General features: G+C 40.4%; 2 protein-coding genes and 1 long non-coding RNA gene across 4 annotated transcripts; 1 reads left to right on the top strand and 2 right to left on the bottom strand.

Annotated features, from left to right (window-relative positions):
- Nucleotides 1-14,399: 14,399 nt before the first annotated feature.
- On the bottom strand, nt 14,400-32,063 carry MSANTD1 (Myb/SANT DNA binding domain containing 1). The gene is made up of 3 exons (XM_026034235.1): nt 31,799-32,063; nt 22,677-22,961; nt 14,400-15,390 (listed from the first exon to the last, which is right to left on the bottom strand). The coding sequence occupies exons 1-3, from the start codon at nt 32,050-32,052 to the stop codon at nt 15,150-15,152; spliced, it is 780 nt and encodes a 259-aa protein (XP_025890020.1). The 5' UTR covers nt 32,053-32,063; the 3' UTR covers nt 14,400-15,149.
- Nucleotides 32,064-50,180: 18,117 nt separating this feature from the next.
- On the top strand, nt 50,181-52,014 carry LOC112943119. Its single transcript, XR_003248529.1, has 2 exons — nt 50,181-50,310; nt 51,832-52,014. It is a non-coding gene; the product is annotated as an uncharacterized LOC112943119 (long non-coding RNA).
- A 14,095-nt stretch (nt 52,015-66,109) lies between these two features.
- On the bottom strand, nt 66,110-136,532 carry HTT (huntingtin). 2 transcript variants are annotated; one of them, XM_026034076.1, is made up of 67 exons: nt 136,411-136,532; nt 129,262-129,345; nt 128,688-128,808; nt 126,854-126,913; nt 126,245-126,324; nt 125,672-125,810; nt 125,305-125,446; nt 123,963-124,141; nt 123,289-123,493; nt 122,359-122,406; nt 119,620-119,700; nt 118,969-119,330; nt 116,982-117,105; nt 116,588-116,706; nt 115,543-115,654; nt 114,764-114,904; nt 113,126-113,284; nt 112,933-113,030; nt 112,366-112,505; nt 111,631-111,694; nt 111,200-111,300; nt 109,740-109,886; nt 108,720-108,840; nt 108,386-108,462; nt 107,736-107,887; nt 105,788-105,990; nt 104,888-105,014; nt 104,038-104,165; nt 103,208-103,318; nt 102,954-103,031; nt 102,074-102,297; nt 101,394-101,472; nt 101,099-101,260; nt 100,092-100,147; nt 99,611-99,759; nt 98,840-98,976; nt 97,043-97,159; nt 95,570-95,692; nt 95,002-95,240; nt 93,950-94,092; nt 92,166-92,373; nt 91,182-91,323; nt 89,915-90,094; nt 88,151-88,327; nt 87,777-87,853; nt 86,985-87,123; nt 85,538-85,660; nt 84,104-84,317; nt 83,766-83,911; nt 83,061-83,238; nt 82,644-82,739; nt 81,561-81,748; nt 80,914-81,040; nt 79,668-79,768; nt 77,953-78,107; nt 77,451-77,590; nt 77,208-77,290; nt 75,058-75,188; nt 74,747-74,876; nt 73,777-73,932; nt 72,331-72,521; nt 71,467-71,581; nt 71,015-71,228; nt 70,740-70,845; nt 69,252-69,414; nt 68,468-68,628; nt 66,110-67,312 (listed from the first exon to the last, which is right to left on the bottom strand). In XM_026034076.1, the coding sequence occupies exons 1-67, from the start codon at nt 136,509-136,511 to the stop codon at nt 67,099-67,101; spliced, it is 9,288 nt and encodes a 3,095-aa protein (XP_025889861.1). In that variant the 5' UTR covers nt 136,512-136,532; the 3' UTR covers nt 66,110-67,098. The 2 variants fall into 2 exon arrangements, with proteins under 2 accessions (XP_025889861.1, XP_025889859.1); XM_026034074.1 differs by lacking the exons at nt 66,110-67,312; nt 68,468-68,628; nt 69,252-69,414; ... (6 more) ...; nt 75,058-75,188; nt 122,359-122,406 and having other exon boundaries at nt 77,199-77,290.
- Between the last annotated feature and the right edge of the window lie 5,889 nt (nt 136,533-142,421).

Genomic DNA, 142,421 nt, shown 5'->3' with positions numbered 1-142,421 from the left:
ACTGCGAGAGATTGATTCCCATTTTCTTACATTTTGAAAAATGGTTCTGCTAAATGAGAAAGTTTTCAGGTCAATACTCAGCTACAGGATACGATTCCTTTAGGAACCTTCCAAATCCTAAATAGGGCAGAGCTTCAAAACACTACACAGGCCATTCAGTTGGTTTTATTTGGGGAGTTTTATTTTTTCAACAAAGGGACATCAATTTTTTACAGTCTCCAGAGAACAGCCGTGATCATTCAATATAGAACTGTTTTCTGCAAATTGTTTCAGAATAGCAATTATCTAACTTCAATAACAACAGTTCTTCTGTAATTCCAGAAAATAAGTTAGCTTTGGAAAGAAATAAAACTTCATGCTTAACCTTTAGATGGAAATCATAAAATCAGAAGTGCTTCCCCAATACCATGCAAGCTCCTACACCACTCGCAATGACATTAGTCAACTTGCACACAGTCTAGTACCTTAAATCAAGGTTCAGCTTCTCCCCACGAGGCCAAAACATCCAAACTAAGATATTCTGCCATCTAATAATTATGTCTGGTACTTTCCGAGAGTAAGAATTAATATTAATAAATCTTTTCAGGATATATTTCTTCAACCCCAGGAAAAGAAAAAAAGCCCAACAGTAAATAAAGACCATAGCTTTAAATAAAGATCATGAGAGTGTGAATGAATAAATATATGCTTTAATATTTCTTTCAGGGAATATTTCTATTCTTGATATTCTTGATTGTCTTGAAAATATCCTAATATGTCTCTGGGGGATATGCTGACACTGCTACACTGATCACCTCTACTGCACAATAATTTCTGGCACGGAAAAAGCTTGCAAGGGAAAGGAAACAATTAGAGTATTAGATTATAAATAATTAGATTTAAAAAAAAGAGTGAAAAGTAGTACTTGCAAAAATTTAAGATTTAGTATTATAGTATTAACAGGTCTGACAAGGAAAAAAACATTTTCTAACTACCTTTCTAATCTATTAAAAATAGGAGCTATTGCACAAAAAAAAAAAAAAAAAAAAAAAAAAACACCTATTATGAAAACATAGTTAGGCTGTTCTTGGAAAAAAGCAAACCTCGATGCTCTCTTTCCTCACGATTCCATCATGATTGCACCTTTGCTATGAGAGGATTCTATTTAACTTCATTCAGCAGAGAGTATCTCTCTGCCTTCCTAACCTATGTCCCTTACATCAAGTATTTATTTCGGGCGATGTGCACTAATAAGGAAACATCATTCCTATATGTTAAAAAAAAAAATATATATATATATATATATAGCTGGCTGCTTATACCACATTTCTTTTCTCTAATAGTGAGCTTCCAGAGGTGTGAAGATTTCCAGCTAGTCATTTATTTGCATAACTACTTGCATGAAAAGTTAGGAAGTGCTTCAAAACTAAAGAGCCTTTTGCTACTGAAGTATTAAAAAAAGAAAGAAAAAAGAAAACCATATTACTTCATTGAAAATGCCATTGCTTCCCAAACTCAAACTGTCCCATACAGTTGTGCTTTAATTGGACTATTACATCCTTGAGAAATAACAGCTCACTGAATTTACCTAGGAAATTCTAGGACCAAGAACAAAGGTGGCTCTTCTGCAAGAACCCTACTCATTCAAATGTGTTTTACTGGAATTGTATAATAGACTACCTGAAAAATTACAATGTTTCTCATGTCCACAGGAATTCCATGAGAGATTAGTTCAATTACCAACTGTTAACAAACTGGTTGTAAAAGTGTAGACAGTACAGTCTGGTTTCAAAACTAAATCACCTAATCATGCAAGTTTTATGCTTTTATGGTAGACTAAAAATAATTATACATCTGATTGTCTACTCCAATAAATTATAGAATGTGTAGTATAAATAATGAAATATACTTTTAGTTTCAGTGATACAAACCTTATGAATACGTCTCCATGTCTTTACTAAAAGTACAAAATTGCTAATGAGAGATATAATCTCAAAAATGTCCTAAATAACCAAAGATAAAGCGATGAGCTGATTTTCAGTAGAATTAAATGCTGAATCTTATCAAACCTACCAACTGTACACTACTGTAGCTACTTCTAATAATTGTAGCACTGGCTTTTATAAATTTGATGGCATATCTGCATTTGATCATAAATGATTGCACCCTGGTACCAGACATGGCCAGGCTTACTTTGATTTCCTGCTGTCACTAAATATGAGAAAATTTCAATGAGAAAACGATTGTACAATATCAAAAATCACACATCTCAGAAGTATTAGTTGGGAAGATATATGCATTTTGAAGGAGGAAACAGGCCTGCAAAAGCAGAAGAGTTTGTAATGCATAGAAAATAAACCTTAAGTAAATGATAATATTTAACGATGTTTCAATATACTTATTAAAAGATGAAAGGATAAAATCGCTATTATGATTTGAGAAAAGTTTAGCAAATTTGTATCAACAACAGCTTAGTAATATGATACAGAACAAATACAGTTTAATAACTTTGACAGAAACACCATCACACGCAACTAAAAGAATTGTACCAGTATGGGAAACACTGCATCTTGCCCCTAATCCATCAGCTTTGTCACAAAACAGCAAAATGAAGAGAAATGCTTGAGTTTTCTGCAAGCACACGTTTTGTTCTACCATTTTCATCAATTATTTTTGAGGTTTAAGACACCACACACACCCATTCCAGTTGGGCTGTACTTTATCCCACGAATACTGCGCTCCTTTATGTACTGTTCCTTTTTCACATCCATGCTAGCGTTTCACGTCACTTTTCAAATCCTTTTCCACAAAGGAAATTGTAATTGCTCGTGTATTTGCAGGGCAGGGAGGTACGTTGTTTCCTGCTTCTGCTCTTGTTAACTCATAGCAACAAAAAGAGCCAACAGAAACAGGAGGCATATTCATAAATTAGACCAGAGCCTAACAGCTACCCAGGGCAGTGAAGGAGCATGTGAAAATTAAGACTGCAGCACCAACCCCCAGGCCGTTTTGAAAAGCCTTTGGAAACAAGCGGATATTTGGCACTACAGTATCCATGCTAATGTGCTTTTTTTGTTTGTTTTCTTCTTTAGAAAGGCAGAGAAGCCATTGGATTCTTTCAGTTTGTCAAGAGGGAAACTCCAAGCAGATAACGCGTGCGTGGCAAGGATGCACACGGAGGGACAGCCCTTCTCTCAACCCTTGCCCACACATCTTCACCTTAAGCAAAGCAAAGGAGACCTCAGGATGGGAGCTGTACTTTTAGGGCAACTATTTCCACAACTGGCGCTGCTACAAAGCTCCGATGAAGTTTAAAAACAGGGGGTTCCCGCTCACTGCTCAGATGCGCTGCACAAGGAAACAGCTCGAGCTGCAGGAGGCATCACCGGACGCTTAAGAACTCGGGTGGGAACAATGTTTTGATAGAACGGGTTTTAGGAACATCGCACAAGGGCACAGCGCAACCCCGTCGCTCCTCCTGTATCGCCAGGAATTGCTTCGTCGGAAAATAATTAGGTGCACCTAGCGTGGCACAAACTACTCACTTTAATTAGCAACAGCGGGCTAAGAAAGGAAAATAGAGATTTGTTAACAGGCGCCTCTCCTCCAGCTGCAGCCAAAGCACCGAATGTAAAATAAATGAATAAGTAACCAGAGCCGTTTGTTTGACAACGGCCACGGGCCGAGGACAAAGGTTCCCGGCGGCGCCGCTGCGCCAAGGGGCGCGTTCATCGCCCGGCTACCCGCGAAGCCCGAGCTGCTCCTGACAACAACCGAGTTGCACCAAGACTTTGTTGGCAGCAACGCTCCTCCTCCCGTCCCTAGGGAGGCACTCGGGAAGCGGAGCAGAGGGGCAGCGCGGGCGAGGGCAGCGGCGGCCCCGCGCGGGCCGGTCCCGCGGCGCCCGCGGGCGGCGCCGCTCCTGCTCCCGCCGCCGCGGGAGGGTGGAGCCGCGGGAGGGCAGAAGCGGCACCTGAGCCCGCGGGGGCGGTTTGAAAAATCGAGCGGCAAAAGCGGCCGCCGCGAGGACAACGGGCGCCCCCCGCGCCCGCCTCCCCCGTTCGCTCCCCTCACGACGCCCCTCTGCCTCCCCGCCATCCTCCTCCTCGTCCCGCCGCCCCGCGCGGGGGAGGGGAGGGGAGAGCCGGGGGCGGCGGTGGCGGCTCCCACTCACCTCCATCCCGCAGGACCCGGCGACTCTGCCGAGCGCCAGCTCCGCGGTCACCGAGGAGACGGGCGCCGGGCGCCGCCGCGCAGTGCCCCGGCCACTGGCTGCGCGGGGCTGTCACTCAGGCGCGCCCGCCGGCCGTCGGCTTCCCGGGCAGAGACAATGCCGCGCGCCCGCGAACTACAGCTCCCAGCGTGCCCCGCGGGCGCCCGGCTCCCTGCGCGCGGCGGGCCGCGCAGGGCATGCTGGGGCGCGTAGTTCTTTGCCTTCCTCCCGCCCTCCCGAGCAGGGGCGCGGCGCAGTGCGCAGGCGCGGAGCGGCTGTTCCCGTTCCAACGGGCGCTCGCGGGTGGCCGCCGCGGGACGGGGATCGCTCGGCAGAGCGAGTGTCACGTGGGGAGGCCCGGTGGGGCGGAGCCAACGAGCGCGACGGCGGCGGTAAACGTGGGAGCGGCCGTTGGGCTCGACCGTTAAACCGTCGCGGGGGGACGAGGAGGGAGGTGAGGCGGATCAGAACCCCCCAGGGCAGGACTGCGTGTAAAGGAGAAGCTTTGCGGTTAGGAGTTAGCCTAAGAGGTGAAACTTTCTTAGGGAACTTGAGAAAATCTGGAGATCTGTTTGTACTTCCTAAGTGGGCAGTGTGACTGAGGAGGGGTAGGAAGCCTCCGCACCCAGGGGATTCCCTCAGTTTCCTGATGTTTATCTCTGCCCATGTTTTATGGGATAAGATTCCAGAGAGAGCAGCACCCTAATAAAATAAACACTATTTAATTTTCTCATCCTTGAAGAGGACGTCTTGGTAAATGAGTGTAAAACAACAAGATGATAGCCCAGCTAGCTTCTCCAGACACGCTGTGCATGTTCCTGACAAGGTAATTATCCATCCTGTAGGAGAGACTAAAATTCCAAAATGCAGAAAAAGAAATTGATTGCTTTTTAACTTCAAAAGTGATAACTTATTTGAGGTATGATACAGCAATTATCCTTTAAATAATTTTTGGAGATCTAAATTTGAGCAGACAAACCACAGTTGTTTATCCTTTGGCTGGAGAGATTTCGCAGGGCCAAGAATTGCCTCCTACAGCCAAAAACAGATTTCTCCTTTAATAAGCAGATTATCTCCAGCCTCTATACGGGGTTGTTAAGGCTGGTTTTTGCTGCTGCCTTCCATGCTGCCTTAGCAGATTTTATGTTGAATTACACTAGCCTAAACACTTGCCTACAAATGGGAATATAGGTCAGGTACATGCTTCAATTTGAAGTTCTAAACTGTTGTAATTTGAAAATCTCTTTCACAATGACAGTGAGAGTGAACAGGAATTGTAACTATCCACAGAAGTATCTGCAAGTAGCCCAGTTGGGCCTTTATGAACTTAATACAAAGAATCAAATTTTTGCTTTAGGTTGTTTCAAAGAAAAATGATACCAAGAAGTGGTCACTAATTACAAATTATTCCATGGGGATGTCAGGTTACTTCCTCCCATGGGTACAGAACCTTTTCTGTCCAGGATAGCCAAAAAGAGCGGCTAGGACATACACAGAAGTATGTAGTTAGTTTGACTTCACTGAAGAATTCTCCATAGCAGAGCAAAATTCCATGTTTGAGAGTATTGCTCAACAAAGGAGACAGGAATATGTGTAAACACATGACTTACCTGGAAACAGGTGAGTTCACCCAGCGTACTTGCAGTCACGAGCATCCAGGTCATGAATCAATTCAGTGCTTTTTGCATTTCTTGTGGAGGCTAGAAATTGTAAAGAAGCTGGCAAGAGCTCTGTCAGAATCTGGAGCAAGCTGATTAGTGCTCCCTCAGAAATCACACAAGGTCTCAGCTATAACTTCTCTCACCATTTTCACCACTGTTGGAGACAATATAGAAATTAGGAGGATGAAACAGCAATAACAATTTGTGACTTTTTGGCTGAAAAAGCTTTGGCTCCTAAGCCTAAGCAGCTTAATGAGGACTCTCACAAAACTGTCAGATTTGATCTAGGGAGATTTACAATAATGAATAATGATTACTGCTTTCACACATATGAGGAATCAACAGATAAGACTTAGTCTTGATGCATAATCTAGTTTTAGTTACCATAGTTTAATTACCTTGATTAAACTAATGAAAGTCTTGGTTGCTCCAGAAGAGGCTTATTATAGGTATACAGAAATATTCTTACATACATGTTAAGTTCCTTCATGTAATAACTGCAGCATATTCAAAAGAAAAGAAATAAGCAAATGGCAGCATTACATGTTTCCTCAGCATATAAACTTTGCAATTTTCCATGCTTAATTTTGTTTCTAAAGTCAGGGAAGACTATATTTCATATGAGATAGCATTGTGTTGGCCAGTTACGTAATTGGGAGCAAAATCCTCATTAAAGAATTTGTTTTCAAAATTTCAAAAGTGATTCCTTCATCATTTAGCCATCAGAGTCCAAGCCAGGGGTTCACTGACTAATATTCTCCACACTGAGGTCTGCAAGGTGAACGCAATCAGTATCTACACTGCTTTGCAAGTTCATCTAATCTTTAAAAATGCCAATTCCTTTCTGTATTTTGTGGGTGATGTTTCCAGCTTAGCATATAAAAACTCTTTACATAGCATATAAAAACCTGGGAAGTAGTAGAACTAAATAGGGATACTGATCTTGTTAAATGTAGATTGGACAATATCGGATGTATCTTCTCAAATCCTATTTGGATATAACAAGATTGTTCTATATATCTTTTGCATATACTTGCCTTTGTAATATATCTTTTGCATCTACTTGGCTTTGTAATCGCATCTTTACCTCTTACGTTACAGAAAAAAAAATTCTTACAATTTTTTTTCTTACAAGAAGCAATGTAAGCTAATGTCCGAATGTGAAAAAAAAAATTTAAATTATAATCAAAATAAAGATTCTTTTACTGAGAGATTTGTGTGTGCACTTGTTCTTGAGTATAGGAATGGTACAATTGCAAATTTGTAGCTTTACAAAGGAGCAGTCTATATGTTTCTTCACATAAAATCAGGTACAATTAGGCAGCAATCCTGACTGGTCCTTCAAATAGCACTGTAATATAATTAAAAGTATTTATAGCAGTAATTACAATAGAATGTGGTACACTGAATTTTCCCAAATCAGTTATATAGATCAAATAAAGCATTTTGTTGTATGCCACAACAGTGAGAAACACAAAATGTGGGAAGACACAATTTCTCATTGAGCTCTATTTTTTCTTGCTTGCCAGGACCAGTTATGATTATGGTTGGTGTTTGTTAGAGCTCCTATGCTTATGAGCAACCCCAACCAGTAAAACCAAACCATCTACTCCACATACATCACTGCAAGCATATCTGATATATTTCTGCCAAGAATTAGAGACCAAAGAATTGGGTTATGGCCCTACTAATGTCAGTGGAAACACAAACCCGTATCGCTCGCTCCCACCATTTCATGTGGACAAAGAGATACCAGATACCCTCCGTCAGAACTACCTAGCTGAGCCAGGAGGATTTAAAGCTATTAATTCCATATTGTGGCATAGACTCCTTTTCTTTTAATTGGTTTAAAACATGCACAAAAAAATGGGAAAAAAATCCAATATATTCATTCTATTTTCTGCTGTGAAGGGAGACCTCTTTGGGGCATCACTGAAAGGTCAGATTCTTTCTTTCTTTTCCCTTTAGGCCTTGGAGCTTTATTCTTACAATTCAGAATTGCCTAATTAACCTGCCACAGCCTCACTGCTTAATTTAAGTAAAGTGTCTTCACTACTATTCAGCTCAAAAATGTAAGTCAGATAGGGACTGAATTTACATGTTCTGAAGATACGCTGTAGAGTTTTGTTGCTGTAAGGAAAAGGGATCTCGCAGGCACATATTCCTTGTGGCTCTATGCCAAAAAAAGTCACCGTAATCTCATACCGCAGTAGCTTTTCAAGAAAGGAGCGAGTTTCATCCATGCATCTTAGAAGTCTATGGAAGTCAGATCATGAGTGACATCTTTTTTTTGTAGTTGTTGTTGTCATCTTTGAAGCCATTCTCAGGTAGACATCACACATTGGTGATGTACCAGGACTCTGCTGCCTAAATATATTTCTAAGCACAAATCTCAGTCTAGAAGTGTCTGTCACATCCCTAAACCACAAGAAAAACATGCCATAAACTCTCCAAGCTCCAAGAGGCTTCAATGAAAAAAGCTTAAGTGAGAACGAGTGTCTGAGGCACTAAGTGGGTGGCATATAGGAAGAGTCTCTTGGCATATTCCCATTTAATTCCCAAAGGTCCTGCCTCTGGGACAAACCCTGAAACATCAATGTGAGGAGGAGGCACCCTCCACTTCAGCTGCTAACATTAGAATTAGAATTTTACCTCCTGCCCACCTGGGAGGTAACAAGGTTGAGTGCAAATATTCCTATTTTCTCCTCCAAGTGTTTGATCTCCGAGGGCTCCTTTTGGACCAAGTCTGTCTTCAGGAAAGATGCCAGGGGTGCTCTTCATCACGTGGTAACCTCAGCTACCAGGGCCCAACACAGCTGCAGTGACAGGTAGGCCCAGCCTAGCAGCTGCTTGGTTGGTGTTTCTGTGCTTAACTACGGAATTACAGAATTCTGCTCCTGCTCTTGAACGTGACCTAACTCAAGCTGACTGCAACTTCATCTACCTCGTAACTGGATCCTAAGCAGCCTTTTAGAATGAAAAGAAATTCTAAAAAAAAAAGTCTAAACTCAAAGCATGCCCACATCTTGAAGCATACCTCATTTTTATTTGTAAAGGACAAGATCACAACACTCAGTTGTGTCAACAGCTAAGAGATTCAAATAGTACAGCTATACATGAGACAGATGGCTGGCTATAAGGACTATCAGAGAGCATTTTTTCCTTTAACAGAGAAATACTGCACCAGTATTCGGGCAGCTCTAGCTTTAACTAGGCACCAGGTGTTTCCTGAAGTTCCTGTGTGTGGGCAAAGCAGAGCTTCGACTGAAGGCTCTGGTATCTTGCTGTAAATAAAATACGATGTGCATGAGATATTGCATGGAGTTGTTCATTGCGCAGAGGAACACAGACATTCAAAGAGAGGAAAGTCCAGGTAAGAATAAAGTTCTTCATGATATATTATGTTCTTTACCCACCTTCCTGGTCTGTTCTCTTGAGAGTATGTGGGAGTTGCTGGGATTCTGAGAGTGAAGAGCCAAGGGGCATGGGCACAAACTGTCTGCAAGAGTCAACACATGAGAGGAGCTGTATTTTTTAATTACTGAGACAATTTTTTTTCCATCTCCATATGTAGTGTCACCATACATACATACATACAGGTTCCGGCTCTATCGTTTGAAATGAATGCACGTAAGCTCAACTTCACGACTTATTCATGTAAGGCTATAAACCCGATCACACCAACTCTTAACCAGCAAGGAGATGTGAAACAAGGGCATACACATTCTGGTGTAACCTGTGTGACACCATTTCAACTACAGTGAAATTCTGTTGTACTTTTCCCTGAATATTAACCAATGCACACCACCTCTAAATGAGCTTAAATCATTATATACAGGTGAAGTGTACAGGTTTAAATCTTGTGTGCACAGGTCTTCTGTTTTGTTTTCCTGAGACTGATTTATCAGTGATATATTTCAGTTTTATCTGGTGAGCTATCACACTAGGTTAACTTAAAATAAAAAGGCTTGTTTATACCTGTTTAAATAAAGTAATATTAACATTGTACATGTTCACGCAGACAAGGCTTTGTATGTCCATAAAACAGATTGCTTTTGATTTAATTATGTTGAAGGAAAGAGAAATTATAGTTTAACCTATGGGGGTAAAAATGAGGATCACTGAGAGTATTTTAAAGTAGTTTTAATTAATTTCCTAAATATGTTTACTGTGCAATTCATACAAAATTGATATTCCTATAACCTCCCTCAGTGAAGCAAGCCTACTTCAAGCTGTGATAAGTACTCCTTGACATTTAAGTACGTAGAAAATCTTATACCTTTAACTGTATGCATCAATTAATTTTTTCTTCTCACAATGTATACCAACCCAAAACTTACCACAAAGGTAAAGCATCAGACGAGAAATTTAGAATTTTGATTGAAAAGGTTATAGAAAGGTTTAAAAATCTAAGAATTCAGACATGTTTCACATTATAAAAATTTGAAGGAATAATGGACATATTTTTAAAACCTCATGGAAGAAGCACATTTTAAAAAAATTAAAGAAATTAAGAATTTAAAGGGAATAATAAGGGAAAGGGCTGATTTCAGATGGTTGAAGGCAGTTACTTTTGCATGAGGTACTTCTAATTTCTTTAAAAATATATCTTTAATGTTGGACAACAGATTTGGACTCCAAGCAAACCTCTTACTATATAGCAAATATCACATAAAGACGTAACTTTCAAACAGGATCAAACTCTAATTGTATTAACTAAAAGCAACAGATAACTGGATTTTGTTCATCATAGATGACTGATTTGTTTTTCCAAAAATATACCTGAAAGTAATCGTTCTCATTGGGAATTGTTTCAGTAAAACAGTTAAAAATAATCTGTAGACAAATGAAAACTCTCCAACCCGAAAGATCATGCATATAATCACAATTTCACCCCCCCCAAATAGCAATGTGTTTTAAATGTTTCTGTTAAAACACTAAAAAAAGATCAATACAAAAGTTTAATGATGTAGTCTCAAGCTTGCACACACAGGAAGCGTGCTACCCATAAAATTAGGGGAAATAGATTAGCAATCTAGAGACCAGATGGTTGTATTTACTTGCTGACATAACACTGCCAAATGTTCCTGAAGTTCTTTTTCAAATTTTTCTTTCACATTACATTATCAGCATAGGAACTGATCCTGCAAACATATACATGTACAGTTCAATAAAATTACTCATTTGAGTAGTCCTATTGACTTTACTACAAGAGCCTTCATTCACAGAACCAGGCTGTCATCTTAGGGTATGCGTACAGAGTTGTAAATTCTCTCTGCCTGCCCTGAATTGTGCAGACTAAATCTGGAAAAAATAATAATAATAAAAAAAATGTGTGTGATTTTCTGCTGGGTTTGTACTTTGCAAGAGAGATGGCCATCTATGGAGCAAATGCTAAAAGTCATTCCACGTCCATAAATATATTGCCTGTTTCTGTGTAAAGCTTTAATTTGGCATAGCCTAAAGTAAACTGAAATCTTAAAATGATTTACCAATTGAAAGCCAAGGAGAAAAAAAAATATCAAGTTAGTAACAAACTACTTTAACCAGAACATTACTACCGACATAAGTTTATGCTTTATAATTTTAATGAAATTCTCTTATAAATTGCTAAATTTCACTAAATTTCTGAAAAATGTATGTGCTTCCAGATACTTGTCCAGAGACATTATTCTCTGATGAGAAAAGAAACTTCTCCCTTCTCTTCCCTCTAGTTACTAGTTCTGACTGGGGCTCGTTTAGAGCCCCTTTTTCCAACACATTTTTTTCCATTTTTCTTGCCATCACCCTTTGCTTCTCCTCAATTGCTTGCATGCTTCCAAACATCTCATTTTCTCGGGTTCCTTTTCATTATGTTTTTACATAATTCACAATGTCACCTGCCTCCAGGCACTCCATTTCCTCCCCTATTTTTTTTTTTTCTCTATTTGCACCATCTGTGTGTGTGTATATATATAACACAGGCTCTTAATTTCCTGAAAGTGGTTTCATGCTGGGGTGACCCTGTTCCTGCCCTGCAATTAATGAGTTTGCTTTCCAGGACTACAGATCACCCTTCCTCAAAGCCACGAGGGAGTTGCTTTAATGTCACAGTTACAGTGATAAACTTGGGTAACCCATGATGTGCCCTCCTTGAATACATATGACACTCTCATCTCCTTATACAGATACAAAACAGTGTCTCAGTCTTGCAAAACCAGAAGTTCTACCAGGCATTTGAATTTAAGGCAGGTCTTTCAAGTAATAATTGGTGTGAACATAACAAATATCCAAATATCTTTACCTGCAGCCAAATGTCCCATACAGGTGAGACACATTCCTACCTTCAAAAACAAAACCAGAAGAATTTCAAGTAAGAGTCCAGGCATTACTAAAACAAAGTGAGCAGCAGCAAAAGGAAGCTACATTTAGGCAGGATTTTTTCAATCCATTGTCAAAAGATATATAACATGTGAAAGTGTATTCATTTACAACAGTACTTTGTTCATCCCTGGACAAAAGAAAAGGCTGTAACACATCTAGAAGGATCAAGATAAAGACTTTTGTTAAAGAGATGAGGTTTTAAAAAAACTGAGCTACATCAAATGGCTCTTTATGTAGAAATAAAATCTCTCAGCCTGCAAACAAACACCATCTCCTTTAATATAGGTATGTAAGACAATACTCAGTCCATGAAATACGATGTCCTTCTCATTGTTCATCTTTAAGAAAAATGAACTCGAGACAACTACAAAGAGAGTCAGCAGATTAATCCCTGCCCTGGAGCAGCAAAGCAGAGGCGTTACCTTTCTGAAGAAGGGCTGCATGGGCTCTCAGGGGTAAACACTGGAGAAGCAGCTAAATCACAGTGCTGAATCAAGAACAAATAGATTTAAGTCAACTAGAAATCAACTTAGAAACCTTCTAAACTCCAACTCACCCATTTGTAGAGCAGCTCTCCTCAGTTCTGGGGACAAAACACTGGACTCACTTTAAGATGCAATTCCATATATTTGCTAAGGGGATTATGTGGAACGGTTGCTTGTAGTAGCAGGCAGGGAACCAGGAGCCTTCTTGCATTCCTGTATCCATTCAACTGTGGAATTAGAATCCTCACTGCAATCGAAGAGTGAGGCTACCTACTCTGCTGTGCAAGTTGCCATTGCTATTGCACATTGATTGGATTTAATTGCTACAAGACTGAAGCAGATAATAGGAGTAAATGTTAATTCCTGAGGAGTCAAGGGAGAGTTTCTATGTAGATAAATGTCAGGAATCAGTACAGCATGGATGTGTCAGTCTGCCTGAGTCTATAACATCTCTACATCTGCAACGTGTCAAACACTAAAAGGAAGAAACCACACAGCACACAGTCCCTCCCTCCCACAGACATGCGGGAGGATGGCCCTGAAAGCATGTGGATCACTTAGATGACCCTACAGACAGTCCTGGTTTCAAATCTGTTCTGCTGGCAGACAGGTAATGAGGTCTCATTATTCTCTTTCTGATGCAACTAATTCAATCTATATACAAAACTACTGGACTTCCACATTTTCTAAATGTCAACATTATATATTCAACTTAACCTTGGAAAAATCAGGCCTGACTGCTTTTTATTTTGAAGTGCCAATCACCTTAGGAAAGGTGCAAAGGAAGAATTAGTTCATTTATCCTTAAGCAACCATCATTTCTTCAGGTTCATTTGCATCATCTGGTTATCATGATTTAAACGCAGTAGGAAGGGGCCACATTTACATACAATATTCATTCTAAATGTCACTGTATCTTTCTTAATCTTCTAAGGAAGATTCCATTTTCACATATTAATTTGCTTGGTGAGGATAACCTTTATCTTATTCACTAGGTATTACTGCAAATAAATTGGTCAGGCCTAAGTTTTTAAAACAGTACCATTAATTTAGATAACAGTATGTTAGATTATAAGGAAAATACAAACAGCTTCAAAGAGTCAAGAGAAGACAGAGTTTAATAGAGAATGGAGAACTACCTGAGTTCCTAATATTAAATTCTTTATATCTTCTGTATCTGAATCTTGGGTACTCAATCTTGCAAATACAATGAAAGCAAGAGAAATGTTTTTCGAAGAGCAAGCATTAAGAAATGGTGCGTATGAAGTTAAGCTGATGAACTTCTGAATTTTTGCTGAAGGCAATTTCAATGTCAAATTTCATTAAGGAATCAAACACTTGCTAGCACTTCATCTTAACCACTTCAACATAATCCTTTATGCCTTCAGCTCCCTCTTGTGGTATATAAATGGTGATCTGCTTCACTGACCACTCCTTAAAACATCTACTTGCCCAACAAAGTGGTTCCAGCAGCAAATCTGTAGAGGAGTTGAACATTCTTCCCAAGTTCTTTCTACAGCTTTCTATATATGTTCTTTGTCTATATTTTGGCATTAGTACAGGAAATCTGCAATCAAGATTTTAAAACTTTGTTACCTCTCCCCATATTTTGCAGCATCCCAAAACATACTGTCTGCCCAGCAATAATAAATAAGGTTCTTCTTTTTATTTCATTTGATAGATATATATATATATATATGTATATACACACATTACAGTATTTTTTCTTTTGTGATAGAGAATAAATGAGAGTTTTCCTTGCTGGTTGTTCATTAATTCAACAGATTCCAGTTAATAATGAAAAAATTATACATTTAATATCAAAAGCAACTTCAAGTATCTTCTATACATTTTAGTATTCAGTATATAGTAAGGTTGGTTCGGAGTTCTTTTTATTATTATCAAAAGTGGGTTTTTTTACTATAGTATCTTGAGAGTAATATTCCTAGCAGGCATGGAGCTTAAACTGATATATCTCATGGTCCGAAGTAGCTCTTCACAAGAACCAAAGGTCACTTGTACAATCACTGCATATGTTTCAAAACAGGGTTTACTCTTCTGCAAAGTCAAGATGCTTGTTTAGAAATACACTACTTTGTTCTCCTACAACAGGTCAGGCTGCAGTCCTTGATGGGAGGCAACATAAAACACAGCTGTTAGTAAAACACTACCTGATCCAGGCATAAATAGTACTGAAAAAGTTCCCAGAGCTACTCATCCCTTAACCTTTCTGTAGAAAAATACATCAACTTCGGCATTTATTGCACTAGTTTTCTCATACTGAATTGCTCTCATCTGCATTATCTTTTCTCTTTGCTTAACTAGGATTACACTAAGATTTTAATTTCCATGGAAAACCTGGGAATGGGGCAATAGACACACATAAGGTGTGCAATAAAGGGATGTCTATAGTATCAGTAATAATCTCAGAGGCATTCACAGGGGAAATTAGACATTAGATTTGGAGATCATTTTCTCCAATAGATTCATCATTCTCTCCTGTAGCTGTAAGCTTTGAACCTGAATGATGTTTTGCTGATCCAGAATCCTGCGCACTTCCCTGCAGGTTTCTTCCATAGCTCTACTTAACTTCTTCTGCTCTTCCAACATGGCCTCCATTAGCTTTAGCTTCTTCTTTTGGAAGCTGCAGCTTTGCATTTTCCTTTTCTTAACTGGTCTCTCTTCAGCTCTGAAAGATAAATATTTGTTATCTGTTAAACTCACATTAAAAAAAAAAAAAAAAAAAAAAAGGACCTAAAACTCAATCTATAACTAAGGCTTATTTAAAAACAAAAGAGTAAAAAATAATGCACCTCAATAAATTCCATCTCAATAAATTCCATCTCAGCCTCATGTCAAAACTTAAGTATTGTATAGAGTTACCGACTGTAAGAAAAAAGAAATTATTTTTAACAAGAATTTTTCCTGCAGTGAATGAGGAATACTACTTTCTTTTTATCTTGCCATTTCTTACACTTCAAGTTTAAAAGCTGTATTGGGAAAGACCTTTAGCTTATCTAGCTATTATATTTACTCCTGTTGTTATATTTTAAAGCATCTCCCCAGTGAGGCTGATCCCAGTATGGCAAACTAGATATTTAGCAATGGTATTTTGTGAGCTTGTGTTTCCATCGAGTGCATTTGCCAGAAATACAGTCCATGTCCTCCTTATTTTCAGAGAAGCTGGCGTGTGCTCTCAGGTAGAGTTCACATGGGCATCCTAGCTCGGGCTGAATCCATTGACACATCGGCTCGCTGCTTAGTGACACAAAGTCAGGACACTCACACACGAGATCTGTACCTCCCCACCTGTAATTTAAGAAAAAGTATGCTAGGCTGTGAAGGAGCGGAATCAGGTAACAGGCAAACATGCATGTGAAAAGCACACCTAAAAAAGCCTTCTGTTACGGACACGCAATTTGCTTTTCAGTCCACATCACTCTTTACTCATTCATTCCTTTAGTGACTCCAAACTGGAGACCCCAAGAACAGAGGTATGCAGGGATGGGTTCCAAAGGACCTCCAGGTGAGCAGTGGTCTCAGCCACGTCCTGCCAAACACGGCATCTCCTCCCCTCGGGAGGAAATGCAACAATGAGATAACACAGTTGTGAGCAGCGTGTCTGGTCAACACCCTGCAGGTGTCAGGGCTTCCTTAAACGAGGACACCAGCATAACCCGAAGTGCTGAGAAGTGTTTTTATTAAGGTGAAGGGCAGTGTGGAGGGACACCACTCATCTGTGCTAGACTTGTATCGTGAAAAGCTAAGCTCCTGAAACTCCTGAAACTAAGCTCCATCCTAAGCTCCTGAAACACTTAATGCTGCAAATATAATGAAAAGATATGGTCCTTTTAACATTCAAGTGTGCAATAATCTAAAAAAGGATGAGGTCTATAAAAAGAAACATGTGGGTCAAATGAAATGCTCTTAAAATCTTGGAAAAAGAAAAAAAAAGCTTAGCATAGTCACTTGAACATGATGGCCATACATGACAATCATGTTTGATTTGGGGCATCAAAGATGTGTGTCAATACATAAACTAATGCTCTTTGCATAAACTGTAGGTCAACCCTTCAGCTGGTCAGTGAGATTAACATAGTTGGACATCCTGCAAAAAAATGGGTCTTTGGTGACACCAAATTCAGTTTTGCCCCATTAATTCAAAGGGACAGGATTATTTGAAATGAGGTTCAAGTGAAGACATTGACCAAGTGGAATAGGTCTTCAGCAGCCTAAGGACAACACAAGATCTGTTTATTCCAGAGTTCCTGTCACTCCACTCACACTGGTAAAAGTCTGTACGCGAGGAGACAGTGATCTGCTTTCTAATAAGAGAGCATCATTTCAGCCAAAGTCACCTTTTGAACTTGATAATTTTTTCTGCACAGAGGAAGTAATTACCAGAAACTAGGCAAATATTTATCCTCAGTCCTATCAGTACTAGAGAGAAGCTGAGGTAAAAATAAAATAGGGTGGGGACAAATATTCTTTAAGATCTCCTATATACTCACTGGGTTTCTGTTTATAGTTAATAAACATAGCTTGGTAATTAGCTAACCTTCATCAACAACATTTTCAGCCACCCCTATCTTTAGTATGTTTACAACCTCATCTTCCCTGCAGCCACACTGGCCATCAAGGGGAGGGTTTCAGTGATCACTCACTACTCTGTAACAGGGACCTGGAATTTACAATCCTCTCTTCTGGCTAGATGGCTCTTGAAGGAGACCTCTTGAGAACAGGTCTACAAAGGAAGGAAAGAAGGATCTAAAGAACTTAATTTACAAGCAAAGAGCCCTCAGGGACATGGAATGATGCAAAATGTCCATTGATTGCTGAAGGAGTCACTTGAATCATGAAGTGTTTCCTAAGATTCAGAGCTATTTCCCTTGAGCAGTTCGAAGTCTCCTGGGCCAGGGAGCACTCTGCAGTGTCAACATCTCTTGACAGCAGAGAGGCTAGAGGGAAGCAAGCACACAAGACTCAGCACTGAGCAGCCAAACAGTACAAATATCATGAAATAGTTTCATTCAGGACTACTTCCAGCTTGGAAGTCTCTAGGCATCTGCGTAAGGATGATCAGTGTCTGCTGTAGCAAACACCCACTGGTTCCTGTTGTTGATTTTCTACACTGCATTTCGGTGCAGCCAACGCATCCCTAATGCTAAGGGGTGCAAGAGATCCTGAGAGAGTATCTGCACCCTCTGTGAAGGAAACATTTCCACCCTATGCAAGATCCAGTCCGGAGGGCAGCTTTTGAGGTCTGGACAAGAAAGAAGTCTAGAAAATCCAGGACCTCCAAGACAATCTGCTGGTACTCTTGGGAGTCCAGTGACCACAGCAAATTGTCTCCAAGAAAATTAGCACTGGTGTTTCCCTGAGCACACAAGAATAGAAAGCACAGAAGAGCTTTGCTTTGGCACCAAGTTCCAAGCAGAGCCTTGGAAAGCCGCGTCCTAACAAAGCTTCAAACCAGCGAAGAAAAACAAGGGATGAAAATGTTCCCCCTCACCTAGGAGGCTGAACAGAATTGGCAGTGTGTGCTGGACCAGGCAGAACAAAGTGACCCCTCAGATGCTATAAGGCAAATTGCCTTGGGGCTAAAATAAGATCAGTTCTTACTGATCTATCAGTAAGATAGATCAGTTTCATTCACCATTCAATTAAAAGTTCCTCAGTTGATGACCTACAACTCACCAAGTAAGGCTCATACCTCAGGGACATGTGTGAATGTAATGAAGCAGGAATTAAATGGGAAGAGTAATCCACTCACCAAAACATGTTATCTCCACAAAACCACACCAATTGCTTTTCCTTTCTGACTACTTCACGTCAAATGTCAGCAGCACCATCAGCTTTTGCAGTTAGTGCTCTCACCTGCAAACCACAGTTTGGGGCATGTTTGTGCTTTTCTAGGTAAGTACAAATCTGCGTAGACCTTCATAACCCGTATGCTTATGAAAAAAAAAGGAAGAACCGGATAACAATAAAGAAATATTAGAGATGACACAAATATCTTTAGAGTGTGAGGACTGAGAACCAGAGCAACCTGGATCTTCTGGTAAACTAGGTTCATCCCAATACAGCCAAATATATTCAGGATTTGATGAGACTCTTCCTTGAGAGAAGAGCCACAAAAATGGCTCGGAGGACGGGCAAAGCACCTTGCTGTGATAGCAAGTCTGCATAATGAGTTACGCATTCTATAATGTGCATAACCTAAAGCTCAGATTTCTTTGTAGCTGCTGCCCATTCAGATTTTGAAGAGCCATAGATTAATATCAAAAAGATTAGGGGTCTTGCCAAAATTGTTACCTCCTGAATGAGCATTCACACCAAATTTTAACACACTTCAAGTTCTATTACACAGTTCACATCTTGGTTAATTCATGTTAGCAATTCTTGCTGTTTCTGTGTATATAAACCTTCTGGTAGCAAACAACTCAACCTACCTTTTAAAAAACAAAAAGTACTAAAAGGAGATATGATCATGGTTTACAATTACTTCAAGAAAAAAAGCACAAAATACTGAAAGAATCTCCAATAGAGTGAAAAGTCAAACTTCCAGATTGTTACTTCCATGTATCTCACTATATTAAAATTAGAAATAAAACATTGATTTAAGCAAGAGAACAGTCATTAGAACCTATTTCCATAGGGAAGCATAGGGATTCATAGGGATTCTGTGTCATCTGAGTACATCAGAGCTACTGAATGTCCAGTGGAAAATTTCCCAACGAACAAATCACAGGAATGAAGGGGAGGACAACAGAGACATGGGGTTTCTCAGTGCAGCAGTCCACTAAGGGCAGCCAAAACACAAAATTTCTGTGCTTCACATCAGAGTAACTGGATTCAATACATGGATGGTGTTTGAACATATATACACAGTCAGTATAAAGTTCTGTTACTACTTTGACAATAAAAAACAAGACTATAAATTAGTCCACAGCATGAAAAAAAAGGCTTTCAACTAGATAAAATGTCATGTATATAGTGCAAAAGATTTGGCTTTTTTTTTCCTTTTTTAGACTACAAGACTGCATCACATTGCATTATATTACTGACAATAACTGTGTTATTGTGACATGTTTTTTCACATCTATTGCAATACAATGCAAGCTCTGTTGAAGCCCGAGAGCAGTGCAGGGACAGAACTGAACTAATAGCAGATGTCCCATTAAAGGGAAACAAGGATTCCAAATGTTTTTCTCATCTGGAAATAGCAATAAAAATTATTTGATCCTATGGAAATCATATTCTCATTAACTACAAAAATATAAGCTTTTTCTCAAGAAGCTCCTAAACTCAAGTAAAATGCAAAGAAAATTAGTTTAAACTATTTTTAGCTTGACAGTATGTATGTATTGATTGAAGTATAAATCTTGACATCTTTCTCCATCATGAAAATAAACATTCCATTAAATCCAGTCATTTATGTTGTTATCTAGGTAGCCTCATAGGACATGCAGGGATGCTATGGAAAATACAGTGCTTGCACTCAAAATCTCAAGTGCTTTTAAGGGACAACAGTACAATTTTCAGAAGTTTAAATAAGACTCTAAATATATAATAATTTATATACATATTATTTATATAATAAATGTATGTATCCATTATGCATGTGTATATACACACATACATACACACAGACACAGCTTGAGTTGTTTTCACTGATCTATTGTTGCCATTTTTACTATGGGAAACAAAATATTGTGTGTACTTGACCAATCTGTGTATAATCTTTTTCATTTAAAAAAAGGGATACACAGTTGTAAGATGCACTGTATTTCATAGAGATATATGTGCATGTTTTCCAAAGTATTTGTTTTACCTTTAGCTATAAAAGACAAAAATTGAGGCAGAAACTGGGCACCTGAAATGTTTTTCTCAATTCAAAATACAATATTCTCATTAGGTATTTTTTTAGCCTATTGGACTAACCAAGCAGTTTCTAGAGACAAGGTATTTACAAAAAAACCAAGATGTATCTTCATTTTCTATACCAATTCTTTTCTTGCTGATTCGTTTTTACCAAGTATTTTTGATAGGCAGTGCAACACACTAATTGTTTAAGCTGAAAATTGCTTCTTAACTCACGATTCCATTAGTGACCTCTGAAAGAAGCAGCTTTTCTGTCTTACCATGACAGCTGTAAGCGATTTCAACCCACCTGATATCATTAGCAAGTGGTATTTCAAGTGGTGCCTATAAGATCACCTCTCTTTTTTCCATAACACAAATACGCACTGGCACTTGAACTGACGAATACGGCCGTATCTTGCAGTTAAATGAGATGCACAATATTGAATTGCACAAAATCATAAGCACAGTGGCATGATCACAGTGGCATTTGTAGTTGGGGAGCAATGAAATACAGAGACCCCAGAGCCCTTGGGCAATCCCAGAGTGGGTTTCACAGCCCTCCTTACCCAACACCGGCACCACCACGGCCTGAGCTCCAAGAACTTCACGTTTCCAAGCAGGCCAAGTCAAGGTCAAATACCTTTCAAATACATTAAAGCCTAAATTTTTCAGACTTTTCACTATGGAGAGAATTCAACGAGAGTGTTTAAGCCCACTTTACCTGCAAACAAATAAACCCAGTGGATACATGTTTGTGGTTGATCAGCTTGGCTTCTGTGATGGTTTGTCCACATCCTGTCACGAAACCTACCGTGGGGACCTCTCTCCTTCTCTCCTACTCACCAAAACCAGTGTTGGCCTGGACATGTCCCCAAGCTGAGGTAACTTACTTTTAAAAATTACATTTTTTATGTTAACAAATGGTCTAGTGAATAAATACACCTCATGTTTACAGTCAAGTGACCTTTAAGTTAAATATTACATAACGTTATCAGAAATAAAATTATGATTTGAGAAAAAAAAATCCTTGCATAAGATGTGTGGTTGTGGAGCTTACAGACTCTAAATCAAGACAGATGATGTATCAGGGATATCACTAAATATGAACTATGATTAGAAAAAAAATATTACTTGTGAATAAAGAAGCTGCTACAGTTCTAGAATTATTCACAAGAATATATACTGAGATCCCAAAAATATGCTATTCAAGCACCATTTTTTTTGAATCATTGAATGAATTTATTCCTTTTTTCTTTTTTAACTCATCCAAAGTAGGCCTGGAAATCAATAATCCAAATTGGTTCCTCTTCTAGCTGAACAGTTTCTTAGTTGCGTGACTGACAGATAATTTTATTGTTATCGTTAAAGACTCATAGACCCATGATGGGGGTCTCCAGGATCACCTTTTGTTTTTCCTGACAGAAAACTGTAATCAAGTCTTATTTCCACAGTGCTCTGGATGAAAAAAGAGACCAGTAAAGTCTAAATTTTGCATCAACTGCATAACCCTGCCTTTTGCTAAAATTGTGCTTCCTAGGTAATTCTGATGTTATCAAAAAAGGAAACACAAACTTGTATTTTCAATTTTTCATTTGATTTGAAACAGTGACATTCTCAATTATAGTTAAAATGACCGTAATGTACTTTCAAACTGCTTGAGTACTACAGTTTCAATGTTCTCAGAAACATTTAGTTTGTATCTTTTCCACCATTTTAATAGCTGAAGTCAGTGAAATTTCATACTCATGAAATTCAATAGCACTAACAAAATCAAGACTAGAACAAGATAAAATATCTCATTGCACTGTTACACTAACTGGAGCATGTCCATGTCCATACTCCTATTACAAATACTCCTCCTCACGTGATCACTGACACGCATGCTGAATTTTGGCAATAATACATGACTTTTTGCCCGGTCTTCCTACTCCCTTCCAGTCCCTCATGAAGGAAGGAAAGAAGTGGCCTAGTTTAGCAGAATGGCTGCAACTGGAGAATTTATCTCATTTATGATTTACCGAGATGCTACAACAGTCATCAGAGAGAAATGTTCTAGAATCTTTTCTTCCTTCTGCGAAATATAAGAAAGGAAAAAGAATTAGTTGCTACCTCAGCTTGTAAGAGAGTAAGCTGGACGAGCTCTCTGAATGTTCATCTTCAAAGCACTCTTCCCTTCCTTCATATGTAAACTGGTTATATGGCAAGTACAGAGGTGTAGACTTAGCTGATGGAGACTGTGAGGCCTCCGTCTGTGAGGTGGAAGGACCTGGCTGCTGATTTTCATGCATTTTCACATCGCTGTGGTCTGTCACTTTGGATAAGATCCTATCAATGGTTTTGTAGTAAGGCCAGTCAGGTGCAACCGTTTCACTGTCAGTCATACATTTTAATTTCCTGTAAGAAAAGGCACACAACATTAATGCTTGTCGTCCTTTAAGAGTCATTACAGAACTTGCACCAGTCTCCCAAAATATTTGTTTTCATTGCAGTTAGAAGCCAAAATAAAAATTGTTAATGGGACTAATAATTAGATTTTTTTTCTTTAAATCTCCACATATATTGTCCAGATAAGATTTTATACAAATAAAGAACACTAGAGCTTCTAGTGGGAAGGGGAAAACAACCACATTCATCACAGTAATTTCTCTCCCCCTTGCACCCTGCCACACTAACCGACCTGACAGAGCTCTAAAACAAGCAGGGCAGGGAGCACCTCACTGCCTTTATCAAACTGAGCAATTATGGTAAGTCATTTCCTTCCATGTGTCAAAGAACAAATATTTATTTTCCATTATGAATATAAGGGTCTATAATTAGAATTAATGTCCTTTTCCTACTATATCCTGAAAGTAGGATTGCTCTGCATTGCTCTGATGAGCATCCTAGTGACAGCCATCAGATGTGGATTTCCATATACCTGTTATAGAGATCGATGTAGGAAGAGGCATGAATTTCATCCAGTTATTAAAAAAAGAAGCAAAACCAGTTAATAATGCATTATAAACAGCATGTATTAAAACATTATAGTGAAAAGAACCGCATTATCCTTGGGAATAATCCCAGGGACATCACCTTGTTCTGTATGTGCATCTTATTTCTCAGTCCTAATAGCACAACGCTCACTCCAGTCCACTTGGTACACACTGTTATTTATTTTTGATTTGTTTTTACTGAGAAATAAAAAAAACGAGGCGTACGGATAAGTTATGCATGTTAAAGAGACTTGATTGCTGAGACAGTCCCCAACTTTCTCTTCATTTGCCTTTCAGTTGGGATCTTGGTGCTCCACATCAAAGTGCAGTAAGGGAACAGAACAGGAAAGGCAAGACCAATGGCAAATGCTTCATTTTTATAAGCCAGACATTCAAATCACCAGTTGAACCAAAGCCTGATTCTCCTAGCTAGGATGAGGCTTCTATTCGCAGGAAAATAAAAAGAGTAAGAGCTATTCTTGGGCACCTGGCCCATCTCTTTTTCTTGAAGTATTTCACACACTTCTCCTCCTCAGAATCCATCCTGCCCACACCGGCCCTGCAAAGGACAGAATCAAATAACATGTAAACATGCTAAAAATGGATCCAAACTTAAAAGTGAGAACTTGAAGTTCTTCCTTTAAGCAGCTCTCAGCCTAGAGGAAAAGAAAATCCACTGTTGAGGAGAGAAAGGAAAAAAGGATTTGCTTAGACTTTAAAGCAGTTTAAGGATTCTTCTTTTTTTCTCTTGTACTTGCAAGGTCTGATGAGCTTTTCCAGCTATTTGGAAATGCACATCATCGTCCTGCATAGCAATGCCTCCACAGCCATCTGTATTTGCAAGCCCTCTATGCATTCCAAATTTTAATTTCATACATGCTTCACAACCTGCTGCTGCAATTTCATAGTCAGAAAATATGTAGCGCAAGCTACGCAGGAATACATATCCATCAAGCACAGATACAAAACAGCTAAACACCAGCTTGACAGCAACTATCTTTTAAAATTGATTATTTTTACATTGTTTAAGCTGTCTGCATTAAAAGCCTATTAATTATGCCACCATAAATGTCTAACCACGTCCACATTTCACATTGTTTTGTCCATCTTCCACCCCCCCCAATCTATTTGGCAGCCTCTTTTACAATGTTCTCACCCTCAGCTGCTGATGCTCATGCAGTGGGTCATTCCCCCGGGGCAGGGTGAAGTTCCGCAGCTGCCAGCTTCCCTAGAGCTCCTTTTGAGCCTTGAGAGCTGCAGGACATTGTGCCACAGGGCAGGCTGCTTCCCCTGCTCCCAAACAGGACCCTGAGGTCTGCATCAACAGAGCTGCTACCCTGCTCAGCCAGTGCCCTGCCTGTATCGGTGCACTGGGGCACCTCAGGCACAGGACTTTGGATTTTTCCCTGCCGAATTTCCTGCCAGCTCTTCCTCCCACCTGGCTAGGCCCCTCTAGATGGCAGTCCTGCCCTCGTGTGCACAGGCTGCACCCTCGTGCTGGAAGTCAACTGCAGGACACTGAGCTTGGCCTCCATCTCTCGCGGTTCCTCTACTTGGAACAAGACCCTCAGGGGAGTCCGAGCCATCAGCTGCCACCTTTTCAGCCCTGTGATCCTGCTGGTTTTTCACCCCTCTAGCAGGCTATCCATCTGGAAAGCACTTCTCCAAACTGGAAAAATGAATGGTCTGGAGAAAATGGCAAAACCTTTCCTACTAGCTAGATGACACCCCCTGCTCTCCCCTCATCCTCCTACCTTGTCATTTCATCACAAAAGGCGATCAGGTTGGTCAGAGATGACTTACTCTTGGTAAATCCCTTCTGGCTATTCCCAGTCACCACCAAGACGACTCACTCTACAACCTTCCCTGGGAACTAAAGGGAAGATGATCAACCTGTAGTTCCCTGGGGTATCATTCCTGCCCTTTTGAAGTGGGTGCAACACTCGCCTTTCTTCAGTCTTCAGCGACCTACCTCAATCCTCGTGACTTTTCAAAGCTAATCTCTGACTCCGTCCTCTTCCACTACTGGTAGTTTCTCTATTTTACACATTTATTCCTTTACTACTAAAATAACACCTGAAATACAATAGTAAGCAACTACTCCTAAAAGAACACGTAGCCTAGGTCCCAAACCAAGGCAACTCCAAGTAATCCTACCTTGCTTCAGACACAGATGCTGTGTGAAGGATCATTCCAAACACATCAGCTTTCAAATGTTAATTTTGCACTAGAACAGCACTATTTCTTTAGCATTATATATTATCTGAGTCTGAGCTAAATGTTGGCATCCTGAGCAAAGTTTTCAAGAGTAGGATTCTTGTCTGAAGAGGCTGTCACTTCATGTTTTATGTTGAGCTCAGACATGTACCTAGAGTGCCACTTAGGACACAACTATGATGCTCACATAGCTCTAGAGCTGCAGCTACATAGAGCCAGACATCTCCCTGACCTAAAGGCACCGTATGGGTACCAGTTCTTCCAGCCCTAGGGGGAGAAAAGCGGTCCCTATCACAAGGTGTGCAGGAAAAGTTTGTCAGCTCAGAAGTTGGACCAGCAGCAACTATCGACCTGTAGAGAGTTGGGTTTCTGTGTAAAGAGAAAAGTGTGAAATCACACAGATCACATAGAAATGGATGGGGAAAGCAGAAAATAAGGGGAGAAGTCGTTATCACTACTTTGGAAAAGCAGCAGGAACACTGTTGGCAGAGGGAAGTGAGGAAAATTCACTGGAACAGTGGTGGTGATTTGTTCCCAGAAAGGCAAAACAAACAAAGAAAAAAAATTAAAGAGCTAACTTGGTCCCATTGATAGCAAGCTCTGGATTCACAAATTTTGCAGTGTTTTCTTCTAAAAATGACAGAGGATTTCAGAAAACCTAGCAGGACAGCTGAGATTTCTTGCCTGCAAACATAAGCCCAGCAGAACCAAACAGAAGTTAGAGATAAGATGCACTCACTTAATTCAGTCATCATAAATCACAGCAGGTCCTTAGTTGCATCCTAACTGCAAAGGTTTGCTTTGCCTTTTCTTCTCTTTATGAAAAACAAGACATTCATAAGGAATCAGGATGATAGCAAGGTTGGGACACAATAGTCATGAGAGAGGAAGATGACTTTAACATTCAATACTGATCAATACTGAGTGAATGAGCCAGGGAGAGAAACAAGTAGGAAACAGGGATAAGAAAGAAAAGCTTAGAACCTGCAAAACAAAATCATCATGATTTTATTCAGCATAGCAGTTCTGTTGTTATTTCATGAGATTCCATTAAACTCCGCCTGGAAAAGAAGCAAATACCCAGGGATCAACGTTGAGTTTCCAGTGGACAAACACCTCAGGTATGAAAAACACAGTCAGCTGCTTAACCTGCAATGTGGTTGTCCATTTTACTGGGGAGCCGTGAATGAATCAACGGGCTTTGAGATCCTCCTAGACAGACTGCTGAATGGACTGAGTCACCAGCTGAGCAACTTGTGCTGCCACGGGGCTCTTTTTCAGACTTTATCTCTGTGCTGATTAATGCAACTTGTAAATTAAAATCATGAAAACATTATGTTCTAGAGAGATTTTTAAAATCATGATTTAGTCAGTAAAAACATCCATAATTTGCTTTTCTTCTTATTGCTCACCACCCGATTGCTTTATTATTATTATTATTACTACAGTATTCGGTATTACTACTTGCCTTAAGGAATGGATACAGGATTCATCTCCTGGGGTTTCTGAGAAAAGCTTTCAAAATAAATAATATATAACAACTGCTCACGAACCAATCAATGGTGAGGGAAAGAAAGATATATGAAAGTACAGTACTTAAGTTGTGCGTCTGCTATAAATTATTGAAACTGAAGAGAAAGCTGGTAAAATATTCAAATTTAACTTTCTGCTGTAATTTGGCTGCACTTATCTTTGATCATTTGCTGTAGCAAAGGTCAAATATTCCAGTTGCTTAATGTCACAGAACATAGCAACGAATCACACAGGCAACAGTGTTTAATTGCCATCATGTACACATGAAAATAAAAAATTAGACTAATCTTTTATTCAAATCATGAGACTGATTCAAATTTACCAATCATTAACATTAATTGACTGCGATTCAGATCAAAAAGCAGCAGCTGCATCCTGCTTCCTAGGCTTTGGGAAGGGCGATGCTTTTGAATATAATAAATCTGCATTTACACAGTTCTCATTTTTAAGCATGAGAAGAAATCAGTCAGAACCACAGACCACTGTGCAACCTCTGCAGACCCTGTGGAATTCTTTTTACAAGCCAGTGCATATTGTGTCAGTAGAAATATAACAACAAGAGATGCACTGCACCCTTAGACATTCAGATCAGTGTATTAGCAGTGACAGGAAAGCACTTGCTTAGAGAAAGAGCAATTATAGGGATATATATATATTTATATATATATATATATATATATAAATGCCCTTATAGGGCTATAAGTGAGTGCCCCAAGTAGCCCAGGGCGAGGGAGGAATCCAGCCCCTGCTCCAAGTGATGCTGAGCAGTAGGATGGGGCCCATGAGGGGATTTTTGATGCTGATTGTGATGTCTACCTCCTCCAAGGCACATGCAGAGGGAGTCCATGCAGCTCCCTACACACCTGCCTTTAAAGCTGTTTTCCACCCAGCCAAGATAACTATGTTCCACAGTGGATGAAATGGCCCTTCAACATCCTGCAAGCCCATGCTGAGTTATTTTATGATATATTTTGCCCTGAAATAGCCTGCTCCAAATGCACTTTGCCTCTCTATAGTAATGCAGGGGACCTCAGAAACTGCTACCTGAGCAGCCCAGTGCTCCCCGGTCTCTCTTCAAGACAAGTTTTGAGGGGCTGTTTTAGAACACTGCTGCCATCATGATGGTTGCTTCCTTTTCCACTGCCAGCCAGTAATAACCCTGAAACCTGTTGTCTTTTATAATTGTGTCTAATTGGAAGACAGACAATTCCTGCATTTTATTTAATAAATGTGATTGTTAGTTAAAAAAAAAAAAAAAAAGCACAACCTACTACTCTCTTGGCGTCAGGATTTTCAGTGGCAGTGAATTGCACATGCTGTTTATGCAGTGATTCAAATTTATACGATTTTGATTTTACATTTCTCATCTCGCAATTTCAGTAAATAACTTCCTGTCTCGCAACAAGAGATGCACCTGCTTTATAATCTGAAAATCAGGTTTTAGGCACCCCTAGAACTCCTTTCTATTTATCTCCCTTCTTCCCAAACATGTCACAAACTTTTCTGTTTCCTCTTAGCAAGGAAAACTTTCCACCCCTCATCCTAACCATATTTTCTCAACATCTTTCTCCTGTCACCTCTTTGAAATATAGGGCAGTCAGAAATAAACACAAGAATTCAAGGAGGAGATAATGACATAAAATAGGTTTATCTAATGACATTTTAACAGCTGAATAACACAACCACCCTAAAATTACTTCTGAGACAGAAAGCAGCTCACGTGGCCTGAACTTTGATCTGGCAGCACAAAATTCCAGGCAAAAATGAAAAGGGAGCCAGGAGCCAAGGCACATGCTTGGTCTGCCAGCCCTTGCTGAGCTCTGCAACGAGCACGAGCGGATTTATATTAACTGCAGCAACTGCAAGAAGTATTGGATGAGAAATGCTCCTCCCTCCCTATGTGCAACGCTCCTCTTCTCCTTTTGATTTCTTCTGCACAATGACTAATGGCTTTCACTGTGCCACATAAGCAAAACACTATTTATAAGATTAGGTTTTAAAGCGCTACGCAATCCGCAGATTGGAAAGCACCATTGTAAATGCACTGGCTGTCAAAAAAGAGTTTTGTATTTTAGATCCTTTAAAGTTGGAGGTCACGCGTATCCTTCCATCAGGAGATGTCCCAAAATAGAGTTTGCTAGTGGTAACACTTTCAACAGCAAACTCGGTTAACAGGACGAATAGAAGTGTTCAGGTACTACTTTTTGTTTTACAATATATAAAATACATAGAGGCACAGAGGTAGGTACGTGCAGCAGTTTGTGGAGAGGACATTTTTATTTTCTGCACGAAATCAAAGCACGTTGCTATAGAGGATTATTATCTGCTCCTACAGTGTTACCAGATGCCCCCACCAACCTGCCAGTGGGGCCTCCTCCTTGCCTGTCACCTTCCACAAGTCCAGACCAGCACAACAAAATAGGGCCCCCAAACCCTACAGGATGCCCCTTGCTGGTGAAATGCAGATGGGTGACGAGGCACCTTCTCCAGGCGTCCTCCAGGCACCAAAACGGGGACTTTTTAGGTGCCTTTAGGCATCTAAACGCCTAAAGAGCATTCAGAGTTTCTCGGCAGCACTTGCCAGCCTCATACCTGAACAAAATGTATCTAGAAAGCTATGGGCTGGAAGTCGGTGCTTCTGCTTGTGCCGATGCTTTTGGCCTCACCTCCCATGCAGTGAGCAGCACCTTTGGATAGCAACAAACAGCAAGAAAGATGCACGTCCCATTCGAGTCCACGGAGTGAAGCACCAGCATGACTGCGCAGGGCAATTTTCAAACTCTCCTGAATTAGCCTCCTAATCAGCGGGCAAGACAGCAATGTGCATCAGAGGCGACCCGAGGAGCCCGCAGAAGCATCGCAGGAAGAAAGCCAGGAATGCAAAAAAAAACGGCAGAGTTTCCGCACGCGTGCGCCGAGCGCGTACGCGAAGGATTTTACTTCTTCCCTTCCCCCGATGCAACTTTGGAGCAAAAACACTAATGGGAAAAACGGAGACGGCCGGACCAGTGACAAAATTGAGAATTCCGAACAAAGGCTGACAGAAATAACCTATCGCACAGGGCAATTCCATCACCCAAAACAGGGCGCAGCGCTGCTCGACACCTGCAAAATCCCTGGGAAGGAGCCTGGGGAAGGCCAGGGAGGCCACAGCACTGGAGAACCATGGGATGGGCCCAGAGTACGGGCACCAAATATGCCCTGATTTCCACCTTTCTCACCTGCAGTCTCTGTAGGGAAAAGTGCACGGATCAGCGTAACACTTTGAAGGCATCAGGCTTCCGTGCAAAATATCCAGTTCAATATTACCGGGAATGATCTTCCCAATTATGCTTGCGGATCCTGCAAACGGAGCAGGAGGACGCTCCAAGTTAAGGGGTTTAGAGGATTTCCCCCAGTCTCCCAGCGGAGGAGCAGAGGCTGCACTGAGCCCGACGAGGGTGCCTCGCAGGAAAGCCAGCCCTTTTAACATGGTTGCCTGCTGTAATAACCCTTTTTATTATTAATACGAGCGTTGAGGAGCGATTAAATAAGAGAGGCACATATTTGATTTGCTGGCATTACAAGCCCATAGCTGCAATCACCGCGCAGGGCTTGCAGCGTGAGGCAGTCTGTGCCTCCCGGAGATAAGAATTTAAAAGGGAAAGAAAGGCGGGGAAGGGGAGACAGGGAAATCTTCCTGTCCATTCCCCCTCCCAAGGACACGCACACAAACGTCTGCCGTTCCCTCGGCCGACGTCCCCCGCTGCCGCCCGCTCTTCCCGGTGGCCTCACAGGCACCTGGGCCCCGGGCGAGGCGGGAGCGGCACGGAAGGAGCACATGGAGCCCCCGGCACGGAGGGAGCACATGGAGCCCCCCGGCACAGCCCGGGCTCCTCGGAATTGGAGCGGCGTGTGTCGCTCCGCGGCAAGACGCTCCGTCACCCCCGGCCCCACGCACCGTAAACCTCCAAACCCACAAAGCGCCCCCCCTCCCGCCCCCATTTTTTAAAAAATAATCAAGAAATCAAGGCACGGCATTCCCAAATACAGGATTTTGCATTTTTAACTTTTCCTCCCAAGCCCCGTTCTCACTGGCCGCTTGGAACTGCAGTAGTTTCCCCTGCAAGGAACTGCTGCCAAGCTAACACAATCAGTCCCCTCAGCAGAAAGGAGGGGGGAAAAAAGAAACAGAAAAGAGGAGAAAAAAAGAACCCCAAATAACCTGTTTTTAGCACTAAATGCATTCCCACCCCTCTATTTTATAGCACCGCAAGTTAATCACAAAGCAGCAAAGTTGTCCCAGAGTTTGAAATTAAAGGGGGGGTGGCAAAATTAACAATGACGTAACAGCACTGGCAAGAGAGAATTTTAAAAGCGATATGAACAATCTTTAATCTTTTATCTACAGATTTCCTTCTATAGAAGGTGACTTCTTTCCCAAAGGCAAATAGCCCTGCGGTGCCCCCGCTAAAATCTCTTAAAAGAAAAAAGAGAAAGAAAGAAAAAAAAGAAATAACTGGAGCTTACCTGTACTGGAATGTCATATTTGTAATTTTTATCTTTATTTCCTCTCCGTGGCGAATTTCTCCCGTCATTTCAAAGAGTTTGTTAGCCATTTTCTCATAAACTTTGGCATTCCTTTTAGTTTGTTTCAGTTCATCAAAAAATTCTTCCCAAACCAGCATTAAACCTCTCATTTCTGCATCAGTCCAGTTTCTGGCCCTTCTGTGTTTCTCAGTCTGAGAAGAAACAATGTAACTGGGAATTTCTGCTGCAGCCATTGCTGACTGACCTAAAAGGGTTTTAAAAGAGGACACTTAATATAGATTGAGTTTTTAGTTTAGGTTTTTGTAGTGCAAGACATGCATATGTGGATAAAGAATTTGAATGACAAGAGAACATATGAAACCTTTTTGCAACAGCTTGAAGCTTGAGTGCACAAAATGGGGCCTACATCTGACAGGCAGGAATTTAGTTAAAAGCTTTTAAACAGAGAAACGTCATTTTGATGTCACGTTTCCATAGCAACAGAGCAACTGCATAAGCTACAACAACAAAAACCTTTTAACTGAAAGCCAAAGAATCAGGACAAAGTTGACAGGCCATCAATATTAAAGCTTTTAAACACTTTAGGTTTAACAAAAAAAAGATCTATGCAGCCTTTGAGAAGCTACTTTTAAGTTTCTACTTCTTTTTAGCTCTCCCTTACCTTTTAGGCAGACAATCTGCTGGCGGGGGGTCATGGTCGCCTGAACGAGCTTTTAAGTTGCGCCTTGACAGACTCTCTAGGAGGTTGCAAGGGCTGAGGCCGTGTACACAAAAAAAAAAAAAAAAGCCAAAAAAAAAAGCTTTTTTTTTTTTTTTTGCAAAGATATTCTGCAAAAAGCTTCAGCCAGCTTTATGAAAACTCTACCTCTCTAGGCTAATAAATGTTTAAGCAGGCGGGCTCATTAAAAAGGTGCCTGCATCTGTTTTTAAGACCACGCACAAAACAGTATTTAAGTGTTTAAATATATATAGCAATGCATATGCAGTTTTAATGTAAAGCCACTTTTTCTTTTTCCCTTCCTGAGATGTTTTGCTGCTGATAAGCACACACTGCAGTCCTGTCAGGATGAATTTGCCTTTGTAGGTATGTATTACTGTGTGTGTATTTTGCATTCCCGGTAATTTAGATGCTATTTATGCAGCCTGTGTTCTGCCTTAGGACTGCAGCAGAAGCATTTCACCTGCTTTATGGGGAACCTAAAAGGATTATTCAACGAGTTAAAAAAGGCTGCAAGACGCTTAGCGCCGTGAATAAATTGCCTTGCTGTACAACAAGCCTCTGGAGCTGCTTTCTCCATGGGGCTGCGCTCTGCGAGCGGTGGGAGCAAGAGGCAGCGCCTCCTCATCCCGACACACCATGCAGCAGGACGGGCATCCCTCCTCATCCCGATACACCGAGCAGCAGGACACGCATCCCTCCTCATCCCGTTACACGGTGCAGCAGGACGTGCATCCCTCCCAATCCCGTTACACTGGGCAGTGCAGCAGGACGGGCATCCCTTCTCATCCCGTTACACGGTGCAGCAGGACGTGCATCCCTCCTCATCCCGTTACACCGGGCAGCAGGACGTGCATCCCTCCTCATCCCGTTACACCGGGCAGCACAGCAGGACAGCGGCCGCGCGCTGCCCCCGCGCGCTGCCCGCGGCTCCCGAGACGCTCCTTCCCCGCGTCCCTCCAGCAAGCCTGCGGTGCAGAAATTAATAAATAAAGACGGCACGGACCTCTATTTGTTATTATCTTTTCTGTTTCGGCATATAACAGCAATAAGGACCTCACTGCAGGGCATTTCCTGAAGATTAATGACAGGCAGGGGTTAATGGCCTGAGGCTCACCCAGGCAGTCGTTAATCCCCAGGAAATGTTCTGTGCCTCAATCCTTAATGCTTAAGTATCCTATAAATTGTAAGTCTTCTCATAACCACATCCTTGATCTTAACAATAGTTTAAAAATGCACGGCTTGGTTTGCATCCTGGAGATGGCAAAGAGAGCACATAATGTTCCTAAAAGGTACACTAATAAAATTTGCAGTCTCCTAGCCTTCTTCCCATTTTATTTCTTCTATTGTTTATTACAAATGGCACAAAAATGCACCATAGAATAAGGGGGGAGAGGGAGGGAGGCAGGGAGGAATCTGATATGCTGGATATAGGAGCTCCCAGTGGTCTAACTATGAACATGTCTCTTTCAGAAATATACCTGCTGAGTCACTGGCATCCTTAAAAAAGAAAGGGAAAAAAAAGAAGAAAAAGAAAAAAGAAAAAGGCTTCCAAACACCTACTTTTAACTACTAATACAACAGCCTAGCAACTATTACCTTTAAAAATGTGTAAATAGCAGCATATGTTGTCATGATGATCTCGCATGGCTTGTCTCTTGGGTGGCCAGCTGGGAGACATCACATGACCAGGGGACAGATGGTGGTCAGAAGAGGATCAGCTGGTGACAGGTTCATTTTATTAATTTATTGTTTTGTTTTCTTTCGAAATACCCATCACTTAACCTTGGGTTCCATGCAGCTAAACTAATAAAAACCGACCAAATTCCATGGATTCCCTTTGCAGCCAGCAACGGGGGGTCAGTAGGACACATTTAAGGAAGAAACAGTGGTTTAGGAAAAACAACCACCGGGCTCTTGCTGCCAACCAGGGCCTGATTTGAGACCCAACTCTACGCATCCTACTCCAAAGCCTACCATGCTTTTCAAACTTGTTTCATCCATTAGAGCATTGCTTTTACCCCTCCAGACATTAATCCACCTGAAAACATTGATTCACACTGCTGAAACACAGCCTATATCTCTGTTATATAGGTAGCAAAAAATAAAATCCCAAGTTAAGTATGATCTCCACTCTAAGGAATTTGCCCTGCTCTTTCAAACCCAGCAGCTAGCACACATAAGGACAGGACGGCCAGGGTAACATGTTTTCTTTCTCTTTTTCCCCCCTTTTTGGCCACAGGTGCCTTGCAGATGCGCGGCCGCTTCCTCCGCACGGCGTCACCTGCGAAGCCTCGGCTGCCGCGCTGCCTCCTGGCACCACAGCTGACACTCACACACGGGGAGAGCGCTACTGAGCAGCCGGGAAAAAAATAAATGGAAAGCAAGCAGTGGTTTCCAGTATTGCCTCGCTCATTCCCCTCTGCTCGGTAACAGAAGGGGATGGGAGTCTCCAGGACTCAAGTTTTACCCCCTCCTCTGAGGACTGTGTGGAGTTATGGAGATGCCTCATGGTGCCCTCTGCATTGTCCGGGCCAGGAGCACCGATCTCGGAGGCCTCCTTTGGAAGAGACGTTCCCTTGGACGTCTCCTCAGCACACGGGGCGCTCACAGTCTCCGTTTCCCTGAGGGCAGGCCGGTCACCGACCCGCCAGAGCAGGCGGCACGGCGGCCCTGCCAGCCCCTCAGCACCAGGCGCTCACACCAGCACCGCGGCACTTCCCTGCGCCGCCTCCTCTCGCCACGGCCTCCTTGGGCATCAGTCCTCTCCACACAGAGGGGCAGAACAACTGCAAGCGGCTGTTCTGCACAAAGAGGAAGCTGCTTCACTTGGAAACCGCGGCCTAGGCTCGCTGAAGGCCTCAGCGGAGATCCTGAGACATCCTTGCGGAGACACCTTCCCCCAGCAGCAGCGAGCGCCTCTTCTCGGCTCTCCGGTTCAACTCGGTGCCCTCCTCTGACACGCACTGCACTGGCAAGTCCGGAGGATATTCCCTTGCTCATAAAACTCCAGGGATCTAAGGGTTTCACTCACGCGTCTCCTCTCACTGCCACATCTGCCCCTGCGAGCGCGGGGCGGCGCGAAGGCAACAACTCTCCCAAAGTTTCCTCTTCGCATCCCCTCTCCAGCCAGCTTATCCTTCCTGCTGCCGACTGCACCAGCTGGAAGAGCAGCTCCCGCAGCTGCTCCTCCTCTCCCGGGCATCTCTAAGGATAACACACCCCAGGCCAGCCCGGAGCCGGGTGGAAGGGTTCCTCGTGTGCAGAGGTGGATCTAACGCAGTTGGCCTGTAAATTGCTACTAAGGAATTTGGAAAACTCAGTCATAACATGTGTGTTGGCTGCACTTCATGTGATTTGTGATAACCAACTGCACATATGGTCTCTGGCTTTGCAAGTGTGGGCTAAAGCTACATTAAGCTTCCTTTCACCAACTTCAAGGGTTTGTCCCTTACTTTTGCCTAGAGACGACAGTTATGTTTACCCCATAACCTCATGACACACTTTAATAACCTCAGTCATTAAAGTGTGTCATTTAAAGTAAGTCATTAAAGTGTGATGACATGTGGGCATGTCTGACCCTGCTGTTAGGAACTGGGAGAGAAAAAGTCAGGTAATGCCTTCTCCACCAATTAGAATTTATGGCATTAAGGCCCAAGAAGTTTCTGCACCTTCTTCTAAACATACTTCCACACTTGAAGTCCAAACAGCGACGCATGGAGAGGTAATGGCTCACAGTTCATTCGGATTTCACATACCAAAGTACACTCATTTAGGCTCATGTAAGTCCTCCAACAAGGCTCTTAAGGTCTGATGGCAGTTGGCAGCAAAGACTATTTGAGTCACAGAGACTCTGGGCAGTGACCTCGGTGGGAGGAGGTCCCACCTGGAGATGCAGCATTCAAAACCCTCAAAGATAGAGGTGCATCTGTCCAAAATGTGCTGCCTGAGGGTACTTTGGTCCTGTAACATCTCAAATAAAAGTCAAAAGAAAGTTGCTTGGGCCCCCATGACCTGGGCACATTGTTCAAAGCAGAGTATCCAAGGCACAGGCTGGTCCCTGCTAGCTGAAACTCGCCAACCTGTCCCACCAGGAAAGACACCCACATGTGGATGGTGCTCAAAGAGGCAGTCAGTGCTGAGCACATGCTCCTCCTCCACGTTACATCTTTGGCAAAAACACTTTGATAACTCGGTTCAAAAGGCTGCAAGGATGTGTTAAGAACGAAGGCATCTGGGTTTTGCACAGCACTGGGATACTGTGTTTTAGGTCAGTGAAAGCTGCCTGCTTATGTCACTGGCCTGGCTCCTTCCCCGCATTTTACTGTCTGCTAGGCTAAGATGCCCTATTTCTAACCAATTAGTACAGATGCTTTTAGTGTCTCTAATTGCTTCACAATGCAACTTGCAACGAGTAATGAAAGTAATGAGAGAAGAAATACATTTCCATGGATGCTGAAAAACGTGGCCAGAGGAAGCAGGCAGGGATAGGTGACCGAGGAGAAGAAAACTCATTCTCACCTCCTTTAAAGAGCAAGCTCCCAGCAGGAAAGCAGCTGGGAAGCAGGAGACTGCCCGAGGGCAGGGAATAGCCCCAGGATGGCACAGTCAGCCCTGGGAACTCTGGAGCTCTCCAGGCTGAGGGTCTACAGTCTAACCCAGACATGGTGCAAGGGAAGCAAAACACTGGGAGCAGGATGAAACACAGGAGGGTCGAGTGAGAGCAATATAATTGCTGAGCAAAGCCCACCACACAGCTGAACAGCTTTTATGTACCCCTAAAACAAACGTTTAACACCTGCAAAGAGGTCTGACAACAGGAATGGGGACTCTACAGAAAGCTGGTGTTCAGCAGGGAAAGACAACTCTGTTTTGCAAAGAGCATTTTGATATTTCTACGCTTAGAACAAGAAAATAAGTATTTCCCCACGGATTTGCTGCTCGGGGCTGGTGGGTTTCCCTGCCTGTTGGGTCAGGGCAGCCATGGAGGAAGGAGGTCTCTGAAGTGCACGTGAGCCAGGAGGAACTGCACAAGTTTCCCTGTTCCCCATTTACTGGGCAGCATTCTGCTGGAATTCTGCTACAACCAAAGCACATTCCCAAAACATTTTGATCTTGCTGAACTGGCAGATTTTGACCAAAAATATCCCTACTGCCTTTTTCAGTAGTAACCATGGAAGCCGGCTGCACACGGAGGCAGCCTGAGGGAGCAGGATGGAGAGCGGCGCGAGGCGAGCGGGGCAGCGGGGCGGCTGCTCGGCCCTCACCGCGGCACCGTGCAGGGCAAGGGAGGCGTTAGTGCAATCCCAGCACACAGCTGAAGTGACCCTCGGAAGGGCAGCTTTCTGGACTAGACAGGGAACCCAGGGAATTCACTGTTTGGAGAAATCAGTGAGGTATAGACTTGTATACTGATAATAGTTAGATTAAAAATTACAGTGCTAACTTTTTTGAAGTTTAGCAGACACATTTATGCTTTAGACCATAACTCATCACATTAGTGGGAATAAAAATCCATTATATCCAGGCTGTACACCACAAATAGCCGCTTCCAGAACATCTGGCACTTACAATATATAGTGACAGACATTGGACCAGATGGACTTTTAGTCACACATGTTCCTAAGCTTTCATTGCCACAGGGAAAGACAAGCGTTATTCTTAAAAATTTAGATAAACAGCAGAGAGAGCATCAGTCGTGTGTCTTGCTCCCAGTTCAATTTATAGTGAGGGAAGCATTTCTGAGCTCTGCCAGCTCCTAGGAAATCATTCACAAGTCTGTAGCATATGGAGCCAGCACGCAGGACGTAGCATTAGTTAAGCAAGCAAAAGATTTTACAGTGAAAATTTGTCATCTTCCAACTAACAGATTCCCGATTCCCACCTGAAAGAACCACTTTGATCCTGCTTACTTTGGGGGTTAGTCAGTAAGTCTTCCTGCCCTGGTTTGGTTTTCAGTAGATTTTCATGTGTCATATGCTGTAAAAGGGCCTAATTCCTTAAAAACTGCTCCAAAAATACCATAGAAATATTTCTTTTTCAGAAGTAAATTCATCTGAGAATCTGCTCTAAACAGTTTGGTTTAAATACAGATCGTGATCTAGACCAGTCTGAATTGGAGATGTTTAAACAATCAAATCCTGCTGTCCCAAGGCCTGTGCTCGGTGCAGCACTGCTCCGTGTCCGGAGACCCATCAGGACAGCAGCTTTGCCCCGGGGCCCCGCTCTCCTTTCTGCACAAACCAGCACTGCTGCCGCAACCCCTGCCTCACGGGAGGGCAGAAGGGTGCCAGAGCCTCCAAGGGGGTTATCAGCCACTAGGGAGGAGTCACCCCCAGATTCACAGAGTGACGAGAGGCCAAGCGCAGGGCGAGGGAACTCCGGCGAGAGCCCTGAGGTTTCGCACCGCTTTGGGAACGGGGCCTAGGGCTGCGCCTGGGTAAATGGGCCCTCGTGCTCCTTGCAGCTAGGAGGGTGGATTGGGTCCCCTTCCAGCTCGAAGTGGGGGACCTCTTTGCAGCTGCTGGCACTCGCATGGTGCCTCGGGCCGCCTGGAAGCGGGGCCGCCCCACTCACCCAGCCTGCCCAGGACACCCTCTTCCCAGCCCCAGCGGGCAGGGTTGGGACAAGACCCTGCTGTTCAGCCACAGCTTCTTGAAAATGCCAATGATTTCTTAAAAACATTAACAATGAAGTGGTCTACCAAGCGGAGAATATGCTCGAGCTCTGCGTTTCTGTGGAGGGACCCCAGCTTGTACCCAAGGGCAGCTTTCCACTCTCACAAAACTGTGTTTGGCCCTATAGAGGGAAGCTCCCAAGATTACAAACTATCTCTGGTAAAATATTTAGGGCACAGGAGACTCTGGTATTAGTTCATGAAAGATTCAAGAGCCAAAACATCAATGGTGTTGCGGCTATTTCTGCAGGACAGCTTCAGGAATGGAAACCCGAGGAGAGTGTTTCAGCCTGTAAAGTTCAGACAAAGCTAAGAAAAGCCTGTCGGGGCTGCCAAAGAGGTAAGTAAACCCAAATTCACCACTGCAATAGCCAGCTATCAGTTCCAGCAGCAGCTAATGGAAACCGAGACCATGCAAGAGGAACTGCCATCCCCAGACCGGCTCACAGGGGAAACGGGGTCAGCTTTTGGGGGTGCAAGCCGAAGGCACAAGTTGCCTTCACCCTTGTGACTTTACTTCCTAAGCCATCCCAAGGTAGAGAAGTGCATTGGACCCGCCGGCCCGTGTCCTGCCTGGGGCAGCAGCATCGCTTCTCGCCACCAGCCTGTGCTTCCCCGTTCACTCCATCCTTTCTCCAGCTTCTTTCTCTCCAGGGCGCTCTCCTGTTTATCAAGGCAGCTCCAGCCCAACTCAGCTCCAGCCACCGGGGCCCAGTTTTCACTACAGCTCCTCCAAAGTGGGCATCAGTTCCTGTAGTTTCGCCTATGGCCGAGCAGAGGCACATGCGCTCCCGGCAGCTGTAAGACGGATGCCGCAGGGCAAAGAACCCGGGACACAGCTACACACGGCGGCTCCTGGCCAGGCGCCTCAGGAAATCCCTCTGCCTCCCTCCCTAAATCCTCCTGAGCTAACGCACAGCTGTCGCAGCAGGAAACTCCTACATCCAGCAGCAGCCGTCGAACGCCACCAGGGATCTCTGTGTTCTCGCTGCTGTCCCTCATTCGGCACAGCATCGAGTCTGGTAAACTGTAAATCTGAAAAAGTCTGAATCTGAGCACATGCACACTGTGCATACATGCAGCTCGCTTGTCAAACTGGGTGGAAATACCAAACCCAGAACACGCCGTCAACGCTGTGAGTTGGGTGTTCAGATGTGAACGAGCAAAATTGACACCACCAAAAGCAGGGACAGGAGGATCTGTGATCCTCCCTGTGCTGAAAAGACCAAAGTGAAGCAAAAGCAGTATTTTAAATGATACATTAAGGGGATCAGGCTGGCCTAGAGCAGACTAGGGAGCACTGCGGGGCAGCTGCCCCAGCAGGCAAGCACAGCTGGTAACTGGGATGGACTGGCTGGTCTGTCCAGGACACTCAGGGAGACTGGGAAGGGGAGGTCCAACCACTGAAGTGCACAAGACAGCCTGGAGCAGACGGACGGACGGACACCACTGCTATGGATTTGTATTGTGTATGTATTAATGTACGTGAGCCGAGGCGGAGTGAGGAACAGGCCCAGCTAGAACGTCAGCAGTCGAGTTAACTTATTCTGAACAGTAACAAACCCGCAGACCCCGTGCGCAGCCGCACAGAGGCTCCAGCCAAAGCCCAGGAGGCTGGGCAGGCTCAGCACAACGAAGAACTTGGCTTGGCATAACAAAGAACCCAGAGGGTTTAAAGGGGGGCCCTGATATATATGTGATCTGAGACAACGGGCAAGAGGCACCTAGAGCATGGACACGAGTACGGACGAGCTGTGCAAGGTGGGTCTGTGGCAGCTGTGAACAGCACTAGGGAACTTTTTGTTTCATTTTATGCCTGCAAACTCAATTGATAGGTTTCTGTATAGCCACAGGAAGCCCTTTTGGATCCCCATAGTCATAAGTAAACCTTTAACTGCTCAGAAGATTGTGGAGTTGTTCTGATTATATAAAATAACTTTTATGACTTTTTTTTAAACAAAATAATACGGAGCTACCATTTGACTGCAGAGGCAGAAGACTAAACAGTTTATAAAAATAAAAAACAAAAACAGAACCGCAGCCAGTTCACATCACAGTATCTCATTCTCTGAAGCTGTAAAAGCGGCCAGTGTTCTGCACACACGGTGCCCCACGAGCGCTGCAGCGGGGCCCGTCGGCAACGCGCCCTCCTGCACTCTCACCAGCCCCTCTCCCCACACCGCCCCACTCACCTTTCTGTAAAAGGGCCTTGGAAGAGCTCCTTGGCCCGGCTTCAGTTTTTATTTTGGTTTTAGAATTTAGGATTTAGAAAATACTCCACAGCCTGATCCACAAAAATTCCCCGATAAGGGCAGGGTGAGGAGACTCCTACTTCTTGTCAGAGTCTCGCTAGTAACCTTAAAGAAAATGTTCTTGTTTTAATATACTCCACCTTTAACCTAACTGCCACAGTTTACATGCTTTCACTGGCTTTTTCCCTATACTTCTTTTAGTGCCCTGTGGGGACACGTCAGTGGATGAAGCCACTCAAAGTAGCCCGAAAACGGGAGCTGAGGTGGCAGAAAGCGTGATTTGAAATATTCTGCCCTGCAACAGCTTTCCCTATATGTAAGGTGCTTCACAACAACTGGCCAGGCAGATCATATTAAACTCCATGTACACACCTTTTCAAACGATTTCTCATCAAACCTCAGCAGGAGTTAACTGAAGATTAAACTAATCATTCCTTGAAGCCCCCGTAAGAGCATTTTATTGCTTTTTGTGAACACCTTAGCGTTCACAAGTGCAGCTGGACACACGTCTGCGAAACAGGTACTTGGGGCACCCCAATAAATGGGCAAGACAGACACTTGCCCAGGTCTTCTAGCTGCGAGAGCTGGTTTTGGCAAAACCACCACCGAAAGCATTTTCCGAAATACCATCCTGCCTTTCTGAAAGCAAACAACGAGCCTGGCAAGAGCGGCTCCACGTTACGTGAAGAGCTCATGACGAGCAACCTTACCTCTGCCGCCCGAGATGTAGCGCCCTGTCTGTCCACATGAGAACTACCCTCATCCCTGGGACAACCCTCAACAAACAAATTCTCTGGAGGCCAACGTCTGTCCCTACCCGACCTCCAAGTCGCGCGGGGCCTCTCTGGGTACTGTACAAAGCTATCAGATAACTCTAGCTGACATCCAGACTTCCACCAGCCTCTGGGTAGGAGCTGTGACGTTGGGTCACGGCAGACCTCGCGACTGAAAAATTAACTTTTCTTTTTTTTTTTTTTTTTTTTTTTTTTGGCAATGTTTTGCAGGGCTAAGAAGTCATTGAAGCAGAGATGAAAGCCAAAAGAAAAGTCTAGAGAGGTTTTGAAACACCAGAGAATATTCCCTTGATGTGTCAGAACCAGATGGTTTATCCATTAATAAAATGGGCAGGGACACAGGCCTGGAAGCAGAGAGAATCGCCTATATCCTTACTGATGCTTTTTTTGAGAGAGAGAAATAATACCCATTTTCAGCATTTTTTTGGAAACGTTCTCTGCTATGAGGCTTAAGGAAAAGACAAACCCTGGCCATGGTGACTATTATGAGTATTTGGGGAGAATTTGGATATCTCATTGCTGTAAGTATTTCAGAAATATTATTGTATTCTATTCTACTCTGCCCCTCTATATTGTTTTATCTTACAAAGGAGAACTCCTTCAGGCAGATATCACATGTAAATTCGTGTCTAAGCATTTGAAATATTATGGGTGTTAGGAGTTATCAGCCTTAAGATTTTTGGAATCACTTTCAATTTTAAGGTGATTTCCAAAAGGGATGTTTCCCACTACTTTTGACATGCTCCAGTATGGGAAAGCAAGATTGGCTTTGTCTTAGAAAATTATTAACATGATGTAATATTTACATTGCACTGCACCCAGAAACATTCATCAAGATCAACTTTCCCAAACGCTCAACCCTTAATGAAACCGCAGTAAGATGGTACCTAAATCCTGTAAATAAGGTTTTCATACACATTTGATTAGTGGTAATTATCAGAACGCTAACATTTGTACCATGGCCCATATATTTATATATACACACATGCACACAGAGTTTTACATGGCTGATTTCTAATAGGAGCTATTCCAGCAAAAGTCCTGGAGGAGAGGGGAACAAATGAAGGTGGAAGGAGCTGTAGTCTTACAGAAGAGTTCACGGAAAGCACTCAACACACAAACCACCCATCATGGATGGAAACGGCACCTGTCTACCCTCTGAAAGTTCAGAAATATGTGGCATGCCCTTGGACACGACTAACATCAAAAGCAGGCCTGGATGCCACCATACACGTTGTTACTGATTCTTATCTAAACCTACAGCACACGGAAAATCGCCATGTCCTCCTCTAAAGAACGTTCTTGTTAGAAAATCCTGAATGTGCAGACTTGGGGAGACTGAGACTCCCAGTCGCAAACTGAGTTATAAAAAGGCATGTCCAACAGGAGACAAAATTATGTTTGAAACTCAGGGCAATTTTTAAAATAACAGCTCTTCCAGTCTATCAGCTCATATCTCCGATATCAACTAGGCACCGGGAGCAAAAACACCAAAAGAAAGCAAATGAGTTCAAGGACAAAATATCCACCAGTTAAACCCTATAAAAACCCAAATCAGAAACCACCAGCCAGGAGCAGACATTATAATGTGGCCTTCTGCAACCACAAGGAACAAACCTGTCTAGTGGCTCCTCGCAAGGAATGGAAACGGTGGGTGACTCTACCTCCTTCGGCAGAGCAGAAGGCAACGCAGCGACGTCTCCGCGCGCCGACAGTGCCGCACTGGAGCTCCCTTCCCCTGCGCTCTCCCACTGCTCTTCAAAGGTGGAGCAGAACTGAGAGAACCCGGCGCACGGGAACACACACACCTGCACGTCTTAACTTTAAGGCCTCTGCATTGTGGGGGAAAAACAAAACAAAAAATACCCTTTGGTACCTGCTGTCCTAGGAACAGAAGATCCTCCATGAGCCTTGAAGTCAACGCAGGAATCTTCGCAGCAGATCACTGGCCCCGAGCAGAATTTCGTATCTGGGAGAGAGAGAATTTGGCAGAACCGTGCGGTGCATGGGGAGGGGAGAGGGGAAAAAATTCCCCAGCAATCGAGGAGGAAGGTCAGCAGTGCTTAGTGAGTTTATCTTTTAAAGGTCTAAATGAGAGTTTAGTTTGCCAAGCAGCTTAGCATCCCAAACAGGGTGGACAAACATATTCCCCAGGCTATGCAGTGCCACCATAAATGACTTGAGTCCCAAGTCATTGGGACCATGAGGCCCATAAACCTTAAATACTAACCTTAAATACTTAAAACCTAAATCTCATTCCTGCGTCCAGCAGCTATTCACCTTACGCCAACAAGAGTGTCTCAGACACCCTCATCGAAACATCTTACTACTGCAAAAGGTAACTCTTTGAAAAGGATCCCAGCCTTGCCTGCTCCTTTAATTACCAAATATCCACTAAGAGGCATAAATTTTGCCCAACTGTTCTCTCATCTGCCAAACTCCTCCAGTGCTCAAAACTGTGTTGTTTTCTGGGAGATCGTAAATCTTTCTAAATTGTGGTGGGTCCTGAAGGTATTGTTATCTCTTATTTTAAGCAAGGAGAATGCAGAGATAGTGTGATTTTCAGAAGCTTCCGAGTGACTGAGAAACTGAAGTCAATTTTCAAAAGAGAACGGGACACTTAGGGCTTCAGACACCCTTGAACATCCTTCAGTCGCTTCTCCAAGTGAAACATGCTCTTAATTAGCATCAGGCCCTCAAAACCGTGCAGATACCTAAAGAGCATCATAACTGGAAGGGATTTCTCAGTCCGAGAGCTAAATGACCTGTGACTTCTCCGTTCCTCCAGCAAACCAAATGCGTGCCTAAGAGCACGCTCCTTTTTTCACCAAAAGAAGGTACTTAGGTACCTCAAGCTTTATTTCATCCACGCAGAGATCCCACCACTATTTTGGCCAAGCCAAACCTCTTAGCACATCTTCACTTGGGATTAGGAAGAGGCCAACCCGAGCTAATACTCCCTGAAACAGCCCTGGCACAGCAACAGCCGCGCCGACTTTCATTTAAAGACATGGCTGGAGGAAGAGGTGCGGTTGGGGTGGCATGAAAATAACACCTGCTGCGAGGGCAAGGTGGTTGGGACCTCTCCCTGCGTGGAGAGGGCTGCCGGGCTTGGACTCTGCCTCCAGGGCCGCGTTTGATTTTTATCCAGCGACTTTTTTTTTTCTTTTTAATGTGAATTGCGGAGTAAGCGGCGTTGGGAACGAAGCCAGCTACCTGCTCCTGCCTCCGGTCAGGGGAGTTCCCTGCCGCCAGGCCGCAGTCAGGCTCCCACTTGCTCCCGCACTCAGGCTCTGCGGATCCTCTCCGCAGGGTGGCACGACTCCAAGAGGCAGCGCTGAGCCCTCGCCTACGGCCTGGGAAGGGACAGGCGGATTTGAATATCCCTCGGGAGAAGGAGAACTTCAACCTGAGTTTGACCACTTCTGAGGAAAGCTTTACGACCACTAAGGCGTTTGCATGGAAAGCACCGCGCTGAGCATTTGGATGTCAAACAGCGCGGGCAGGGCCGCGAGCCGAGGCCTCGGCAGCGGGGCAGGTTTGGCTCCCTCGGCAGGGCCCGAAGCCGGCAGAGCGTGGGAGCCCTCGCGGGGCGCAGGTGCCGCCGTCCGGAGAGGGGAAGCAGCTCGTTACTGACGGGGATATTTAGGCAAAAAGAGTAAAAAGTGCCGATTCAGCTGTCCCCGGCCTGCGGCGGGTAATCCGCGGCCCGGAAGCTGCCCTTGGCCCTGGCAGGGCCCAGCTCTGCCGCTTAAGACCATGAAATCCAAGCAGGGCTGGTCACCTCCTCACCATGTGCTGAATTCACCTCCAACTTTCTTCTCACATAGAGCTTACGGGGCAGATCTGTGCTGGCAGCGCCAGCATTGCACAGGGAGTCTTGAAACCAGCAGCTCTGATCTCTCTTTTTAGAGTTAACACATCAGACTAAAACTTCTATCACCAACAGAGTGCTTTTACCTTAAGTGTTTATTTAAACAGAGGTTAAGAGTCTGGGCTGCTTGATGGTGAATCGGATCATAAAACGCTCTGTAGCCCAAATGACTACAGAAAGTTCCTATGGTTTTACAAACTATTGTACCTCTAATTGTGTCTCTAATTCCTGTAGTCACTTCAAATAAGAGGGTTTTTATAGAAGTTTTTGCACTATCTGTTCTTTTGGTTTTTTTTTTTTTTTTTATAATCGCAAACCAATGCCAGGAAGTGGGCAGTGGCTGCATGGAGTTGGTATATAGCAATATGCTTGTGATTAAAGAGCATGTGTATCCATATATTTTGAAATACTGCAAGCCTTTTGTTATTTTTTGTTATTTTGTTATTTGTTTTGAGTCTTTAAATCAATATATGGAAGAAGCGGAAGTTAAGCAGCATCGTTTGGAAGCTGCAAAGAAAGTCATTTGAGAAAAGAAGCACATTTTAGTCCTGCTGAAAGATTTTAAATACAAAATAGAAGATATGCAGCAGAAAAGTGATATGTTTTTGACAGAATAAGAGATATTTTACTGAAAATTAGGATGGATGAGCAGGTTGAAAAAGTGGAAATATTTGCAATCCATTTGAGACATTTGTCAACAGAATTTTATAGTTAGAGGTGTGTAAAAGCTGCAGAATTTTATTTCAGGCCCTTTTGGAAACAAAGTTTGCTGCAAGATTGCAATTTAGATTTCAGAGCAGTGTCTGCCACGTACAGCCCTTAGTTCACCTAAAACCACTAAAAGCTCAAGTTCTGCAACAGTCTGTGCTAAAAATGATTTTTAGGAAGAATTTCCCACGCGCCTCGACAAAGAGATTATTTAAAAATCTCTCCTAAAGTTTAGAAAAATATCATAACCAGGCTCTCAAAACTCTGAAGACACCTGCTGGTGGAATTTGATATCATCTATCTAGAGCATTAAAAAATTCCCTTTGGGGCTTCTGTTAAAAGAAGTGGAGGCTTTAAGTCCTTCTTTAATTCCTGCTATCAAAACAACTGCCTCATACCAATTTTCTAACACCTACAAGGAATGACCCAAAGGCTCTGTAAATGTTACTCTTCCACTCTGTGGCACAAGCAACAGTATATTCCCTATATTCCCTCCTGTACATAGGTGCTGGTACTGCTCAGGTGGGGAGAAGATCCCTGTAATATCCATCAGTTTAAAGTCTGTACCCATGGAAAAAGAGAAAAATGAGGTATTAACTGTGTGGGTTTTTTTTCCCACCTCTAAAAAACATTTTAGATTGCAGTTCAGTTTTCTGTGAGAAGGACACTGCCAAACACAGGGAAAAGACAGGATGGAAGAGTGGATGGAAAGCTACCTACTGAGATGCAAGCAAAGCTGACAAAGTTTCATTAATTCTCATTAGAGACACCAGATAATTCTCTGATAGAAATTAGAAAAAAGATCTCAAATATGATACATATATAGCTATATGAAAAGACTATAAGACACAGTGTCAGCAGTAGTAGAGGACTGGGCAAAATGACCTGAGAGGTCCTTCCCAATCCTAAGTGCAAATTCTCTTGACACAGAAACCCTTTGGCATCTTTTTCACAGCTTTCTTCTGTACCATTTTTTCTGTTTCTGCATTCGGGATACAGTTACTGCACCTTACAACACTTGGGCACATAATGGATTTACACATTTTATTTTTTTTTTATTTTATTTTTTTTTTTGTGAAGTTCTAACATCCTATTTGTCTTCTTGATGACTACTAAGGGCTGAGCAGGTATTTTCCAAAAACTACTCACAAAGACACCAAGATACATTTCCTGAGGGCTACAGCCAATTTATAGCCCACCACCATAGATGCAGAAATAAGCTCATTTCCCCTTACACATCCCTTTGCAGTCATCTAGGCTGAGTGAGAAAATGCTCAGAATATTCAGTTATTTTTATAATTTTGACTACTAAGATCAGTTTTCAGAAGTTTGTCTTCTGTCCATTTGTCTAAAGCATCAGTGGATAATTTAACAACAGAAGTACCAACGTTGACTTTTGTGGCCAGGTAATTTTCCTTCTTTAGGAAAGCTCATGATTCAATTCCTGTCCTCTGTGGCTTTTCTTTTCTATCTTTTTTTTTTTTTTTTTTTTTTTTAATATTTAACTAATTAGAACTTTAATCTGTTCAAAACTATAGAAAGGTTTTCCCTCTTATTCTTTGAGGGCTTACATTTCTGGTGGACATTGGCAAATGACTGGAGAACACCAACAATACCAGATCAACTGAAATACCTCTACCTATCAGCTCCTGGACTTCCAAGCATACAGATTTGAGGCATTTTCTTCTGCAAAATCTATTTCGATACCTACACAATGTATCATAAGTACCTTAGTAATTCTATTTTTTCAGTTCTATTTTTTCACTTTCCACACTAGTTATTTAATTTCTATCAAACAAAACAATTAAACAACACTGCACTTGGGACTCTTGGGAAGCTACCACATAGTTTTATCAATTTGTCCTGAATCTGCCCTGCCGACACTTCAGTTAAAACAGCTCTTCAGACAGTCACACATCAAAATGCTCCAAGAAAGAAAACTCTCCGAGATCCATTAAATGAACACCAAAGCAAAGATTTATTTAGCCTTTCTGGGCTAGCCTCCTGTTCCTGAAATGCTCTTGTTACCCTGCAATTGCTTATAAACTCTCCTGATCGACAGGCTCCCTACTCTTTACGTATTTGAAGAGGTTTTTTTATTATGGTTTCTGCAAGTTTAGAAAGTTGTTCCTCAAAATTGATTTTACCTGCCTGTTCAGCTTGTCGGGTTTAACGTGCCTGAATGTGTGCTCTCTGCTATTTTCTCTGTTCAAACACGACCTCCGCTTTCCGAAAGATGTCTTTTCACTTCCAACATCTCTCTGCTCTTCATTTTAAAAATACCAGCTTTTCAGAGGGCTCTACTCAAGCCTTTCTAATAGCAGACAGACTCATGCCTTCCTGAGCTTTCATTTTACCATCTTTGCTCGAGTTTTATTCCTTGCAACTGTCTTACCCATTTACCTGTTCCTTTTAATTTTCTTTTCACCCCAAAATTATAACAAACCTTCTGATATTTATGTAATGAATTCCTTAAAGTTAAATTTTATTGATCGTATTTTTTTTGCATCTCCCAAGATAGGAAATTTCTATTTCTCCGGGTCACTGCGCATTGTTTGTGGTTAAATACGTGCTTTTTTTCCTGTTACAATAGTCCATTTCCCTCTCATCAATCACACTGCTTTCCTTCATTCTTCACATCAAGTTCTTACTCATTTTTTTTCTGCATCTACCTTTAATTTTATTTCTATTCCTTTTTCTCTTCCAGGAAAGGGCCATTTTTTCCCTTGTACTTTGCTGAATACACTCTTGACAACAAGAGCCTCAAACAAATACAGTTCTATCTTCCAAGGAAGATTTCTCCATTTGCCAAGACAAATAGGAGCCCTGTATTTCTCAAGTACATTCCTCCAATTATCTCAGTCTGCATTCCAGTAGGGAGAATTTTACAGGCAGTTTTAGGACAGTGTTTCAGTCATCACTATGTAATAATACTAATTACGAACTCATTTGTCATCTTCAATGTGGCACCTCCAGCTCCATGTTTCCAAGATCACTATATCCCCTTAACCTTGTTCTTTCTTTCCTGCAAGACTACAGGAGTTCCCTCAATGTTTCTTGACACCACCAATGTAATTTACTTAGATTAATCTTCTGTAATGATTTTTGTAAAAATGAGTAAGGAGAATCACTGACACAGATGACTGATTTTCATGGAGGAGAACTTTCAATCCAGCTGCGCTGCTCCACTATCTCATGCATTTATTAGGATCTCATTTCCTTCTGGAGCCCTCAAGGGAGATTTCACAATCAGCACACCTGGTATGTGTAATGTAAATAATTAAGGGGATGCCCTCTCTAACAAGCTATGCAGAAAGGCTGTTCTGCTGGAAGAAATGGCTGTCTTCATCTTATGAGAAGAAAGAACTAGAATTGAGATCCTCTCAAGTTTCATCTTCAAACAGTCAACATTAACTGAACTAGATGGAGTTGAGGCTCTTTCTGATTTGTACAGGAAGCTACTCAATGGGTATGTCTATGAGTTAAATCAGCATTTTTCTTTCTACACTGTTAGGATAGATGGTACTTTATCACCGATCTTCTCTTCTAGAAGATAATTTATGACTTGCTTTAACAAGAGATTGCGACTCCAATTTAACTTAGAGTCACATGAAAAGTAATTTCTGCAACAAACTTGGCAATACACCAGTAGTTTCCAAACTTCTTTGAATGACAGAAATTCTTGGGGCAAAGACAACAGACACCAAGAGAAGCTCCCCAAACATGTTTTTATTTATTTTAACAACTTCCAAGGACAGGGTGGCTGTCGTAACCCAAGTTCAGGTTGTTTTTGTAGGTTCTTTCACAGACACTAAGTGCACTAAAGTCTTCACGGCTTGGGCTTCCAAGACATACAGTTCTTATATGAACTGTGTTATATATCTGTTATCTTATATCTGTTATCTCTCTCTCTCTATATATATATATATATATCTGTGATATGAACTATAGTATGAACTATAGAATAGTTCATATAGTTCCAAGACATATATTCCAGGACATATACTATGTACCAAATGGATAAAATGCCTTGCAGGACATGTAAGTTTATGCCTGATGACTCTCAGTAATGTTTTGGTAATATCTGCACAATTTTGATTTGAAACATTTATTGTGGGGCTTTGGGGGGCTTTTTAACTGCCCCCCAGTTGCTGGATGAGGATTGCCTATCTAATAGCTCTCATTCAAGTGTTTTCCATCTTTCTGTGTCTTAGCACCAGAAAACTTAATTCTGCAGTCTTCTTTCTGCTACCATTAACTCCCTGTCATAATCTGTACTTAAAACTAAACTGTAGACACCTTACTTGCCACCTTACTTTTTTCTCCCCAAATCCGAACCCAAGTTCTACATTAAAAATTCCAAATAAGTTATATGATTTAAGTTGCTTTAGGCTTCCATCTGCAACAGGCAATGGTAAAGTGCAGCGCAGCAAGCAGCAACCTTGTGATCTGGAATCCAGTTTTGCAGATAAAACCCATTAATAGTTCGTTTAAATAAGGCTCCTCAATATGTAACTGAATTAATTTCTAATGCCCAGACTTGCGCACCACTGTTTTTTTGTATTCATCTAGTGTGTAGATGAATACAAAACACACTAGCTTGTATTCATCTAGTGTGTAGTATTCTTCTATGTGTGTATATAGACATATATATATAACTATATATATAAAAAATATATATATACTAGGGATGTATGCAATCAAACTATGAAAATCTTCTCCTGAGGGGATTGGTTCCAAACGCTGATTCTTTTCAGCTAAAAAAACTGACAAATAATTTACGGCCAGAAGATTAAATCTTAAATGAACAAAACAGATAAACGTGCAAGACATTATGTAAGCATCGTTCCACCGTTCCAACTTGCCCAGTTAACTTAGGTCCATCTAAGCACTTACACGGAATTGTATTTAAAAGACCTAGACACGATCAAGCAATTCCTATTGCTGTTAGCATAAGCGTGATATATCTAAATCCCATTTTTCACTGCAGAATGCGTCTGCCTGGGTCTTCTGGAATGAGAGCCTTTGGTTCTAGCATGATGAAAGAATTTGTGGTTTATCACAACTCTAGATTAGTTTTCCAAAGATAAAGATGACCCATCTTCACAGTTAATTGGTAGCGTTAACATCAAGACCTCGACTCTCACTTTAGAAAAAGAAAAGCAAGTATCAAGATCTGAGCATCCCTAGATCAAGACTGGCCTTCGGTCTCAGTGCTGCCCTCCACCTACCCAGAGCACTGGGACACATGGAGCCCAATTACTGCACCTGGGTCCCGGAGCCCGAGCAATAAGTGGATTTCCAATAGATGGGGTAACAGGAGGCCTCTGGACACCTCCAGAGAAGCCCACCAGAAAGCCTTCACGAGCAGCAGCCTCTTTTCCCTCTCTGGAAAGCGAACACCCCATCTGAACTCCTGCACAGAGCACGCCTGCGTGTGCGGGACCAGCTCACAAAGCTCCCAGGTATCTGCCAGACACGTCCGACTTACCGCTCGGCTCCTGCATGCTGCCTTTGGGTCTAGCGGGCAGGCACGTAACTGCAGCCGCCCCGCGCGCCGCTCCAGCCTCTGCTCCCGGTGCCGGGCTGGGCTCGGCACACGCAGCCAGGAAGCCCGCCCAGGCCCCGGGCGCCAGGGGGTTAACAGGGCTCGCGTCAAACCACGCTAAGAGCATTGCACCCAAACACCGCACGCGAGCCTCGAGGGGACGCGCTGGTGGCCAGACAGGCCCCGCCACCAAAACCGTACGCATATACGTGTGTTTAAACACACAGTAATCACTGCAAAGCGCTGCAGCCGGGCAAGCTGTACTCTGCATTAAGTAGCCCGGCTCCGGGGCCTCGCCACCTGTTTAAAAGGCAGAATATTTCCTGCTGCAGCCCCAGGGCTGGAGCTCTGTGCCCAGCTCCTCGTGCACCAAGGCCACAGTGCCCACCGTTAAACCCAGCCTAAAAGTGCTCGGCTCCGCAATTAGCAGCCACACAGCCCGGGATGGGAAGGAGGGAGGGAGCTCTAACTAGGAGCTAATTAGGAGGGCAAACACTGGAGCTCGTTAGCGGTGATGCTAATGAGAATTAGTCTTGAGTGGCAGCAGACTAGCTATTCAGAGCTAATTAGAAGCCCCAGCTGACACATCGTAGCTCTTAAGAGCTTTCAAAAACAAACAACTTGGGGAGAAAAGCGGCCTGAAGTGGAAGCTGCAGCGGTGTGGGGGCACTGGGAGCGTCGGAAAGCAGCAGGAACCGTTGGGAAGCAGCTGGAAGCACCGCGCAGCAGCGACCCAGGGGCACGTGCCCGCGGAGGCCAGCGGGCGACGCGCAAGGCCCACGCAGGGCGGCGCGAGGCCTGCGCCCGCCGGGGCCTTACCTGGGCTGGGCTGCATGGCCGGCTGTGGCGGGAGCGGCCCGGCCGCGCCAGGGCCGCCGCTTTGAATGTCTCCTCCGTGCCTGATTGGAAGCACGGGAGCCACTCAGGGCCCGCGCAGAGGAGCCGGACGCCCCAGGAGCCTCATTGTTCCTGGGACGGGTCGGGAAGGGACCGGCCGGTGGGGGCTGCGGCAGCGCTTTGCGACACATGAACCACCCCAGCGTCGCAGGGCACAGACAGGAGCCCGGGGAGGAGAGGGGATTTTCAACTCCGCTTGCCTTAAAACACGCAGCAACTTAAGCACAAGCTGCTTTTAACTGCGCTTATTAAAGCCAGCGCGCGGGCAGGTGGAGCCCCCGGGAGGGACCCCGGCTTTCGGAGCTGGAGACCCACGCCGGCCGCCACCTCGGTTTCCATGCAAGCAGGTTCACCCCAAAGCAGTTATAAGGATTTAAATATTTAACTTTAGCAAAGCCACTGCCTGTCACACAGTTTCTGTGCCTGCGTGGGAGAAGCGTGGATGTGCAGAGAGGGTGAGAGCAGAGACAGGGGTCATGGCAGCTACAACCCGCAAACATGCTGGCCCCTCAAAGCAGAGCCGTGCGCGCAGGCCCGCGGCGCTCAGAGCAGCCTGCTTGCTCTGGCTGGCGCTTTGGGAAGTACCGCTTTGCCCTGGTGTTTGTGAAGCCGGATTGCGGTTCATCTGGTTTAACAGGACTTGTGAACGCTGCCTGAAGCCAGAGGCCGCATTCCCCCCACACGGAGGCCGTGCAGCTCTGGGCTCCCCCGCTCCGAGATGTCCCAGCCGCCGGCAACGCTCCGTGCTGGCCCGGGATATGATGCGGCACTGGCGGAGGCACTGATCTGCTCACACGTATCCAGACGGTAGTGACTCATTTGGAACTGGTGCCCACGGTGCCCTGGCCCCAGCTGAGGGATCCTGGCTCCTGCAGCAATTCCAGCACCATTACCAGCCTGAGTGAGGCCTGACAGTTCCTTTCCTAAAGGAAAGGAGAGATAGAGGGTGAGGAAGGAAGGAAGGGACTGTCCCAGGGCACTGAGCCCATGGGGGGCACTTATTCGGGGCACAGCATTGTCTGTAGAAGCACAGGTGAGCACTGAACAGTTGGGCCAGCACCTGAGCTGACCCTGACAAGCGGGTACCTGCACATGCTGTAAGGGTTTTGCTCATCAAACCAAGCACAAGCCTGGGGAAGATTTTGCAAGTGTAAGAATTTGGAGCTAAAATAGAAAAGGATCTTCTGGTGGGGTGTAGGGAGGGAAGGCGGTGCCAGCCTCCACCCACACTTAAAGGCCATGAGGTCGGTTTGGTTAAAGACTGAGCCTTCCTCATGGTGAGCAACCAAAGCAGCTTTGTCTGCCCAAGCACATTAACACGTAGCTCTCTTCTCACCAGAGCTCTGTCCTTACTGCTGTCAGGGAACACTGCCAACACTCCCTCTCGTACTTTCATGTCTCATGAAAAATGTTGGGCCAAAGCTTTTCTTTTCCGCACCTGTCTGTCTTTTCAGGCAGGTCGCAGAAGCCTTGGCCCCCTCCATTGCCTTCCAAAACTGTTGGGGAAACAACAGGCTGCCCCTTCTTCCCAGCCAGCCCAGCCCCAGCAGGCATTTTGCTTCTCTGTCCCTTCAGGAGGGACTAATACATCCTAATAATACAAATGGTGTCTTTTCCAATTTATACACATTTAGTTTGCATGTTCCCTCCACAAAGACAAGTTTATGGCTCTAACTCTGTGTTTCCTCCATTTACCTTCTCCCAGCTGGGTTTGCTTTCAGCGTTTGCAGCAGCTCACACGCCACATCCAGCTCCTCCGGCTCTGTGGGAGAGCTTCCTTTGCTCCTCACCTGGCCGCTCCGCACACCTGCACGGGAGGCAGCAGAACCATGGGCACATTTTGCCCCCCTTTTCCCACATCCAGGCTGTGGCCGAAACCACAGGGCAGCTCCTGTCCTCCTGTGGCAGAGCAGCCTGCCCCACTCTCCACCTTTTCAGTTTGTTTCATACTCGGAGCACTGCCTGATGCGCTGGAGTGTTGCAGGCACCAGGGAATGTCAGCAAAGGGGGAATGTCCCCTTGCAGAGCCTGGGATCTCCTTTTCTTTCTGCTGCTCCTTCCTGTGCCTCTGTATCTCTAAGATACCAGCTATCTCAGGCCTAAGGGAACTGGGGATTCCCCCATGCCCTATCCTGCAAGCTATTTGGATTTGGTTGAGCCTCTGTTATCCACGGTTTAATCCAGGTCGGTTTCTGCCCGTGCTTGTGCTAAGAATGTGTGTGTTATCCCTGCATTCTCCGTGCAGCATCTCGGGGCACTCGCCTCTCCACCACCTCCCGTGGGACGTTCACTCCTTCCCCGCAGCCCCCAGCTGCCCCAATTTGCTTTGGGCTGATTCTCCCCTCTCTGCCCATGCAGGGGAAGGCTCTGCAGCCTCCTGTGCTCCTCGCTGCCCAACTCTCTTTGCTCCAGCACCGCCGCCTTCCCCTCAGCTTTGCATTTAAACTTAGATGCACTTCCCAAGCTACTCCTCCAGAACCAGCTCATGCACTCTTTGCTGTCCTTACCCCCTATCTAAAAGCTTTATGCACATCAGGCTTTGGGAGTCTCTGCATCATACTCTATGCCTTTACTCAACCAAAACAGCAACGAGCCGCATTAGTTCAAGGTCAAAGCCAGTCTAAAGCAGCTGCCACCCACATTGGGTCCTTTTAGTGTGGATTCGATGCCCCTGCAGGAGTAGCTTTTGCAGCGCTCACTGAGGCTCACGTTTGCCTGGGTTTATATCTGTATAAACACAGGCCAAACCCATTGGCAAGTATCACACCAGCCAGGGAGCCAGCAAATCCACGTACCCCTCTGCATTTTCACTCGAGCCCTTTTTATTCCTAGCTCCCGGGGAATTAATCTTTCAGGAATTGCTCACATCCACCGTCTTGCCATTTAGCCATGGGCTGAACTGTTGTTTTTCCTACTTCTTGGGGGTGCTTGTCAATGCTTTTCCTATCAAACATTGTCAAAACATTACCTTAGCTTTAAAAGTCCATTCCTGGTCTTGTCTTACTGTGCAAATCCTTCTAAAGAACATGCCTTGCTCATTACCCTTTTAAAAGCGTATCTAACCCTTACTCTCCTTGTCGTTTGTCTGAAGCAGATCTGTAGCTTTTCTCTTGTGCAGCAAATCAAGCCCAGTTACTCCACCCTCTCTCCCCTTCCTATAGATCCAGGTAGGGAATCGAAGAGCCCTCACTGTCCTCTCCATTTGCAGATTATTCTTAAATTCAGATTATGTTTGCCTGCCTCAATGGGCTACAAGCATAAACAGGCATCTCCTGCAGAGGGTTTATTCCTAAATCGACTAAATAAAACCAAGGCAGTTGTATTCCTGGGACTGAACATGCCCCAAGCATACCCTGAAATGAGCGCTCTCACTTCCCACTATCCATATAACCCTGTTGCAGCAATCCCTGTTGGAATATTACCAGTTTCTTTCGCCTGAAAGGCATCACATGCAAGCAAAGGATGCACTTGGGGAGCCATCTGAATGAAAGAAATGGGAACTTGGTTCTGGGTGCTTTTCATAACCAAGTTTCCTTTTCACAGCCAGGCCCAGAGCAAGTAGCGGATCACAGCCCCCCATGACAGCTCAGGCATTGCTGCTTCGGCCTCTTAAGACTGACAGTGCTTTTTTTCCTTCTATTCTAAATATAAATCTAAATTTTAAATAAAAAAAAAAACACATGGAGTGCTGTAATAATTGGGAAAGCTTTCACGTCCTATTTGAAAGGCATCTTGAAACACACTGAGAAAAGAAGACATTAAGGAAAACGATAGGACGGTTCCTCGCTCTTTCATCCCTGTCCACAGGACATCAGGTGCCGGGGAACCACTGCTCGAGGTTAAAGAGGGTCCCTGTGAAAGGGACAATTGCTCTACAGTGGCAGAAGAGAGGCGAGACGATGCAAGAGAAGAGACAGGAGCGCTCAGAGCTGGCTGGAAAAGCCACCAAAGCCGCCGCGTCACCTCCGCTTCAGAAACTGGCTGCGAAATTGGGATTTCAGACCCTTGCTAGGCGCTAATAACCCAATAAGAGCTGGTCTGTGAAAGGTAAATGAGAACCAAAATGCCCATCCAGCCCGGGCTGCACCTGGGGGAAGGAGGATCCCTCCAGAAAGTTGTCCTGCTGGTGCTTTACAGAGCCGAAATGGAAGTGGCTTTCGAGGCTCTTACATAATTATAATGGCATTTCTGTTTTCGTGGAGGATATGTCCTGATTTGCATTTCAGTTGGTCTCTGGGGTCTTTCTGCAGACCCAACCAGCAAATACATGAGAAAAAAAATAAAAAGGTAGTTATTAAGTTATTATGCATGTGTCTCACATTGCATTGCCCAAGACAAAAGCAAAAGCTTCACGGGTTTACCAGAGCCATGAAAACCTTAAGACAAACAACAAAATTTTCAACTTAGGCACTAATATAGCTATAGCCATTAAAATTTCACGTGTAGCCCTCCATGCCTTCCAGGAAAAGCCCTATGTCCCAACATGCTCCTGAGAAATCATTCCTTAAATTCCTCTTTGGTTACTGCGCAGTCCCACGTCACTCCGTGTCCGCAGTAAAGTGCCGCCACATCCGCATGTGCAAACTAACCCTTCCTGCTAGAAGGTCTGCTTCTCAAAGGGAAGCTGAATCTGCAAAATAACACTGGACATTACAGAGAATGCCTCTTAGTGGGGGGCACAGCTACACGCTGATTAGATGGGTGATTTTCCCAGCTTCTCGCTGGCAAAGCTGAACTGGCCAAACTTGCGCCCTGCCCCTCGGCTCTGGGCGATGGGTCTGGACAGGACTGAGCTCTGAGGGGCCTGAGGCCTCCTCGACACCACCGGCTACGTCACCTGCACCACCGTCACCTGCGGATGCCTAAGAGGAGACAGGCACATAGGGCTGTTCCCTGAAGGAAGCTCTCACCATGATCAGTCCTTAACACTGAAATCCCGTGTGGTCGTCTGCTCTTCTGAAGCTGCCTCCGCTCTTGGCATCCAGCCTTCCTTGACGTGGATCTCCTGGACATGAACAGCTACGAAGGAAGGGCATGGACACAACATCACATGGAGCAGACATTTCACTGGGCTTTATGCAGCCCTCACCTAGCTGGATTTACAGGGGGCTGACCTATACAGGCTCAGGAACCAGAGCTTCATGGGGCCAGATGATTCCACAGAAGAAACCATCCCTTTTGGGAAAGGATCATATGAGCCATGCTTGGGACAGGAGCCATCCTCCTCCTACCCTGTGAGAAGATTTTCTAAGCACCATCAAACATTTCCATCTCAAACACTTACTTTTGTTTTTTACAATTGCTACTCCGTCAAGTTTGTTTTTAAAAAACATTGATATCAAGGTCAGTGTACAAAGCCAGAAACAGCCAGTCTCTGATAAATTTCAATATGGCACAAGTTGGACTTTAGAATGCCATAATTTTGCAATTTTTAAATGACATCATTTCAGAGAAGTAGCTTTCTGAAACAGAATAACGCAAAAAATAGTAAATATAGTACCTCTGAAAATTGGGGGAAAAAATCAGATTGTCACTAGGGGTGCAACTTTACCTAGAAAAGCAGAAAAACTTTGCAAGTAGCTGGAAAACAAGCAAAACGCCTTATACTTGCTCTACTTAGATGAAAGGCACCAGTATAGAAGGAAGATGGTTCTGCCTCACCCTACAGCAGTAATTTAGAGGGAAACCTGCAGTTCAAAGGACAGATGAAGTATTTATTCTTTTAACAGCCCCATATAAAGCACCACTGAAGTTAAATGTCTCAAGTTATCTGGGTAAAGGAGACAACCTGGAAGCGGTTTCAGGTTCTGCCGCCATCCCCTTTTTGCCAGCCCATCGTGCTGATTTACACACCGGTCTCCCTCGCCGCTGTGGTTGCAGCCCGAGAAACCGACTGCAAAAGCTGGGAGCAAACTGGAAACCTCCCTGCAGCCTGTGCCAACAGGCAGGAAAGCCCTGGCACGAGGTGATGGATGGACACAAGGTGAACAAATCTCCTGCATTTCCAGTCATCTGACTTTTTCTGCACCTAATTGCCTTTTAGTCGGCTAATTGCTTGGGGGACAGTGAAGATTTTTAATTTTTTTTAACATACATTGATGCTTTTCTGTACACGTGCACAAAAATGCAACAGCACCAAAAAGGACCTTGCAGAGGCTGCTGTGTAGAGCCTTGCCATTGTCTCCTGTACCACGCCTTAGGGCTTTAGACCAAAAAGCCTAAGAAAATGCGTATACAGAAAGCTTTTATCACGGCCACTTCTTAAGTATTGCTGAAACATCTCCTCTTGCTCATTTTTTTACTTGAAGGAATACTCATCCTCCTTGGCAGGCTTTGAAACTGTTGAAAATATCTCTTTTGGGGTGGATTCTTCTCTAACATCACTCAGCTTCCAAAATTTTTACACCTACGTCAGGTTTTATAGCCAATAAAGTGTGATGGACTATCTGTGAAATAATCCAACTCGTTCTTCGTTTCTGAGATTATTCTCATGTAATCAGCCTCCACAGGACAATAAAATCGATCATCATTAATTTAGGCCTGGCCTCTTGGCTTCATCGAGAATTAATGCAGGCAGCCCGAGAACAAAAGCAGCGCGTACAAAGGGGAGCCTTGCTAAGGAGTTAATAATTGATAACCCCTTTGCTGACGTTTAACCCATCGGCAGAAATGCAAAATAACCTTAAACACTGCAAATCCCACTGCAGCAAATGGAGTTCCTTGTATTTTCACCGGCACCTACGGCCGGGCAAGCCCAGCTCCCTTTCCCAGGGCAGCCTGATAGCGCCGCCTCGGGCCCAGCTTCACGACCAGTTTCAGGCTTCATTCTAAGGACACTCTGGCTTTGTAGGCTGCATAAGAAACCCAGGTTGACACCATGGAGCTTCATGAGACAGTTGAGCTCCAGTCCGTTCACGTGTCCCTCTTCTTGCGTTGCAGGGAGACCCCGTCCCGCCTCGCCGAGCGAGCGCCGGAGCTGGGAAGCGGCTCGTCCGGACGGCACCGGCTCCGCGGTGCGGCCATGGAGCCGTTCCCGGGCGGCTGGTCCCCTTTGCCCAATGTTGCCACAGCTTTCCCAGCTGCCACGTCACCTGGAATGGAAAGGGCAGGTGATTCCAGGTGCTCACAGGTAAGCAGCTCTGCGGTGTATAAAGACATTCCTTTAGCAAGGGCAGGCAGAACCCAAAGCAGCCACCTCTGAAACCTTTTGATACGGTTACGGATGAAAGGCAAACATCTGAACAATCCTATTAGATTACTACACCATTCTATAATATTAAAAAGTTTATATTTCTTTAACTCTCTTCTAAAGATTCTTCGTCAGAGCTCACAGCTCATTCATTAACTCCAAATCCTTTCGATCAATTGATTTTTTTTTCTGTTGTTTAGCCACGCACCAGTCTGTTAATGACCTAAATTTTTTGTTTCAAGCATTAGCTCAAGTAAAATATTGAATCTAGGAGGAAATTAATTGGGGGGAAAGTAGGAATGAACCTGAGCCATATTGTAAGAATCAGATGCTTAAAATACCCCCTGTGCCAGCTTTTATTTAAAACAAAAGAACTAGTTTGAAGCAGTTATCAAGGCAGAGAGAATATTTGAGTACTCACAAAGTATAATTAACGGAATATCTGCCCAAACTTGCCTGAAATAAACGTTAAAAGATGAGTTATTTTCATAGATGGTAACTCCAATGCCAAGGACGGTATTTGGAATGTCAACACGAACAAGACGCGTCAAGAACAGAACCACGGAGCGAGGGCGCTTCGCGCCGCAGCGCGGGGCAGATTCCCGGTCCCACCCAGGGGCCACCTGCAGCCAGTCCATCCCAGGGGACGGAGGGGCTAATGGATGGAATTGGGATTCTCACTTAGGGGCCTTATCTCGGAAAGGCTGAGCTGAAGCAGATTTGTGGTGCATACATTCAGGCTGAGCTAGATCTGCAGAAATACTCCATGTAAATGGTCCAACTCCACCCGGTTCAGAGCTCTGCCAAGGAGCACCTGTGGCAGGGTCAAACCCAGCCCTGGGGGAGGCCTTTGCTGGGAGGCCCAGCGCTGCAGACGGGCCGAGGGACCCGCGCCAGCATGTAAATGCTGAGGCAGAGCAGCCAGGCTGCACCTGATCCGCATCCACCCGTGACATTCGCGATCGGAAAGATAGGAAAACAGCACCTGGGGTGAGCATTACTCCACCACGCTTAGATGTAAATGCCATGGGAAAGAACAGAAACAAACCTGAGCCAAGATTAAGGCCGCAATGGAAGAAAAGGGGATTTGGCTAAAAAAAAAAAAAAAAAAAAAAACCCCACTGTTTTATACCTATCCATATATCATATAAACTTTTTTTCCCCACATTTCTACTTCTACCATTTCAACAAATGCAGAAGTTGTCTTGTTTCCTATCTCTACAGTCATAGAAAAATTATAGTAAAATTCTGGAAGCAATCAAAGCTTTTTGACTTTGACCTAGAGGATGCTGAGCCGATCTGAAAACGATGGCTGCAATTCTCTGATAGCTGCCCCAACCACCAAACAGAGAAACAAAACTAGACTTGTAAGGGGCAGCAAGAGTTGTAATAAATTAAATAATTCCAATCTTTTCAAAATGGCAAGGCCTCATCTCCTACTATCTGGTAGTTCATCTTTATGGCTAATCTTTCCAGAGACAATGCTAGATTTCTTGTCCAAGTAACAAAAAAGACCCCCAAGACAGCAACAAAGAAAGTGAAGACTTGATTACTCAAGCCAGCCTAGGGCTTCTGAGATGAAGTTTTCCAGTTCTCGGTTCCACAGCTAAGCTGAGAGGTGGCAGGAGCAGCTGGCCACTTATCACCGATGCCACCAAGGGAACGAACGTGCCTCGTGCATTCAGCTGTTTCAAAGCTCCGCGCGCTCTCCAGCAAGCCGCCAAGCGCCGCTCCTGAATCACAACAGGCTGTCGGGGAAGGCACAAGAGCTGCCGGGGACCCCTCGTGCCGTGGGGCCTCCCGGGCTTTTCCTTCAGGACGCGAAGGCAGCAGAGCGCCCTGCAGCCGGCGGCCGCAGCCTCCTCCCGGGAACACGATCCACCCCAGTGGCAGCTGCGCAGAGGAGCGTCCCCGTGGGCACATGCAGCTCCATGCGGGAATGCCAATTCCGGCCCCATCTGCAGCCCGAGCTACTGAGGTCTGTGCGAGCCTGGCCATGAGAGGCCACCAAAGGCTTCATCACAGCAGCCCCGTGAGCAGACAGGGTGCAGACTGTCCCACGTATCTGCAAAACACTCCATCGTATTGAGCGTTGCTGCAAAGCAAGGATGTTGGGAAAAGCTTTAATAGGATGCACCGAGGCCTCTTTAAATAACGAGAGGAAAATCACGTAGAGCAAGAGCAGTATTTTATTTTCTCTTTAGTTTCCGTGTGCAGTATTTTCAGCATTTTTTCAACATACATCTGAACTTAAACGCTTTCCTTTCACGTGGAGTCCAACCGCTGTGGTCGCAGAGGCTCCAAGGATCCGCTTATCCCTGCCCTTGAGCGCCAGAGGGGGCAGCTGCAGCCGGCCGGCCGGTGACACGGGACAGGCAGGGGATGCAGAGCCCTTCCTCACCTGCAGCCTGACATGTGGAGCCCTCCTGCTCACACCTGCAACCCTGTTGCTCCAGAGACGCTGCCCTGTGTCCCCCGGGCTCTCCAGTGGGCACGGTAAGGTAGCACCGTGCACCAAAAATGCCCCCTGAAATCTCAGTAGCGGATAAAATCAGCACGCTGGGTTTCCCCATGGTTTCACTATGTTGCTTGCTTTTAGATTGAAAATAAGGAAACTACCTAAAAACTACCCAAGTACTTTGCTCTTCAGCAGCTTCCAGCAATTGTACTGCTCTAACTGAGGGCGTTGCAGAAGGCCAAGGGCGAAGCACTTACTGAGGCCAGCTGCTGATTTCCCCCTCCGGTGCCAAGCTGGGGCTGGGTGTGAAACAGCCGCTCGGAGGCGACGGGGCTGCTGAAGCTCCCGCGCGCACTTGGGCCAGGAGCCTGAAGGACCAGATTTAACAAGCTGCTTACTGCTGTGTTTATTGCTCGATACATCTCAGCACTGCCTGTATGCAGGACGTGCAAGAGCTTCACCACGACAGCGCTACGAAGCTGTAGGACAAGATCCAGCTGCTGGCTTGGAAAAATCTGCAGCAGTTGGGACACAACCTCCTTAGCTGCTATCTAGAGTTAACTGCCATTGAAAACAGAGAAGGGAAAGACAGAAGATGCTCTTAAGGCAAATCTACTAAACAACAGAAAAATAAAATCACCTTTAGTTCCCCTTGTTGCCTGCGCTCTGTTTGAGCTTAACCGGTTCTTTTGTTATTCAGGGCTTTAGGAAGGATACACTTAAGAGAAGCTTTAAACAAAGTCACATTCCCTTTCCCCTGGCAAATAGCAAAAACAGTAAATGCAACCGCCAGTTCAGGGTGTGCTGACATGGAAAGCAAGCAAACTGCAGCGGCCTGGAGCCCGGGGATGTTTTATTGAGGGGGCAGGATCAAGGGGGTTCCTCAAGGAGGGCCACATTACCCCGCGAGTAACGTTGACAACTAAACTGTAACTGAACTTCTGAACATCCACGTGCACTTTGCCCTTTCGCTCATGCCTCTTCCCAGATGTGCTGCACGTAAATCTTGCCTTCATCCTGCAAGGTTGCCAAGAACCCGGTTTCACTGCAGAGAAATTAAAGAAAGGATCTTTTCGGTCAATCAAGACATCGAATGCAAAGCACCTGTGCTCCGCTCTCAGTGACACACCGGGCCACTTGATTTTCAAATAAAGCAACATAAATCATGACCAGTAAGTTGAACACAGGAGTCTCCCAGTGGCCAGTTTTGCGGGGCTGCTTTGCAGCTGTGCTCGGTGGCGCTGGGCGCAGGCAGGAGCGAGGCCGAGCAGGAGTCCGCTCCAAAAGGAGGAAGGAGAAGAAAAAGAGACAGAAGAAGCAGACAGAGGAGGAGCAGACAGAAGAGTGTGCAAGGGAATGCTGGAGTTTAAGCACTACCTGCGTGCACTTCCACACCAGCAGGAGCCTCAACTTGCAGCTGCCTGAAGGGAATGCGAGTTCCCAAAGCAGGAGCTAGATCCCTCGGACACTTGGAAGCAGGGCCCAGGAGGCTGGCGAGGAGAAACCCCAAGAGAGGTTAAAGCACGTGGAGCTGGTCCTGCCAGGGGCCGCGAGAGCTCAGCCCTCGTCGCCTGGGGCAGCGACGAGGAGCAGCTACACCAATAGTCACTTAAACCCCAGGCACAGAGGATCCCACCCAAGGAAGGGGGTTTGTCACGTGGATGTGACTGGGATGTGAGGTGACTGTGACTGGGCCGCTCATGCTGAGGGCTGAGGTCAGTGCCAGCCCTCCTGCTGCCCGCAGGGCGCCCTGGCAATACCCAAGGGGCTGCTCTGGTGTCACTGCTTCAGTGTCCTAAGGAAAGGGGCTCCATCCCACTCACTCAAGGTAAACTCACCAGCTACCCTGTGTCAGTCACGAGGAGCTTAAAATTATGGAGAATTCAACAGTTTAAAGCAAAATACATACTATTTTATATGGTGAGAATGTGACTAACCCAATGCTTAAAAAATATATTAAAATCTATCTTAAATTTTGGAAAATACCTTACAAAAATATCCTCAAATTATCTATCATACAAAAACTGAGTGGCGTGTGGGTTTACAGTAGAAAACAAGTATTTGTGGGTACAAAAGGGAATGGTGACCTATACTACCCTTAAAGAAAGCAGACAGCATTCTCTCACCTGCCTTGAATTAGTGTCCTATCAGAACTAGAGATAATTTCCAATATAATTCCAAATTTTTAAGCAGTATCGATTTTATTAAACTCTCTTCTAAACTGTTAAATTTATTTTCAAAATCACCAGTGCTGTGGCCCAAGAAAGAGGAGTAAGCCAGCTAAGTAGCAGAAATAATTACTCGTAATAGTAAGATCTGTAGAGAGCTAAATACAGCCTTGTCTACAGTTGTTTCTACTGCCCATATCATCGGTTTTATCATCTATCCTAACAGGAAGTGACGCCACTAGACAATTCCTTTTTAATCAACGTATGGGCAGAAGCAACAATTTTTGGTCTAGATTGGAATTAAATACATGGGTTTAATAAATACAAATATACACATTTGTATACATTAAATGTCACATGTGTATAGTTTCCAACATATACATTATATACAGAAATACATACAGTACATGCTCCTCCTGACAACACTCGCTCATTTTTCCAAGTGTCACCCAAAGGCGTGCGGGGTAAGAGAACGAGGAGAGGTCCCAGGCAGGATGTGACCCACATGGGCAGGTATCGTGTAGGGGTGCGGGAGGCTGCAGCCTTGCAGCACACGAGGGAGGCAAACGCGCCCGGCACCTCCCTGCTCCGGCCCTACGCTGGGGTCTGCAACACAGGGCCCGCGGCCGTCCCTAAAGCACACGGAGCAGGCGATAAATCATCCCTAAAGCACATGGAGCAGGTGATAATCCATCCCTAAAAGCACATGGAGCAGGTGATAATCCATCCCTAAAGCACACGGAGCAGGTGCTAAAAGAGGTCGTGTGAATTAAGAGCGCGGTCGGTGCAGACCTGGGCAGCCTGATCCCGCACTGCCAGCCCACACCTTGGAAAGGGGCAGAGCGTGGAGTGCAGGTGACCCCGTGGTCTTAGGATGGAAGGAAAGGAGCGACAGGCCTTGGCTGCTGGGATCTCACACCAACCTGTCCCTCAGAAGCCGTGCGGCGCCTACGAGCGGTTTCTGAGCGCGCACGGGGCTCCTCCAGGTGACTGGTCCTCTCTTTCACCACTACGTCTCAAAATAAAGGAACTCAAAAGCAGCTGCAGTAAATGGGTCGCGAGGAGGCCTCCTTAACACGGTCTCTCAACACAAATTAATCAATATATTCCAGTTTTAAAGCACTTTAAGAAAAAGGGAGATGCAAAACAAGAATGTAATCTATACAGTAAGATGGAATTTCCAAAGGAATATGAATTTGTGCACAAGGAAAAATATGCTGACAATACAGGTGTCAAGACATTCAGTCGCGTGGCTTCTGTTCACCTCGGATTACAAGCACGGCTCATGCACCACACATCTTACAATTTTACATACTGTACATGATATAGAAATATTTAAGTTAAAATTTCTTTTACTGATAGACTGTACTCAAATTTTAAATCCTGAGAAGAACAAAGAAAAAAGTGTGGTTTACGTATGTGCACTACGTCTCTGAAACCACCCACACGTACACCACAGGGTATCAGAAAGTCCAGAGAGAGGAATCACATGCTGGAAGTGCAACCCACGAAAGCCATTTTCTCTTTTCCTTGTTTGGGAGAGACATTAGGAAACAATTTCTATCCTGTACTACACAACTATATATACAGGTACATGAAACAGTGTGATTTTCTAATGACTGCAACTTGCAACGAGGGTGTTTGTGTCCGTTCCTTACCGGCTGCAAAGCAGTGCCAAGAGCTGACCTGGGAAGAGGATGTCTCAGTTACCTGGCATGTAGCACTTGCTCGGATTTTACACTGAACAAATTGGTCTCAGTTAGTCCCAAACGTCCCTTAGAAGACTGACGTGTTTCTTGTCACCCACAGTTGCCTGAAGTCAGCAACAAGAGAAAAGTTACACTAGATTTCTGAGGAGAATTTCAGCGATGCACAGCATTTCTCCATGCAGTCTTCAAGTAGAAACCAGCAGGTCCAAACCTATGCAATGCAAGCCATGGACTTTCTGATCCTGTATTAGCACAGCCAGAGAGCCACAGAACTCTGCGTGGGGACCCTCAACAGGCTGTCACCTTGTGGACGTTCTGCAAGCAAGTCAGTAGGCGGTGATAGGGGCTTCCTGGAGATGCCACCACTTCGAACACGGACTGGAAGGCCCTCCGATCCAATTCCTCATCGATCTGATTGCGGTAGAAGTCGATGGCCACCAAACAGAAGATGTTAATATCCACTTGCTCTGATTTTCCCATTCTGCTGATAACATGTGGAAGACTGAGAGGCAAGTTAAGGTCAAAACAAGACGGCAACAGCACATCGAGGCTGGTCATTTTTTATGATGGCTGCCTATTGTTTGCCAATAAAACTGTGTATTTTTGAGTTCATGAGCAACAAAAAAGTGCAAACTATTCTCAAATTATGCTGCCACTAATGAAATCCTATTTCTTCATCAACTTTATGCAATTTTTTATTCCCAGAGACTCATTTTAACTTGGCAGTGTTTTTCTTAATTCATCTACCAGAGAAAACAGCAGCATCAGCAAAACAGTTTGAACCGCTTACGGCCAAAAAGAATTTCTGAAATGAAGAGTCATTAGGAAATTTATAGCCTAATGAGATATGGATACTTTTTTTTTTTGGTCTGTTATGAAATGATAAAATAGCATTTTATTTCATGTTTTTGTGTTTGCTTTAAATAAACCTAGCTCTGATAGCACTATGGCTTTCAGCTGTTCCAGCCCATTTGGCTGATGCCCTTTTGCTGCCAAAGCTCTCTGGCACTGCAGTTTACCTCCACGGAAATACTTCCAAAGGCAATTTTTGTTTCTACGTGGAAGATACTTTTCTTTCTTTTTAAAAAATATTTTTTTTTATCTAGTAGAAAGAACATGGCTCAATCTCTTTATACAAAGACATTGCAATAATGCCTGGTGAAGCGCTCAATATAACTTCTGAAAATATGAATGTTCTCATGAAGAATCATATTTAAATTTGTTTATTATTCAAAAAAGAAAGCATACCACATTATGAGTGGAAATTTCTTCCCTAGTTCGACAAGGATTTAGCTTCTTTAAGCTTTTAATAGTTTTAGTACTGGTTACAGATCTATAACCAATTGATATATATGGGTATCCACTGGCATCTCCTACTAGGGGTTTCAAAATGATTCCTAAGGATGAAGCTCCCAAAGGCGAGTTACACCATTTTGCACAGTGACAAGGACTAGACAGTAGCTTGAGCTAACTGAATTCTCATAATCTGTTTAGAACTTCTCTTTTTGTCAAACCTTAGGCACCAATAGCCTAAATGTGGTCTTTGCATCTACCACCTACCCTAAATGTGCTTTCTATGCACCAAGTTGGCACTTTCACCTCCAGAGCTATCAACGTGCTCTCCAGAGAGGGCAGGTGCTCAGCCTGGGTAGGATACATTGCTGAAATCCACTGGCTGGTGGAAGCACTGACGAAGAAACAGGAGAGACTCCACATGGCCATGGCCACGGGTGTTCTCTGCGTGAAGTTGGACAGCGACAGCATCACCCAGTCCCGGACCATTGAGGACTGCCCAGTGGCATGTAGCGTCTGAAAGACCTGCAAGAGTTGGAGTAAAAGGTTTCACACAGGACTAAAGACACAGCAGATGGACACTGGAAAGAGTTCTGCTTCTCTTGTGAAGGCTCTCCTCAGTTATAAAAAAAAAATCCACAAGGAATTAATGCACAAAGTAACTCTGCAAAGACTGGGCCAGGAGCCAACTGGACTCATCACATCTGCCTGCAACAGACCGAACTGAGCATATAGAAAATATAAACCTTTGTCTCTGCTCTGGTTTTCAGTATGTCAGAGGCAGTATGTGCACATGTTCACATCATGCAGGAGCTCAGGACACAGCCACTGAATAGCTGGGTACTCTGAAGCCCCAAGGGGTCTGCAGGAGCTTGATCCCCCACGCATTAGTTCAAACAATCTGGTCTAGCTCCTTGAGACCTGAAGAGTCTGAGCACTGATTTCCCAATCTTAATTTTCCCATTATTTGGATGATTCCAGCATTCCATTTCCCTGGGAACGACACAGCTCTCAGCAAATCAATCACTGCCAAATAGTTTGCTACATCTATTACAATTGCTATTTTCCCTTTGGATTCCAGTACTGAAGAGCTGCAAGTTATGGACAAGTCCCCTGTTACGTTTAAGAATAAAATATATAAGCACTACCTTATAAACCACTGTTGCCATGAATTGTGGGTATGGCTGCTGATTAGATAGGAATTCTCCAATAACTTTATTCATTACATCTTGTGGGGGGAAAAAGTCATCAAGGAATTGTGGAAGGATCCGAGCAACTACTCTGGCTTCAAAAGGAAATCCTTTCCTGATCCTGAGGGAAAAAAATAAAGAAAGAAAGAACATGATTTGTGAATCAATTCCAATCTAATATTTTTTTCTTCCATTTAGCTGTTATTAGGAAGAAATTTTTTTTTTTTTTTTTTTTTTTTTTTAAGTCTGTAAAGAAAGTCTTCAACATCAAGCAATCCAAGTCTTGACTAATCTTACTCCAGTAACCTAGCCAAGGAGTTCTACCATGGCTGCATGCGGGGCTGCACCGTGGGGTTTGTTTTTAATCCCAAAACAAGGCTTAAGTTGAGAAGTCCTGAAAAATCAAGCAAAACCAACCAGAAGACAAAAAGGAGAGGGAGATCATTACTCCTTGTTATGAGAGAAAGACCTTTTATAAGCAAAAGACTGGTTTCCATTCATAATAGCCTTGCATATTCTTTTATTCAAAACCAGAGCATCCAATATATCAGAGGGCAAAAGCAAGCTGCACTGTAGGGAAAGGAAAAGCTACTCCAACTTAGAAGTTTGTCTAAGCAACACTGACTCAAAGCCCTTTCTAACAGAGCCTGTATTTACTGATGCATCAAGATCAAGCCAGTGTATTGTCATTTCACCCACAGCAGTTATTTTCTGCTCCTAGTAGTCACATTTTTTGCTAACTTTTTAAGAATGGTATTTTCAAAAGCACCAGGCACTGCTCTAGCTCTGTTCTCACACAGTGTGCACAACCTTCACCCAATTTTATGGAAAAACCACTGAACACTTAAATGTAAACCAATATGCCACAAACTACTATGAAAAAGTCTAACATGCTACGCTCATTTAACACAGCTTGAGATTGTCAGATGAAAACTGGAGTTTTGAAATATTTCCCTTAAATGAGTTCCATGTGAATACAGAAATTTTATTGTGCCCTTCCAGTGCAATTACTTAACAGCCCTGAAAAGAGCAACACTTGGGTGGGGGAAGGAGAAAAAGGGTTTTAAACTCCTCAGGGTGATCTGAAAGATGATTTCCTGTAAACTGGATTTATATCCCTGATTGTATCCTTGAGAAGACATCCTGAAAAGCACTTAAGAGTTTGACAAAAGTGAGCTGGAATTACACTTATAAAGTATTATGGTCTGTGCAACACACAGTATCAGTTGGGAGATGTCTGTTTTCCATTTACATTCCTGTATGTTTGTGCTGGGTTCAGCAATTCCACCAGTGTTACTGTGTGCACTACAAGTATCAATTTTAAGCAAAGGTAAGCAGAGAAACAGCATCAATTAAGCATCAGAACTGCCAAACAGAGCAGTGACCACACACTGCCAAATGGAATTGTCTTTTCTCCTCCTCCTAACACAGGTTTTCTCATCTTACCTATCAAAAAGGACCGACACTCGCTCCATAGCTACAATCACGGATTCACTGTCAGGAGCAGCAGGATTTGCATCTGTGGTGCGACTGGGGCTGATTTTTTCCTTTCCTGAACAAAAATAACATGCTGTAAGTTTGATGTGAATGCTAATGTAAGAGCCTTTTAACCTTGGTAACAAAAATAACTGCAGAAATTTGGCACTGATAGAAAAACAAAGGGTGTTTTGATACAAAATAATCTGTCAGAAAATATGGGGCATAAAAAAAAGAGCCCATACCTGTGTACATGCAAGTCAGCATTAACCCGAGCGCTGCCATTGCTCTGTGAGGACTCTGAACGTTTACTCTGTCTACGCTGAGTTTAACCAGGCATTCACTGTCCAGCCTGGAAAGCTGCTCCGAGAGGAGGAGTCGTTCCAGCCCTCTCAGGACACAGTGATAGATGTTGGACGGTGTTGCTTCCTCACTTCCAGATACCATGACTCCACACATCTGCAATACAGAAACAAAGCCAACTGGTTGGTTTTTAGATGTACTTAGGTCATCACTGCACCTTATATATTAGATGTGTGTGTGTGTGCGTGTGTGTGTATATATAAACTACAAAGAAAGTTTGAAGAAAATCTGATTTCTGTTTTAAGATAATCTGATAAAACTACAATCAAACTAGCTAGCAGTGTGAAAGGTATCTCTGCAGGCTGCCCCTGTAAGGAGGGGAAGGGCAACATACCTGTATGATGCCTGCAGAGAATTCGGGCCCCACATCCAGCGGGTAGTTCTCTATCAAATAGAAGGCGGTCGCACACATGACTAGGATGTGCTGTTGGTTATGGACGTTCACACAACTGCAGATAAGCAAGAACGCTGGTGGTCACTTATATCAAAGCAGTGTATGCCACCAATAGAGACAACATAGTCCTCAAAACATCATTTTTTATCCATGTGAAATTTATACACAAACTAACACCAGTTTTTAAATTGCAAAAACTATCATAAAGTCATCTATACAAGCTTAACAAATGCCATAAAAGAGCACTGGTTATGGTAACTCAGTGCAATATTTACGAGGAATTTCTGGCATTGCAATCACAGCCAACCATTGCCTGAAGTGCTTAGGACAAATACACTTCACAACTGATCCTGCAGTTCCTATTCAAGCAGAACTTGAATAAGAAAAGAGTATGACTTCTCACTGAAAAATAAGGTAGGTTTAGGGAACACAGTCCAGCAAACGAACAAAAGACTAAGCTATCAAAACTTCTTATTTTAAGATTTCAGTGTAAATGCCAAAAACTTAAGTTGCTTGTTTGATGTAAGAGCCTGCTCTAAAAATGTACTTACAGTAGCAAACCACAAAGAGCTTTTTTGTTTGCACGTAAGTAGGCAAGAGTTCCAGGCAGAAGTAGAAATATTTACAGGGCAAGAAAAGCTATTCCCCACTTTCAACATGGCAACCCTAGAAGTCTTGATAAAGTTTCTGTTTGATTTTACATCAGGTCAAGATAAGACAGGCTATTTCCACAGGCATATTCTTTTGCTTAATGTAAAAGACAAGTTTCCCACATGAAGACAGCACGGAGAGGGGCAGGCTTACTGTGCTACGCCTCTCAAATTGGAGAGCAGGTACTCGGTGATAATTGGGATGAGCTGCTTGGCTGTTTCATCCAGCAGGTCGCACTCGAGGATGTAGAGGATCCCGTGCAGAGCCCCGATGCGGCTCGGCATGTGGGTGCTGCGCAAGGTCGCCTCCAGCAGCCGACTGACCGGCTCGGCCACTGCCTTATCCTGAAGGAAACAAGAGCCACAGAGAGAAGTCAGTACCAGCTTGCTCTGCCACGCTGGTGTCTTCTGACATCTGGAAATACTTGGAACAAAATGAGGAGCGGTAAATTCTGCCTGAACCATGAATCTGGCTTGGAGCAGTAGTGTGAATCAATACCACAAGATGAACAGAATCAGGTAGTGCAGACTAGAGGAGGCTTGCAGATTAACTGGTAAACTGATGCCACCTTTGAATTACTTTGTTTTGCCTTTAAAAATTACAATTTGAAATGAACAGAAACAAGACTGGCACCCTCAGCACACCCCACAGCACACCCGGCCGGGTGACACTCTCTAGCTCTCCAGGTAACACAAAGGAGCCTCTATATGAGACTGATGTATGTCTGCAAACTGCATAGGAGACAGTGATGCTACCCCCTCAGCTAACAGCCTGACACCCATTTATCTGTTCTGCAGAGGCCACTGGCTCTCAGGTCTGGACATCTCCCTCACAGGCTTCAGGTAGAAATCTGGCATCAAACACTTCATCTCCTGTTATCCAAGTACAATAATCTATTTGGCTATGCAAAAACTTTCTAATCTGTGTTAAATTTGAAAACTGAAGCAAAATCAAAAAATATGTATCTAAAAAAATACAAGTATCCTGCAAGAAAATAAGCATTTAAAAAAAATGATTTGCTTTATTGTGTTACTAAGTACATATCACAGTCCTGCTTTAGCGTGCACACGCTTCAGCTGTTCTTTTTGAACGCATTTTCAATATAACAGCACAGGACAAGGAACAACTCTTGCTGGAATAGAGCCTTTATTTCCCAATTAACCTATTTATCCAGGTATTTGCTTCCAAGAAAGTGTTCCTAGCTCAAGTGGAAAATTCTAGCTATCTCTAGGTCTCCTTTGGTATCTGTGATACCACTTTCACAGTTACTCCTACAATAACTAATGAAAGTCCAACCCCAAAACCTTTCAAAATCTTTTTTTACCCACTGTTAACCACAGAGTTTTATGTTTCAGAGAGTTTCTAGAAATGCCAGTTTATGTTAAAGTACTTGTAACATTTTAAAAACAATCCCATTTTGAAATGTCCCTCAGAAAATAACACTTATTGTCTTTAATTCTAGCAGTCATGCAGATCAACTAAGATTATTTTCCTAGAGCAGAATCACTCTTACCAAGAGGTCCCATTTTTGTGGCAAAAGTATCAGACTACTTAGACTAAACACTCAAATTTGCAATAAATTTCCATGGAATTTCTTACCATTCCAAGAACAGCAGCCGCCTTACAAGTGGCTGGTACCAAGTACTGTATGAGGATCTCATCTTCTGAAGGATGCACCTTCCGCAGCTCCGTCAGTGTCGTGTACATCATCTCAAACTGATTCCTTTCTGTAAATAAGTCTGACACTGCCAGCAACTGTACACAAATACAATTTGAACACAAGCCATACCATTACCAAGCAGCTCAGAGTTGTTTTTTTTTTTTTTTAAAAAAGAGAATAGCAACTCTCCCCTTTTATATAACCTTCAACAAAAGATTCCTCAATCATGTAAAAATAATGGTTACTAACCTCTTCAGAATTAATCCAACCATTTCTAAACAGAGCTCTTCAAACCCTTCTAAGGTCCTTTATTTATTTTTATTTATTTTTATTTATTTTTTATTTTTTTTTAAAAAAGAGTTTACAAACCCAAGCCCATTGTAGTACGGCATTCTGGAAACCAAAAGAAGGTTACCATTATGCAGTAAAACATTCAAGAACATTCAATACATACCATTCAAGAAGGATAGTTTCATTTAAGCCCTTTACAATAGCAAAGAGTGGTTATCAATACACATTCTAAATGTTTTCTCTTTAGTATTTCTTATATGTTTCAACAGTCGCACAAGTCGATGAAGACAGTGCTTCTCGCAGTTATTCCCTTCATTTGTTTCATGAACAGACAGGATGATCTGAAACCTATTTTTAATAAGCAGCCAAGAACTATCATTATGGGAAAACAATGCATTTGTAGCTTAGTAGCAGAACACAATCCAGCCGCTTAAACAATTCAAAAGACTATAATGCTCTAGTTGCATAAGCTGTGTTTCTACACAGCCCACACAACAGCACTGCCAATAAACTCAAATTTTGCTATATATTGCAAAGTATTTTTACAAGCCTTGTGTAGCTCTAACTGTTCAGTAACGTACGCTCAACGATGACTCAAAACAATTTTTTTTTACTTACTGATCTCACCACCTCGCTGATCAAAATGACGGGTGTTCTCTTGCTAGGATTTGATGGCAATATCCACTGACTATACAGCTCAAGCAAGAACTGAGAACAGGAATGTATATCCACACCAGCTCGGTGTTTCCTGCAAAACACAACAATCAAGAGTTAAAATGTCTATTCTGATGTCCTGCTAAAATAATCAATTTGAAATTGCCCACCCTCCAATTTATACAGCCTTTTTCAATTGCTTTATTGAGCTCAAAAGGAAGAGATAGAAGTTTATTGACAAGATAAAGGGCAGAGAAGAAAAAAATATAAGGCACCTGGTGTTAATAGGAGACGTTGGTGGTGAAGAAGGAGCAGGCATGTCATTCTCATCTTCTTCATCCTCACCCCACTCTTCTTCTCTCAGTGGAGTGATCTTATGTCCTAACCACAGGGAGTGTATAAAGACCTTGTCACAAAAAAAAAAAAAAAAAAAAAAAAAAAAAAAAAAGGAGAAAAAAAACAGAAGAGCAGCCCATCACTTAACACTCAGAACAGGAAAAAAAAAAACCTTAGAAGGCAAATGCAATTTTCATTTAAATGACATAAGCCATGAACTCAAAACCTCAAATAAATTTTGCATGAACAATCACTTAAACTTTTAGTACCTTGTTCAGCCTCTGTAGATGAACCTATTTTAGATTGTAATGCACAGCAAACATAGCAGTACCACACAGCTTGACAGAGTTACACGGGTGATACCACCAGTAGCTTCTGGCTGTAACTTCAGCATGCTCTAACAGCTTCACACTGCCCAAAGTCAATATACTAGACACAAAAATCTGAGGTAAAATGTAAATATTTGCATTTAAAGTGAAGAAAGCAAGTGACGCAGTAACTTTGGGAAAAAAGAAAACACATTTCTAAATGTTTTTTAACTAGAACCCAGGATACCTGATTGCAATTCAACCTTACTTCCAGTTTTTTTTTCCTCGGTATTGTTTACACACTTCCACCCATTTTCAAATTTGGCTGTGTGTGCACAAGTGCATTAGAGTGCACCAGAAAAACTCCTCTGTAGCATTTTCATTCTACATACACACACCATTCACTGGGTTTTTATGCCTGCTACAGCTGATGGTAAATTGCAGCATTTTTTCCATTATGATCTTTTATCAAGGCTCAAACTGAGATACATTTTAATTCAGGTGAACTCTAGCATACATTCAACCTAGAGGCTCACTATTTTGTGATTATTATTCTTTAGACAGCTGCAGAAGGCAGAACAGGAAAAGAAAGTTAAGAAAAAAGATAGAAAGTCTACACAGAATTCTTTTTCTATTTACAAGAATTCTTTTCTAGGTATGATCCATTCCAAAAATATAACTCATGTGAAAATGGTACAGATAAGCCATTTATATTCAGAGCAACAAATTCAGAATATTCTACATATATTTGTTAGTGTTGAACACTGTATTGTGGGGTCAAGACTGCAAATTACTTTTCAGCTGCATCTTATTCAAAGACTAAAATGCCATCAGTTATGAAATTTAAAGACTAAAAATGGAAAAAAAAAAAGATACGTGTGTTACAGCATTCTTTTTAATGCTGTGATATTCAACATTTGTAGTTAAAGAACTGAATTTTTAGTATTTGATTAACATATGACGTAAGCAGCATAGCAAAATAAATATAAAAGTGACTAGAAATATATTGAAGGAGTTGAACAAATGGTACACCTGAAAATACCAAAAGGAAAGTGACACTTTCCCCGTTTTCAACCTTTTCTGTTTGTTATTCGTCCCTTACATAGCTCAGGAAGTCTTTCCTAAACAAAAGAACTCACCTATAGATAGTCTGCTTTCTCGTCCTAAGCAATACACACTACATGTAGAATTATTCAAGAAAAATAAGGTATGAGTTTAGCACCTCACTGTAGATCTTTTGCTAATACATACTACTATACTAGAGAAATACATTTAAAGTGTATATATGTAAGTTAATATAAAGAAAAGTTTTCAAGGTGTTAAATATGCAGATAAGAACTGCATTTGGGAATATTTTTCAACCACTAAATGTGTATTTTCAACTAGTAAAATTCAGGAAAATGTTCCTACACTAGACTTAATATCAAAACAAACAAAAAACCCTCACATATCCTATAGGATGTTCAAGCATTTCTCCTAAGTACTACTGCAAATTAAAATCCAATAGATGAAGTGGAATAAGTCACTGCAAGTGTTCTTTATTTCCCAGAGCTCACAAGCACAATCCAGCAGCTGAATCTTGGAGCTGGTCTTGCCCACAAAAGCAAAAACCCTGAGAGGCAGAAGGCTGGCTGAGAAGAATCAACCAATTATCAGCTACTCTGTATGTCAATTAGAGCCTTTAGTTCAAATCTGATGTTAAGCAAAGCTGCTTAAACGGGATTTTCACAAATTAGGAGAAAGAGTAACAAAAGGCAAGCTAGGAGTTAGCTTTAACAAACCTGTCCCAGTTTATAATCCATATCTCCTATTTCTCGTTCAGTATTGATCTGCAGTAAGAGCTTATCGTGGCTGATAAGAGCACCTGTAGAGAAACAGAAGTCTTTAAAGCATGCACGTCTAAATAGATCTGAAAATAGCTTCATTCCTGCAAACCAGGTTTCAAAAAACCTTCTGAAAGTGTCTTTTCTACTTCCACATTCAGAAGAAATTCCCTCCCTCCCCAGCCACGCAAAGGCATTTACCTGTAGTAGCAGGAGAAAGTGATGGAACAGGGTCCCAGGCTTGATATAAGTGATGAGTAGCAATATTATCTCTCTTCGACACCATTGCTTGAATTTCCTGCTCAACAATCCCCCTGATAACACTTAGCTTCCTCCCAAACCTGAAAGCCCAGGAGAAATCAATGTCAGCAGTTTTTTCCTTACATCCCTTCATGCAGGTCTGACTGGCTCACTCTACAATGTTACATTATACTTAATTTCACTTTCAGAGGTGCTAAAATTGAGAAGTGTTTAAATAAATGCACTCTTTGCTAGATTTTAGTACACTTTTCAGATATCTTTTAACTCACCAGGTTCCTAATGCTGACTCCACAGGATGTCTATGCAAACAGATTAATCTACACACCGCCATCCTTCATAAAACAGCCTATATATGTTTTTGTTATCACAAGTTTAAGCTAACTTATTTTAATTATTAACCCCAAGTATACATTTATGTATTTGATCATAAATGAAAGCATACCTTGTGTCCAAAGCTTTTAAAGGCTTGTTGCGGGGCTGCTGCTCCAAACAGCTCACTGCCGGGTTGCCGGCAACGGGTATCGTCATCGCGCTCAGCACCAAGGACGTTATGGCTTGTACTGCAAGAACATTAATTTGGGTCCTCTCTGTATCTTCCTGTAAAATGAACTTACTGTAATTTGAATTGGAAAAAAGAGAGAAGTCTGAAAGCCCTGAATATCAGCATTTATTTCCTTCCATTACATTTTTATTGACAACCCTGACAACTAGACTTCCTCCTACCTAAAAATCCAGCCAGCAGGTAAGCAATGGACACAGAGCATTACTGCTCTGGCACCAGCAAATTCTTCTACCCCATCAGCCATTCTGATCATTCTGAATGTATTTTCTACCCTATTAGCATTAAAACCTCAAGGTGTCTGTTATATTATAAGAGCTTTCAAAGTTGCCTTGTTTTCATCTAGTCTATCATTATCCAAACCAAACTATCAAATGGGACCTAACTGGAGTTGGAGACTCTTCAGAGAAGAATAGGTGATAATTATTTTAATAACTGCTCCTTTAGGAACAAATCTCAATCTCATTATGAGTTACAGAAATACTTTTATGGATATCGTTCTCCAGCAAATATTTAAGTATTTAACCTCATTTAACACCACCGCAAAAACGTAATAAATAAGACTCTGCTACACTACTGTGTTATATTCAATTTATTATTCATACCTAGGGCATTGCCAGTCTTTCCCCATAAAAGTATTCAGAACTACGTACTGCATGCTTGGTACCTTGGCACTGCAGATTGACACAGCTACAAGAGTCAGTTTTTTACTTAATGAAAAATCTCTTAAAATAGACATCTTACATTGTGGAATACAGGCTCATTCCTCCTTGCTGCTGCTGGCAGCAAGAACTTTCTCCTCAGTGTGTTTTGCTTACTTGCTCAGAACAGTTTAACAAGAGGAGCTTGAGTAAATGCGTTTTTTCCACACTAAAAAGTCAGAGCAACATGTAAAAGCTTGTGGATTCCAAGTGTCAGGGTGCTTCTCACAGCTCTTGAGGAGGCTTTATTGGCTGATTCCTTCTTCAAGGTATCAGACCAAACAAGAAACATTCAAGGCATATGTCATTGACTCATTTCATCTGGTCCTCTTCAGAAAGCTTAAGATGGTAACAAGTTCTATTTTTTTTTTTCACAATTTGATATTCCTAGCAATTCTTAAAACATTTGCAATCTGGAACATGTCAATATTCCTTTTAATGTAAAGGAGCACTATTACCTCTGTCCTGAGGCCAAAGGCTGTCTACATGGCACACAATTAGCTAAAGCTAGATGGCCTTCAGGCTGATGCAGTAGGGCTATTCCATACTCAGACGTAATTCAGAACTGCTGCAGGCTGCACAGCAAGCCATAAAGTCAGTCTAGCAAAGAGTAAATGCTCACCTAAGGGAAATGGATGCTATCATACTCATGTTGGATCATGCACCTGACCTACGAAGCAGGGGGAACAAGCCCAGAATCCACTCCTTGTAGGCACCTACCCTTTGGCTTCTTTAAAAGGTTTTAGCAAGAGCTCTGCACCTACCATATGACAAAGAATTACAAATGGAAACCATTTCTCAGGTCACTAATATCTGTTTGCCAGGTCTATTAGACCTAAGAAAATTATTTCTGTGAAATAAAATGAAAGACAGTGTCATCTCCATGAATGATTTTACCTCTTGCTGGTTCTCTTCTTGGTCCATTACGATAGGTTGAGTTACAAGCACACCAAGCAAAGTAGCCCAGGTCTCTTCAAACTGGGTCCGGCTAATCCACCCTAAGAAACATTCAAAGCAGCTGGATATTTATATCTTACTACAAACCTAAATGGGCAACAGTAAGAAAAGGCTTCTACAGATTTAATTTCATGCTGCTTCAAATTCAATTTGGCATTTTTGTAACCAGTACAGATTAAGTTTTTACCATTCTATTTTAGAAACAACCCTTAAGAACTTTATTTTTAAATGGCCCTATATTCCAGTTATTTCTTACATACATTCAGATATTTTGATTGTACAACTTTAAGCGATGCAGTCTGTCAAGTTTTAACAGCACAGAAAATTTGGCAGTTCTCACAAGGTTTGAATAGAATCCCAAAGCAATCCAAGAATTCTTCAATCCTCATAGAATCTTAGAAGCAGAGGATTTAGTTGCCTCAAAATTTGCTATTAAATTCAAGCACTTTTCAAAGATATTCCAAGCAGATCTCTAACTCTAAAAGATTGCAAAGGATTCCTCAATAATGCCCTGAAATTTACAGTAACGGTATTGCATGAATGGAAAATGTGAACGCTCTCCAAGAGCTCACTATCCAAGGCTTTACAGTGCTCAAACATAAAACACTGCCACAAACTGTAAGTCAATCAAAGACCAACCTACAGAGCTAAAGAAAAAAAAAATGGGACTTCAGGTATGTGGAAAATTTGATACATTATCCTTGATAATCTCATCTGCCAAAGAACATTTGAACCCGTAAGTCTCCCTACTCCTTCCTTCAGTAAACCTGGACACACGCAGAGCCATTACAGTTGCAGCATCTCAGTTCAAGAATGTCTGTCGTACTAACTTCCAGCTACGGTATATTAATAAAAAAAGGAAGCAGGGAGGAAGGAGAGAGCAAAATACAGTTAGACATGCTGCCAGTTTGCACATGCCAGAAAACAGAGGACCCTTCCGTAAATTGCATTGAAACAACTTCCCCAAGACAGAACAGGTTTTTGTTCAGTTGTTACAGTTCATAGTTTTTCTCTGTCTTGAGCAAAACTTAACACCTCTTGCAGCACAATTACTAATCTCCTTGGAAATCTCTCTTCCACATAAGCAACAAAAGTAAGTGGTACCATAAACAGATTTTTTGGTAACTTTATATTACAGGTAAACATCCAAATAAAGCCAAACATTAGTTTTTAATTCTGTACATACCAAGTGTATTAATACGATAGATGAACTCTTTGAAGATTTCTTTTTCTTGAAGAAACTCTACTGGGATTTCAGGAAAAACTGTACCAAAGTCACCTGCAGGCTTTGGTGACCAGCCCAACTTCCAGACCTGAAGGAACATTAATAATATTAGCATGACAGTTATAAAAATATATGCACCATACAAAAGCAGTAAGACATCAATAACAAAAGTTATTTTTTCAAATACACAAAACCTATAAAAAGATTAAATACCTAACACACAGCTAATAAACATTTTGTACCACTATTGTGTTTTTTTTGAATAACTTATTCTGCATATTTCTTGCCATCAGTCCTACTGTCCAAATCTGGACATGAAAAAGAAAAATATCCTTGTTGAATAATTCAGTTCAAAATTTAAGCACATTTCAATTTTGCCAGCTCATTACTATACAGAGAAGTGCAGTAATGATGCAGATCTGCATTTCAGATAACTTGCAATCTTATACTATTTAAAGAAACAATTTGGGAGATAGTTAAAGGCTGATATCTTACTAATATAAAAGTTAAGATGCAGCACAACTTTTTTTTTCCCCCAAGGTTATTTAACAACAACAACAACCCCATTGTTCAACAGCTGTTGCATCCTGAAACAAAGCACAGCATACCAAAGGAGGGACTCTTGTGTAGCTGTTCACGAGAGGCAGCCTTGCCAGACTGATGATGATGTTCTTGAGGACAGGAGTCAGAAATGCTGGAATATTGGAGTTTCTGCTGTGGCCCAGTGCCAGCACAGTCTGCAAACATTCTACCATTTCAGCTATCATTTCACAAGCTGCCGCAATGTGTTTTGTTCCTTTGGTGGAAGGAGAACAGAATCAGTGTTATGAATCTAAAACACACAAACTAAAGAGACACAGAAAAAAACAAAAAGACTCTAAAAGTGATAAAATAAAGCGCATTTCTACTGAAAAACACAGTAAAGTTGCTGACAAAGATGTATTCTATAGTAGTTCAGCCAGTGGAAGAGTACTCCTATCACCCTCCCTGCAATTGCTTGCTGTTGTTTCAGTGTTGGGAATTACCAAAACCCAAGATCTGCCAGCAGACCTGCTCACATAACACTTTCCTAATCTTAACCCCAGCAAAAACAAACCACCTTGTACACAGAATTTCTGCTGAACAGCTTAAAATGACCAAATTCACTTGTTTTCTTAGAAGGCATTCTCCTAAGTGGCTCCGCACTAAATCTGACAAGCAGATGGTTTCTTAGGTGGATGTGGCATCCACCAGCACAGCTGGATATGGAAAGCAACGTCTGCCCACTCTTTCAGATCACACTTGACCTTCATCCCAATACAAAACCCATGAATGCAGTAAGACAGATCATGAAGTTTCCACTCTTCAGAAGAAGTGCTGAGAGAATTGTACCTCTCCACATGAAACTTCAGAATGTCAAAACTCAAACATAATATTATCTGAACAGTACAAATAGTACTTATCCAGAGAAAGCTCAGACTACAGAGAATAAACAGCTGACAGCAATTCAATAACACATGAAAAATACCTTTATGCTTAGGTTTTAAGAAAAAACTATACATGCTAAAAATAAGCCTATATTTAATAGGCATTTTTCAAACATGAATATAGTCTCATACACACTCTCACTGATATAAAAAGTAGCAATTGAGGTGAGCTAGGAAAAAATTCCTCAGTGGTAATATGAGTCAAGCTTGGAAGGTGCTGCTTACTCTGTGTGTTTGAATCAACTTCACCCTCATTTAGGCCTTTTGAAGTGTTCTTCTTTCTTTCTGGACTAAGAAGTTGATTTCCAGGTTCAACTGCAACTGAATTAGAAATACATCTTTTTTTAAAATGCAGCCATTGCATATCTCATAATCAACTTTTCTTCTCAAAGGCTATATAGTTATATTACGTATATCACAGTTGTATTATGTATATTATACAGTTTAAATAGTTAATAGTATAAATAGTTAAATATTAAATAAAATACTTAAATATCTTTATTTCCAAAGTATCTGACAGCTTCAAAAGTAAAACAGTAAAAATAAAGGCTGTCACATAAATTCCAGACACTTAGCATTTGGTCAGTGATGGCTGACCAACTGTGAAGAAAGCTTTCCCATAGCTATTCAAATTAGACTTACCTGCTTCTATTATAAATCTAATGCAATTAATTAAGGAGCAAGCATATGTCACATTAGCTGCAGTAGCCAGCAAATTCCAGAGATTAGTCTGCTGCAATGTCAGACAGCAACAATCCAGAGCAGCTTGAAGATCTAAACTTAGTGGAATCCGGTCATTTTTCAAATACCATGATATTGCCTATATATATATTAAAAAAAAAAAAACCCACCATTAATATTGAATTATCCCAATATATGACTACATAACCTATACCCTGTTAACTATTTTTTTCTTCTTAATATTCTGCAATATCTAATTGTTACTAGCAAGTCATGTAAAATATATTCTGTTCTCTCAGGAAAGATATGCATGAAAATTATGAGCATTATACAGGAGAAACCAACAGAAAGAACAACCCTCTTCCCCTGCCACGCACTGTCTCTCAACACTTTTTCTATTCATTTTCTCCTGAACCAGTGCAGGATCATCCCCCCAAACTCTAAATCCATTCCATTATTCAGTCAACATCTCACCTGATTTTCTAGCATATATAAAACAATCCCTGAATAAACTTCTCCAGTAAGAGAAGAGGCGCCCCACTCAAAAAACGTAATAAAACAAATAAAACCATCCAAACACATTAGACCAACATGTAGGCATGGTGGTTAAAGTTGTTTCTTCTCCCAAAACTTTATCACATTTTTAGATATGCTGTAATTTCTTACCTCTACTGACATAACCACAAATTTCAGGATGTCACGCTCTTTGTCTGCAGGAACGTGGAGAGCAGCTGGTAGTTTTGAGAGTAACAACAAATACTGGGCCAGTGCACGACAAAGGGTCATCACAGACTGATACATCACCTCATTTCCTGCAAAACATGACTAGATGAAAACTGTTTGCATTTTTCCTCCCTCAATAAATTTGAAAACAATTTGAAAAAAATTATTTTTTAGGCGGTTTTAAACAGGTATCTTTTTTTTTTTTTCTTTTTTAAGCAGGAAGTTCATGTATTGGTAAGTCATCTGTCAAACACATTTGCAGAGCATAGACTTTCCATTACCAAAGATATCGTTCAGCTTTTTCCAGTAGGCTGATGGCTCAGATAGTGACAAGGGCTGGAAAACCTGGTGAATGGCAGGGAGGTTTTGTACAATGGCAGAGACATGATCCAGAGTCACCCTCCGGGCTGTTTCAAACAAGCTGCTCCTCTGATCTTTTGAGATTTCAGTCATGCCAAGGCTTAGGCAAGGAGCTAGCAAGCTCAGGTTGAATTCCTGAAATCAAACAGACGAATGAAAAGATAAAAAAAAAAAAAAAAAAAAACACTAAGCATAGAAGAAAATTATTCTGGCAAATTAATATTAAGTTTAAAAGTTAATATGACCTCTCCTCTTCTCTGATCTAACATCATAATTACTGTTACTGTGACTTTGTTTATTCTATATTTAGATTCCAAACACGAAGATATTGGAGAGCTAGGGGAAGGGACACCCTCAATGTGCTCCTTCCAAATTACGAGTGCAATATGAATAAAGCTTAAACATGACTTGTACGTACAAGAAATATTCCAAGTATGGAGTTGCTAAACAGAAGTCTGTATTAAAATGGCTAAACTGCTTTTTTTTCCCCCAAAGATTTCATCATAAAGTGGAAATTTCTCAATTTGGGTATAGAAATACCCTTTGCTTACAGAGTATTTCCAGAATAACTGTATCACTGGTGTGCAAAGCATAAAGTAAACTAGAGTCTTCTACTTAATGCATCTCTCTCCTTTCCCCAACCTCACTCTCAGGAGTTTGAACGGGCAAGTCACAAGTTAGCCAGAAAATTATTATTACTTTGGCTTCCAAAGAGTTTTCTAGTAAACAGAATTTAAAATTCTATGAAAAAAAAAAAAAAAAAAAGAAAAAGTATAGTTTAGTTTTGCAACTCTAGATTTGAATATTAAACTTTTTTTCACAGCTCCAACAGTGTTAAAAACACTTATTTCTGCAGGCCAGTAGCAGAAGTATTACAGAAAAACTGAGCAAAACATATTCTAAGAAAACTAATAAGTAGCTGTAAGTTGCCCTTTATGGCAGCTCTACAAAGTGTTGCCTGCTACGAGCGTATTACAAGCATATCTAGCACAAAGTTATCTTAAAAATTATGGAAATACAAGGACTTGTAAAATATCATGAAGAGAAATGATAAAATTATGTATGACTATAAAACTGTGAGTTGTTGTGAATGGAGGAAATAGAAACTAATCTATAAGTTTTTTCTATGTATCTAATCTGCACTACTAGAAAGCTAAGACTATCAGCATGAATGGACACAAAAATGAATGATATACACACTGCTTTAGTTGTCTAAATGGAAGGAAAGTCAACTGAAATATCAGTAAAATATAAACTTTGTGTTTATGATTAACTTATTAGAGCTGGACATTAACGACATTAGAAATAATTATTACAGCATTTTACACTCAATGTTTTATCTCCCCAAAAGTTACCTTGTTGGTCATGAAGGAGTTCAGTTCAGACTCAGGAATCTTGTTCACTAGCTCTGCACCTTCCAGCAGTGCTGAGTCAGACTTGACATAACACTGGGATCTCACTAGTGACACATACCAGTCCTTTATTAAAAGGAAAATTAAGTTTATTATATATTTATTTTCAGATAATAATATATTTCACCGGGGAGGGGGAAGAGCATTGCTCACAGACATTCAATCATGGTCCTAAGAAGAAATTGCTAGGCTACATTAATGTCAAATCTTTTAATGAAATCCACAACACATACTAAGCATTTCACTTGTTCAGTTACCGGAGATAAGACTACAGGAATTAGCCAATATAATAGCAGAACTTGAAGCAGAATCTTCTTCCTTCTAGTAGAAGATTTAACTAAGAATTTAAAGCCTCAGTTGCCCCTTTTTTTGTGTTTTCCCTGTTACAAATAGACATCATGAATTAGCTGGTAGCTAAATAGAATAAATTGGAAATTGAATGCAACTGTTCAGCAGCTGCAGTAGAAATAAGCTCAACTACTTTTGGACAAGATTTAGAGTTCCAGAAAAAGGAGTTTCTTGGTTAATTTGAAGACAGAAGCTCCTGGGTGAATGGCTTCTGTGGACAGTGTTTGCTCTCCTACTTAAGTAGCTTGCAGTGTAAGTCGGTGACTCTTCAGCTATTTTATCAGTCTCCTCCTGATAAACTGGCAGGCAACCAAAGAACACTTTGCCCCGTTTGCAGAAACAGTTGCCGTGTCAGTTATGCAGACACACACATATACACAGATAAAAAAAAACAGACCACACAAGCATATGCAAAACTTATTCTGTTACTGTACAGCATAAGGGAATGAAAAGGAGAAGTGATTTATGCCCTGGGATGAACTAGAGAGAAAGGAATAAGTAAACTCCAAGAGCCTTCCTCTCAGCCCCCAACCCCTCTTTTGAGGTAGATGCATCTAACCACATGAAACACAGAAATCATTAAGAGCATGTCTTCTCTAAAGGTAATTTAAAGCTGAGTAGGGGGAACCAAAAATACAGATGAAGCAACACTTTGTTTCCAACAGAGCAAACCAACAGTTCTCAGTAGAGAAACAAATAAAAGCAGCACTATGGAGAACACATCAAGAATACAAACAAAAACATCTACCTGCCTCTACTGGACATTTGATAAAGGTTTTAAATAATGTTACAGAAAAAAAAAAGTTGAGACAGCTTTCACATCACCACCAAAACATGAAGGCACAAGCCAGTTATGGATCTTTAGTCTAATAGTCAATCAACACACATGAAATCATTCAAAGATTTGTATTTGAGATTCATTGACAATTCTGAGAACATTAACTGTAAATTAAAAATAAGCTGTAATCATATATCTTGTAATGAGCAAGAACTTATTTTGAGCCAAGATATTTTTAATTAAGCTTATTAAACATAATCTTACTTTGTCAAGAATTACATTCTCTAGAGGTGGTTGATTTTCCCCATCTAGTGGGTGTGAGGTAACCAGGGGTGAAGGACTAGTTGTGTCTGGTGCCACCATAAGACGAAATCTGTCCAAGAGCGAGTAAAGTCTTTGGTGTCTGAAAAAGGAAGCACAGTGAAGAGCTAACTTGCTCAGTTGTGAAAATCACTTACAAATAGGAAGACACCTAATGAGCTAACTACAGGTCTGTGAAAAAAGAGCAGAGGGATCATTATGTTCTTTGTTGGATGCACACACTCATAGGACATAAAAATCCAAATTTAGCACCTACTAGCAGTGAAAACAAATTAACACCAGTGAGAAAGTAATAAAATATTTGAAGTTTATATACCTCAATGCATAAAATAGAACAGCTTCTATTTTTTTCACCACATAGCAAATCTTTCTAATGAGCATCAAATTTAACATAATCTGACAGTAGATGAGCATGTTTTAGCAGTTGTTGAAACAATTTATCTCTTTTAAAAAAAACAAACAAAAAAGGAAGTTCAGAGTAAAGTGGAATCTATATTTGAGATGAAGAATTTCAATCTGTGGGTTAAAGTCAATCCACATCAGGGATTTGATTCTCTAATTACATTACTGTAATCAACAACTTCTACCATAAGGTATTCTGGTATTTCAGTAAAGACTTTATAGGTATTATACTTCACAGTTCAAATATCATGCAAATAAACACCCAAGCAAAACAAAACTACCACTATTTATATTACTTAGTATGACATTTTAACATCTATTTGTATTACTTACCTTGTGGCCAAGCCACTATTCTGAAGGTATTCCTGAATTCTATCTAGTTCTTCAACAGGTAACTGAGTAATGCTGTTCTATAGGAAAAAGTAACAAGAATTTTACAGGACTCAAATGAGTAAGATGTCCATATGTATTTGGAACAGATTAGGGAAAAACACATACAGATGAAGTGAAATGCAGTAAGTTAGTATTTATATACACTGACACCTCAAGATAAATATGCCCACACGCACAGGTAAGGCTCTCCTAACCAAAGAAATCATTTTAAGCCTCACTGATAATTAGATGTACTTAAGTTGAATCATTATTTACAGTTAATTATATTGCTAGTAGTAACTGGTTTGCTTGTAAATAAATATCTATCTCCTTACCTGTAGATTTGCAGCCAAAAGCATCTCTACCCGACGACAGGCCAGTGTGTCTACCATACGAGCCAGCACACGGAATGGAGTAGAGAGAAGCTTATCAACATATAATGTTAAGACAGCCCCAGACTGGCTGAGATGTATCCCCTCTAAGCACTGTAAAGTCTTCTTAAGAATTGTGGGCTGGACATTAAAAAAGAACAAAAAAAAAGTCACATTGTGTGTCTAACATGGAAGATGAGTTAAATCTAAAAGGTGATAGAACAATAAAAAAAGGAATCCATTTCAGCAGAAACTTCTCAGAACAAAAGGGACATGTGTTTAGAAAGAACTATCATAGACAACTGCATGATCAATACAATTATTTATACATGAACAGCTCTGAGTTACTGGGTTAATTAAGTAATATGAGCACTAATTTGCTTAGTATTTAGTTTTGAAAGCAGTAAGCATGAAAAAATGCAAATATGGAGTAAACAAAAAGTAGAGAGCAAATCTCACAGGAAAAAAGCTAGTTTTAAGTGAAATTGCAAAAAGCTGTGAAATCTAAGCAGCTCAACTTTTCTTAGAAAAGGTAGGAATGTTAGCAGAGTCAAGACAGTAGAAAAATAAGAAATCTAAATCTGCAGGGGAATTTTGAGCAGGAAATAGGCTAACCCAGCCACGTCTATCCAGAATTAAGAGGTGACAAAAGGAAAGCAAAGACCTTTTTTTTCCCCCTCTAAAATTAACAACAGTACCAATAACTTGGATAGATGACCCCAAAGGTAAAAGAGACTGACTCACAGAGCCAGTTTTGTTTTATCGCAGTCTGTGAATATCACCATTTTATTTTTATTGATTTTTCTGGAAATTACCAACAGAACTGGTAGTTATCAATTTCACAGAATCACTAAATCTTTCTTTCAAAACTGTCTTGCTTAGATAACTCTACTCATTCTCACACATGCACACCAGAGCCCAAATTCAGCCCATCTAACTAGCCCATCTAAAGCATTTTACTAAGATGATTAAGATAGCAACACAGCTGGCCTAGGCTTTTACATGGACAACTGCAAGACAGACTGCATTGCCAGGTTACCTGGGCACGGTAGCATCTCCCTCCATATATTTCCAGTTCTCCCCCGTATGTTTCCAGTAGGTCAAAGGAGGTGATTCTCACTCTGCTCAGCCCTGCTGAGACCATGTCTAGGGCATCATGCCCAGTTCTGGACTCCCCAGCACAAGAAAGGCATGGAGCTACAGAGGAGGGCTACTAACATGATTAGGGAATAGGAGCATCTCCCATGTGAGGAAAGGCTGAGAGAACTGGGAGACTCTTGGGTCTGAAGAGAAGACTGAGGGGAGATGTCATCAACGCATTAAAAACAAAAACAATAATGAAAACCCTCATATACTTTATGGAAGTGTGTAAAGAAGATGAGGCCCAAACTCTTCTCAGTAGTGCCCAATGAAAGGGTGAGAGGCAATGGGCACAAACTAAAATACATGAAGTTCTTTCTAAAGAGGAGGAAAAAAACTCTTGACTGTGAGGGTGACAGCCCTGGAACAAGTTGCTCAAAGCACCCATGGAGTCTTCTTCTCTGGAGATATTCAAAACCCACCCCATACTGTGCTATGTGCTCTAGCTGACCTTACTTGAGTAGGGGGGTGGTTGGACTAGCTCATCGGGGGTGGTTGGACTAGCTCATCTCCTGAGGTCCCTTCCAGCCTCAACCATTCTATGATTCTTAAAAATATTCATAAAAATAATCAAAAAAATAGACTTACTGCTGCTAGATTCTCACATCGTGATTGAATGGCCTGAATAAAAAGACCACTGGCTGCTGAATTCCTGTGAACAGCACTGATGAAGTCCTGTACTGGAGGCTCATGCGACAGATTAATCAAGTCTTGAACGTGGTTCACAATAAGCCAGGTCAAGTGTTCCGAATCATGCAGGTTTTGACACTAGAAGAGGGAGGGAAATGAATATCTAATTCCCTTAACCTCTGTAAGTAAAAAAAAGCTTATCCAGTAAAGCATCAAGTCTTGCATATTATAATTCTTATAAGCATCTTAAAATAGTTGCATGAAGTATAAATAATGATAACGTGACATGACAGGTTTTGTTCAAGTGTCTTTGATCTTGTTAAAATTAAGAGAGTTATAATTTTCAGTCATGTTTTTCAGGACTATTACACTGAATGCCCAGGTTAGAAAAAACTGAAATCAGAAGGTTAACTCAAACATGCTGCTTTTCAATGAAATGTTGTTAGAAATAAAGATATACATTGAAAGTATTCTTGTAAAGTGTGATTTTCATTTAGGCTTCTGTTTAACGTGCAAATTCGAAAAATGATGTCAATAATTATTTCTAAACTTACAGAGGTTCTACGTCAACAAGCAGTGCAACATAATATAGGATTTGCAGAGGCAACCAGGTAATGTTAAGAAGTTAACATCGCCTTGTGCAGAAGTTTTAGAGAGTTTTCTTTGCACTTGCTCTAATCTGAATCTGGTGACTGGATGTCCACTAGTCTTTGCAGAGCTTTTTAAACACATCTTTTTGTTTAATTGAATCTGAAATGCATATATTGTATTTGTCTCCAAACTGCCCTGCAATGCAAACCAAGTCTTATCGGAAGATTTACTTCAGAAGTATTTTCCCAATCTAAAATAAAGACACACCACAAAGAGGAGGTCTTACAGTATCAAAATAGAAGAGAAATGGTAAAGTAAAACCTTTCTTTGGAAATAAGAGAAAAAAAAATATAAACCTGCAAGACACTTTGCTGCTGCTACTGATGTTGAGAAAAGTCTAAAACTTCTTAGCATGTTCTAAAGGGCTCATATGTAAGGGACATGATACCCAGTCACATTATTATCTACCTAATATCCTCTGCAAGAGGTCATACTTGAGCTTACAGAAGCTCACGTATTTCACCTGCGAACTGTTGACATAGATTCACTCTGTAAACATCATCAATAAAAGAATGTCAAGCCTGATAAAACGCCCTAAAAATACAGTTCTACAACTCATAAATCAAACACTTACAACATAATCACAGAAGAGAATGAGTGCGCCACGTCTCACGATCTCTCGATTGCACATGCCACGTTTAGATTCCAAATCTGATTCATCACTGTCTCCAGATATTTGAGGGCTAAGCAATTTAGTGGTAGAAAGACTATGTCTCCTGTAAGAAGCATATTATATTTTATTACTATGGCTACTAAAATATTTATTAATTGCTTGGAATAGTCTATCCATGTCCTCAGACAGTATCCATTTTCCTAGAAAAACATTATAACATTATAAACATTATTACTGCTTTGAAACACTTCCCCCTTGCTTTGTCATTTGCTCTTCTAAAATTTCCTTTTTTGCTCAGCATTTATTACTTTCTTGGACAATTATTAAGACAGACACACAGGTTACATGTCTCTGTGCACAATTCCCGTGTCTTCTCCTCAACCCATCAAAGTAGTTTTTTTGAGCACTGAAATCTAGTATCAGACTGAAATTGAGCACAGTTGGTGCTAGTGAGTCAGTTTGGTACGAATACTGATTGCATCTTACGATCGACTCGCTCAGAACATAGTTACATACCCAAAGCTTACTGACCAGATTGCATTTTTGTAAACACAGTGTCTATCATGTGCACTATCTGGCTGTCAGCTAGAAGATGAAAAAAAATTCTTCATTGGAGCATGCTGAATATTTTGTTACGGTTACTTTTGTAATAATAGTCAGAACAGGTACACAGAAGGAAGCTTTTCTGGTTTAAAAGTGGGGAGATACCTGACAGTATTTTTCAGGGACGACTGAGTATAGAACACATTTCCTTAGCTTGACCTTGAACACACAATACGTATATATCTGTACATATAACTAAATGTGAAATAGCAACCTACTTTAGAACCCAATTATTCAGCAGCTGAGAGGTTTAGCAGATTAGAAGCTACATTTTTTTCACATAACTGTTGGAAACAATCATGAGACTTTCTACTTCTACTAGGTAGCAAACACAAATCTTACTTTGGAGTTTGATGTACTTCTGACCACCAGTTGTAGTTGGTGTAATTGACAAGAAGCAGGATTTGACACCAGAGCAGAACTAAAGAAGGATGTGTGGGAATCATGGACTGAACAAGATCACTCAGACTTTCAAGGGTGTAAAAACTGCCATCAGATCCATCTCCTGTAAAAAGCCTGGTGGCTGCAGCTGTGATTCTTCTAAACATCCCTGAAAAGAATAAGAGCACATTAGAGTGCCGATGCTCTAGCTAAAAGTTTTAAAATTATTTAGGGTACCCTGAAAATATAAAAACTGATTTACAAGCCAGTACAATGCCTGGAAGGAATGGATTTTTTTTTTCTTTAAATAAAGGCAGGGAAATCATGCAGTTTGCCAAATAGCAGTATAAGAACCAGTAAAGGCCAGCTGTCAGACTCAATATGCTATGCCTTAGATCAGACTGGAACCATACTGAAGTCTATCTTTTGAGCCCTTCCTGTCATCCATCAAAAAATTTACCCACAAAATTTAAAATTTCTAATTATTAGACCATTTTTAGATAAAGCCGAACACAAGAGTCCTTCGTGAGATCACAGCCATGCAATACTAAATATTCTACATTCTAAAGACACAAATCTCATACTTCACATGAGGGTTCCCCAAACACATTTAATTCAAACTAATCTGACACTCTTCCATCAAATGCAAAACAGTAAATATTTTTAGGTGAGGAAAAATCTCTGCCCTGCATGCTAAACACATGTACAAAAGCTGAGTTTTGCTTCCAGACTTTCCTGTGTTTATATATTTTTTAATATTTATATAAAAAATATATTTATACATTTATATATGCTTTTTTTTTTTTGTATTTTCTGTGTTTCTGTGTTTATAAGCTAAAATAAAGGCAGAGAAACAAGGAAAGCAGAGGAACTTATGCTGAAGGCAAAGGACCTCTGGAGCTCCTGAAAGAGATCAAAGAAAAAAGGAAATTAAAAGCTAAACAGAATAACAAAAATCCGCACCCTTGCTCTCTTTGCACTGCCAGCTACACAGAATGAAGCTGTAAGCTCCACAGCCATGTGGAGCAGTTTAAGTTCCCTCTGGGACTGCGACAAATGCACAGTGCAAATAGTCAAGAACAGGAAAACTGTGTAACGAGGGCACCATCTAGTGATCTTCTAGAATCATGAAAGCTGCTCCATGCTACTCTTCCAAGATACCTTATCTATGCCTTTCATTTCTACTAATTTTAATGTATCGCTCTGGAAATCTTCATCTCTAGTCTGTTAACTTCCTACAGTTGAATACAAATGTTAGTATTCTGAACAAAACATAGTGGGTAAGAAGATATGCAAGTAAAACAGAGGTTAGGAATGAGAGAAGATCACAGAAGAGTGTGTTACCAGACACAAATGACATCAAACTGTAGCTATAGTCAGTAGAATACAATTAAAGAGGGAAAAAAAACCCTAAACAAATATAAACCGTTGCACAAAAGACAAGTATTACAGAACAAGTTCACTTAGATAAACCTAGAAGAAAATATAAAGCATGAAAATACAGCTCAGGTGTGCAAATAACTTCCATTTAACTCTATAATAATGCAATCCTAATATTACTAGTACTTAAGAGTGCATTTGTAGTCCTAAATTAAATTTGCTGCTAGCAAACACACGTAACCTAGTGTTTGGCATGAATATTTTACACAAGTAACTCTCAGCAATTCTTCAGTTCGAACTATTCAAAATCTGTCTCAGAACTGAAGTTTGCAAGCTGCAACACAGGGCATTGTTTCAATTATTACCTGATTTGAAGATATGTATTAAGCACATAAGCAGTGTGCCCAGCTCCTGGCAGTAGAAAGTGTGTTGCTGTTCATTCATGTCCACTTTCAGTTGTTTGGTGACAATATCTTCCAGCAGAATGCCAACCAGCTGCAGCAAGAACCTTGAAAAATCACACACACGATCAATAGAGCAACACACTTCAGGAGAAAAACACGAGTTTTGCCTGTGAAACTCAGCAGATTAGAAAATAAATAAATAAAATATGAAGTCATTGTCCATTCATCCTAAGTAAGATTGAAAACCAAAAGCCACCACCAAGAAAAAAAAAAAAACAATATATGAGATGGATCTAAAATAAGTATGATGATACAATTATGACAGATGATCACAAGCAATTGATATAATTATGCAGCTAAGAGGAACAACTTAGTCACAATAATTTTGCTGCTTGAAGCATCATTTACCCACATTAATACTACCACACAGATTTCAGACCAACCCTCCAGCTGGGCGCAGGACACAGTTTGGAACATCAAAGAAAAACACCAGAAAGGGAATTTTTCAGATGAACAGTTGTCATTCCCAGACATAACCATTCCTCAGCTCTCCTGCTAGACATAAGGTCACATGAGAAGTCTTGAATACTTTCTTCCCTCTACTCTTAAACTGAAAAATAAAACAAGCTTTCTATTTAAACTTCTCATCTAAAACTTAGTATTTTCAGCACCCGTATCAATAAGGATTTATCTGTTTTTCTTTTTTCAATCATTTATCCATTTTAAGGGAAGGATTTATCTGTTCTTCCACAACTCAAGTAAAACCTTCACTTTACTGGAGAAGAGATATCAGCACAGTCTAAAATCACCAGTAAAGGGGCTGCCCATCTCCTCCTTTCATTGTCCAACTTACCTTATCCTCTGCACACTTAAATCCTTTCCTTATCAGGTTAATTCCATCCTTTATTCTTACAAGGGAACATTTCTATGCACACATACATAATGCATATTTGCAATATCTAAGCTCAGTATTCACTCAGTATTTCCTAGAAGCTATTCAAAAGACAACATACCTAGAAAATGTCTCTTCAGGCAGATATTTCACCTGCTTAGCCTCAGTACGGTCCTCTGGTGCAGATAAGTTGTTTTCTCCACGCCTCAGTCTATTAATTGCTTGACAGGAAATCAAATATGGGGAGAAGGAAAGCTCCTGAATACGGGATAGAACTATGTCTTCTGTTGATTGTGAAATCAGAACTCTAAGGATAGCTAATATTCCAGAAATCCATAACTGGACAGTGCTCACTGATGCCTAACACAAACACAAAAATGAAAAATATCATTAAGAGTGCACAGAGAAGCTTCACAGACACCATAACAATAGCATTTTGGAAGTCTCAGCTATAACATGTTACACTTGACATAAGAAGAATCATTTAGTTATTAAATTACATTGAAGAAATGTAGCACTATGATCCCCCTATGCCCCACCAAACACACAAAGCAGTAATCCATAAATAGAATTGTCCTGCATGAAGTGCTCTCAATGGGCAATTCTTATTATTTCTAATGAATTCTTTCCAAAGATCTGCTCGAGATCTTCAAGCCCTTCAGCTGCCCCCACAAGCTCCCATTACTTACCATTGTTTTAGGAGTAACAAACATGCTCCGTAACAGCATGTCCACTGGACGAAGGGATGAAGGGGCCAAAATTTCAAACAAAGTGTTCAGCACTCCCAACGCATCATGAGAATCTATATGCATCTATTGAAGAGTAATAACATAAAATCTATAATTGCACCTACAAATAACTGCAACATAAGATGATCATTTCATGTTTTAGACTTCTCTATGACAACCTTTGCATAACAAAACTGCCCTTTATAACTGTAAAGTAAGAGAAACCTAACTCCATGAAAATCAAAGTTTCATTGCAAGTCTTCCTAAACAGGATGTGGGGCCACAGACAAAAACCCACTGTATGAAATTCAATATACCTACTATACATTTTATTAGGTGAAACAGATCACATTTAGAGAAAGACTAATCTTACCCTGCATATTCACAGGGAACAATGCTGACACAAGAATCTTGGTTATGAATAGGCCTAAGCAAAAAACTAGGAGAAAATCTCTTCCTTAACAGAACAAGGAGCTGGTACAATTATACTCCCTACAGTCGTTGAGGTAAAAAATCTTACTAAAATAGTAGATCATCAATTTGCAATTGAGTGTTTTATAATATTGATAATGAAAAAAAGCCAAGAACTGTGTATAAATATCTCATCTTGGCAGGAGTGAGGCAGAAACACAATTGCACAATCAGGCTCTTCTCAGTGATGTCCAGTGAAAAAAACAGGAAGAAATGGACACAAATTGAAACACAGAAAGTTCCATGTATAAACAAGAACCTCTGAAAAAATTATTTTTAATTGTGTGGTCAAACACTAGAATGGGGTGCTCAGAGAGGCAAAGTGTCCATCGGACAAAGTGTCCATCCTTGGAGATGTTCAAAATTCACCTGGACAGTCCTGAGCGTCCTGCTCTACTGGACTCCCCACCCATCTCTGAGCAGAGGGATTGGACATGGATGATCTCTACAGGTCCCCTCCTACAATTTATAAATGCATTTTTGGATTATGCTTTTTCTCGTCATTATAGAGGAATGTAATTAAATCTATTGCAGTTACAAATAAATAATTCTGACATTCTGCAAATATGGAAGAATTTTTCTATCATTTACTAGGTGCTCCACCAAGATAATATATAAGATACTGCAAGAGATCTTGCTCCAAGCAAGATAATATAAAAGATAATAATAATCGTGTATGAAGAACGTGCAGAAGCACAGAACAGATTTACCAGGAAGTAGCCTAGGAAGCACAACGTATACTTTAGACATTTCAAATAAAACTTTTGACACTTCAAAAACTTGGCTTACCCTACAGTAATTTTTTCTCCCAAATACCCTGACCACACTTTCAAGTAAACTTTTGCAAGTTCTAGTTTTTTGTCTTTATAAAAAAATAATACCAAAGCTGTAATACATACAATATAATCAGTATTTAAAATGTTTGAAGATTTAGTATATATCTCTATTTATATGTATAATAACCTGTTGTTTTGCAAGCATTGGAAGAATAATGTCAGCTATTTGCCGGGACAATCTTTTCCATTTGTCTTCATTTTCCTTATGACATTGTTGCAAAACTAAGATGAACATTTCTAGCACCTAAGGAAAAATCCAAAAGAACCCAAGTAAACACCCCATAGGTTCATGAAACATGTAAGCAATACTTTATTGGGAAAAATATTTTATTAGCTCTACTGTTGCTTCATTCCTCTCCCACAAAACAAGATACAAGAAGTCTTAAATTCATTGCCTAAAATCACCAATATTCCCATACTTTTCCTACCATTGTAGAAGAAAGCTTTTTCTTTTTCATTGTATGTACAAAAAAAAAAGTGAATAAAAAGGTGTTCTTAAAACCCTATTCTTGACTTAAAAGATTCTTAGTTACAACAGTGTTTGCTTTAAGGAATTTTCCACTCACTTTTATAAACTAGAAAAAAATGTCTTCATGTTCTTTTTTAGAATGCATTTGTGCAAAGACTAGTTAAACGATTGGAAAATTGACAGCAAACAGTGCCAAACTACTTTTGCAACAAGAGAGGGGCCATCACACACACACACACCCCTTCTTCACTTAAGTCCAGACTGAGTCTTAATTTGGCCAAAGGGCCAGCCCAGATGTGATGCAGCTCATCTACCTGGGATGTGTCACCCAGGACGTCGCTTTCCATGAGAGCAGGTAACTAAACCTCCTGCAGCGAGGATCATGTCCATAGGATAAGGTATTATAGTCTTGAGGGTTACCCAGCACAGTAGCCACCCAGGTACAGCCCAAGGCTTATAACTTAAATCCAGTGGCATCTCCAGTGCATGAAGAGCACGGAATGGGAGCTACAAAGTGGGTGCTGTGGGAAAGAAGGCACCACATGGGTGGTGTTCAATAGGCTGTGTCAGATGAGGATGTGCTAGCAACTGCAGCACCTTATGTAACGCTGAGAATTTGCCACTGCTTTGCACCAAGTGTCTGCAGTGTCATTTCATTTAGTTATATAAGTCATTTCAGGATTATAAAACTACAAATTCAATAGAAATATGTGGAGACATACAATTAACCTAATTTTAACATGTATTTTCAGCAAATTATTTTGACTTGTCTTTGACAAGATGCACTGCCTTCCTCCCCTCCACTATTCTCAGAAAATACATGGCTTGCACTAATATATACTGTAATTGCATTTTTGTAAGATGAAAGGAGAAGAACAATAAATTGTTAGGTGCCTGATTAAGCAATAAGATGCTTTAGGTTATGTCACTTTCCAAAATTATCTTGCTGCAATGAGAAAAGTCATTCTTATATTCCTACATAAGGCAACAACATACTTTCCAGACCCATAGACCAACAGCAGTGTACTGTGCACTGTACAAACATCAGTCTCATTATCTTACCCATTAACCTACTGTTTATTCAACCTGTTATTACAACCACAATCTTCATCCCACCTGGAGCTTTCCAGTGCTCATGGCTATGGCCAGCCAAAGGTCTATGTTACATGTAGCAGACAGGTGTTACCAACTATAACATCCAATAGACGTGTAATTTGGCTTAAAATAGCAATTTGTACATAGGCCAAAGGTTACCTAAACCTGCCCTCCCTCTGCTTCCAAAAACAACTACGCTTAACTCTCCATACCTGGAAAGGTACTAGCACAGAGTTCAGCTATTCAAGCTTTATTTATTAGCACTGATGGAATATTTTTTTAGTAGTCAAAGCAACAGTCATATGAAAGCAACCTTTCATAAAGTGTAAATAGAGACACTTGTTTGTCCTCCTCTCTTACCTGGTGGTATTGAATAAGTCTCAGCAGCATGGACACTACCACCTCCTTTTGTGTTTCCAACTCTTTTCCAGCATCAGCTTTATTTGTTCCTCTTAACACAAAGAGATCATGAACGATGGGTTGCAGGGCTGGTATTGCTAAAATAAAGAGGTTTTATTTTATTTAAGTATGAGACAAGACATTCTTGAGCAATCTTCTTTTAACAGTTCAGCTAACAAAGAAAAAGATTCTTTAGTTGTGCTACCTGTAAGTATATAAGTATGCCTGAAGCATACATACTTTCATAACTACACCGTTATCTTTTTACTCTTAGTAAAACAAAATTTACATTAAGAACACATTTGACATTATCACAGAAATAAAAATATACTTTTATACTGTGTTTCTCAAAAGAACCACTGAAAAGTAGGTGAAAGAAGCTTCTTCTAGAAAGATGCAAAAGTGTTAGGAAAAAAAAGAGGGCCCTAAAAAATAGAATCAAAGCCTTTAAAATACTGCTGTAGTTCCAAATAAAAGCTTAGTTGCTATTATATAATCATGCAAAATATGAGTAATAGCTTTAATAGGATACAACATATTTTCTGAAAATAATGAATCACTTATTTCTTGTATTAAAAAAAACAAACAAAAAAAAAAAACCCCAAACAGATACACACTCGTGCTTTCTGGGATGACTAGTACAATCTCAGTCTTCTATAGCTTAGCATACTTTTAATTATTGCTGAATTTTAATTACGGCCAGTTTCCTCACCAGAGATTCTTTTTTCTTACCATGTGTTACAGCTTTCCTCCCACTGGCCATGATGCCATCACACAGCTGAATGATCTTAGGAATTCCAATTATCTGTTTGGAGTGGTATCGTTCATAAGACAGCAATACCAGGAAAAAGAAGATATTGGGAATAATAGCTTCAGACTCCCTGAAATCAACAGAACAAATAAAAAAAATCAAGTTTGAACTATACAGCTCTGTTCAACAGATATATATTTGCCTACACTAAGCATTTTTATAAAATGCGTTCTCCTGATTTTCTATAGTATTTCCAACATATTTGTGCCCCATTTTTACAACTTTTTTTTTTTTACAAATAATTTTTTGTTGTATTTGGACCATTGTTCACTACTACTAGAAATACAATATACTATCTAATAACACAACCCACAATACAGTATTTCAGTAGAAACACTACATGTTTTGGAATAAGATGCATATAAACCCACTGTTCAAAGAATCTTTTTTCCAGTTTCATACCTGAACTGCCCAACTTCAATGTATTCAAATTGCTTTAACACAAATCCAATAAACACCTAGAGAGAAAGTAAAGTGTTAAAGAGGAGTACACAATGAAACATCACATTAACTTCCATTTAAAATTATCCTGACATATGTAGTTATGAAAGTGCACGTTTGGAATGGGGGGAAGCGAAGATAAGCACTGAAAAGCATATTCAGTTATATCTCATTCTAATATATCATAAAAGATTCATATTTTATATAAATTTAGTGTATATTTACAGTAACTTGAGAAACACGTTGATTGTGTGCGTTATTGCACTCTGCATGGATTCACGTAAAATTCTAGCTATAAGTATAGTCTGCCTTTTTTTACATTCAATTTGCCTTTTTTTTGTTCAAATATTTTGTGCTATTTGATGCTCTACACTTAAGAAATCAAAAATTATTACTCAAGAAACCCAGCTCTGAACCAAGATAAAAGCCCTGAACTTGATACTCTCTACATTAATATACAAGAAACTTCTGGTTTGCAACTCACACTACCAAATACCATACTGAATAAAACACATTTGGGGTTATGATAAAAACTGGTTGTTATATAGACATACAGACAACTACAAAGATGACCATTTGCCACAAGTTTTCACATCACTATTAAAATCATTGAATGCTCCTCAATTACGATGGTCCATGTTAGTCAGGTCCATACTGCTCATATTTCTACTTGTAAACAAATCTGTAATTTCTGCTCAATGATACTGACAGTACTATCTAGACTGACTTTAAAAATAAAATGATGTAATGAGCAATCCTTAAAGGGTTGCTGCAGAGTTTACAAACCAATTTATATGCAACAACTAAAAGGAGAAACTGAAGTTTTTAAGAGAAGGGGGACAGAGCTTCCTCTGCCTTTACGGTTTTGTTTTCACTTGCAACATACTGAATAGTTAGTGGCAAGTATCTGTATTCTGTTTTTTTTTTTTTTTAATCTGACAAGTTTGCAAAAATGATGAATTACCAACCTGATCTGAATCCAGAAGACAGTAGTTAACTCGTAGCTGAACCAGTTGAGCAAGTAAGTCTAGAACTTGTCTTTGCAGCTGTACTGATGTTGTAGTAGTGTACTGCTTTAATGCTTTTATGACAAGGGGTTCAAATAAACGAATGTGACTGTGAATAGCATTCTGTAATAGAGAGATTTTTAAAGTAATCTAGTATCTGAACAGGTCTCCAATTCAAAAGCAAACTGCTTTTTAAAAGGAGGAGTGTTTTTAATCTCATGTATGACTCTCTTTCAGTAGTAACAGATGCAAATACCTTATCAGCACGATGTTTAGTTACACTGGTAACACCAGTTTTCATCTGTGCAGAAACTTTTTGCAGCACATCAAACCACCTATCAAGAAGAAAAAAAGAAAAAAACGTGTAAAAGGAGGGACAGGCAAATTCATCTTAAAAGCACCCTGTTTACCAACTCTTCTTTATCAATTACTTCCATAATTTTTGTAGAAGAAAACTGAGAGCTCTAAATACATTTATTTACGGCACAGTGAGAGCAACTGAAACAACCTACCTTGGTCAGACCAGGTAGGTCTGCAGACAACAAATATTTAATAGGATATGAATTTCTGGTGTTTTTGCTTAGCATTTTTCTGCCTTTCCTTAAGGCTGCTGACTGTTTGGTATAATTAGCCCACTAGTGAAATAATGTTAAATAGTGGCATGTAAAACCACTACACTTTTTTAAAAAAAAGTGATATGAATTTTAATAATTTAACTTTGCTTTGGGAGACACATTAGCAATAACTAATGCCGTGCTTCATTCATGATTTCATGACCACAAAAAAATGACAAAAAGTACAGAAAAAATAATAGACAATGCAACAATTTCAAGCTTCAAAGTCCACCCCCCCCCCAATAGCCGTATTTATGAAAAATAACAATTTAAAATAAGACACTTCAAGTCAACATTACATCATATGGAAAGAAAGAGTTACCCTGAAGCATCGTGTTCTTGCTCAGCCTGAACCATGTTCCTTAGACTAGCATCAGCAAGTGCCTGTGTAAAATGTGTATATGGTGCCATGAAGCAGTAATGATAGAGGCCAGGTCTCAAATTAGATGAGCCTAAGCGCTGGGCTTTGCCTTGGGATTTGCTGGGGTTTGAGGACAAGCCATCATACTGAGAAGCCAAGTTTGTCCCAAATAACGTCTTCAATAACTAAAGGAAAAATGGAAAGAAAAGCAACTGTTAGAAATACACAAGAATTGTCTCCTCATGCCCCTCAGAAGACTTGCAAGCGAGGCCATCACAGACTGACAACTACAAACTGGATCAAGGTCATCAGAAATAAGACAACTTAAGAAAGCTAGAAGAATTAAAGGAACAAATCACAGCTCACCGCCCCAAATTATGATCTCAAGAATGACCATTTAACAACGCAAGATGGTCTAATAAAGCAAACCTTATGCCCTCTCCTCCTCCCCAAAATTAAGACTTTGGTGACTCGAAACCAAAGGCTTGACTGGAAATCTGCAAGTCCATCAATAAGCCAGTTCTCTGCTTTCTAGATCTTTTCATCTAGTCAGCTAGCTACAGAAAACCTGAGAAAGGACGAAACAAACATTTCTTAGCATTAAAGTCGCTCCTTGCATTGGAAGCAAGTCAGGAACAAAACAGGTATTCAAGAACAAAAACAATTCAGGTGGTATCCAGTTTCAGAACAAGTCATGAAACTTAAGAGGAAAAGCAAGCTCTGTTTGCTCCACCAGTACAGTAGTTTCCTCACCACCTCCCTTCGCTAAAAATGAATGGCCATTTTCAACTGAGAAGTACAGGGCATCAGGCTCAATTCCAGCACAAAAAAATTACCTTACCTGCTGCACACAAACCGTCGCCATCGTCGGTTCCCTGTTGAAACATGATTTCAGGTATCCCAAAATTTCTTCTACACACTTTAAAAAAGTGAAAAAACAAGTCACTTAAGTGCATTTGGTAGAAATATTCCTATAAAAATTGGACAATAGCACAAGTCTTGATTACATGAAAAAAACGCTTCTTCTTCTTCTAAAGAGACTACAAATATCAGGTAAATTAATACTATTCAAAACAAAAGACAGTAATTTTATACCTTTCCAATGTCTTGAAGAGTTGCAAATTCCAAAATTTGAGACAGAACATCTAAAGCAGATCGTAAGAAACATCCAAACTTTTCATTATTGTTCTGGAGATCCAAAGTAACCTTGTCATAAAAGTAAAACAATTTCTTACTTAACAATTACCAAAAAAGAAGAGGGGGGAAAAAAAAAGAAAAGGAAGAGGTGGGTATAGGCATTAAATTATCTTCTGCCTATAATTTCAGTCTAGTTTAGTCAATAACAGTGCTATCCTCTCACCACCCACTCCTTTATTGGTGAAAAGTTAGGAGTTCATTTGATTAGTACAAAAAAAGGAGTAATAAGATCATGGCAAACTCATACAAGTCAGAATATCAAGTTCCTACGGAGCACATTTTCTTTTACTGGAACTAATGAGGAAAAAGCTCACCCATCCTGGAATAAAGTGCCGAGACAACAGACACTGTGATCCATTTGGCATGGCTAGGACAGTGAAGGGTCAAGTTAGTGTTTGTAACAGCAGCCAAACAAGCTATAGGATGACAAGGCCTCTGAGATTCTGGTTTTGTTTTTAAGTAGATACTTGTTTGTCTGTGGAAACAGTATGACAGCCTCAACGTACTGGAAGCATTGGAGCTTCCTGGAGTTTGAGCTTCACTCAGAGGTCGTTTTTGGGCTGCTTAAGCCCTGGAACCCATTTTATTTGGCATTTTATATTCAGCATAGCAACACAGGATGTCAGTGTCTCAGCAAAAGAGTGTTTAAAGGAACACAAAAGAGTGTTTAAAGGAACACAAAACAAGTGCCTGATATTTAACTTCACCCCAACTATATAATGTGGTACCTTATAATTAGCATGGGTAGCTTTTAAGACATCATATAACTTCAGATACGATGGAAGATGATAAAAGCTTCCTACTGATGATGATTTACTTGTTGGAACAGGTCCTGTAGCATCAGTTTGCCTAGCAGCTTAAAGAAGTATTTTAAATAGATTAGCACAATATATTTTATCTAAAGCACTCATGAAATACAACTATGCATTATGAAATGCACTCAATTTATCATATCTGAATTATTAGACAAAATATCGCAATTAGTATGAGTTTTCTGATCTTTACAGGCATATAAAAATTTTAATGCAAAAACAGTCTATGCAACTAGAAAACCAACCAGTACTCCAAGAAGCTAACTTCCCACGGGTCAAGAAAAGTTAAATTAGAGGGCTTATTACTGACACGCAAATAAATTTCCAGAGCATAACCACTATTTCCTTCATTCATCAGTAACACTTTAAGATTCAAAATCTTGTTTTCCAGGAGCAGTGTTGGCTACTCCTCCTAAACACTCCAAAGCAACTCTTAACTTCTCAGTAAAACAGATGCAAATACTGCTTTTATTTTTAGTCAATAGCTGAGAGGATTCAGAAAAAGAGTGATGAAAAAGCCCCTGAAGTTTCCTGCTTCCAAGTAGTATGCGAGAAAAAAATAGAAAAAAAAAAAGGTGTAGAAAAAAAGTGCAAAATTGGTTATAATTTGAGTCCTTTTAACAGTAGGCCCCTCAAGTTTGAGTCAACATTGAAACTTCAAAAAATAAGTTACTCAGATAATCATATCCTCTCTTCATACTCCTTTTAAAAGCATATTCCTTTTACCCCTCCCAGCTCTTATCCCCATGTAAATAAATGTGCCTACCTGGACTAGTTTCAGCACCCTTTTTAGGGCTCATTGGCACAGATGTCTGTTCTACAGATTCTCTCTCTTTCCCTTTCCTCCGAATTGGACTAAGGGAAGGTGGGTTTGTGAGAGAAGGTAACGCTGCCTAGAATTGAGAGAAGCATCAGTAAGTTTTACACTCTTCCTCCTCCACACAAACAAAAGCATATTCACGTTTTGCTTAAAATCACTTTGACTGTCAGTTAAAGCTATCTCAACCTTTTGGATTAGGACATGAGTGCCCTGAAAATTTTGATATAGTCCATACTTTTCTTCCAAATTTTCTAGCTAGAGGGAATCAGAGCTCTATGACTAACATTTGATTCTAGATAGAAGAAACGTCCAAAGAGTATATATAATTTTGAAAATAAAATACCAAAAACAAAAATGCTAAACCTAGTAACTTTACATTACGGTCATTAAATAAATATCAAAATTTAGCTACACCCAAAAAAGGACCTCACAGAAACTGATTCATAAGTGAAAGCATTTTGCAGAATATTTAAAAGACAGAATAATTACCTTTAGCCCAAAAAAGTGCCCTTGCTGCACTGCAGCCAGTCAGCTCAAAGTCAGCAAGAGTTTCCCAGAGGACATACTTCAATACTCCATCTACTAGACCCCCTCCCTCACTGAATTCATGTTCCAAGTGAAATTACCGGGTATAAAAGGTTCAAAATTGAAGATTATATTCCAGTTTTTGCAGAACTAAACAAAGGCTTCTCTAGGTGCAAAACCACCACACCGAATGTCTTTTCCCATTACTTTTCTACACGTAGCAAAGTCACAGTATAGTAGGTAGTTGCCTGTATCAATTACAGAATGCATAGCTCTGTACATTGTATTTATGCCATGTTATTTTATTATTTAAATGCTAACCTTTACTGCTGGGCCAGGAGCAACATCATCCATTACATGCGCACAAATATTAATGACCTTCAGCAGATGAGAAAAAAGCTGTTCCACTAAAGTAACAAGAGTTCTGTCTGCCAGGGCTGGCCAGGGTTCCTCCTGCTTCGCAACACCCTGGTTGGCATCTTCTTCAACACTCCAGGGATTCTTTAAGCACTTGGGAGCACTTGCTGCAGTAACAATCACATTACATGAAAAATAAAATTAAAAAAAAAAAAAAAAAAAAATGTAATTTGCAATTAAGTATCAGAAAATTGTATACAGATGTATAGTCATCATCTCTATACAAACAGGTAATCAAGTAGAAAAAGAAATCCTGTAGTGTTTTTTCTTAAGACAGAGATGCATGCAAAACATTAAACAAAATATTTAATCTTAATTTAAAAATGCTAATTCTAATTCTGTGTACTAAAGAAGTGATACTCTGAGGCAGAATTCCATAACATAAAACATTGTGCACAGTTTAAATTTTATAGTGTCTGCACTTAAATGAGCGTGCACAGCCTTCCTTCTTATCCAACAATCAAATCTTTTACCAGAAGGAATAGAATCACAGAACAAAACAGAGAGAGCAAATGCTGCAAATCTTGAAACCGAAGTATAAACACTACACTGGTCAAATTTGGAGGCTACACTAGTGAAATTGTTATCCTCTATAATCTTAGATTCCTGACAGTGGGACTGAAATTTATCCAACTCTTTCCCATTGTACTCATTTAGTTGGTAATTCTTTTATAGGGCTAACAGTCATTATGTTTCAGAGTACCTTCATCATCAAGAAATTATATCCCTATTTTCAAAACACTTCCTATTGTTGAGATACTCTGAAATTGCATCTTGTTCCTTAAAAGCACAAGACCTTTTGCAAGCCGGTCACATCTGCAAGTTTATTAAAACAGACACCCTCCAATCACTAATAATGAAGCAACAAAAAAGGGTAAAGAAGCAGAGATCCCTACGGAATTCCCAGTAATTTTTATAAAATTACTCTAAAAATAAACTAGGCTGTTGAAATTCAAGTGTCTTTCATTTCTCTTTGCCACTTTCTAGCTAGCAACCTCTTGCCTTTGAGAAGATTATATAGTAGCTTCTTAAAACAGTGAGAAAAATTTAAGTTCTGCTACAATCCAAGTACAAAAGGCAACTACTGACCTTCAACTTACAGAAGAGTATAAAGTGAAACTGGAAGAGAGATGACTACCTCAGCTGCAGTACTGGTTCCTGAAGATACAGAACTGAATGGAACATGGAATGGAACATCTAATGGAACATTAGGGAATGGAACATCTCTCGTATGAAGAGAGGCTGAGTGAGCTGGGCCTGTTTTCTCTGGAGAAGAGACAGCTCAGAGGGGATATGATTAATATGTATAAGTTCAGGAAGGGAGAAGGCAGGGAGGAAGGGGACAGGCTGTTCTCACTGGTGGCCAGCGATAGGACGAGGGGTAATGGCCACAAGCTGAAACACAAGAAGTTCCGTCTCCAGGTGAGGAGGAACTTCTTTACTGTTAGGGTGACAGAGCAGTGGAACAGGCTGCCCAGGGAGGTTGTGGAGTCTCCTACTCTGGAGGTCTTCAAAACCCGCCTGGATGCCACCCTGTGCCACATGCTGTAGGTGTGCCTGCTTGAGCAGGAAGGTTGGACTAGATGATCTGTAGAGGTCCCTTCCAACCTTAAATATTCTGTGAATCTGTGAATCACCTACAGAATTCCTATAGCTAGCAGCTGTGAGCAATCTTTAACTATCTTTTACTGATCATGGCTTTTTTCTTTACAGAACTAGCCCTTTTCTTCTTTAGTTCTTTTATTCAATCTTGGAAGTATTTTGTTGCATACAATCAGAATAGGGTAAGACAGAAACATTGTGATACCAACAGATAACAGGATGATCCTACTTTTCTGTTTCCCCCATCTACCTGCAAGCAAGTTTCCAGTCAAAATCAGTGCATCCTGATGAGCAGAAAGGTCCAGAGGGAACCATGCTGATGAAAGCAGGGAGAGGACCATGCCAGCCATTCCAATGGAACAGCCCTTCTGAGCTTCATCTGAAGGACTCGTCTGGGAAACACTGAAAGTTTAATTGTAGAACGTTATGAAATAATTTTAAGTAAGGCTAAAGTTTTAGAAAAATAGCATTTACATAAACTACTAATCTAAAAAAGATACTACTATAAAAATATTCAAAATATATTTGCTAACTGATATAGCAATCCTAAGCAATCTGCATTAAAATACTTGCAAGTACATAAGGTACAAACAAGAAGTCTAAGCAGTAGCACTACAATGCAACAAGTTACAAAAATGTAATTAATCAATCACAACCAAATCTTCTAGATTTGATTGAACAAACTCTATTCAAAGTACTAAGCTGCTGCTGCACACTGCTTCCTTTACAGTAATTTTAAATGATGACACCCTGACTGTATACCCTTCTGTACCAAGGTCTAAAATAACAGATAAGATAAGCTGTGCAGCAAACACCTAAAGCAGAATTTCTGGTACCCAAGTGTCCTCTGCTTTTATAAACACAAATCCTAGAAGTTGAATGCTGGATGAAGGAACATACCCACAGTTCCATCCCATGCTCCAGGTGCAGACGGGAAACGTCATGGAGAGAAGACACAAAGCTTCACAGCAGCCAAACTGAGAAGTGAGCACAGAGTCACAATCACATAGTTTCACTAACGGAAGAATTATTGTGTGCATGTGCACGTGTGCAGTAGGGTTTATTTCTCTGTGTGCACTACACCTCAGGAGTGGGAATTAAATACAGCACATAGCATACAAATAAACAGATACCATGGTACAAAACTACAGATACACATCGAGAAAATAATTTTATCTGGAGGGGAAGAAAAGAAAAAAAAATATTTACTGCTATGATGACTAAGAAAACTTACCGTAAGTGCCCTGGTAGTGGATGTTGTCAATGCATGGGAAACTTCTGCAACAACCCTTGAGAGGTTGTTTTCCACAGTGACATCTGTTGAACTTTGCACCATACTATAACCTCTGTATGTTCTGAAATAAAAATATTTATACTACTCGTACATATTCTTAAAAAGCTAAACAATAATCAGAAATAAACATGGTTTAAACTACCATAACTTGAGAGAAAACTTGTCATAAAAGGTAAAAAAAGCAGATTCTAAATACTACATAAATATATTTTAATATTTTTGCTTCTCCACTAGAGAAAACAACAAAAAAAAACATTTACTTGACTAGTTTCTTCAGAAACCCCCACTAATTTAGCATTACATTTTGCTTCCACTTAAACCCATCTCACTTCTTTGCACATTCAAAATTGATTAGTTTATATTTGAAGGAATATATTTCCCACAAAGATCTATTGTGACCATAATACTGTATACAAATCTGACATCATCAAAATCCTGGAAGACGTGTATATAATTAAAAGTTTACATGACAAACTGACAGAAGCAAAGAGCTGACATAAACTACAACTTAGCCTGTCTATAAGACTGAGATCTGAATTAGAAAGTTTAACAAACTGTATCTGGCAACTAAACGACAACAGTGAGGTCACATTATCAATATTAGATTTAATTCTGGTAGTACAGAACAGACCTCTGCAAGTACAGTCATTAAATAAGGATGTGAAAAGTTAGAAAACCTCATAAATATCCATGAAGAACCATAAAGCACACATATGATTAGCTTGCAAAGTTACACTAGTCCCATTTAATGGGTAAACTGGATGGCTTTGGGATCAAGAGAAGATGTTAGCAAAGAACTACCATGACCTACGATCAACATGTGAGCACATCACTTCTGTGTCACATTCCAGTTTATCCTTCACATCTGTGTCTGCAAGCGCAAGCAAATGCACTTGTAGGATGTGAACTGAAATTTGGGTGCATGATACTTTTAAAACTTAGACAAACCACCTATTATACCTTGTGATCGTGCTCACTGCAAAGTGAGATGGAGGCTGGGTCTCGTGCATTAGTAGCTTCAGGTAGACGCTGCTTTGATCTCTTGCTACTGCCACGACTGGATCAGCCTGTCCTTGATCACAGCTATAAAACAGCTTTGGAACAAGCCTTAATTGTCAAAAAGGGAAAGTATTATTCAGAAGGCATTTTAAATGCACCTCAAAGCTACACATGCCAACTACATACATCAAGCTGTTAGTGAAACTCACACTGGTCTAACATTATGCAGAACTCATCTTTAAAAAGATCGAAAAAAATATATATGCCATAATGATCTGAATATATACAAAACAATATATACTATGATACTACAAAAATACGCTACAATCTCTGCAGTATTTCTCTCTCTATGCTCCCCACTATCTCTACAGGAATCTTCCCCATTGACACTCACATCAACTGAAAATTAACTTCTACTAGAAATGGTACTTTGACTAATTGATTTTATCATACTGGAAAATTTAAATACAAAATAAAATTAATTTTGCTTGAACAAAACATTTACAATTTAGGTAAAACCAAAAAAGCTACTGAACTCATTTACTTTTAAGCTCACAGTGGATCCAATTAATGCTCATTTTAGCTGATTCAAAGGGCTTCTACAAAATTGTAAACTAACAATTTTCCTGGAAAGGCAAGTCTCTTCTCTAATTATAGCACACATTCAATACATGAAATCAGTATAAAAATACAGAAAATTGACTGGCAACAACTCAGTTTAGCGAAATAACTGCAATTCCAAACCATGTCCCCTGAACAAGAGCAATTAATGCTAAATATGGTGCAGCAGTTACGATTTCTTTACAATTAGCAATCTGAAGAATTAGGAAAGAGACTCCTCTGACAATAAAGCATTCCAGGAATTCAATATTAGGGTCTACCAATTTACTTATTTAAATCTAAAAGATAAGTTCTTAAACTCAAGCAAATTAAGCTACCAACCAATTTTCAGTTTAATGCTTTCATTTGGATACTAATTGAAACTCTAATTGGTTACAGAAAAACCATTCTTTGCAGCAAGATTAGTTACTTTACTATAATTAATGTTAAACATATACTATTTGTACTCATGAGGCCATCACAGTGATCAAGTGTGAGTACAACTCAGTAAAACTACTAAATTTTAAGTCGTCCAGCTACTATCAGGATAAAACTGAACAAATCACCAGACTTGAGGCAGCTGCAACTGAACATGATCCTCAGAATGCAATATGGTTAATTACAACTGTAATGCTATAGAAGTAAAGCATGATTGAAGAACAACTCATATTCTAGAGTTCTAGGTCTATCTCTATTCAAAAAGCTGCACACACCTCCTATCCCTCATTTAAATAAAACAAAATACATTAAGCATTTGTTTGTGTTTTAGATACACAATAACATGCAAATCTCTCTCTGGACTCCTTTGTTTTAAGATATACCTTATTAATGAGGCTGCAGCTACATGCCGCACTCTTGGATCTTCATCTCCAAGTAGATGGACTACAACATCATTGAGCACTCTCTCCTGAAGTTTTAGGAGCTAGGAAATAAATTAGCAAAGTTTACTGAACAATTTTCCAACATTCTGAGAACATTGTTAAAAAATTCTTAATAAGTGAGATTTTCTTCTGTCATACTGGTCAGTAAGGTGATTTTTGCTTCCACATTGATGACTAGCCCCGTTTTGATATTTTATAAACTTTTTCCAATTTCTGGGAAATGCATCACATCGTCCTGTCCTTCCCAGTCCTCTTATGCAAAACATACTTGTAAAATAAATTCGTGTTTAGAGAATTTAAACATTAAGTACTGAAACTACATTTCTATCTTAACCCAGATCCACAAAAAGACTAATTATTAATTTACTTACACCAGTATAATGATGAACTCCTCTGTGCAAGCTGTCTGTTTTTCCTTCCAAAAAATTGACTAGCCTATGACAAAATAGAAGAAGAATTTGCGTAATTAGCATAAGGATAAGTAGCAAACACAACTTTGGCTACCATTAGAAGACAACTATGGGCTAAATATAATCTATCTAACCTATCAGAACAACTAAGTTTCCTTAATTAAAAACATTATTTACACGTGAGGATTTTATTTTCCTCATGCAAGTTAATTCAGATTCTTTTGAAAAGAAGGTAACATATTCTAAAAGTCACTATTCAGAAAGAGTAATTCGGTCTGAATAATGATAACATGAGTTTGGAAGAAAGATTTTGTCTTTCAGCTTGGAAGAACCTGTAGAGAATGAGGGACACAGGAAAAAACAAACAAGTCATATTTTTTCAGTATAAACCATTATCACATCAAATCTGAATTACGTTCAAAATGTTATGATCTGATTACAGATTTTTAAAAAGCTAAGATAAAACAAATGATTGAACTAAATATACCATTATTAGAATTGGCCTTTGTAGCGCAGTCAGTCTTAGTCTCCTACCATCCACATCAGGAATTTAAACTTATATGTATGCATGAGTAGTCCAAATTCATTTTATGAAACCCATTAATTTTTCGTAACTTTTCCATTATGCTCCCAGCCACCTATACATATTTGCTTTTACTGGAGTTACAATGCCTATAGAAAAATATGCACACTTACCGAAAATCTACCTCTGCAAGTGTTTCCAGCAGTTCTGTTCTTACTAGCCAGTAAGAGCTATTTCTCAGCGTAAGGAGGTCAACAACTAACTGTAAACCAAGTTCACTGTAACTGCTACTACATAAGCTCACGATGCAATGCTAAAAAAGAAAACAAGAAGAAAGCCATGCATGCTCAGTTATACTATAGAAACAAAATGTGTAAGCTATCATAAAAATCTATCTTATTTAAAATTGAGTTTTAAATGTTACTGCTTACAAGCTAGGATAAAGCACTAGAGTTAGTTGCTTTTCAAGATTAGACATACATAATAAAACCAAATATCAGGTTTAGCTCATACATGTACATTCTGACAAGAAATAGGATGTTTGGAATACCGCAATCAACAATCATTTTCTAATGGTTTCTTTATTTCTCTGCCTGGATTCATGCTTTCTACAATAAAGTTCTTGGTCAAGAAGTAAATTTTAGCTCCACATTTATACATTTGAGTATAACAGTATCTTATTCCATGACCAATATCCTTAGGATTTGTGGATGTGCAAGACAGTTACTGCTTTTGCTTACCCTCACAGCCGTACAAGCCAGTTTGCACGTAACAGAGGATTCATCTTTCAGCGTCTTCTGTAGCAGGGGTATGCAGTCTACCGGGGAGAAGAGATTTCCTAAGAACAATTTGAGAAGAACGGAATAAAGTAAAAATTTAGGCTAGATTAATAAAATAAGAAGTCAGTCTTAAAACCTTAATATAATTTGTTACCTGTTAAGCTTCGGACGCTTGTTAGCCATTTTTCGGCATCAAACCGGGACTTAATTAGAACAGAGTTGACGATTGTTCCACAGAGAATGGCAGTAGCTCCTCTAATCTGGGGATCTCCATGGTCAATGTAGTTCAGAATATCTGATACATACTGCTCTTCTAAAAAAAGTAAGTTACAACTACTTTATTTTAAAACACTAATCTTGGACTGAACAGTTGATCTCCTTATACACTCTAATTCTAGGGAGCTAACAAGTCCAAAATCAATTGATGATCAATACAGCAGACATGTGCTTAACTTAGAGGGTGAGACTATGGAAACAACTGAGCTCATCATGTTCTGCATTTCCATCAGGATGGTGTTTTAGTGAAGAATCTTACCTAGCTCAACTAAGAAGTGCTAAAAGTTCATGTGATTTGTATAACGCGGGCATAATCTATCTAAACAGTTCTAGCAGTCTACCTTCCTCAAGTCTACAACAATTTTGTTACTTTTGGACCCAGCAGGCCTTTTTTATTTTATGTAATAATATACACTCAAACCTCGAGATGAGTCTTTCTCCATAGTTACATATATTACTGTGACAAATTATTACCATATATTATTACCGTATATTTTATGTCATATAAGTATATATTATTATTACCATATATTATTTTTTAACAGCTCTCTTTTCTAAACAGTTCTAGAATCACTGGGCAATTTCCCAGAATCGTTGAGGTTGGAAGGGACTCTAGAGATCATTTAGTCCATGTCTCCACTCAAAGTTCAACTAGAGCAGTTGATAAAGTCCATGTCTGATCTGATTTTGAGCATCTCCAAGGATGAATGTAGCCTCCCTGGACACTCTCTTCAAGTGCTTGACTACCCTCACACTATATTGGGGGAAATAAAAAGTTTTCTTTTTATTCAAATAGAATTCTCAGTTTGTTCCTGTTACCTCTTGTCCCTTTACCATTGAGTAGAGTTTGGCTCCATTTTTGTTTTTCTCTCCCCCATCAAGTACATAAAACAGATTTTAAGTTGTTTGTTGTGGAGAAAGTGGTTTAAGCCCAATAGATACAAATCACTTTCTTATTCTTCTAACAGATACAGATCACTTTCTTACTCATTCTTCCAACATTCCAACATATTCTGATCTCCAAGGACACTTTTCTTAATCTACCTTTCACAGATCCCTTGTGTGTAATCTACAGCTCACTGACACCATCCAGGGAAATAGTCACATACAGATGCAAGTGATATATACTATATATAACTTTTATATATATATATTATTTTTTAACCTCAAATGCAAAATGCTCTGGGGATGCTGAAAAAAACCTAAGAGGTGATGAACCTTCAGTTTAGCCACTATTCAAAAGTCTCTAGGTCAAACTGCATTATTCATAAAAAAGAACCTAACAGCCTAAAAGCATTTATAAGGTGATCTTAATTACACTGGAAGAAACCATTTTTAACAGAAACAAACCCCTTTTGTATAGCAGTTATGCTCAAAGAACTTTATCTTGTCTAAGGTTGATAAAGAGCTTGAGTGCCTGATAAAATCAAACAAAAATGCCCACCACACACAAGTGAATTCTCACTGATTTGAAAATCCAAGCACCTTAAATAAGGTGGTGTAAACAGCAACATACCATACTGTTCTCCCATGGCTTCAAGGGGTGTCTTATACAGTTTGCTGAAAAACGACTCAGGGTGAAGGGCAACAGCTGCTCCAACACAACTGACTGCCAGGGCTTTTACACTGACTCTCACATCCCTGTCAGGAACTAGAGCTGGGAGAGGAAAAACAAAAATAAAGCAGATTTAATAATTCCACATGTTCTTGTGGAATTTAATAATTCCACAAGAATAAAAACAACAACAAAAAAAAAAAAAAAAGGACAAAAAAAAGTCAGGCCATATGCACATAGACACTATAAAATGATAAAAGAACAAATGACTGAATTTGGGGTTCAAGCTATGTCTTTGGAAATCTTCAATTTTCTGCTTTAGTAAGCCAAATCATTTAAGAGTCAAACAGCAAAATAGTATTTCCTTTATCTGAAGTATATTCCAAAAAATAGCTCTGATTTAAAACACCAATTAAGTGGTAAAACTTAAAAATAAAAATATTATTTTAATTATCACAAGGCTTGGCATTCTAAAGATAATAAATTGGTCAAGAACATTGAAATTGGTAAAGAAGACAGAGAACTGTATTCTTCTAAACCTTCTGAAGAGTTTCTGTAGCGCAGGCTGCATTTCAGAACAGTTTTTCTTTAGCTTTTAATCACTAGTGGTCGTTACAAAGGAAGCAAACAGAATTCTTCAGCAAAATGAGTTCAAAAACCTGGCAAAACAAACTGACAACATTTAAAACATTACACGCTAAGACACACAATTAACCAAAGAGCCTTGAACAGACACTCACCTCCCTTCTCCCCAGTGAGTAGAAAAGAGGCTGACAGAAGCCTAACGCAGTGCACTAAGGGCGCAGCATTCCCATCAGTGTAGTGACCTATGTCTCCCTTTACTCGGGACGGCTATTGTAGGGAAATCACAAGTTTACACAGATCAAAATCACTCTTCAATTTAAATGATATTAAGAACAAAATTTGGAAGTACTGCACAAAGCAAAAACTATCAAGTTTAAATTATCAAATGTGTTAACTAGCTATTCAAAAAGAAAGTTCTATAATTTAATGGTATTGCAGAGTTCATTTCCATTATCACAATCAATTTCATTTTAATCACAAACTTCAATAGTTCCAATAGATTTTCTGAATTACCCAGATTTACTGCTTGTGTCTGAAACAGTCTGATAAACTACTTTTTGTCACCAAGCAGAGACCTTCAGAAGTGTGCTACCAGAGGCAATTAATTCTTCATTTTTTTCCAAAGAAGCCTCACAACCTTATGCACTTTCAGACTCTGATTTCCAAAGTGGGCCACCCTGATTTAACTTCTGCCTGCTGCAAATCCAACTCCCCCTTTGCCCTTGATAGCACAACGTCCAATGTCCAAGCCTAAAAACGGAGCAGAATGGACATCTCTGCAGAAAAGAAGGCTCTCTGGGAAGGGAATCTCTGAGGAGTTTTGCCCTCACACAGCTAGCAGCCAGCACAAAGATATTTCAGATAAACTAAAGTCTCAATGTACCCTGTTGAGGCACAGACATAAGAAATTTGTGTTCTTCGTGGCAGTTTTGATGCCCTCAGTTTCATAAATTAAGTATGCATTCTCTTTTGCTTTTGCTGGTGGTACATTCAAGATATTAACACTTGTGTAATTATTTAAAAAAAGATAATAAAAATTTTTAACGAAGTTAGGATGAAATTTGGATTACTAACCTTGGTTTCTTTGTCCTACAATTAAGTACACTACATATATACAGTCCCTACGACTATCAACAATTTATATATTTTTTTCAACCAAACTTAGCTGCATTAACAGAGACTGTTGTGGCCATGACTCACCTTAGTCTCATGATCACCAGGATCTAATGTCTCTTCTTTTGCTGTGAATTTATCTACACTGCTATCAGAAGGCTGCCTACTATGGCTCGTGGTTGGCAACAGGTGAGGCTGTTGAAGAGCTTTAAAAAAAAAAAAGAAAAAGAAAAAAAGGGTATATTTATATTCATGAAACAGCACCATTTTAGACACAAATTAAACGTAGCTTAACTAAGTTTCATCATAAAAACATAAAAATTGAATTAACACTGGCCTAAACAAATGACTTATTAGAAGTGTTATTTATATCCATTGAGTTGTCAGAACTCAGGGCAGGAAGTTTCACAGCACCTGAATCTGCTGTCTTCAAGGTGATATCAATTCTGTATTTTTTTAAACCACTATTTATTTAACATACCAACTGAAGAATTTCTGAAAGACTCTGATGAATCATCTTGGAGAATATTTGCAGGCTCTTCTTCCTCATCCTGCAGCTGCCCAATCTGCATTCCAGAATACTGGCTATCAGTACCCTCCAAAACCTAAACAGTGCAAGGACAAAACTTAAAATAATTGAGCCTAACACACACTATTAAATCTCAAACATGCAGTGTTAGTAATCTAGAAATAATTCCAAAGCGGAGTCACTACGGTGTATACTAGCATACAGCTGCATGCAGGCCCCAAGGCAGTTTTCCTCCTTGTCCAATATTTAAGTTCTTAGGGCCCATGGTTGGATCTGAGTCTCCCATTTGACTTATGAACTTGGATACTAAGACTGAGAATATAAAATACCTGGAGCATTCCCTTCTCTCCAAATGCTACTGCTCCCTTATTCTAAAGACAGGTGTCCCTCATCCCAGCAGATTTTAAACATGATGATCACTACCTAAACAGCTACAAACCACAATCAACAGCTTGGCTGCCATAACTTAAATTGGTCCCCCAAAAGTCTTGCTACATATTCAGAACAAGTAAGGTTATGGAAAAGTCAAATTGAAAGCACATTGTATGTAATAAAGGAGTACAAAATTAGGTTGAATATACTTTGATTTCTTCATTCTAAATCAGAATCCACTAAAGTGGACACTTTCTGACACTGAACCTGACACTAAGTACCAATGGAGACTATTTTTTATGAAATTTGTAAAAATAACCATAAAAATGATCATCATAAAAAATAAAACATGAAGCATTTCACTGTAAAATTATTTGAAGATAAAATACACTTCTTCAGTTATTGCTTGACTTCAGAAGCAGCCAGAAACTGCTAGTTTCTGCTAGTCAAAATGCCCAGATGTGGGTAAAGGGGATGCCACTTAATCATCAAGAGAACTTTATTTGTGTTTTTTTTTTAAATAGTATGTAAACAGCCTGACACATGCAAGTTTCACAAGAATTTTCAAGAAATGCACTTGCTAACAAATGCCAGCTCCTTTGGCCCCTGCATCACTTGCATTTTAGCTAGAGCTACAGCACCTACTGTTATCCACTTAGCTCTCAAATCCTCAGGCTTACAAGACTTTATGATTGCCATAATTGTAAATCAACTAATTTCAGTAACAGTAAAGGACATATAACACTCTTCCAGAGTTACCATCAACAAGCTTCTACCGTCAAAGATTTGACAATATTTGAAAAGAGAATTGAAGAACAGATTCTAAATGTTTGTTCTCTGCATTTTCTGCCCTTTCACCAACTACATTTTCAATGTTTTTATTACAAGCTCACTAAATATTTGCCTAGAAGAGATTAATTTCTTAAAATAGCTATAAGCATATGTTAGATATATTTGTTAGACCTTTGTTATATATCTAACTGCTACATTAGTAAACCATGCAGAGCTTTGCCAATATAGGAGAAATTCATAAGCTAGAACAAAAAGAAAAGCGAGCTGTGTTATTGAGTGAGAAAGCACAGGCAGGAAACAAGAAGAAATATTAGGTTTCAAAAGTACTCCTCTGCCATTCCAAATCGATTATTCACCCTTTAACACTTCCATTAGCCCTTCTGTACTTAAAGTAAAAAAGAAGAAAAAAAAAAGCAATATATCTATTAAAAACACTGAAGGATGTGCTACTAAGAAGATATCTATGTAAAGCCTTTGATACCGACATTATTCCAGCAAGTGACAAAACTTTTGGCATTTGCCTTCAAACGACCTACCCATCAAACAGACTGATTACAGCCTTTTTAATGATTGCTGAAGTGAAAGTGTTAAAAGGAGGTCAAGCTCTCCAGTAAAGGCGCGAGCTGCTGACCTTTCCATTGTTACTAGCTGAGGATGGAAAAGTAGAAGACGAGTAAGTAGATGAATCCAAGTCTGGGCCCTCCATGGAAGAGCTCTGAGATATGTCGGGCCCCTCAGTAGAAGAGGATCCCCCCTCTGCCCGTTGCACACTTACAATTTCAGAACTGTCCGAAGGGGTTACAGCAGAGTCTGGACCTTCTGTGGTAGTCTGAGAGCTATCACTAATTGGTGAGGAAGCCTGTGTACCGTCATTCAAGTCCATAGTGGCATCCGACTGGACAGCACTGATTTGGCTGGAGCTTCGGCTAAGCACATCATCTTCCCCCTCAGTAGCTGTGCTGGTCAAATCACAGCTGGACAGGTCTACAGAGTCTGATTGCAATGTATGTTGTGAACGAGGCTGCTCAGTAATGATATCGTGGCCAGTAGGATCAGCACCTGAACTCACTACTGACCCAGTTGTTGATACACCCGATGAAGAAGCCAGTTCACTGCTTATCTCACCCTTCATAGAAGCTGCAAAACAAAAACTCTCATGAGCCAAAAAACTGTTTAAAGTTTTGTTTAAAAGTATCCATATCAAGAGATTAAAAAAACAACTCTACCCCATATTAAGTTACTCAAGGCAAAGTTTGTATCTGCACAGCTAAACTACAGATAGGAAAATAAGTTTGAATTTTGCTACCTGCTTCTCACGGCTCAGCTATTCCAAAGTCACAGTGAAATTTCATTTTACACAGCAATAAAAGAGTGAATTCACAACAAAGTAATACAGGTTGATTTCACTACTGAAAAGTAGAACTACCTGCAAAGGATGCAGAACTGACATCTGATCGAGTTTCAGAATCATCCTCCAAACCTTCTTCTTCACCGAGAAGGATTTTACCTGAAAAGCAACGTAACAAAAACATTCAGCTTTCCAACATTACAGTCAACTTTAAATGGTGAGTATTTGATGTCAATTGGACATAAAAATATTTTTTTAAAAGTTTATCGGAATTATTTTTCAAAGCTATGACAGGCAACAGAAGGAGAGAAAGGAATGGAGACATCCTCACATAGATCAGGATAGAAATGGACTGAGTGACAGAGACATACAGTTAACTAACATTATTGTAACCATTGGTGAAACTACTTATTTATTACAGTTGATTTTAAGACACTGCTAATTTCTTCAAGGATGTCCTACTAAAAAGGGCTTGATGACCAGCACCTGGGTGTCTGTCCAGGAGACTGAAAGGAACAATAAACACCATAAATTATTGAACAACCTTTTCCTCCTTAAACCTACAAAGGGCCCCTGTCAAAGGCTACTGGCACTTTGGTGCCTGGAAGTCCAATGAAAACAGAATAGAAAATGCTTATGGGAAGAGTGGCACAGATTAGAAGCAAAAGACAAGATGAGCAGGAAAAGATGATGAATTATGGACAACAGCCATTAATTCAGGGGCCATTAAGCCAAAAATATCTTTGCACAGACTTTTGCTCTAGGAGAAAGATACTAAGCATCGTTGATAAGCTAACACAATCACCTCAGAATTTGCTTACTCACAGTTTAATATCTATTTTAAATAGAAGTAACAGAGAGAGGAAGATATCTGCAAATACACACTGCTTGGCAGCAAAACAAGAATGCAATTGCACTAAAAAGGCTGCAATTGGGAGAGGACACAGACCAAGCACAGTGGAAGCAACCGAGCCCATCCTTCTGGATCTCGCACGATGAGACACAGAGACTCATGAGTACTGATTCGAGAAGTGCCTTTTTTACACTTTAAAATAAGTTGCACTAATGGTCCAAGATCTACCATGTAAGATATCCATGTTTTGACAGCTCTACGTGAATGATTTCTTATCTCCGCGTTTCTAAGCTACAAGTGCAGGAAAGTATTAATTCACTTTATCACAATTGCTTTTTTATGTAGAAAAACAACACTGTAGATTTGTCTTCCTCCAGGAAAGCATGTATTTTATGCTATTGAAACCTGTAGGTAAGGCAGAAAAGTAATCAAGACATTCTGATGTACAATCTCTGTAAAATAAATGTATGAGAACTACATATGCCCACAAAAGAAAGAGTAAAGAAAGAGTAAACTCCTGCTACGAGTTCCCAACCGAGAGCAAAGAAGAGTTATTTATGTTCTCTCCCCCATTTAGATACATTTTACTGAAATAAGTCAGTATATTCTTCTGTTTTCCACAGCTGATCAGTAAGTAAGAAATAGGAAGCATGCTGAAAAACATTTTATTGATTATACTATGCTAGACTTTAAACATTTATATAATGATATAAAACAAGCCACAAAATAGCTTTCCTTTACTTTTAAAAGACTTCATAGTTAAGATGCAGACATACGCTTTCATTCAGAACATGAGTTTTCAGCCTTTTATTGCAAAGAATTTCCTGAAGCTAGAACATAATTAAACGAACATAGGTCAGCTCCTCAAAACTAAAGTCTGTCTGAAGCAGAATGACTGAAAAATTAAAATTGTTGCTTCTGTCCCACTTTTGGGTATTGCACCAATAAATTCCTCTTTTTGGAGCACCCTTTCCTTTGCTTTATTGTTTCTAAATTAGAAGCTGCTACTGCAGCATTAAGCACTGTTTCATTCCACACATCCCCTATTCCACAGTGAGGTACCAAAAAAGCAGGAGACTGCTTGCATACACAAGATACATAGGGAAAACATATTTGTTAAAAATTAATAAATAAAGTGCCAGGTAGGTTCTGCACTGGTCTTTTAAGTTTGTATAATCTTAGCCTTTTTTTTTTTTTTTTTAAAGAGTTATTTAGCAGTGTTGCATTTCTCTGCCTTACTGACTGCATTACATCCAGGCTTTCCCCTGCAGTGACGAGATTTCAGTCACCTAAAACAGGTAATTCCTCTGTTATACTGTCATATCTTGAGCAAATCCTCTAGGGTTTTTTTTTAAGTGAAGTTTAAACGTGTAACTATGTTATTCTTTTTCCCAGTTTGTGCATGGAAGTACACTTCACAGTAAGATCCATTTTTAAAATTTTTACTTACAAATTACCAGTTGAAGAAATCAATATATATCTTTAGACATAAAATGAGCAGTGTTAGTCATCAAGGACAGGAAAGTAACAAGACATCATATCAAAGCATGCAAACATACACGTGCATTAGTGAAAGAAAAGGAAAAAGAAATAGGCCTAACAGAATCAGGCAGGTTAACTATTCTGAGAGTTACATTCAAGAGTAAATGCAGTCAAGAGGAAGAAAGCCCTGTTCAGAGAGATTACTTCTAGATGTGCTTAGAAATTAACATTTGACCAATTTTCATCAGCATAGTTTTGCCGGTGAACTACAAGAAAAAAAAATACTGCTTTGAATAGTTTCAGTTTATCCTGGTTGCAAGATCAGGAAATGAGACAGAATTCTTTTAAGATATATACTGATCAAGCTCAGCTGATAACAAGAAGGCATTTGTGAATGAAGACCAGAGTTCAGCAAGACAATGAAGTGTGTGGGGGAAGTCAGAAAAGAATGCAATTAAAAATTTGGATTTGAAAATAATCACCTTTATGCTTTCTCGCAAGAACAGGGCTGCATGAAGACCCCCCTCCAGCTGCAAATCACAGAAAGTAAAACATCAGGGCAAGGACAGAGCTGCTGAAATCATGAAGGAATTCTAATAGCCGCAAATGTGATTAAAAAAAGAAAACCATAAAGTTGGGAAACCATAAAGTTGGGAAGAAATAGAAAACTTGTTCCTTTTGAAGTTCACATCTTTTTGCATCAGAATTCTCAAGAGGCTGCTATGAAATGACTATTATTCCACGCAGCTCATGCAAAATTAAAAGAAAAAGAGGAACTCTAAGTTTCACTGCTATGATTGCTTCTGGCTAATGAATTACCTTCCAAAAGCAGCAATATTAGAATGATCTGTTAGTGCATTACAGCAGTTCTTACAGCAATCCAATCAGAGGTTGATTCTTATGAAACAGTTAAATAGCAGTTAAGAGACAGTATTTTAAGGGCATGCACTTCACAGACAAGAATATTACTGAAAGCTAAGTTTAAAAGTTATGGATAAACCTAACATTTGTGTTTTAATTTCATGCTGGCTTTCGTTTTCAGCAAGGAGCTCTTGGCTAACAAGTTCTGATTAGAAAGGTCAGCTTTCTATAAATTGACAGTTGCCAATTTCTGGTAAGAGTAGCATGAATTTTATGGGGAAAAAAAAAGTGGTCAGTCAACAGCGTATAAGGGAAAAATCCACCAGTACAAAACATAAATAGCAATAAATAGACTGGGATTTGCCATTACACAATATATGTGTATCCAGTTAAAGCAAAGAAAAAAATTCTTTTACTATACCTGGAAAATTTTTAATTTATGACTTCACACATTTCATTTTTTCTTCACACTTTGAGCTAGCATTAAGGAACAGAGGTTGCGTTGTACGTTCATCTTCATTTTTACCATGGTGACCAAAGCCATAGCTTACCTATAAGTTCCACTATGCTTCCACTGCGGTTCCTGACGGCAGGTTCATCTTTGGACACACTGACCTGTGCAATGCCCCCGCAGGCGGTCAGCGCGTGCAGGAGCTCGGGCGGCGGCGTTCGGAAGAGCTGCTGCAGTAACTCTAAAGCTCCAGTCACAACATTGTGGTCCTGATGCTGAGTGTAATGCAGAGTCAATTCATAAACCTAGAACACCAACCAAGTGCTAGTTTAAGTGTCTCTGAAGACAGAAGATGCTATATATATTCCTATATCCCACTAAATTTTAGCAGTGCACTACGTGACTGACACATGCTTTATCTGCGTCATCCTATCCCAAGAGAAAAATGTCATCTAACTCAAGTCTTTTAACTGCGTTTCTGGTAGAAGTCTCTTTTTTGTTCTTTTTGTTTATTTTTGTAAAAGGAGAATAGGATCAAAGAATGTGAAAATGTTTACATAGTTCTTTAGCTCCTTTGGGAGCACCTAGTGCATACCACTTTCATGGTATTTCTGATTATTAAAATTTATCAAGCGTTCCGATCATTGAGAAAAAAGGTCAATTAACAGGATGAAGAAGGATTTGAGAAAAGAATTCAGTATACCCAGCACACCATAAACGAGGATTTTTTTTTTTCTAATAGTGCTCTTCAGGTTAGCATTGCTATTCTTTTACCTGTATAAGCTGTTCCGGGGAAGGTGAAATCTCCGTTTCCTTCCTTGTTACACCGAAGCTGCCTTTCAGGCTGGTGTCCTTCACTTGTTGTTGCAATAAAGGTATGAGATATCTTAGTGTAAGCAACACACCGAGAATTAAGAGTGTAGGATGATCGTCCTCTACAGGAACCAACAAGCCTGGAGGTTGGGGAAACAAGCCAAATCACTTATCAATAATGGCCAGTTTTAACACAAGCAGTATGAGATGTAGTTCACATAACTACTTCTTTAAAAGTAAATAAAAATTAAAAACAAAAACAACACCTAGCTGTAACTAGAGGATATTTTCTGAATGTAGACATCCTTTAAAGTATGTTATTTAATACCCACAACAAGGATCTATGTAGTGTGAGAGAATGGTCAAAGCCCCCTACCCCATCTCCTCTGTTCCCTACCACTCTTTGTCCAATAAAATGATAAGATGTTTACCTTTTACAATCCTGGCTACTTCCCCAAGTGATCTAGACTTCCTTGCTCCTGGTTCTCCCTCTCCTCTCTCCACTTGGCAAATTGACTGAGGCTACAAATACTTTCCCCTACTCCCACCTGCCACTTCTGTCCTAGTGTCACCAGGATGACAGATACTATTTCATCTTTCCTGAAATATTAGAAATCTTGTCAATATACCTACTTGCCAATCACAAGGAATAAAACCCAAACTATATTAAGAATTATAAGTTACCCGATCAATCACAACATTCTAACTGAAAAATCAGAATTAATTCATGAAGTTCCTGGGAGTGCAAATGTCCGAAGGACCACAGCCAGGGAATGAAAATACTACCTTTGAAACAGTACAACAAAAAAGGAGTGAGCAGAAGCATACCATTTTCAAGTCACACAGAGTGAAGACAGGACATGACATGACAGCTATATTTTTTATCCATTATGAAAAAAATAAGCTCAGGAGATCATGCTTTATCCATCTACCTGTCTGCCCTCCTTGCCTCTCATTTACTAGTACAGTCTTTATACGAAAGTCCTTATCAGTGCCACAGCTGAGGCAAAAGTTTCCACTGATATTAGTACAAATGACTTGTCATCAGTTCTACTATGCCCCGGAGTTGCTTCCTTAGTCCTGGCTATTTCTTTAAAACACTATTATGAAACAATATTTCAGCACAGAGATACAAATAAGTTTACTACCTTATCTCATTTACTTAACACACAAAAGAGAAAGCAGTAGCAATATTTAACCTGTATTTGACACCTTTGCCTTTCCTGAAAACCTCTCATATATGAAAGGTCTTAGATGAACAGATTATATTACTTAAATTTAGAGTTTTCCCCCTGAATCTTACCTAAAAGTACATTCAATAACCAGGCATAGAAATACTGGGTTCTTCGTGAATGCTGACAGATGCTAACTGCTGATCCTGCTGCCGTTCGACGGATAGTTGGGGAACTGGATTTCAGATTAGCTATGAAAGCCTTCAACAAAACCTGAGAACAAAAATATACTTTTTAGAAAAGCAGACAGAATTAAGAAGCCAGCAAGTGTTCTTTTCATCCATTCAAAACCTTAAACAATGTACATAAAACAATGGCAACTTTTGTCTTAATTCACACATACAGCTACAACACTGATTTCCTAAACATCTGAATGATGGCACTGATAGTTTGCTGTGCTTCAATACAACACAGGGAGTCCTAGAAGGTTAAAGATACCTTAATCTCATTGTCATTCGCAAAGTTGCCAAATGCTGCCATGATTTTCGGTATCGCTGCAGCTAGTGTCTCCTGTACCGATTCTTCAGGTCTCTTACTTATTCGCGTTAGACAGGGCAGCAGGTTCACCAGGTAGGGCCTAAAATGTAACAAGGGAGAAAAAATAATTTGAAATCAGAACAATTTTATTTGTCCAAACCACATAAGCCGTTATTAATTCATGCTCGTATTCTATACTATTACAGAACTTTGTATATTCTGTAGTATTAATACAATTATAACATATACATAATAGCTACATAGAGATAATAAAAGACAATATTCTTCTGACTACGGTTTGCAGAAAGATAGATAAAAACTAAAGAGAAAAATGTATGTTTAGAAAATTACAAGTCACTGTCTTCACGGGCTCTTTCTGGCCTTCTCCTTTCCTCAAGCCAAGAACAGCAGAACTAAAATTCTGTTACAGAAAACAAATCCAATAAAACTATTTCAGAGAGGTCAGTGAGATGTGAGTAATTATGCAAAGTCTGAGAACAAAAACATTTTGTTCATTCACAGGGTAAGTTTTACCTGCACTTTTGTGGACGAACTAGATGGGCAAGCTCAGCAAATCTCCAGAGTGCAGCACGTAGGCTTCGGGAAGCACCATTCTAGACAAAGTAGGTAACATTCACATTTCAGAAAGCAAAGACTTCTTACTCTCTAAAAAAATAATCTATAACTGTTTGTTTCTGTTATTTTTTCTTTAAACACATAGAAGCATAAGGTGTCTATAAGCCTTAAATTTCCTTTTGTGAAAAGGAAGTCAACTCAGCTCAACAGCTGCCTGCATTTTTCCAGCTGCTATCAAAAACTTCCTAAGTGACCCAAAATGGTCTTCATAGGATGCCAAGCAAGAGAAGGAACTCACCCTTCCTCCTCACTGCTGAAATTGGCTTAAAATACAACAAAGTAGCATCCAACAAAAGAGAGTGATGATAGAGAAGCATAAGACAAATCACAAGACCATTTGTGCAGATATAAACACAGCAGGAAGTTAATAGCAACAGAGATATGCAAATAATCTTCAGTTCCTAAAAGCACTACAGGACAATACTTATACTAATGCTACATTTCAATATACTAACACACTTAACTGTTTACCATATTCAAAAGGATGTGAAACAAAGCTAAACTCACCTTTTTAATCTCTTTATACAGTTCTAATTGTAACCTAGGAAGATTTGAATCCATCAAAGCCTGCAATAAAATGCATCAAGAATTTACTGTATCAGAAAAGAGGCACTCACACGAACGTTACACTTGCAACAAAACAGCTTTAAAAAAAAACACCTAGAACTACACAACCTTCCCTTGTATATGACATAGAAGGAAAGTGTTAGATATAAGATAAGGTGAATACTAAAATAGACAAGTTTATCTTCTGCTCAAAGAAACGAAATGAAAAGCAGACAATTCCACAAACTCTAGTAGACACTTTCAGGTAATACTGATTACAGCACCTACTCAGTCTCTCTAGGAACTAACTATGAGATCAGACTACAGGTGCAGCAGCTTAACATGCTTTCTGGCAATGGCCAAGGGTTCAAACATATATAAAATCATAACACTACTACTCACAAGCAGTAAATGAATTATTCCCTACAACACATCCACAGCTTCCCAATGCTTACAAAATGTTTTCTAAACGTCCCACTAACATTACCTTTTCCTTTCTTCCTACGTAGCACATGCTATTATTTAAAAAAAACAAACAAACTCTACTACCATTCCCCTAGATGGAATGAGCCCTTCATGCAATGGCCAAGCATACACACTATGGATTCATACAGTAACATTGTTCTTAATTTCATTCTTTACAACTTGACTATAACCCTCTAGTTTCTGCCTTTGAACATGAATCCTTAAGTTCACATCTTTATAGAATTAGCCATGCTGACAACATTCTGGTCTTATGCAACATATGCTGCTGTGAAGCCCAGAACTGCTCAAGCAGAGTCACTGCAGTAACCTGGGATGATTCCCCCATTCTAAACTCGTAGCCAAGAACTTCATTTCCTCCTTACCTTTTTACCAGGAAGCTTAATAAAAAAAGATATTACCTTGGTCTGAAAAATCTTCCTTTGTTTACAGCCTTTCACTACTGTATATACCACAACTATTAATTGTGGTTCCTAGACCATGCTAGATAGGGATTAATTGTATAAAATATGGAATACAAATCATGATCAGCTTAGATTACACTCAATGACTAATATATCCATGTGGAATATCATAACCACAACTTCATAGCTGTGACCAAACAGTGACTGAAAAAGGCTGTCATTTAACATCCTCTTAACCATAATACAAAAAAAAAAAAACCTATGAAATAGTTTTTGATGTTGTTGATGAAATAAATCGATAAATGAAAAGTTGTTCAAGTTCTCCAGCTTATCTAGAAACATGTCAGAAAGCAGCCACAATTACTGAATAGATTAGTAGATTAACTAACTTTGTGGCTTTATATAACTAAAATTTTATGTAACCAAAGTGGTTAACTTTCAATTAAGCCTACAGGGGGAGTTGGTGGGAAAAAAGGAAAATTGAAGTAATTTAATATTTTTTAAGTCTGTTTCACAGCACCATAACAAACAAAGAAACAGTAAAAAAAAAAAATCAAAATGAATAAAAACAAAAGACAGCAAAAAAGGGCAACAAAAAGCAATTCCTTACTCCCTCCCATTATAAGGTAATACTATAAAATCAGCCATACATGAAGTTAGTAAATAATTGAAGAAAAATTAGATTAGAACATCTTAGTACAAAAGAGAAGCCAAAATATCTAATCAAATTAGATGTCTCCTCTGCACATAAAAATCTTTCCTTAAAAGACATACAGAATTCCCTACACAAACCTCTCAAACATATTAAGAGAAATTATCAAGAATAAGAAAAGTAATGAAAAGGATATCAGTTTGACACTGCATCAAGAATGGGGCAGACCTTAAAACATAATACCTAAAGTTCTTACTTTAATAACTTTATTAAGGCATTCATCAGCAACCATACGGACATCGGATTCTGCATCCTCGCTGCAGAGCAGGAAGAGTTCCATAGCAATCCCCAGCAGTTTCTGAAATTCTGGAGAATTTCTAAAGAAACAGCATTAGAATATTAGAGTGTACACTATAAAAAGTAAATATTTATGCTATTTGGCAGAAAGGAAGGTTTGTAATCTGACCACATGTATTCTGAACAAAATTATTAAAGATGAGAAAAGGCTAGTGGAGAATGGTGGGGTGCTGCGGTGGGGAGGTCTAGATGATCTGCCCTCTCCAAGAAAACATAATCTGGCAAGATATCTGACCATTCTATTCATCGAGGAAGAAAGGCAAAGCCTACTCTGCCAACACTTAACACAATTACCTCTTGGACTTTGGGTGGATAAAAAAACAAAAAGACCACATTATACACTTTCAAATTTGAATTTTCAACACAAGTATGTCAGTTTAAAACTAGCAACTACCAGGAAGTTTCCAAAGAGCTAATTCTCCAAAACAGTTATTCATAATAACTCAATGAATTACAGACAAACATTGCCTTACCTTAAAGACTGAGCAACTATGTTTTCACATATTGTCAGGCAGTGATTCACTCTATCTTTCTTGGTAGATGAAAGTTCTTTCTTTCTAAAAGAAGAAGACAGAATTATCTAAGATTTCAAAAATGATTGGTAACTATTTAAACACACCTGCCAGAGTAGTGCCTAACAATTATACAGGAAAAAAACGATGCATTCTTCCAGCTCTTTATATAAATAACTGTTTCTCAACCACTCCGAGACTCAGGAATTCCTGCACTAGAACTATGGGGAATACGTGCATTAGAGCAGACAAGCAAAGGGAAGGATATAAATTTAGAAAAAGAACGACACATTTGACAAGAAATATCATATTAATTCCAAAGCTGGGAAAATATTTGGGAAATAAAACTAAAGAATGAACAGTAAAGGGAAAGAGAGAAAAAAAAAATCAGAGAAGCAACAAGAAAGACACTAATAAAAATGTTGGTGACAGGAAACAATGGGAACATCAGAGTCAAAAACAGCACTTTTAAAAGACCTTCCTCATTTTGTGGTATCACCCTAGCCTTTTTTTATGAATTGAAGAGATATCAATCATTCTGTATCTCCACTGAAAATGATACCGAAGTCATTCCATCACACATTACAGCCCCCCAAATGCTTTTGTACTAGAAGAACAAAAAGCAAAACTCTCCCACGGTCTACGCATGTTAAGAGCAAGTCCCTAAGGAAACACTTGTATAGTCCAGGTAAGGCCAAGCTTAATCAACTTGCAACAAACAGTTAAAAGGGAAGAGAATTCACAAGATCAAAGAATGGTTACAAAGACAGTCTTAAGCATTTTATTGTTTCAAGAGGATTTAATAGGCCAGGCAGGTATCTACTTTGTTCACTAGTGTCAGAACCTTGAACTCTTAACTCCAGAGGAGGAGAGAATGAAAAGGCAAGAAAAGGGAGCAGTGAAGCAGCTGGTGGGGAAAAGAGTGCAAAACTGCTCTCTTAAGCACAAACACCTGTTGGATTAACAGAATGATTTAGGTTTTGATTCTAATCCTAGTCTAAATCAGTGGCAAAAAGAGCAATTTTCCCCAAGCTAACTGTGCAAAAGGTACTACTGTTGGTCATAAAGATGCAACAGCCCCATCAACCACAAAGTCCTTTTCTCAAAGGCGCAAGAGTGTGGGACACTCCTTAGAAGAGCTCCCTTCACGGTCAGTGAGCTTCTGCACTCAGGGCTACAGAGACACTTCCAACTGTCATGCTCTTAAACAACCTACTGCAAAGCTGCAATGACGTGAGAGGAATTGAAGTTCCAAAAAAGCAGTATCTGGACTTCATGGTCATGACCCAACACAGAGCTACATGTCTCACAGAAAGATCTGGACTGTGATTCGGGATCATGAGCCCAACTGAGGTGGGGACACAGCCATGGTGATTTGGGAATAGCTTTTCAGCCCGATCCACTATCACCAAGGACACATCAGAAGCTGAAGTTTCTGAACCTCTTAGCTAAAATATTAGAAAAGGAGTAGTCCAGATCACTGCCATTCCACAGGACAGGAATAAATGGCCTACAGAGCAGGTGCCTCCTAGCTCCTTAAGTTAAGGCATTCCCTTGCACACAAACAGGGAAAAATATCAAGAATTAAAAAATAAACCATAACGAGCAGAAGAAAATGAATGAGGTAGCTACGTATAAGTTTTATTTCATTATATTCTATGTTGCCTACTCTTAAATTTATTGACACAGAAGCACTTGAAAGAAAGAGAAGTTGTTTTAAATAATTAACCAATAACAACACTGGAGCTGAACTCCATAGCCTTAAGTACCTCTTTGTTATGATACAAACACAGCAGAGAACAGAGAATGTTCCATTTTGTTCTCAAGTTAAAATTAAATCATGGGCATTTTTAACATTTAGGCTATTCCCTCTTAAAGATCTAAAGTAGCAGAAATGTGTCTTGAAATGAGAAGCTTGAAAATGAACAAGACAGCCTTGGGCAGTAACATTAACACAGTTAATAGATCATTGTGGAGCAAGAGGAATTAATGAATAAGAATTCTAACAGCTTCAACATAACGTTCTAATAAAACTAAAGTTTCTGAAATAAGTTATTCTTTTTAAGTATCCTCAACATGTTTCTTCTATGAGATGGAAAGAGAGGGGTTTAAAAGGGTTCACTATGCACATTTCAGATTTTCTCCAGAAATCCTCTCTGGCCAAAAAAGAGAACATCTTTAAGGAGGAAACTGAAGCTGATGTTAATAAAATGCTTTCTAACATGTAATGGAAAAAATATTTTTATTTCAGGCTGTTATTTAAACATTTAAAAGGGAAAATACATCTGAAGTGAGATGAGAGGTTCTCTTTTTTGGCCCATATTCTTCTTTCTCCTCTGCCCTCCCACACAAAGCATATAAGGAAAAAATAATGCAATTTTTTTTTTGGTCTGATCTACAATAAAAATTCTAACTGTAATTTAAAATCATCTTCCACCTTCAATTGTAAAATTAAATGTCATATTTCCTTAACTAGAAAGACATTTAAACACCATTAAACTAGAGTTTAACAATCAATAAACAAAAAGTCATTGAACACAGAAAATGATAAAGTCATACCCAACAATTTGCAACTGGCATAATATGAGTAACCAACCCAAATTAGATAAATTATACAATGACTTTCTCAGTTCTTTTTAACAGTATTTAACAGCTAAACTGCACTCTCAGTTTACCTCTAACAAAACAGTAAATATTTTCTAAAACATCCAAACTTTGCAATTTAGGTAACTGTTCATATCATTAATACTTAAGGAAATAAACAACAAAAATCACTTCAAGTTTTACAAAAAGTTAACCTTTCATTGCCCATTTCTGTTTCTAGCACCCTTTTTAAATATACATTCAATCCAAGAGTCAAATTTATTGATTCATGCACCTTTGAACTTGCCTCCGAGTTCATTATTTCAGGAACAAAACACACTAAAATGGGACTTTTCAGAGTAAAGTTGTTCAGGAATGTATTGTACTTAAACAAGGCAAACAGTAGAATGCAATACTAGCCATACCAGTAGATAAACCTCTTAGGAAAATTTCCGAAAATGAACAGCACTAGCACAGAATATATCATTGAATTTGTGGCTGAAATAAATAGCTCTAGATTTCTGATCCAGGCTGTGCTTTTGTTCTTCATGTGAAAATTAAGAAAAAACGCAGATAGTGCTCAGGTTACCATTTAAACTGAAAGAATAGAAGCCAAGGGTGAAAACCAAGCAGTCACTATCAATCAAGGGGAAGCACAGAAAGCCCTGAACTGAGCTGGCAGTTCTGAGTGCTTCATCTGCCATTTCCTAAGTGAGCTTCCTAGAAAATAGCCTTTGAAGGAAAGAGAGGAAAGGCTGAAGACACAAAGCCCTAACAGGACAATATTTTGTGAATCTTGAGACAGAACTCATGACTAAAAAGAAGAAAAAACGCCCTATTTGGAATCTTCTTCTGGCTTCTACAGTCTCTAGGCAAGAAGATTATCAAGCAATGTAAGAAAACCAGCAAGCCCAGAGAATTCTGCACCCCAAGTCCTGGAATAGCAGGTTAATAAGAGTTCCCCACTCACTGGTGTGGATTTCTACTAAGCCTTGGAATTAAGAAAAAGTAGAAAAGACTGAAGAGAAAAAAAAAAAAGAATGCTGAAAATGTAGAAAAGACTGAAGAAAAAAAAAAAAAGAATGCTAACACAACATTTAGAGACAAGCCAAATAGTTTTACATCAGGGAAAATGCAAAGAAGATCCTATAAGTGAAGAACAGAAACTTAAGTTCATCAAGAAATAAATGATATACAATAAAGCTCCAATATGAGTGACACTAAAAAGCAAAGATTAGCATGCTCAACAGCAGTCATCCAAACAGACTAGAAGACCATTCTCTAGAAATAGTATCTCCAAAAACTGTCTAGAAATTACCACTGGCGATAAACTCACTGGGAATTATCCATGTTCACCTAATCCTCAATTAGGCAGCGGGAAACTGATGATAACAACATGAACAGCACCAACACCACCAATCTCTGAGCATGGCTCCAGTCAACCAAAACATCCTGGAAAAACTGCCTGAGTACAGAAAATACCTATGCTGGAGCTCTTTGGTTCTTGCAGTATCTCTTGCTGCAAAGCTAATAGTTAGCACCAAATGTGAAAAAAACGTCAAATGGAAAACAGAAGACAGCTTAGAGTAATTACAGTAACAAACTGTAAGATTGATTTGACAAGAAAAAAGCTGAATTCTTTACCTTTGGAACAATCAAATTGAAGCTGGACACTCTTTCTGAAGAAATATGAGCAAATCATTCTGCTTCCCTCACTGGCAGTTGTAAAAAAAGAATATAGTGTAGAAAATACCACACCATCTAACAGTTCATCTACTCTTCAGTTTCACTAACAAAACTCTAAATTTTTATATAAAACATTTCAAAACATGAGTATGCGGGACCTTTATATCCTCCTCCCTACTCCCCACCCCCATCAAAAAAAAGTCTGAAAAAGTAAAAAATAGATATAGGAGAAAACAAGGTGCCTTGGCCAGTGCATGTAAGGAGAGAGAGCTCAACCTGTTTTCACAGTGATGAACAAGAGAAACTAGAGAGGAGACTATAAATTGACTTGTGTCTCTAACGCATAAAAGGGTACCATATACACTTCTGATTTTAAAACCTCTCAAAATAGAAAAAGCTCCTCCCTCCTTAGGAAAAGCTTGAATTGAATTAATATTTTAATAAAACTGCAAAATTCATTCTATAAGTGAATTTATCCTGATAAGAATTTAAAAAAAAAAAAAAAGAGATAAAAAGCTTCAACACATGGTGCAAATAGCTATGTCTTACTGTGTTCCAGTTTCTCTGCTTGATCTTAAAATGTTTAATAGCAGCAAATAGCCCCTAGCAGGATGCAGAGTGCTCCACTTTTACCAGAATTACCTTTTAAGGACAACATTACCTATTCTATTGAGAAGATTTTGTTTACGTTGCCTGATTATTTTAATCTTATAGGATAAATATAGTAATGTCAGAGTTTAAAGTAGCTTATTTCGAAGTAAAAATGAGAACAGGGATCAGTCTTAAGACTGTGATAGTAATAAAACATAGTTGCTGCAAATAAGGACTTACATTCCAATCATTTCTATTTCACACGGACAGTCACTGAAATACTCACTATGTAACAATGGACTGTCCTCAAGTTTACAAGTTACATTTGTCCTGAAAGCTACTTCCACCCTCATTTTAATTGCAGCTTAAGCGCTTGAAAATGTGATATTCCCCATCTTTTCAACTATAATCCATTTTAACATTTAAACTTCAAAAATCAAAAAATTCTATCCACTTACTTGTAGCACATGGTAACTCTGGCTAACAAAATCTCTAATAATGAGATCACTGTACACTGAACGAATGACAGGCTGTCACTCATCTAATTTGGGCAACAAGATAACTCTGATGTTACAAATTGTGTTGAACAGACATTTAACAAAACAACCAAGAGAGCAAAATATTGGTACTATTCCCATATCCTTCACCAGTGCATTTATTTAAGTACATCCTCAAACAAATCCCTTTTACAAAAGAAGGTGCACAAAAGACAGGAAGTTACCATAAAGCACAAAAAAAGATTTGGGCACAGCTTGCAAACAAACGCAGTTAAGAGGAAAATGCAAGGGAAACCCATTGGCATTTTACCTTTCAAGTCTATTATCAAAAAGACACAGAAGCACAAGAGGATGACACCTGGTATTTAAGTTTGGGAAACTTCTTCAGCAAAGATTGCCACAAAATTCTGCGTGAGGCTCAGGAGCTAGTGCTGTTACTGACGGTGCTGTCTAGCCCCAGGAGGCAGGCAAAGCTATCGGCTTTCTGAAAACATACAGCCTCTTTTTAAATACGAAGCAAAGTCAACAAGAACAAGCCTTGCTTTTTAATAGCTTTTTAGGAGGCTGGGCAGAGCAGGCCCTCCAGGCAGAAGCATCACATCCCTCCGCAAGCATCAAAAACCATTAAAGAGGTCTCATTTTAAAAACATGATCTTACCAATAACTTTTTAGACAAGAGTTTTTTCCTGGTCACGTAAGAGAGATTAGAAACAGACGTGCATCCAGCCACCATGCCACACAATGGACTAGTGCAAGAAAAAAAGCACATAACAGAGCAGAAAGTCCTTGCAAAACACAAAAACATCTAAAATGAACAGACTCAAGGAGGAGAGCTATACTCTGACAGCATCAAAATGTATCGTGATTGCTTGGGACAACACTCTCCAAACAGAATGAACCACGATAGTTTAGCTGCAAACATATATCAGCAGATGCTGCGGGAGCAGGTGGCCACGAGCCCAGCTCTACAGCTGCCAAAACACTCGGAAACTGCCAATTTACCTGCTCCTCAGCCCTTCTGCTTCTCCGGCTTTACTGATATCTACAGCAAAAGCAATAATGGCACTCATGTACTTATCTAGTAAAATCTCAGTGCCTTTTCACTGCCCGATATAAGCTATTTTTAGAGGAAGTTAACGCAGTGGGCAGCAATCTGGTACTGCAGAGCTCCTTGTCTTTGTCCTCCAACAAAGCACTAGAATGAGTGGCCTGAACATCACAAGGCTGCAAAAAGATGTTTCTTCAGTGCATTTATCCCAAACGCTTTAAGAAAGGGAAAAATATCAGAAACTTTCAATTCTTTCAGGATCTCACTGCAGAACGAGACTTCAAGTTTGCCAGAAAGAGCGACACACATCCAATACCTCGAAACGCATCGGAGAATAGGCTCCAAGCCATACTAACTTTTTTAGACACTTTTTCAGCACTGCATCAGCTGGACAACAGCATTTTGCTTTCTAGAAAAGGGTCTACAGTAAGGGCACAGCTGCAGCTCCCATCCGATGTCCCACAGTCAAACACGTTTACTCAAGAAGTTATCCTGCTCTAAACTTTGTGAACGAGAACCCGGTCGCGCCGCAGCCCCCGCCGGTGCAGGGGAGCACCCGAGGTGGCTCCGGCCGGGCAGGGAGGCCGGTCACCGGCTGCCGCTCGGCCGCCAGCGCCCCGGGGAGCAGGGGGCCGGGTAGGAGACTCCTCTCGCGGCGGGGAGAAAGTCGCGGGGAGCCGCCCGCGCCCGGCGCCGCTCACTCACGGTCTCTGCAGCGGCTCCTCAGGGATGGCGGCCGGGCCTTGCTGCTGCTGGAAGGAGCGCAGCGACTCGAAGGCCTTCATGAGCTTCTCCATGGTGGCCATGGCCGCTCCGGCGGCCCCGCGCGCCTTCCCGCCCTCTCGCAGCGCCCTGCTCCGCCTCCCCGCCCGTCCGCGCGGGCCCGGGCAGTCCCGGCGCGCCCGAGGCGGCGGCGGCGCCGCTCAGCGCCGCAATGAATGAGAGCGACGCCGCAGGGCGCCGCGAGCGCTACCCAGCCGCCCCGCCGCCATCTTGCGCCCGTCCCGTCACCCCCCGCGCCGCCGGCCTCCAACGGCGGGCAGCGCGGCGCGCGTGCGCAGCCTCTCCCGCGCCCTCGCCCCGCCCGCAGTCACGTGCGTACAAGCGCGTGGGACGGGGCAAAAACAAGAACGACAAGAGCACTAACCAATCAGAGAGAAAACCCTGCCCCCTTCCTCACGGGACCTCGACCAATGGCGCTCGCGCGTCCCCGCCCCCAGCACGAGCGCGGCGGTCGCTTCTCCCCGTGCGCGGCTACCGCGTCCCGGGCCCCGCCCTCTCTGCCCGTTATGGCGGGGGCGGCGCCCGGGGGAGAGCGCGAGGGAAGCGCGGCGGCTTCCGCTGCCTCGGCGTTGCAACGACGCAGTGACAGAGCCCGGGCCCGCGCTGGAGGTACAAGAACGTGCCTGCAAAGGGAAAGAAAAAATAAAATCACAAATAAAATAATGTCCCTCAAAGCCCTGCTCGCTTCTGTGGGGGAGCATGACTGGAGCTTTACCCCTCTGCACAAGTTTCCTGCCCCCTCCACAACTCCTATTCTAGCCTTGCTGTAAATGCTGGGAGAGCCATAAACCACCTCACTAAGAGAGTGTTGCTGCCAAAAAGTCCATAAAGGAGCTCCCTGGCACATATTAAGATGTTAATAAGGTAAACACCCTTTGAAATGTCCAACTCAGTTGTGTTTCTTTAGTGCTGAAAGCACTCTGAAGTACAGCAAAGGGCCTGGCCCATTATAAAAGAATGCCAGAATATGCATACTCATTCAAACTGAGGAGTTTTAAGGCAGAAATAATTGGGAATCATCTCTCACTCTACCTTATAATACAGCTTGCAGTTTCTCCAGACCCTAGGGATGATTAATTTTTTATTCAGCAAAGGGTATATGGAAAAAAAAAAAGTTTAAAAAAGCCCAGAAGGCTGCACTCACAAGGCAGTAATTGCATGTCCCACTGCACTCTCTGAAATAAGTTTAAGCATGTTGAAAAGAGCATAAGCTCTTATAGAGACTGCACAAGCTGCCTCTCAAGTCGGGCTTTGCTCGACTGTTCTGAAGCTTTAGATCAAAATCTGTGCCAGGCCCTCAGGGCTGCTGACTCACCAGCAAAAACGCGAAGGTGACGCGCTCGGGCTTCGTGTTCCCGGGTGGTCTTGGTGCTCTCATCCCCATAAGGTGGGATCACTGGAAGAAAAGCATCCATGGATATCTTGCATTGGGGCTGTCTGTTTGGCAAGGGTGATATTAATAGGTAGTCCCAATTCAAACTTTCTGACAGGCAAAAGCATGGACTATGTCACATTGAACGTGTTCAAACAGCACCCCACAAAACAACTGGGCCTGCAGAAATAAAGGCTTCTAAGACAAGCAAACAGGCAGGGATAGAGAGTGGAAAAGTCCTGTGAAACAGGGGGGAAAATAATCACATTCCTAATACAGTAACGACCTATAAATACAATGCTATATATAATTTAGTGAAGAACAATAAATTTGTACCCACCTCCAGAAGGAAAAGCAGAAGAAATGTGATTTCATGATTTTTAGATCATGATCTATGATTTAGGTCATAGGTGGAAAGGTTTCCCAAGCATAGGCTTGTGGGATACTTTTAACAGGCTACTTCTGCAGTGCGTTCAAGAACAGGTTAAACAGGCATGTCAGGAATACTTTTGGCCCTCTCACAGTGCAAATGCCTCTCCTGAAGTCACTCTTGACTCTGCATTTCTCCATTTCTGTGGCTGCACATGCACAAGAAGGTACCAGGCACCACTACGAAAAACAGCCAGGAAATAGATTTCCTGAGACAACTGGCGCAGGTATATGGCAAGGCTACATTATCATTAAAAATATTTAGATAAAGATATAAAGATCATTATCACTTAAATAAATGCTCTTCTGTATAGTAAGAGTGCTTATCCCTTCAATTTGTAAATTATGAAAAACGAGCAAAAACCGTTGCATAAAAAGAAAAGCTTAAAAAATTGAGATACACTAAAAGCATTCAAAGAGAATTCCCAGTAATGTCAAGCTCTAAAATCTCAATGACCAATGAAAAGCAGGGCTACTGCTACTACTGATGAGTTTTGCATTTACATTCATAATGTTAGCACAAAAAATGCAGTAATGAAAAGTAGATAACCACCATCATTCACTATTTTCACATCAAAATGTATGCAGAAACTAGATATCTGACCAATAATTTAGGTAACTGAACAAATAGGACAGAGCTAGAGTACTCTCTTCTCAGTCGGACAGCCTTACACTGACAAAGAACTTCAAACATAAAATACACATTTTCTACTTCAACAAACTGTAAATTAAAAAAAAATCTATTATCTATCTCAGTTGCCATGAAAGACATGGAGAATAAGTCATGTTTGACAATAATACATGTGATTTAGACATGCGGCAGTGTTTTGCTTTTATTTCAGGAATAACAAATGCCAGAACATCCAGGAAAACAGCTCATACAAGAACAATTCAGTGGTTTGGAAATACTGGAAGCAACACATCACATTTAGCCATCAAAATGGTTATACTTGGAAAGAATTCTGGTGTTCTCAACACATTTAAAACGTGTGAGAAGTTACCTATGTGGCATGTGCAAAACAAGTAAGTTACACCGTATGGACAATTACAGAATTAAAAAAAATACATACAGCAGAAGAGACATCATTAAGACCAAACACTGATTGTTAAAAAAAATAAAATAAACAAGAATACCCACCCCACTCCCAAAACACAAAAAGGAGCACATAAATTTAGCTTTAAGATGTTCCCCGTTATCTCCTTTAAACTTTTAAATTAATTCCAATGTGTGACTACTTGTAAGTACTTTCTGGACACAAACACTAACACAGAGGTGATAAATCCAATGTTAAATTATTATAATACTAAACAGCAAACCATTGTGAAATAATACTACTTCTATTGACTTATTTTCAATAACTTGTAAACAATATTTTGGATTTTATAAATGACGGTAAGAAACACCTTCCTTTATATTGTTTAAAAAATAATTGAAGAGCATTCTAAAAATGATTTTTGCCTTCAGATCTATGATTTTAAGATCAATTTAAAAAAGACAATGTTTTAATTATAGCTTAAGGTTTAACAGAAGCCTCTCCTTGTTACTAGGATACCACAGGTTTTCCTATTTCTACTGTGCAGTAATTATTTAATTGCTCATTTTTCAACCCTGAGGCATGAACATTTAATTCTGTTGGTCACAACATTAAAAAGTAAATAAGATACTGTTATGTTGCTTCACAGTTTCTGAATTTTGAGCTAATACATAGATTTATGAGGTATGCACAAGCAAATGCTAAGATTTACACACAAAAATGTTTGGGAATATAAGTCACAGACAATAATAATGGATCTCATACAAGTAACTCCACAGAATTTTTGCGTTTTATCCTATCTTGTACCAGAAGAACAAAGCAGTCAGGCTGTTCAATTGCCACATTATTATTAAACTATTGTAAGACAGAGTCTCAAATCCAAATTCATGGAAGTATAATGAAGTCACACTTCATGGTAAGAATTTGTCTTTTTTGCATGAAAATAAAAGGCAGTTTTTCATGAAAATAAAAGGCTATACAATCAGCCAATATAACTGCTGCATTCTCTGCCTTCTTTGTCCCAGTTATGTATCCTCCAAAAATAAAGGGCAAAGTTCTTTTTAAATTTATCACACAAGATTTTGCTTTCAAATGCTCTCCCCTCTCCTTCCTCTAATTTCAAAGATCATCTTCAAGATGCTACTACTCTATTAAAGATATTTAACCAGTATTATGTGCCCTAGAACAAACAGCATAACATTTTAATCTGTGTACCATATAGTTATGTTGATCCTTTCAGCTTCTTGCCTTTTCTAAATCACTAGGAAATGTATATTAGATACGTTATAGTCATTACTATGTTGCGTTATTTATATATATATAATATATATTCACCAATAGTACTGTAATATTTTGACACCTGCACTGGTTGCGACAGATTTAATGCATTTATTCCTTATCTGTGCAATAAAGCTAGTAAATTGTACAAGGAGTTAGGGCATACTCATCAGATGGAAACAAAAGGGACAAATTTATAGTGGAAAAATGCCAACTCAAACCTCCTAAAAACAAAAGCAAACACAAACAAACAAAATACTCCAACATTTAGATTGTAATCCTGTAAACATGTAGTTACAAAAACAAAACAAAACAAAAAACCAACAGAATATCAGTAACAACCTGGGGAATGAACCTAAGTAAAGCTCCATTGAAAAGCAAACCAACTTTCTTGCATGGTCCAAGCTCCTCATCAAAATAAGGAGAGAGAAAAATAATTTAAGGAACAATCTCTTAGGAGCAATTGCCCCTTTCTCTTCATCTAGTCCATTTTCTTCACAGGGCCCTGGAGAAACAGTGTTAAATTGCAGCACTGCAGAAGGTAGAGTGGAAGGAGGGTGAATTTTTCCTTTTTTAATTTAAATCCCTCCTACTTCCAACATAGAAAGAATATTTTGAAAAACATGATAAACATAGATTTAATGTCCTTTAATGTCAATAATTCATTCATGTACTTTCTTCATAAAAATACTCAGCTTGTGTCCATTGTATTCTTGTCCAAATTTCAAGTTGCTCTGAGCAGGAATTAAATTCAGGAACTCTCAGTTCCTCTGTCTAGTACTACCCACCTTTGTCTCAACACAGAAAAGTCTTACAAAAATACAGCACTGAAAAACATAATTGCTTTTCCAAGTATTGAAAAACACTTTTGCCCCTTTTCTATGCCTCCTTGCAATTGTTTTAGAGTCCATCTATTATTGTGGTACGTTATAAAGAGACTCAGGCCAGACCACGCCACCTCATGCCAATATCCTTCCTCCAGGTATTTTCCTATTATATCTCCCATCACTTAACTAGTGCATCAAATTCTCTATAATCTAGTAATTTATTAAATTTGCATTTTCTTATTTCTCTCTTTGTATTTTCTACAATAGCCAGTGTCTTGTCCTCTGTGCTGCCTTCAACCTTGAGAAACATATGAGAATGCAGTCTCTTTCCTCCTTGCTGTGACACAGTAGCCAACAGGAACAATTTCAGAGAAAAATCAACTCAGGCCATGAGCATTCTGTAAAGTTCCTTTCTTTTTTATTCCTCCCCCCAATATCCCTTCCACTCACAATTCCAGTCCTTTAAAACACTAGAGACACAATATTGTGAATTAAAACCTGACAGTAAGCTCAGCTATCAATTGCATCTGTGAGCTTCTCTGAAGTAGGTTAGGTTTCTCCCAAGGGCTGTGTGGATCACAAGCAGGAAGCTACTGAGGTAGAGGGAGATTCAGTTGTCCCATGCATATAATACATATGTGCTCTGGTTGGTGCTCTGGAGATTTGCAAGAAGAAAAAAAATAAAAAAAGCTCATAGGAGACAATCTTCAAAACGTAGAACAAAACCTAAAACAAAAGGCCAACTCCAAGACCATCTCACTGTATTTTTGAAGTCCTTGGTTCAAAATTTTAAAACAGAGGAGGCTCTTAACAGTTACAGCTAATTCTAACATCAAATGAAAGGTGTTTCCTAAATTTATTCTCATACACAGATCAGTTTTACAAAATAAAAAAGAGAAAACTTGGCATACTTTGAACGCAGAATTCTGGAAAACTGAAAAGTTTCTGAGCAACTGGAAACAGTCTTTTACCAATTAATATCAAGTAACTGTA

Source organism: Nothoprocta perdicaria, unplaced genomic scaffold, assembly GCF_003342845.1.
Source record: "Nothoprocta perdicaria isolate Ctin4 unplaced genomic scaffold, notPer1 scaffold_14, whole genome shotgun sequence".
In the NCBI taxonomy this organism is placed as follows: Eukaryota; Metazoa; Chordata; class Aves; order Tinamiformes; family Tinamidae; genus Nothoprocta; species Nothoprocta perdicaria.
This window is presented reverse-complemented; position numbering and strand designations above follow the sequence as displayed.

What these genes read in the sequence shown, in the direction of transcription:
- HTT (XM_026034076.1), bottom strand. Translation starts at nt 136,511, where the DNA reads ATGGCCACCATGGAGAAGCTCATGAAGGCCTTCGAGTCGCTGCGCTCC. An exon ending in CCCCGGAACAGCTTATACAG is followed by an intron (nt 123,494 to 123,962) that starts GTAAAAGAATAG and finishes TTGGTGTTCTAG; the next exon opens with GTTTATGAATTGACTCTGCA. An exon ending in TTCTCTTCTGTGATTATGTT is followed by an intron (nt 90,095 to 91,181) that starts GTAAGTGTTTGA and finishes TCCCTCTTCTAG; the next exon opens with TGTCAAAACCTGCATGATTC.
- MSANTD1 (XM_026034235.1), bottom strand. Translation starts at nt 32,052, where the DNA reads ATGGCTGCAGCAGAAATTCCCAGTTACATTGTTTCTTCTCAGACTGAG. An exon ending in AATATGACATTCCAGTACAG is followed by an intron (nt 22,962 to 31,798) that starts GTAAGCTCCAGT and finishes CTTTTCTTACAG; the next exon opens with GAAATTAAAATGTATGACTG. An exon ending in TTACTCTCTTACAAGCTGAG is followed by an intron (nt 15,391 to 22,676) that starts GTAGCAACTAAT and finishes TTTATCTTTCAG; the next exon opens with AGCTGAAGAGAGACCAGTTA.